General features: G+C 33.3%; 6 protein-coding genes and 1 long non-coding RNA gene across 8 annotated transcripts; 3 read left to right on the top strand and 4 right to left on the bottom strand.

Moving 5' to 3' along the window:
- Positions 1-17,320: 17,320 nt before the first annotated feature.
- LOC11422127 (uncharacterized) lies at positions 17,321-18,911 on the bottom strand. 2 transcript variants are annotated; one of them, XM_024776235.2, is made up of 2 exons: positions 18,432-18,911; positions 17,321-18,162 (listed from the first exon to the last, which is right to left on the bottom strand). In XM_024776235.2, exons 1-2 carry the CDS (start codon positions 18,648-18,650, stop codon positions 17,719-17,721), a joined length of 663 nt encoding a protein of 220 aa, XP_024632003.1. In that variant the 5' UTR covers positions 18,651-18,911; the 3' UTR covers positions 17,321-17,718. The 2 variants fall into 2 exon arrangements, with proteins under 2 accessions (XP_024632003.1, XP_003597075.1); XM_003597027.4 differs by having other exon boundaries at positions 18,399-18,910.
- Positions 18,912-20,218: 1,307 nt separating this feature from the next.
- Positions 20,219-23,019, bottom strand: LOC11422126 (G-type lectin S-receptor-like serine/threonine-protein kinase At2g19130). The gene has a single exon (XM_003597025.4). The coding sequence runs from the start codon at positions 22,925-22,927 to the stop codon at positions 20,438-20,440; it is 2,490 nt and encodes an 829-aa protein (XP_003597073.1). The 5' UTR covers positions 22,928-23,019; the 3' UTR covers positions 20,219-20,437.
- Positions 23,020-28,921: 5,902 nt separating this feature from the next.
- On the top strand, positions 28,922-33,380 carry LOC11416052 (universal stress protein PHOS34). The gene is made up of 3 exons (XM_003597024.4): positions 28,922-29,749; positions 32,706-32,752; positions 32,904-33,380. Exons 1-2 carry the CDS (start codon positions 29,077-29,079, stop codon positions 32,711-32,713), a joined length of 681 nt encoding a protein of 226 aa, XP_003597072.1. The 5' UTR covers positions 28,922-29,076; the 3' UTR covers positions 32,714-32,752; positions 32,904-33,380.
- An 872-nt stretch (positions 33,381-34,252) lies between these two features.
- Positions 34,253-42,151, bottom strand: LOC11422645 (dihydroxy-acid dehydratase, chloroplastic). Its single transcript, XM_003597023.3, has 14 exons — positions 41,556-42,151; positions 41,407-41,478; positions 40,244-40,291; positions 39,491-39,645; positions 39,219-39,413; positions 39,030-39,141; positions 38,789-38,858; positions 38,643-38,701; positions 38,391-38,514; positions 38,216-38,286; positions 36,383-36,484; positions 35,995-36,075; positions 34,919-35,077; positions 34,253-34,610 (listed from the first exon to the last, which is right to left on the bottom strand). The coding sequence occupies exons 1-14, from the start codon at positions 42,051-42,053 to the stop codon at positions 34,560-34,562; spliced, it is 1,797 nt and encodes a 598-aa protein (XP_003597071.1). The 5' UTR covers positions 42,054-42,151; the 3' UTR covers positions 34,253-34,559.
- Positions 42,152-52,091: 9,940 nt separating this feature from the next.
- LOC11417549 (zinc finger protein CONSTANS-LIKE 4) lies at positions 52,092-53,362 on the bottom strand. Its single transcript, XM_003597020.4, has 2 exons — positions 52,645-53,362; positions 52,092-52,536 (listed from the first exon to the last, which is right to left on the bottom strand). Exons 1-2 carry the CDS (start codon positions 53,197-53,199, stop codon positions 52,390-52,392), a joined length of 702 nt encoding a protein of 233 aa, XP_003597068.1. The 5' UTR covers positions 53,200-53,362; the 3' UTR covers positions 52,092-52,389.
- Positions 53,363-63,066: 9,704 nt separating this feature from the next.
- On the top strand, positions 63,067-64,499 carry LOC112419019 (uncharacterized). The gene is made up of 3 exons (XR_003009026.2): positions 63,067-63,437; positions 63,979-64,076; positions 64,172-64,499. It is a non-coding gene; the product is annotated as an uncharacterized lncRNA (long non-coding RNA).
- A 4,078-nt stretch (positions 64,500-68,577) lies between these two features.
- LOC11412771 (G-type lectin S-receptor-like serine/threonine-protein kinase At4g03230) lies at positions 68,578-74,099 on the top strand. The gene is made up of 8 exons (XM_024776270.2): positions 68,578-69,901; positions 71,145-71,609; positions 71,963-72,079; positions 72,223-72,425; positions 72,669-72,879; positions 72,993-73,230; positions 73,366-73,516; positions 73,613-74,099. The coding sequence occupies exons 1-8, from the start codon at positions 68,626-68,628 to the stop codon at positions 73,910-73,912; spliced, it is 2,961 nt and encodes a 986-aa protein (XP_024632038.1). The 5' UTR covers positions 68,578-68,625; the 3' UTR covers positions 73,913-74,099.
- Positions 74,100-102,143: the final 28,044 nt, after the last annotated feature.

Here is a 102,143-nt window from a genome sequence, read left to right as displayed (position 1 = left end):
ATTTTTTCAACCTCGTGCACAATGTTGTAATGCATTATTCAGCAAAGAGATGATGTCGGTTGATGGCTATGTTATAATGCATTATTCAGCAAATATATATATATATATATATATATATATATATATATATATATATATATTATTTGAAAACTCGTGAATGAGAAATTTTATTAAGAGAAATGATATTTGTTCAATCATTCCTTAAAATTTTTTGTGACGACAATCTTTTCTCTCATACTCTAAGTGTCTTCTTATTCTCTCTTTCTTTCTCTCTATTATTTTTGTTCAATGAGAAGAGGGGAAAAAAGTTCAGATAAGTTTCCTCTTTTATTAATGTCAATAGAACTAATATCCATGTTACAATTGTCTCATGTGAAATTCAAACTATGTCGCTTGAGGTTACAAAGTCAACCTTTAACCATTGAGATGGCATCTCTTTGATGAAAATTAAAATCAAATTTTGATAAAACATGTTCATAATTTACACTCGTTAGCGTAATAAAACAAACAGACATACAGACACTTTTGAAATGAAAATCAAAATTTATGACATATCTTTGAGGAAAATCAAAATCAAAATTTCATAAAACATGTTCATAATTAGAGAGGGATTTCATGTTTTCCTTCTCTAAATTAAATTTCATTAATCTTTGTTTTTTAGTATATATAAAAGAGAATTTTAGTATGTTCATGTATCAAAATTGAAAGTTTGAAAATTTTGAAATGAATAACATTGTCCTATGAACATGTATAGAAGAATTATGGTCACAAAATGTATTTGTGTCATTTATGAGATTTTTATTTTACAAAAAGTAACATAGAGTGCTCTTTTTTCGAAGAGGTCGAGTCTGCTCTTTTCACGAAGAATTCTTGTAAGGTTCCTGGTACATATGAGTTCCAACTTATTTTCTTCAAAACATTTTGGAATATTGTTTCCTCAGAAGTTCATAACTTGATTTCTACTTCTTTTCAATGAGGTACCATTGATCCAAAATTGACTAAGACTCTTATTGTTTCTATTTCTAAAATTGATGATCTTATGTCTTTGAAATATTTTATGCATATTAGCCTTTGCAATATTATGCTTAAAATTATTTTCAAGGTGTTGGTGGGGAGGATTAGACCTCATTTAAATAGTCTTAGTAGTTTTATTCCTAAACGAGGTATCACTAATAATGCTATTATCGCACATAAAATAGTTCATAGCATGAATAAGAAGAAAGGGGAAAAAGGTTATCTTATGTTCAAAATTGATTTTGTAAAAGCATATGACATAGTAGATTGGAATTTCCTTCGTATTACTTTACATGATTTTAATTTCCCTACTTCCATTATTACTCTTATTATGGACTGTATAACCTCTTCTACTTTATCTTTGAAGTGAAACAACGACAAACTAGATAGTTTTATTTCTAAAAAAAACATAAGGCAAGGATATCCTTATCTTTTTTTCCTTTGCATGGAAAAACTTTCTATGTTAATTTAGGAGAAGGTCTAATCCAACGAATGGCATCCGGTCAAAATCTTCAATAATGGTCCAGCTATTTGATTTTTTTTTTTTTTTGCAGATGATTGTCTTTTGTTTACTCAAGCTAAATCCTCTTAAGCTAGAATAGTGAAAGAGGTGTTAAAGAGATTTTTTCATGCTTCTGGATTGAAAGTTAATATTCAAAAATCTAGATTCATGTTTTATACTAATATCTCTAGAAACAAAGTGAAAAAATTTGTTTCTATTGTTCATTTTACTCATCATACTCAATTAGGCAAGTACCTTGGTCTCCCTATATTATACGGAAGGATAAAAAATGGTTACTTTGCTTAGATCATGGATCAGGACCAATAGCAGATTGGATGTTTGGAAGACCAAACTCCTTAGCCGAGCAAGGAGAGTGACATTGGCCCAATATGCGGTCTCTGCTCTTCCTACATACTGTAGGCAGAATTTATGATTCCTGAAGAGTTGTGTAACCAAATAGATGCTTCTATCAAAAAAATTATTTTGGGAAAGAAGCATAGTCATTGGATCAATTGGTCTCTGCTCCTAATAGTAATATCTTCATTATAACACATTGAGTCTTATGGAAGACATGAAATCGTAAGGTTTTTAATGAAAATAATTGGGTAAATTGAGTTTGTCTTAGCCATATTAATTCTCTTTATTCAAAGATGTGGTGGTTGTTAATCTTCTCCATTCATATTTAGGTTATTTTAATTTATTTTTAATATAATACGAAAATAAGAAATATAGAAATCCAATTTTTTTACCTTAACTATCAATTTCAATCCACATAAGAATTATTTGTCAGTGGCCCATCAACATTTTTAATACACAAAACGTTTTTACAAAAAATAGAAAGAAAAAAAAAAGGATAAACTATTTGCATGTTTTGATAGATAAAAACATAAACGAAAAAAAAAAAGAATTAAATAAAGACATAAGTGTTACCAATAAGTAGTAATTGGGTAAATTATACTAACCTCCCCTAAGGTTGACTTAAATAACATAAACACCCACTCTAATTTCAAACCAGACACTAACCTCCCTTATTTTAGTATCAAATTAACAAACTCCTCCCTTCCATCTTAACACCATTAAATCTCTGTTAACTCTCTCACTTTCCCTCACATTGTTATGAGCTCTTCTACTTCACTTCATTGTTGAACATTTCTTCTTCCACTTCTAAGCTTTCTCTTCTCTTCTATTTATTGTGATTGTGTAGGTTCATTCTATTTCATGAATCTGTATTCAGAATTTGTGTAAGTTCGTTCTATTTCTAAATCAATTGCACATGTAAATCCCATTCTCAAAAAAGGTTTAGCCAATGGTCATTCGCTATTTTCTAGAATATAAGGGTGGTTAGTGGTTGTTTTAATACTAAAGTAGGGGGTGTGTTTGTTATTTAGTCAAAAGTGGGTGCAATTTGCTCTAAGTAATGTGTCTAAGAGAAAAGTCATCAAATATTAGAAAAACAAACAGGAGTCGCAATCGAAGAAAAAGCTTCGCATGGGTGATGCGAAACTTCCTTGGAATAGTTGCTTTAGAAGTTCTTTATTTGCCACGTTTTCTTCCATCAAGTATAAGCCTATTTTTATTTTTTTTTTCAGATATTTTGCTATATATTGTTTGGCATAGCCTCTCCCTTTAACGATGAGAGGGGCCCAAAATAAGATAGGCCAAACACCCTGTATCAGTGTGTGTGGGGGTGTTGTTCTCTTATAGAGAATAATTGAATGAGACAGTGACATTGTACCAATTTCTTCTCTTATTTTAGATTATCAGCGTCGACTAGACCAAAAACAAAAACAAAAACAAAAAAAAAAAGATTATCCGCGTCAAATAGAACATGCATTTCACAACTAAAAAGTTACGTGTTGCACGGTATCCATGTGTTGTGATTAAGGAATCCTCAATGCCTATAACTATATGGATGATATTATATACCTTATAAATTCATTATGATATGGTAAATTATAAAGTTTATCTTCTGCACTTGTTTTATATAATGCATTCATTTATAATATAAAAAAACTGTAAAATGCTTTACCTTATTTAGGGAGATGGTATGAAATAAAACTGGAATATCATATATTGTATGAGTTATGTTCATAGGTTTTTTTATTGAGTAATTCGTATATGGTCACATGAGTTTAAACACAACACTTAAACGAACATACAAAAAGCCTATTCATCATTCAATGATTATAAAAATATATATCATTTCATTATTTTTTTTTGTTTGTGTCCAAATAAAGTAACTAAATTGTTGTGATCACACAAGAATTACTCCCTTCTATATTCAAAGTGAGTTGATAGTTGTTCAAGTTTGGATAGAATTGAAAAAGCATGTTTGCGGTCATGGGAACCCGATGGCTTACAAAATGACGTGTCATTTACATTCTCCTACACCTTTTTAAACGATCCCAAGAACCTTCTAAAAAAAAAATCCCAAGAACCAATTAAGATCTTCCATCTCAACCCTTTCTCAATTATAGTACATCTACACCATCAAAGATGGATCGTGAATGACATGCCTTTTAAAATTCGTGAAACCATCATCAAGGAGTAACACTTTGGTGACATAGTAATTAGTATTTAGTAATATTGGTAATATTGACCGACCATAATGTTTTAAGTGGCTTTCTTTTCTCTATTTCACAAAGTTTTTTTGTTTTTTTATACACTTGTAATATTATGGTTGATCAATGTTACCAAATGATATATCACCCGTGTTGCCCATCGTCAAGAGAGTATAAGAGGCTGACCTGCTTTTATTGTCGTATTGGTTTTCATATTAGTTTTTCAGCATAGTCATAACAGAATTACAATTTTGCATGTTTTAGTTGAAAAATTAAAATCAATTGAGGCATCTTCAAATTGGTATAAAATGTTGTAGATCATTTCAATATATTCTTATAGATGTATTTGCAAACAACCAGCTCAAATTTTGATTTTTAGGTTGAGATTTTCAATTTTTTTTAGTTTACGGCACTTTAAAAATTTATATTTAATCTGATTCCTATGAAAAAAATTCTAAATTTAAGTGGAGTATCATATTTTAGCGTCCTAAACATGCCTGCAAAATTATATAGAAAATCAAATTTTAACGTCTTAAACATGCCTGCAAAAAAATCATAAAAAGTTCAACCTCTATATCACTTTTCTGGACTTTATGTCTGCATGAAAAATATGTGGACAAAGAATATCAAATTACAGGGTAGAATCTGTGTTTTGTTTTACAAAGTTATTTTTAGGGCAAATTCTATGTTACATCCAAAAATTTGAGTGTGCCGGTACACCAAAACGTTAAATTAATAATTAAATGAGTTGATTTTTTGAAAAAAAAATATATTATTTTCTATCAGTGACAATTATAATAATTAAATCTTATTTACCAAAAGCATCAAAGAAATAAAATATAATTTTTTTTGAATTTTTATTACTCATAACAAAGAATATTGATTATTTTTAATAAGAAAATGTTAAAATTTTAATATGATTCTTATAAACAATGAAATGATGTTTTCTAAAACATAAATATTGACAAATAGCTCTTTATTTCATAAAATGATCGTTCATTTATAAATTTATGAAGGAAGAGTACATGTACACCTCAATTTGTGAGGTGTACCGTAGAAGTTCCCCTTTTTTTAGACTTCACGTATATCACGGAGTCAACTTGAACAATTAACACGTTATATTAACAATATCATACCGATAAAGTATGGCTATTATTAATATAATATTAATTATAATTTAATTTAATTATTTATGAAACAACAAATTATATTAACTTACCAATATGGTATGACTATTAGAAATATAATATTTATTAAAATTAATTTAATTATTTTATCAAACAAAATTTGTGTAATTGTACATACGATTGATGAAATTACAATCAGAGAAATTAGAATTGATTACACTTTTTCCAGAAGAAAACGCTCATAATTTCAGTTCCAAAAACACCAAAAGACAGAGTGAGTGGGAGAGAGTAAGGAAGAGAGATAGAGAGAATGATAGAGATTCTATTTTCTAATACGGATAGGTTAATTATTTCTAATATGTGAGTGCATTTTACCCATAGTATTAGGTATATAACCCGTGCGTTGCACGGGTTTGATTAGAATTCATACTTAAAATATTTTTACAAATGAGTAAATAATAATTATATGAGAATTCATATTTGTTAAAAAAAAATTAGGATAATTAATATAGTTCTTGGTGGTTCTTGTTCATAGTTCATAAGTTTGAAGAGTTGTATCATATTTAATATTTTATTATATTAGTGTAATCATATAAAAACTTTTTTTGTGCAATCGCAAGTGTTTTTGCTTTTTCTCTTGATATCACTTATTCTTTTCGATCAAAGTTAGAGGTATTCATGTTTCCTGTCAATATTGCTCACAAAAACAACTGAAATAAGCAGTCAAAATGGGATTCGTCTTTAGAAGTTTTGTTTCTTTTTCTCTCATATTTATTGAAAATCCAATTCATGAGTTGATACAATGATTTCTTTTATATTTTTCTCTTTAACTTTTATTTAGTATTGGTATTGTTTTTTTAGCATATTTTTTGGTTTACCATTTTCTTATTTATTTCATTCTTATTTTTTGGTATGTTAAAGTCAATAGGATAATAAACAATTAAAAACACTTGTAACTCATCAATTTATTAATTTAAACGATACCGTATTGAGTGAGAGAGTGGTAAATAATTATTGAATATGAAAAAAGAAAAAGGTAGTTGAAAGATTAGTGAAGCAACAAAATGATTGTCGCATATTTTTTTTTTAAAACAAAATCATTGAAATATTAAGTTGAAAAATTTGGGAAAGGAAGGAGCACACACAAAATGGACGTAGTTGTAAAATATGGAGAAGTGCATGGGATTTTGCAAACTTATATAGGATATTCGCTAAGAATTTATTATTTCTCAAAACGTTTTTTTCTTCCATATTGTATAATACTATATTAATGCCAATTTATGTGTTCGTTTTTTTCTTCCATATTGTACAATACTATATTAATGCCATTTTATGGGTTTAATAACAGGTATTGAATTATGGATGTTGAGCTTCAATCATCATTCAAGAATAAAGATCAGCTCCCTAAAAAAAATAAAGATATGGCAATAGCATTGTAGTTTATGAGAGAAATTGTGCATATCTTTTGAGTAAAAAAAAAAAGCTATATTATAACATTTTTGGATTGCAAATCTTGATTTATGTTCAACTTAAGTGGAGAATTAAGACAAATATATGAGGAAATAACAGTTACTTATTTGGAGTCAATGGGTAATTTACTTTTTTTCTTCCTCAAGTTTTTTTAGTTAAATATTAGTGAACGTTTTAGTTTTGTATTATTAACATCACACATTAAATTTATATAGTGGAGATAAATAATGAATTTTAGAAGTGGAGAATAAGAGAGAGTGAGAATAAGCTCTTTTAGAAGTGTCACATAGACATAATGCTTGCATATGGTTAACTCAAGTTTCCTTTTAAGAACACAAATATTTTACTCCTAAAAAGTCCAAAATTTTATTCTATTAGTTAGGTACATCATCAAAAATACACTATTACTTTTTGTACAAAAACAACACTATTATTTGTAAGAAGTGGTAGATTAATGGACAATATTCAATATGTTATTTATCATGTTAAAACACAATGTATAATTAATGAAATCTTAAGGCTACAAATTCCGTTAAACTTACAAAGATAATTAATATGTACATCTCTTCAATTTTGGAACGCCTATATACACGGAATCGTTAGAACGGAGACTTTAAATCAGCTCTATAGTAATAGTAGCACTATAATAATGCAATTATTAAAAACAAAAGGAGGTATTATACTATAATATAATGAAATAAGAAGGGGTGGCAAATTTTTGTAACTTAAGTTTAACTACATCATTATCATCATCATTCTCTGTTACTTTCTTTTTTTGAAGAAATATCAATATCATTCTCTATTATTAATTATTAGATTAGATAGAATTTGAGAGGGATAGTTTTTTATGAAGAAGATAGAAAGATATAGATAGATAAATAGATAGAAGATAGATAGATAGAAAGATATGGAAGATTCCAAAGCAATTCTTGTGAGGTAACAAATATTAGTAGACAAATAAAAACAATAAAACAAACATTTTTATAAGGTTATACATTAAAATGTATGTAAATTAAATAGCTGATAAAATACAAACCTTGTTGGAAAGGAACCCTCTCGTATCTAATTCAAAAAAAAAACATTGATTTCTACTGCACATAACCCCATTTTAGAATACACAATTCATAATTATAAGGCCACAAATCAAATCAAAGAAAGTGAGTGAAAAATTCAGAACCTAAGGACAATAGGAGTTTTACCATGCAATGTATAGAGTGAAATATACAGTTATAATATCATAGACCGTGGAAAGAAACAAAAGGAATGAGAAAATAACTAAAAAATTAGATATAATTTCATTGGAGTAATTCCAGATATTACAAAATATTAGGTGATAAATATAACCATCCACCATATTACAAAATCAGCAAAAATAGTTAACATAAAAGTTAGAAGATCACTGATACAACGTTAAACAAAAATAATAATGAAAAAACTTAAATTTTAATATAAAAATGATAACCACCTTTTCACATAAGAAGTGCCATTTAAAAAAAAAACTCTCCTTTCTCCAAAACTCTACAAAGAAAGGATATCCATTAGATAACAAAATATTAGAAGAAAATGAACATGAAGTTGGAAGAGAAAAATGAAAACTACCAAAAAATAAAATTGAAGGAATGGAAGAGACAAAATAAGTTACAAATATATATACATAGGAGCTTCGTAGAAAATTTGTCTAACGAACTATGAATGCAATTTTTTTTATAGGCAAAAAGTGGATAGAGTAGGAATAAATAATTTTGGAATGTAACCATAAGCATATATCTTGGCCGTATGATCTACCTTTCTATAAACTAAAAAGAAGAAATCCACTTTATTTCATTGTTAACATGTATATTAATATATTTGTCAATTATCAAACACCTTAAAAAAAATCTAGAACAAAGACCAAACATGTGATTTAATTTGTTCAAGGCACAATATATATAATGAAATCCAAACAGTGCAATATAAAGGCTAAAATATACCTTATGCATATGTATTTGTGAATGAAATATGGTTATTTCATCGGATAGAGAAAATCTACCATGTTCAATCTCCTCCAAATATTCTTCACCCTTTGAAAAAAAATGAGGAATCAAATTTTCGCATGTTCTTGCAATGATATTTATAGAAGATAAAAGCATGCACTAAATTTATTTAATTTGTAGGTTATCAATATAAAACAATGAGTAGTGGAAAAAGCTACACAAATTAATTGGAAGTTACATAATAAATTTTTTTCAATTTGTAGGTTATAAATTAAAACTATGAGTAGGTGGAAGGAGTCACATTTGTCTAAAAAAATGTACCATACGTATCATATAATCAAATAACCACACCTTTTCAACTATACTTTTAAATATTATTATTATCATCATATTTCCTTAATTAATGGATAGTGGAAGGAGTTACAAAGCTCACTCAATTATCAGTTACATATTTAAGAATTATAAGAATGAACATATGTAAATATATTTAGTAATAAATAGATAGATGGAAAGTAGGAAAAAGAAAAGAGAGAGCCACATGGTGAATGCTTATAGAAAATTAGTTAGAAAGGGGGAATTGGTGAGGTGACATGTAAGCAAAGTGTAGGTTAGAATACATGTATATATAGATAGATAGATAGATATAGATAGATATAGATAGATAGATAGATATAGATAGATAGATAATTTCTTACAATTTTTTGTTTGGATGAAAAACTTTTAAGTAGAAGTGTGTACCTAGGTACTTCTTATCATCTTAACTTCACAATCATGTCTAGGTTGTATGTTTTACGATTTTTCATTCATTCCCTAAATGTTGTTTTTGGATATTTTTAACTTGTGAATTGCAGCGAAGTGAATCATTTCACACAGTCAGAGAAAAAGTGTGAATCTATCCACTTCAAGCACCAAATCATTTCACTCTTTTTTGAAGAAAACATATTTGCTAAACTTAAGTGAATCGTTCCACATGTATGTATGAGTTGTTTTATACATACATAAAACTTTTGTGAATCGTTTCACTATTTTTTTTACAACAACTTTTATAACTTCATTTTCTTGCTCATTCAAAAAAAAAAACTATACAAATAAACATAACACAACTTTTCAAAAACATGAATTTTTTACAATCTCTTATTTCAAACACTCAAAAATCTTACATGTTTTGATTGTGAATTTGAGAATTTTGTGAGTTACTTAGATAATGATTCTTTATATGCTAGATTGTGATATTTTAGGGTTTTTCAATTGTGGGCAATTGAAACCTAAATGAAATATTGATGTCTTTCACCTCCTTTGGAGAATTAAGGTTTTTTTTTCATCCAACATTTCAATATCAATTAACGGTTTGTTAACAATCAAATAAGAATCAAATTTTGAGGTCTCTAGATTGAAGAAGACCCCAAGAGTTTATGTGGCTCATGCAAAAATTGAGGAGGCTCTCGGATTGATCGGATCATTGCATTGGTTGATCAAGTGTGGTTTTTATTGAGGGTTGGAGGTTGAGTCTTGTGAGGTCAAATTCAAGGGTTACATCAAGAATTGTTGAAAGATTGGGGTTTTTGGTTGAAATCTCAAGGAGCAAAATATTGGTCTAAAAATTTGTACAAACAATTGATACAATGATGTTCAATATTCAGAAAAACTCAATTGACTTAGGTCTTTGGGAGTGAACGTAACCCACTAGTGAGGATATGAGTGAACCATTATAAATCACCATGTTTTTCCTCTTTATTTTTTAACTCTTTAGGTTTTGTTTTAAACTGATTCAAATGTGGATTTAAAAATTGTTTTGTTAAACCCTAATTTTGATTGATTTGAAAGAAACTGAATTGAGTGTTGACTCTTAGCAAAGATTTAATAACTTCTAAATGAATTTTAGAACCCATCATCTCAATCGTCGAGTTTAATCAATTTTGGGTTGCTGTCATTTAATTGTTAATAATTCAATTTTGCTTGAAATAAATTTTAACAATTTGAGTGCTTATCCAAAAAAGTGATTATCAAATTTTAACTCATTATACAATAATAATTTATTGTATTGTAACTCTATCTTGACAATCAAGCAAACTTTAAAGGTCATACTAACTAGTGTACATAGACACTAATTAAGGAAATCAATATAAAATTTGAATGCTTGTCTAGATTATCAAAATTTTCCTAAATTTTAATATTTCAAATAAGATGTGATGACAAAAGCAATGAATGTCAAGCGTGAAAGTGAATTTATGTGGATCTCTTACAACCTCATTATTTGCTTTTTTTGATGCTGTCATAACTTACTTTTCCACCTCTAAAAAAAAAAAAACTTAGTTTTCCACAAATATAAGGATCAGTTGTTATATGGACAATATGGGTTGATGATGACAATTGATAATAATTAAAAAGTTAGCTTTTTCATTTTTTATTTTTTTTTGGCCTCTTTTGGAACTCCTTTTGTAATGAATTTGACTACCTTTGACCTTTCTTTTTCTATCACGTAAAGCTGTCGGGAAGGATTCCGCAATACTATTCTTATTTTAAATACTCCTTCTATCCTAAATTATAACAAACAAACAAAAACAAATGTTTTTTTGTACAAAAAAAAAGACAAATATTCACATGTGTCTTCAAGGGCACATGTTAAGAAATTTATTATAGAAAATAGCTATCAAAAACCGTGCATTCAACTTCTTAAAAGTCAAAAAAAAAATTATATTTTTAAATATAAAGTTATTTTAGATTCCTTAACATATACCTTTAGAGCACAAGTTAACATGACCCAACAAAAAAAATGATCAAAGAAAATTAACGATTATAATCCAAAATAGGAATCAAATTCACCAATTTAATTTAATTTAATTTTACTTATAATTTAAGACAGAAGAAGTATAACAGTCAAATATCCTTTTTTCCTACTTGACATTCGCTACATGCTATACGAAAAGGAAACACTAATAAGGGAATGCAATTTTTAAGTTCTTCAACAATTTTCGTGGCCTTTCAAAAAAAAAAAACAATTTTCGTGGCATTTCTTGCTTTTTGTTGTTAGATATTATTTTTTTTCTTTTGTTAATTATGTTTCTCTTGAAAATGTCAAACTATCCCTCAAAAATTTATAATATGTAAGACGTTGAGGGCAGTATATTTTAAAGTCTCAAATCAATTTTTATTATGGATGTTCAAATATCATTTCTCTAATAATTTAGATTTTTACCACATGCTCCCACAACATTTCTACGTATAAACCTCACTTTACAACGTCCCTTGAAGCCAGCTATGCACCATATCTATGCTTCTCGTCTTTGTTTTTGCCGTCCAGTAAAAATAGATGGCCTAGTCATGTTCACCCACCGAAAACATGGGATGTTATGTATTCTCTGCTTCCCATTTTTTTAGGCTTTGTTGGAGGTTTGGAAGATAGGGGAAGGAAAGTCTTTGAAGGTGAAAAATATAGAAGAAAATGGATAAATTTTTCATGTTTTTTTTTAAAATGTTTTTTTAGAAAATGATAAACTAATGATTCATATGTTTTATATCAAGATTATTATAACAACATAGAATAAATTTGAATTCATATAAATTTTCCAAAACTCTCCTTCAATATAACTTTTTAATTTCCTCAAATCTAAAAGGTTTTGTATTATGAAGAAAAATTAACCCTAGATAACCCTCTCCTTCCAATATACTTTATTTCTTCCATTTGTTTATTATTTTTTCCAAAACCATCTCCTCTCGTTCCCTCAAAACTCGCAAACAAAGTCTTAATAATGAAAAATTTGTGATCTTCAATTTGTTGAGAACCTTTTATGATCACAGGAATTGGTGTCATCGGTAACAATCCTCATGTGTTACTCTATTATTATGATATTATCCATCGCCATATGTTTATTGATGCCAATATCATCGACTAATGTATTATGTGGCAAAATAAATGGTTTGGATAGATATGAATTTGGATTGAAATTTCTTGATAAAAAAAAAGGGTCATTAATTCATCACAGTCCATTAAATTTCATTAAAATAATCCAATCAAATTCATTCAATCCATTAATTTTTTTTTGTTGAGGGATTCAATCCATTAATTATTAGATTGTTAGTAAATGGTTATCCGTATGATGCGTTTATTAAAATGTATTATTAGATTACTAATGGATGATTATCCATCCGATAAGATTATTAAAATGTATTATTGATATTTTTATTTTAGTTTTTTGAACATATTTTTTAATATTACTATTTTCTCAAAGAATTGGTACATAAAAATTTTGACTGATTTTTTTCTCGCTCTATCCATTTCTCGTGCACCTTATTTGTTTTACGAAAATGCCCATGCAATTTTTGGATTTTAGAAATCGAATTGAGTGTTTCCTTTGTTATGGGGTGAAAAAATGAGTTTTCACCAATTTGGATTCTATAATCTGAAAACCTCAAAAAATAGGGCGCGTTCCTTATTTTTTTTTCGGATTATAGAATCTGAACACCCCTTAAACACCCTTATTCAGAGGAAAAACAGTTCGAATTATATAATTATCAACATAAATTTTGAGTTTGTTTGTAACATGGATAGCCAGTTTAAGGACTATGTTAATCTTTCTAACTCTCATCCTTCTGTTTTAGTTCATTGTTAGTTGTTCTTAGTCAAAAGTCCAGTATTTTGGGCTACTTGATCAGATTGCTCTGAAATGTCTACGAAAAATTAGAAAAAAATCAAGGTTCAAAACTCCTGTAGAAGGAACTTCTTACAGGACTCCGCCCCTCAAAATTTCATCGTTTAGAGGCATTTTTTCATTTTTTTTTTAAATTTTCATATTCTCAGAAAAATACGAAATAATTTTCATTAGTTTTATTTTATTTTAGAATTTTTCGGTGGTACTTTTATGATTTTATTTGACAGTTTTTACTTTATTTTTTTGTTGTTTTTAAAAGCAAAATTCAAAACTGCTGAAATTTGAGAGATTCTAATTGCTGATTATGTACAAGCATATTTCAAATTATATAAACACATACAAATTGTGTTCAGATTATATAATCTGAAACGCATGGACATTTTTATAAAAATTATAGGGCGCGTGAGAATTAGATAGAGTGGGAAAAATAATACTAAATAAATTTAGTCCAATTTATTTTTTGGACCCAAAATAGATTTTTTTTTTTTACTAAGCCTAATTGAACAAATAAATTACATTTAGCCCAAATCAATTTTTTTTATAAGATTTCTTTTTAGGCCCCCCTCATATCTCTTTATACCCCTTAAAATCATGAAATTGCCCTTAATAACATGTCCTCTAGATAACTACGGGATATTTTGTACATATGGTAGATATTAGGGTATTTTCATTAGTTTTATTTTATTTTAGAATTTTTCGATGGTATTTTTATGATTTTATTTGACAATTTTTACTTTATTTTTTTGTTGTTTTTAAAAGTAAAATTTAAAACTATTGAAATTTGAGAGATTCTGATTGCTGATTATGCATAAGCATATTTCGGATTATATAACCTGAACACAAACAAAGTGTGTTCAGATTTTATAATCTGAAACGCCATGGACATTTTTATAAAAATTATAGGGCGCGTGAGAATTAGATGGGGTGGAAAAAATAATACTAAATAAATTTAGTCCAATTTTTTTTTTTGGACCCAAATTTTTTTTTTTATTAAGCCTAATTGGACAAATAAATTACATTTAGCCCAAATCAATTTTTTTATAAGATTCCTTTTTAGCCCCCCTCCCAACCCAATATCTCTTTATACCCCTTAAAATCACGAAATTGCCCTTAATAACATGTCCTCTAGATAACTATTGGATATTTTGTACATCTAGTAGATGACTACCATATGTTCATTTTTAAAAATGTCGTTTTGTACATCTAATAGATAACTATTGAATGTTCATTTAAAAAAATTTGATTTTGTATCTCCGGTAGATAACTACCGGAATACTCAATATATATACCAAATTGCAACTTTAAGCGGTTATTTCCTATTTTATACTCAACTTGAATATGCTTCTAAACCTTACGATTTTTGGGCAACTTTTTTGCGTTTTTATCACAGTCAATAGAACAAATAGCGTCAATCTTCCCCCAATTGCGATCAATTAGCACGTTTGGTGGGGGTTTGATTATGGTGGATAATTGGACAGTAAGGATTTGACGTTCGCGTGGGGTGAGTCGGTTGAGTTTGGTGGCTCGGTTAGATAATCAGAGTGAAATGGTGGACGAAGTGAATTGGTGGAAAAATGTGAGAAGATGAGAGAGAAAGTTTGGATGATATTTGTCTGTTAAGTAAACCAAAAGGTTAAATGAGAAATATTTCGATAGTTATCTACCGGAGGTAGAAAATAGAAATTTTTAAAATAATCATCAAGTAGTTATCTATCAGATGCACCAAATGGAATTTTTAAATGAACATGCGAAAGTTATCTATCCGATGTACATAATAAATTTTATTTTTAAATGAACATCCGGTAGTTATCTATAACTTTTTGTTTTTTATTTTCAGATTTCTTTCCCTTTTTTCAAATTTTTGTCCACTTTTTTTCCAGTTTTTATTTTTTTTAGAATTAGAATTTTCTCTATATTTTATCCATTGAATATATATTAACATTTGAATTGATTCATTGGATCTTTAAAATAAGTTAGATGGTGAATCCATCCATATTATTAAATTCAATCTATAAAAAATATTTATTTGGTGGATGGATTGAATGGATTTAATAGTAGATGAGTTGGATGAATATATATATTTAATGGAGGGAGGGAGGGAGAGAGTGAGAGGGAGGGAGGGAGAGAGAGATGGGTGGTGACGTGGTCGTGGTGAGGTGTGGGGCATATTTGAGTGGTCCGTTTCCGACGATTGAAGGTGGGTGGTTTGGTGGGAGTGTAGGTGGCGACAGGGTGGTCGGTGGTAGTGACGGACATGTAGTGAGGGGGGTGATGTGTGGTACCGATAAGCGTGATCCGTTTCTGTCGGCTGCAGGTGTGGTGGAATCTTTTTCAGTCATGATTAATCCTCTTTCAACGAACTCCCGGATCGTTTGTCGTTGTAAGAATCGTGGTGTGTGTGGTTGTTCGCGCTGATGGTTGTGGTGCTTAAGATTTTGCTTGTTAGGTGGCAGACCCCCCTCAGGTCACTGTGTGTTCGTTATTATTACTATTTCGATGTTGTTTTCTGTTTGTGTGGTGGTGGTGCTTCAGTTAGTTGGTGGTAGCTTTGCGTGGGGGATTGTGGGGCTCTCTTGGTGAGGTCGGTTTTGGTGTCAGAACAGTTTGTGGACTGAAGCTATTTTAGAGGGTGGTTGGTGTTGTTTAGGTGAGGAGGCGGGTGTTTGTTGAGGGTGATTTCTGTTGGAGGCTGCCTCTATAACTCGGGTCCTTGTTCGTCGTCACTAGCTTTTGTTTGCGTTTTTTTGGGGTTGTTAAGGTGTTTTAGGGTGTTTGGAGGAAATGGGTCATGTTGTGTTGAGCTTCTTCCTTTTGATTTATTCGTTGTTTGCACCACCGTATATCTTGTCGTTTGTCATGCTTTTTGTTTGCTGGTTATCGGTGGGCCGGTTACTTTTGCTTCGAGATCGGGAGTTGGTGTCTAGCAGCAATTCGATTTGGCGCGATTTAGTGTTTCTCTGGTGTACCGAGGGTGAGGGGTGCCCATCTGATTTGGTCCTAAGGTTTGGTGGGCCGATCACTTTTGATTCTGGATCAGGAGTCAATTCTTTAGATCAATTTTGGTTTTGGGCTTTTATGGTTTCTTTCGGTGAATCGGAGGTCGAGAGGTGTTGGAAGCTGAATGATCTTTCAGATATGAGCTTTTCTGAGGTGGCTCGGCTTTGGTGTTCAGGTCTGTGAGTTTAATTTTGAGGGGGTTTTTTCTTTGGGGGCGAGTAGTGACGACGGGTGGTGTTGGATTATAGTGGTGGTTTTCGTGAAGGAGTCTGTTTTAGGTGGTGACGTGGATTTTGGTGGGTGGTATCCTCATGGTGTTTTTAGGGTGTTTATTTTCGGGTGTTCCGCCTATATACGACGCTTGTTTGTATTCTCATATTCACCGATCTCTGTTTGTCTTGATCATGGATCTAGCTGTTCAATAAAATTTGTTGTTTAAACAAAAAAAAAAGTTTCTTGAAAGGAAAAAATATATATAAAAAAAATTAAAAATCTTCAAGGCATCATTCTATTCAATTCAAATTCAAATGATTATTTCACTACAACTTTTAAATACCTAAGTCTTAGAAAACGATTCTTATCGTCTTAGGAAAGTGAGAAAATAAAGAAATTGATAAAGTATTATAGGCATAATTTAATGTTTCCCAAACGTTGCTGTTAAGAGTCCCACATCGGTTAGGAGTTGGTTTGACAATTTGTTTATAAGTGGGGGCAATCTTCACCTCATAAGCCGGTTTTGTGGGGTTGTGTTAGACCCAACCACGATTTTTAATAGTTGCCACAATAACTATAAGCAACTCTCATAATGAACTAGAAAACAGATAGATCACGAACTTGTGAAGAAATAGATAGGTCTTATACGTTGCGTGTCATGCAAGTAATGTTCTGTTTGCTTAAAACATTTTTATGATGTAAAAGTTTATGACCACATACTTCAATTTTTTTTCTCCTGATTGATTTTTTTGCTACAAGTAATGGGAAATGGAACAGTCAAATCAATACTATTTAAATCTGATTACCAAATATGTTGATTTCAAAATATCATTATCTACTATTAGTATTTCAGGTGAAGATTTGTGACAAATTAAATTTGTGCAACAACCAACCACGTTCTGATTGAATTTCATAACAACTTTCTCTACCTTGCATTTTTAGATATAAGTAACAGTGCCAAACAGAGAAAAGAGCAGGAAAATTTGACATGAACAGATGTTTCAGGTTTCTTCCAATATCAGCTACCTCCCAATTGGGAAGAATAGATAACAACACACGAAACTTGTGCCCTTCCACTTGTGCTAAAGAAATTTTTATTCTTAGGAGCACCCCTTTTAACTATCTTTATGATTTGGTTGTGATCGCAATTGCAGCTACGCTGCGAATAAAAGGTTAGGTGAGTTGGGTCCCAGGGTTCACCATAGCCAAGCCTCATGGCTCAAAGCTGCGAGGGTGTGACCTCACACCAGCAGCGAGAGTTGAACTCACATCTTTGCGAGATTTACCAACCCTTTTTAGCTGGTGAGAACATGTGTTGCAAAGACAAAAACAACAGAAAAACATTGATGTCAAAACAATGACATTAACTTTACCCCAACAGACTGTAACTACTAAGCTTATGAGAAACACCATGTATATTCCTAGGCAATGGAACTTTTTTTGATTCTCAAATTGGCTTTCATTAGACTTGGATAAACTCTTCGAATTAAACACCGGTGAGTATGATGATGATGGACTTGATAAAGGAGATTCAATTGCCTTGATTTCTTCAATATTAGTCTTGAAAGATGATGAACTTCTTGTATGTAAAGAATAATTTCGCTTTGATCCAAAACAAGTTTGGCTATAAAGATTCTTCTTGTTAGCTCTTGTATTCTGTTAGGCAAAAGAAAAATATTTAAGAAGCGAGATAGTAATTAAATTGATCATCAAGCTTAAAAAAAATATATAAACTCAATTTGCATATAAGGGTTGAAGAGTTGAAGGACTAAATTCAAATTCTAGTGAAAAAAAAAAATACTAGCCTAACAACTAATTATACTAAAATTTGCGTATAATCTCAATTTATATAAAACAAAGATAGCAAAACAATATTCATTTAAAAGACTAACCAATATGATTTGAAACATCACAGCTTTAATCACCTTAGAAAGTGTTTGTTTTGGAGGATGACCAGCAACCTGATTTTGTATCGATTTCGGAGAATTTTGGTCCAGAGACATCGAATTGGTTGCTGAATTTTGTGTTGCGTGTTTACGACGACTAGTAGAGGGAGCAGGGACAGTTTCAGATTCAAGCATGTCATCTAAATCAATGACAGGACGAAAACATGTTAAGAACTTGTTTTTTGAAACACTCTTCATAATTTTCTAAGTTGTGTAAGTTTGAGAAAGGAGTTGATGATACTAATAAGTAGTGGTAAAGGGTTTTAGAGAGTTCGAGATTAGAAGAATGTGTATATATATTATTGAGTCAATATCAAGGAATAAAATTAAGGACGAAAATAAAGAGGAGCACTTTGCATTTGACGAGAGAATATTGAGGTTAAGGCCTGCAAAGATTTTGTTTTGGTGATTAGACAAACACGCACTTATGAGTAGTACCTTTGTTTTTGTCTTTCAATAATAAACAATATATAAATAACGTGTGTTTTGTTCTCTTTTGTTGACCAAGGTAATTTAATTTGGTTGTGAGAGTGAGTGAGGCTTCTAAAAGATGACTAAAGGCGGAATAGGCAAAGAGAACTTTGGGGGTACCCGTGAAGGACAGGCAAGTACTGGTGATATGGATGTCATTTTGCAATTAAATCTAATAACTAGGGATGATTCTTACCTATCATAAGCACAAATCCAAATCATTCGAACCCATGATCTTTATTAAGTTAGAGAAATGATATTTATACAACCACTTTTTGACAACTTTTGAAACAATCATCTCTCTCATAGACAATTGAATCCTCTCGCAACAACAAAAATAGATAATTGCAGTATCACATACTTTATTCATGTATTAATTAAGATTTTAGGTATAATAAATAGTTAATTTAATCATGTTCTCTAAAAAAGTTATTAATTTAACCATGTTATTCGACTTATTTCTCCCTCTAGCTGATGATGGGGATGACAATATTGTATGGTGGGGTAATAGAGCTCTTGAATTTTCTATGAGCAACAATCATCAATTTATTTCAACACCCCAGATTGATACTGATACCAATATGTATTAATGTCGAGTGATTTGGAGATGATCCACACTTTGCTTAACCTATGGGCCACGGCACATGAAAGACTCTTGACTTGAATAAGCTTTAATTCGTATTAGGCATGTTTCAGTGTCGGATATATGTCGGTGTCCTACACTAACACATATAATTACATTAAGTTGTATTTTTTTTTAATTATTATCAATGTCGACATATTAGTGTCAGTGTCATGTTCGTGTTTGTATCCGTGTTTTATAGGTCACAACAAACCTTAGTTGTGGAAAATGACTAAAAAGTTTTGATAGATATGGTTCTTCAAGACACCATGGAGGATCACAGTATGCCTACCTTAGTCCATGAATCAATTAACAAAGGGAAGATTGTTTATTCTTCAAGCTTATGATAGGTTGAATGGAGTTGTGTGATTAGTTAATTCAAATTGTGGACCTGAGGGTTTAGGTTTAAACACCAATGTTTCAAGTCATTATGTTAACAACATTTTTTAGGGGTCAAATCGTTGAATTAACCAATCTGAAATGCAATAAAAAATACATACTATACGAACGCACTTCAAAATGGAAGTTAGCAGTTTGTAGCTTGTGTGTACACTTGTCATGGGACTATTTGAGAGAGCTTACGGAAACGGCTTATGACATGTTCATATGTTGTTTTCGGCTTTATTTCTACTAGTATTCTATGATAGCTCAGGAAAACAACTTATAGTTTATACGAAAACATTTTGACTTTATTTTATTTTTTGTCATATGAATAGCTAATACATAAGCACTTATATGATAAGCCCTTGTAGCATAAGTGCTTGACTGAAGTGTGTATCCAAACTGAATCGCTTAATTCAAACCATACATTGCAAATTTACAATTACATTTGTTAAAATCAAAGGATGGCATTTTGTTTTTTGTATGAGCAACAAATAACAATAGAAACAACCTAATTTTCTGCTGAAGACTTGGAGCTAGATGAGATATTGCTTTGGACTTGAGAGGTTGCTGAGACGTTACTCTTTACCTGTGAACTTTGAGTCGAGCTAGAATCAGTGTAGAAAACCACGTTCTCATCGTTATCAACGAACATTTGAAGAGACCTTGGAATTGGTGGCAAATTCACTTCCAAAATTCCCTCAAGAATTTGAACTACCTGACCCATTGTTGGCCTTTGATTTTCATTGTCTTGGACACACCAAGAAGCGACTTTAATTATTCGCGCAACCTCTTCAATGTCCGCATTTCCCTGCAACCTAGGGTCCAAAAGGGTGATGACACTTCCACCTTCTATAACTACTTTTGCAGCTAAGGTAGGAAAGAAAGTAACTTGACCATCTTCTGATGGATCGGAGTTCCTCCTACCCGATACAACCTCGAAAAGCATCATTCCGTAGCTATAAACATCAGCTTTGGCTGTAATAGCCACGCCAGAAATCCACTCCGGAGCAAGGTAGCCTCTTGTTCCTCTCATGGTTGTTAGGACCCTGCTGAAATCTCGTCCGACCAGCTTAGCCAGGCCAAAGTCTGCAACTTTAGGACAAAAATCGGTGTCTAGGAGAATGTTTTCTGGCTTTACATCACAGTGTATGATACAGTCTCGGCACTTCTCGTGGAGGTATGTTAATCCCCTTGCAATTCCAATAGCAATTTGGTATCTCAGTTTCCAGTCCAACACCTTAGAAGAGTCTTTTTTCAAGAATAAATGGAAATCCAAGGAACCATTAGGCATGTAATCATAAACCAGCATCCTTTTAGTACCTTCTGAACAGAATCCTCGGAGACGAACAAGGTTAACATGTTGCACTGTCCCTATAGTACTCACTTCTGTTCTGAATTGTTTTTCTCCTTGGCTAACACTTTCCAACTTCTTCACTGCCACCACACTTGAATCAGCCAATGTTCCTTTGAAAACAGAACCGAAACCTCCTCCTCCCAATTTCTCAGAGAAATTCTTAGTCGCATTTTGCATATCTCTGTATCCAAATGCCACCAACGAACCCTCCACAGGCTTACCTGTTCCAACTGTTTGCTTTCTTCGCCTAAGCATGAAAAACAGAAGAAGTGCCAAGAGAATCCCTATGCCGACAACCACACCTACTACAACACCAACAATCACCCCATTATTGTTTTTAGCATCACTAAATTCTGATGCTGCAAGTTTTAGATACAATGTTTTTCCACTACTATCATCTGAAGGTAACTGTTGCAGATTTAGGAGGTCTTCAATCCAAATTGAACATTCATTACTATCATATGAATAAGCAGAACAAGAGCAATTGTTCAAGCATATTGATTCACATTCCTCTACATTTCCTGATACCACGGGTTTTGCATGTTTAGGCAATGCCATGTTGGGGATTGCACGGAACCTGTCCTTTACCCCATTAGAGTGACCAGAACTCTCGCATTGTAACCTTGTTTTTCTCAGACACCCGCCTGAGTGATCCTCCAAATCCCAGTCAGACTGTGACTTTGGCTCATAACCACTCAAACAATTACAATACGGCTTTGAGTTTTCAGTACAGCTCCCAAACGAACCGCATAAAGCATAAGCCTCACAATGTTGTCTTGGCTGCGCCCAAAACAAGTTCCACTCATTGATACCTTCCAACCATGTTAGTTGCTTAATCTGCCCTGAGATATCCATCACAAACCGCGATATAATCGAAGGGTTATACATGGAATAGGTGAAGTAGCTTTCATTATCATTCGACACAAACGAAAAATTGAAGATATAATTTGACCTCATCTCAGGAACCAAACTAAAAATATGTCCATTCCAAGATCCACTTGTCCAATACTGTTGAGACTTATTCCAAAGAATAAGATATGAAGATGTTCCTTCTGGGTCTAGTTCCAAAGAGAAAAGACCTGTTGCAGGATCTTTTCTATTCTTCCATGAAGTAAGATACTGAGGCTTCTTTGTTTTATTGTCTAACTTAATTTTACCACCAGGAAGCCATGTATCTGCTGGATGATCAAAACTCTGCCATAGAGAATCTAATACATCATCATTAGGCCTATTTTTCAAAACAAGATTTCCAGTATCTAGAAGCATGGCTACAACAGAATCTGACTTAGGAACATTCATGTTTGTTGACCAAACTTGTTTTGAAGACTCATTTAATATAACTAAATTACCATCTGAGATTTTTAAGGTGGCGGTGTTTTTGTCAGAGACAGGATTGTCTCTGTTGGCTACCCAAACAATTGTTTGTTGAATGACCTTTTTGTACCATATTCCTATGTAGTAGTTAGAGGAATTACCTGGTTTGAAGAAACCTAGTTCAAAGATTCCTCCTTCAGAAATAAGAGTTTGGTCACCAGATAGAGATTGTTTTGCTGAGATGGTAGTAGTTAGAGCTGCAAGGGAAGGATAGTAGTGTAAATAGAAGAAGAGGTTTAGAACAGAAAGCCAGAACCATGGTTTCATCATATTGAATATGACTTAGCCTTCACTGTGCAACTTCCATTGGAGAAACTATGAAAATATTGTGGAAGAATGGAAAATGTAGTAATGAAGGGCCTAGTGGACGCTCTTCCATACATTAAGTCAAGCATGTCTTTTCATATAATTGCATTAATTACTATGTCCTTGTGGGATGGTTTAAGTCGTTGTCATTAGTTGTAAGTTTCATGTGAGTGCAACAACATAGGTAAGTGGTAGTAGTAATATAAAGCTTGCTGCATTTATTAACTCCATGACAATTTTATTCTTGTTAGTTTTTCTCCGCTTCATACAATATTGTTAAATTCATTTTACTATACAGATATTAATTTATATCCATAAATGGGATATACATGTGAATAAAAATAATTGTATTAGGGTTTACAGACGGAGAATTTTCTCCAATAAGGATGGAGACGGGGAAGAAAACCCCACCTCACATGATGGTTTAGGGACGGAAATCATAACCCTTATATGACGATCCCTGTCAAATAAAAAAGTTTTGATTTAAAAAAGAATTATTTTGACAAGATTAATTTCAAAGATTTAATTAGTATATGTATTTACGGTGTAACTTTTTAGACATCATATCTCATTATTACATTCTTGTTATATTTGTTCTTGAAGTATGGTCACTTATATCATATCTACCTGCTGAGATTTGGTAGCCACTTCAAGGACATGAGTAGAGCCAAATAAAACATAGTAGTGCCACTTTCATCCTTTTTCTTGAAGTTTATTTTTTCAACATAAAAGAATGTTAATCAAATATAACTTCTAGAAAGTTTTATTATATGTACGTACAACTGTACAAGTTCAAGTTATTCAACCTTTTTTTGTGCTCACAGCTCAAAAACAACAAGAAATCTTTTGCAGTCTTCGTAACAGGCCCACCTAAAGATTTGGATTATTATCCCACAAATTGGACATTTGACTTTTGTACCACACAAGTCTCTTCTATTCTTGACGAAAATTAAGTGGAAATATTTTCCAATTCAATTCACACGTTATGAGAAGATGATCAATGAACCGATTTTCCATTCACAATGTACTTTTATTCTCGATGCAAAAATTATTGTCCACTAAGTTTCCACTTGCTATATCTTTGACTACATTTTGAAAAAATAATTTTACTCAATTGGTTTTTTGAAATAAATTAACTTTTCTGAGCATGAATATATAAAAATAATTCAAGTGTTAATGTTATAGAAATAACATGATAATACTAAAATATGTTTAAAAAAAAAAGCTTAAATATAACTTTGATCCTTTAACTTATTTTAAAACTTTAGTTTGGTCTTTTATGTTTTAAACCGATCAATTTGGTCCTTTAACTTATTTTACAAATTCAATTTCGTCATTGACTTTAAAACCGACCAATTTGGTTAATGCAACTTAGTCCTTTAACTTATGAAAATATATTATCATATTCATCTATTGAGAGACAAAGTTGCATTAACTTGTATAAAGTTTAAGGACTAAATTTTCTTAACTTACATAAATTAAGAGACCAAGTTGCGTTGACTTACATAAATTAAAAGATCAAATTGATCAATTTTAAAGTTATGGGACTAAACTTTTAAAATAAGTTAAAGAGATCAAATTGATCAATTTTAAAGTAAAAGGAACAATCTAAACTTTTAAAATAGGTTTGATTGCATATTTGATCTCTTATGTTTATTTTAGTTTTCAAATTAGTCTCTTATGTTTTAAAATTTTTAAATTGATCCCTTACATTTTAAAGGTTTCAAGTTGACCTAAAATATTATTCTCGAAATAAGTTAGCCCTTTTATTTTTGAACACCTACTTCAGTATCACCCTCTTGATCTCATAATGTCATCCACATTATGTATTGTGTTAAAACTATTTAGATGTGGCATGAAGAAAGTTAATATTTCTTTTACACCATGCCTTTACCAAAAGTGGCTCTACATTGTCGGGAGTTTAGTGATATTGGTGACATGGGTCAATCACAATATCACAATGCTTGTGTTTCTTTCTCTTTCACAAGCATTGCGACATTGTGATTGGTCAATGTCACTCAACTCTACGTCACCCAAATGTTATCCATACATTGTCACTATCAGCTAAATTTTGCTTATAGTCAGATAACAGATAATTCATATTATTATCTAAATTCTATATATTGTTATCCATACATTGTCCATATATTTTTTATATTTATTTTCTAACCATTCTTTCTTCTCGCACATCTTATTTGTATTATAAAATTTTAAAAACTAGATTGTGACCATACAACGTATTTTGAAGGTTTTGAAGCAGGCACGGATGCACCTTAAGTGCATTTGGGTCAATCGACCCCACTTTTATTATTTTATTTTAACTAATAATAGGATGATTTTATATTTTGACCTCACTTTAAATTATATGTTGACCCCGTATAACAAAACTAATACTTTTCGGTCATATTTACAAGCAAAAAACTAAATTTTAGGTATATTAATTGAATACCTAATGTATTTGGTATACATTCAATGAACCTAAAAAAAATATATTTTTTTTTTATAAATATGACCGCAGAGAATACATTAGAGGAAAAATAAAGTTATATTGTAAATTAATTTTATTGTATTTGTTAAAATGGCTTTTCCATCATGTTAAGATATTCAAAATAATAAGTTTGTTTTGGAACTTGTGCATTTTACATTTAAATATATGACTTTCTAAACTAAATAGTAGTATATGCATTAACCCTCCTTATTAAAAAATTTAGATCTGTCCCTATTTTAGAGGATTGGTCAGTATTGTTTGGTTTATAAAATTCAAAATGGGTAAGACACGTGAAAAACCAGTAGAGTGAGAGAAGAAACAACTTATTTTTGTGAATGAATATGTAGTCCTAATTGATATATAGTTTTTGTGGCATGTGCCTTTAAATTATTTTCAGCATCTTGTTGTCTCTTGGGTTTGGTTGAGCTATGTGGACAGGTGAATATTTGTTTTATTCACCTCACTATATAAGGAAAAGAAAGAGAAAGCACGTTTTGTCCCCTACCATATTTCTTTAAAACTGGATTTGCCTATTCAGACTGGAAAATAATTCTATTTTTCACTATGGTGAAAAACAATATTTTTTACCATGGTAAAAAAGCAATGTATCTAGAAAATCTAATTTTCCAAAAAGAATGGAGGAGAAGAATCTCTCAAAGAAAGAAACGAGAATGTGTGTACCATTTTTGTTTCTTGTAGTTGCAACGGAAAAATACCATTGTTAATATAAAAGAGAGTATCTATGATGAAAAAACAGCGTAAAGAAAGCTTGAATTCTTTGTTAATTGTTCATTTTGAACGTTGAAATGGTAAATAAGCAAGGGTATTTTTTATTTTAACCAAATAATCTTTGGTTTCTTTACTCTCTTTTTAATTTCTTTGGTGTATTTTTTTCTTTGTATAATCGAGAATTTTGTTTCTGCATAATCGCATTCTACCACGTCATGCGTTTTCTGGTGTGCTCGTTTTTACATTCTGATGTTTTTTTTGTGTTCTTCCGTATTCGTTGTCCTTTTTTTTTATAATTTTTTGCATCCAACGTGCACATATAGATTGTCCATTGTTGGTGCACAGTGTGTGTGTGTTTAAAATGGACAATGTGGTATTTGGTTAATTGTGATTGATTGTTGGGTAAGTTACCTACAATTCTTCAAAGGTAACCTATACATCATCAACTATACAAGTTTTCGAGTTTTAACCATCAACTTGTTGATTTGATAAATAAACATACTAACTTAATACATGTAATGATCAGTCCAAATTTCAAACATAAAACTGCATAGAGAAAAAAATTTGAGGTACATTATTTTTTTAATTTTTTTTTGAAAGAGGTGCATTATTTTGTTGTCGAGTGTTAGAGACAATTTATTTTGCCAATTCCATTTTTTATTTAAATTTTTGTAAGTTATTCAATTTTTTTTAATAGAGTAATATAGAAATGAAAATTCTGCAAACCCTTCTTTACTAAAGAAAAAAATCTACAAACCTAAAAACACTAAAAATATTTTATGAATTTGTTAAGCAGTCAGTTGGCATTGATGTGGAATGGATTTGAACACTCATCCAACAGTATATTAGGATTGTGACTTCCTACTATAAATATTGCAAAATCGTGCTCAATCTGTTGGCCGTGAATGTAAGTTTTTTGAGGATTCAATTACAATTTACAACATAAAACAACTGTGATTGAAAACATTTTGAAAATCCCCTATATTTTTATTTAATAAGAGCCATTCGTTATTTCTTGCAGCACTTGGCAACTTATTGATGTTGTTGTATAAATTGACCCAAGACCTTTTGGCATAATTGTCAATCTACTAATGTCAGAGAAGTTTTTGTCTCATCCTCTAACCTTATTCGAATTATAAAATCTGAAAAAATGGTGTGATTAGAAAAGTGTTTTAACGTATTTTAAAAGATGTTACACTTTTTAAATTAATAAAAACTGAAATCGGTAAAGCACGCGAGAAATCAATAGGTGAAAAAAGAAACGATCCTAATATTATGTGCTACTGCCCCCACCTCTTTATTAGGTCACTTATCACCTAGGCCTGTTTTGATAATTTTTTATTTCAAAGAGTATGCTTCCTAGCTACTTCATCTTGATCTTGTTCGTTGTTGAAAGTTCTTCGTACAATTTGGTAGGCGTTTGACTTCATGTGTCAAAAACGTACCCATAAGCATTATCGTATTTCTGTCTTTCATAATATCAACTGGTTATGATATTTAAGTATATCTCATACAACCAAATAAAAAGAAAATACGTCTCATAAGATAGATACATATTGGTTAAAGTATTGTCAAATTAAAGCAAATTAGAGGGCATTTTAGTATCAATTCAGAATACACAAATCCATGGTTTATTAGTTGATGAAATGGCTCTAGGCGAGTCAATTAGCTACCTGGTTTGTCTGTCTATACTAAGTATGAGAAACAGTAATCTCGCAATCTGGCTCAAAAATTAAGAGAGAATCCACTCTTAAATGAGAAACTCAAGTTTTAATATATTTCAATTGATGATGATATATGAAGGAAGTGATCTTATTTATAGCAATCTTAGAGGCCAGATTGTAGTTGAAATAGTAATAATAATTAATACATCAATCTAGTAAAAATAGATATTGTCACATGGTGGCTTGTTGGCATTAAAGTCAATAGTAGGGGTGGTGGAATGAGAAAGCTAGCATGATAGGTTGGTGGCTGCAAAGTCTATGCTATCAGAATGTCTTGATCTGTATCACAATCATTTATCATAAGACGGTTAACAAAGGAGAAAATAGGAAAACAATGGGTTAAGGGGCACCGCTTTATAACCCATGATACCACAATAGGCGAGTTAGATTCAAGAGAAAACGTTCGATATCATTTATCCCAAACAAGTTAAAGAGAAGAGTATATTCTTCAAAGTTCCAATATGAACACCGAACAAAACCCTAAATTCCGGCCAAAACTTTCAATATAGATAAAAAAAAGTTCTCATATTCAATGATCTCGATTTTAAATTTAATAATTTTGTTCCAAAATTACCTTTAAATTAATACGTTTTTTGTCCATCGTCTTGAAAGGGAAAAAATCTAATATTTAGTAGCTTTCACAAAATCATTTTAATAAGTATGTTTTTAAAAAATAATCTTTATTATTGTGGACAAACACATTTTTATAAATAATCTGATTTTTTTAATAAAAGGGAAAATTACTAATTATTGAATATCATTTTTGTCCGATAATCTAACGATCAGATCTTCACCCTTATAGAATGAATAAATGAAGAATCGACTTCGTTACCAAAGTTGAAACTCGACAACTTTATTTAAATGTGCAAAGTTCATAGTAGTTTCATTTTACCTAGTTGTGGAAAGAAAGAAAAAACGATCTAAGAGATTATATCATGTAAAAACGGTTTAATAATTACAGTAAACAAAAACTAACTGTTGTAACTTCTGAAGCTGGGAAGCTTATATAAAACAGTTAATGAACTGAAAGAACACCAAAATTCAATAACATCAATAGAGAAAGAAAGAAAAATTTCCTCACACTCCTCTTTGATCCGTTACTATATCAAACTCCAAATATTAATCTTCGCAACTTCGGAATTTTAATCCAAAAAACCGTAATTTTCTCCAACATGAATCCACAATCACCGGTTCGACCTGAACCGGATCAACCGGCTCGATTCTCTCTCCCATCAGGTTCAAACCGCAAAGTCGCGATCGCCGTTGATCTCAGCGACGAAAGCGCCTACGCCGTCCGATGGGCGGTTCAAAACTATCTCCGACCAGGCGACACCGTCATCCTCCTCCACGTCCGACCAACTTACGTCCTCTACGGCGCCGATTGGGGTTCCGTCACCTCCCCCACCGCCGACGGCGGTGACGCCTCCGAGGAATCACGTCAAAAAATGGAAGACGAATTCGACAATTTCACATCAACAAAAGCAACCGATCTTGCACAACCGTTGGTGGAATCAGAAACTCCCTTCAAAATTCACATTGTGAAGGATCATGATATGAAGGAGAGATTGTGTTTGGAAGTTGAACGGCTTGGATTGAGTGCTGTGATTATGGGAAGCCGTGGATTCGGTGCGACGAAGAGAAGTTCTAATGGGAAGCTTGGAAGTGTGAGTGATTATTGTGTTCGTCATTGTGTTTGTCCTGTTGTAGTTGTAAGGTATCCGGAGGAGAGTAATGGCGGTGGCGCCGGAGTTGAAGGGAATGATGGTGAAAAAGTTGAACTTCATCCTGTTATTGAGGAAGAACATGAAGATGAGTATCATGATGCTGATGATGATGAACACAAAGGTTTAATCTTTTAACTTTTTTAACTCTAACTTTTAAACTTGCAACGCAAGCATTATAATTTGATATTTTTTCATGAAATGATGAATATTTAGTGTAGTGAATATTTTCTATTGGATGGTTACAATAGTAGAGTATGTTGTAGTTATTTTTAAAAGATGGTTACAAAGTAAGCCTACATGAGAAGATGATGAATTTCTATTCGATGACGGTGTAAAATTATTTTACACTGTCAGTACATAGTGATAGTCATTTAACTCTTACTAGTTGAAATGAAAATGAAAACAGTAAAGTAAACAGGCACTTAACTTTTCCTTGTTATTAATTTGGCATGGAGTGGATTGTCATGTTTTGGATTTTTGGAATTATATGGGTTGGGTGAGGGTCATTTTGCTTTCTTTGTGTTTTGTTTTTGGATTGCGTTTTTCATTTTGCAATTTGAGTTGAGCTTGGCGTTTTGCTATGATGGTGATCATATGTTTAGGTTGAAGAGGAATGCCATCACTTTCAGGGTATTATGATTGGATTTTGCATATTGGCATCAGGGTATTATGATTGGATTTTGCATATTGGCACCTAAGATGTGAAATATACTAATAAACTGTAACTGTTTACTATCCTTGAACATGTGTTGAAAGGAATTATTTGTTGCTTTCGCATACTGTTGAAAGCAATTATTTGTTGCTTTCACATCCAATAGAGCTTTGGATGCTTGTAATAACAAAACTAACATGCACTCTAATTGTTGTGCCAAGATCCCTAATAAGACTCAAAGTGAGGTTAGGAATATAGTAAACATCAGTAAAGAAGACAAGATAGTTGTGGAGACAGACCCAATGCCTGCTAGTGGCATGGGAGTGCCAGCAGCAGTCATGATCCACTTGGATGATGCATCATTTAAGAACACAAATGACTTATGATCATATAACAAATGGTGTTATATATACACCAAAATAAAAAATCAATATGGAAGAAGTTATACGTCACAAGTTCTAGTAAGTAACAATAAAATGACCCAGTGTCATGGACGGCGAACCATGGTGGAAAGCCGAAAAATTCGCCATCTTTAGCCCACCATATCCGTCATCAAATGCCATGGTGCTGCCATCCTTTACAAATTGGCCACGGCGGTTGTCAAAAAACCTGCCATCACAGTCTGCCATAGCCGATCTTTGACAACATTGAAATGGTCCAAGTCAATTTATAGCTGGAAACGACCCACTTGGGTTGGCTTGGTGGTATTGGCTTGGGACCTGGGAATGTGCTCCTACTCGAGGTCTCAAGTTCGACTCCCTCTGATGCCAATTTGAGTGGGCTAATTTAGCTTCTTCAAAAAAAAAATTATAGCTGGAAACAAAGTGGATACATTTTACAAGAGCACGCTAAAAGTGGATACAAGATTTATAGGAAATACGAGATTTATTGTATGCTTCTTGTTTTCATGAGTTCTGGTGTGGCCAAACAAAGAAGCTTGACTCTTTATACTTTTGGGCAAATGCCTGTTTCGGGCAACCACCAGAAAAAATAAACATGCACCTAGAAACAGGCATGCATTGTCATAGTCATAGATAAGTATTGGATGAAAGATGTTATCGAATGTCAAAAGGGTTGGAAATAAGATTATTAGCTCTAAAGAATATGGTGGAACAAGAAACGTTTTAACGATATCAGAGTAGTTGCACCAAAGCAGAGAGAGAAGAGCAACACAAGGTTTAGTCCGGTAAACAAAATATTCCTGTGAGGTGATCTAAACTAGTGCAAACAATATTAATCCCCAATAACCCAGACAACACCCTAACTTTTTAACTACAACCAGTAATTGTGCCCTTTGTCATTCTTAAGACGATTGATTCAATCATTTCTTCCTCTTTTTGGTGCTGAATTCAAACTCACAGGTGTATATTGCACTGGAAGTGTTTGACAAAGCCAAATAGTTATCATTGGACTTTTGTAGACGAGTTTTGCATTACTTTACTCAAGTCCAAGTTTGATATTCTTTGTGGTGGAATTGTGGGAACCAACAATGATGATTGTTTACCGACTCTGTTTTACATTAGAAAGAAATTGGAATGATCATTCAATATCTGACTGAGTCTTCAAAGCAATAACTTTTGTTAGTTGAGAATTTAAGATTAGGTTCTCCATAAGAACATATGAACTTATAACAGTTACCTTTTTTTTTTTGTAAGTAAGAATTCAAATGAACTTATCCCTCTAAATATTTTCATCTTTACAATTGAAACATCGCTTCCAAGCGTCAACGTGTAATTGTACCGAAGCCCCAATCCAAATGTATACCACTTGTGTGTTGCATTTATGCATTTATATGTTTAAAATAGTAACCTCAACTACACCCCGCATTTTGATCTTTTTATTCTTCCCTATATGTCTGGTAGGCCATTCCTGGCTCAGCTCCAACAACAACTTCCTTATCAACACAATTATAAGATTTGGCAGGGCGCTTGGGAAGACTGTCCTGTCGGGTTTGAAAACCAACAACGGACTGGGATGTTGTTCCCTCCTTGTCTGAAAAGAGCATGAGTCTCCGCCATGTCCACCGAAGAAAAAGTCATTTTCTTTTAACTTAGTCAAGCACTCAATCGCTTTGAGTCTTGGGGAAAATAATTTCCCTACCTGAACCTGAAATCAGGCTTGAAGTAAGCAGCCAATGTTTCTAAGCTTTGTTGAGGTTGAATCCCGTTTGCTATTTACCAAAAGCAGAAAAATGTTACTAAACTGAAGTCTTTTCAAAACGGAGATACCAAACCAAAAGATTGATCCTCAAATATATTAATTTTCATTTTAAGAAAGCTTTGTTTGGTGAAAGAGACTATTAAGGTCTTCTCTTGGTTCTAGATTGACACGCTATCTTCTAAAATGTTGTTTTCTGCAGTTGTAAGAGAAACGATTATAAGTTTCTTCTTCTTGTTTAACCTATTTATTTTGTGTGTGAGAACAGATGCATAATGAGATTACTGAGCAATATCAACATCCTACTAACTTCAGGTAATATCCTAAACATATGCATGAATATCCCGTGTGATTCCATTACATGCTTTTCGTGCTCTTATCGTATTATTATTTTTTTCTGAGTTATTTTATGTATTGTGGCATATGCATTTATTTTAACAGGCGATTTAATGTATTTTTTTTCCAGAAAATGGTCACAGCATGCGTCAAATGGAGAAGAATATGTAAAACTTATCTGGAAGAATTATACATTGTAAAGTGACTGTGTGGGTTGGAATTTGTATGCGTTTGAACAGTTTGTTTCTATACCGCTTCATGAGTTTGAATATACTATCTTTCTACTACAACAATGATTGGATTTGGAGGCTCTTGATTGATCCACTTCATATTTGGAAACCAACTGTAGATGTAGTAACAATGAAAACTTTGTCTTTGTTATTGTCTTGTGTTTTAAGGTCATAAAATAATTGGCTTATGTTCGCCCTGTAAATATCCTTTACTGTGGTACAATTTATGAATTATCATTTGTCTCAGATGATGTCAACAAAACCCATTTGGAGTTTGTTGTGTTGGATTATAGTACAGGTTTCTGGTTACGGTGAAGTGTTTGCTCTGTACTTTCTAGCACTATTTCTAAAACTATTGTTGGGTGATATTTTTATCATTTTGAGAATGGTCCATTAAATCATATATAGAAAGTATTGGAAACCCATATAATTAAGTGGCATCTGCATAAATTTCACTGGTAGAGAAAGTATTGGAAAATGGGAAGTGTAAGTAATGTGTTTGTAGCATTTTTGTTGGTGGTTCATCTTGTTTCAACATGTTCCTATTTCTTCGTACTTCCCAAAGCAATGTTTGAATAAATGTGGTGATCGAGTGAGTGAATCATACAAACCACCTTAAATCTCGATCACCAACACCCATCATACCAAGTCAACAACCCTACCACGTCAGCAGCACAAAAAAAGTTCTTCAACAAACTATTATGAAGAAGAAGAAAAAAAAGAAATAGGAAGAAACAAGAAGATAAAGAAATTGACAATATTATGGAGTTCTTCAAACTCAGAATTTGGGATTTCTAAAAAACACCAAAATTATGTCTTAAATGGACGAATTCATGGTACGTTGTATGCACATCCCAAACGTTTTGTATTCATAATACAAAACTCCTCATTTGGGGAACTCAAAAATTATATTGAAACTATCTCATGGTATACATAAGTTGAAATGATCTTGCGACTAATTTGCAATTTTGGTGAAGAAAAAATCAAAATCATGGGCGGAATTTGAGCTAAATATTATCTGTTACCAATATAAATAAAAACATTTGTCTATTAAAAAAAATTATGGTTTTATTTTTTGTTTCGTCAAAACATTAATTGGAATATGGCGGGTAACGACAACTGCCTTAACTGTCTAACAGTAGCCACAACCCACCTCAAAGGATATGTGGACACAACTAACGCCTAGCGATACTGTTGCGTGCAATGGAAAATGAAAAGTTTTGCTTTCATAGCATGGCACCAAGCAAAATAGATTTATGATATTGTTCATCATATTATTAGATAGCTACCACATAAATTGATTTTCGATAAAATGTGTTTGCAACATTCCTTTTAGTCATTGTTGAATTTTTGCCAAGGAATCAATCTAACCTTTTCATTACTAACTGATACAACATTCTTTTGGTACAATGGAAATAAACAAGAACAAAAGAGAGGTGGTGGAAATCAAGTCTAGACTATTGCACCGGTTGAGCGAAAACAGTAATACCTCATCAAAATGCTACTTAGACAAATAATCGGATTTCGCTCGGCAAGCCACAAAAAATATGTCCTCTCTACTCGTCTGTTACACATCCGCTTGAAGCAGGCTTCACATTTTTAATATACTGGATCCAGAAAGACAACAAATTTTATTAGAACAATGGAAGAATTAACTGGAGGGAAAGTTAGCTCATTTACCATTATCCAAAAGGTGCTTGTATGCGCAGTTTTCTATGTGAATCTTCTGTTGCGGTCACATGGTGCAGCCTATTGCAGAGCCTTTGGATTAAAAGAAAGAAAATAAAGATGATTTTCTCTCAAGTTAATTCAACAGCTCTGCAGCAGAGTGCACCATGTAACCGCTGCAGAAGATCCATTCTCAATAAAAACGTTTAAACATAATCTTTTCTGGAAGGAGGTTTTGGTCTCATACCTTGTACAGAACTCCTTGATTAGCTTTGTATGGTGGAGCAGACCATTTCTTCTTACGTGCCTCCATCTCCTCATCTGAAACTATAACATCGATTCTCTTGTTCTTAACATCAACGTTGATAACGTCTCCATTTTGAACCAAACCAATTGGACCGCCTTCCTATACAATCAAAGAAACACGTAGAAATATTAATGGTTAGCCACATAAAACTACACTTAAGATTTCCCTAATCTCCATCTCGATAGAGTAAATACATGAACATGTCACAGGAGAAATAGAAAATAAAAGCACAACTGTCATAACCTCTTCAACATAGTGAAGTGTAAATCCAATTTTCCTGGAGAAAACTTTTCAGTTCTTGGTTAGTTCCTCCAGTATATTCCTTTTTCTATTTCTAATTAAAAACATCAAAAGGAGTAAACTTGTTCGTAATTCCATTAAAGCAACATTATCTTCAAAGTCACAAACCAATATAATAAACTCACCTGGTTACACACTCACACCCACTACAAAAGAATAGCTTGAACGTTGAAAAATGCATTCAAGTGCACTTGGATGAAGCAGTATGCATTTTTCTAAATAGACAGAGATGGTCACAAACTCACAATTACTTCACAGAATAGGATAAAGTAAAGCATGCACAACCCATTGTTCTAAGGAGTATTAATTCTCACTAAAGTTTCTTCAGTTAAATCTTAAATACAATTCCTTAATGATTATGTTCACACTCCAACATCATTGCTACGGAATTCAAGAACAAGCAGCTATTTAGGCCACGATAGATTGATTTTCAAGAACCAAAGAGGCTGGTTCTATGAAAACAGAAATTGACAGTACTTCATGAGCAGAAGAAATTTTCTAGGAACGTTGTAGTAAAAAAAACACAAACAAGCAAGTCATTGATAGCATTCCTTACGTAAAAAAAAAAAAAAATTAAACCCTTGCATAAATTATTAAATGCATACTCCAACACCATTTGACCAAATTTAAAGATTGCAGTTCACATATGATGCATTCTGAATATATTTAGCATATCATAGCAGTACTAAAATGATTACAAAGTATGGTCAATTCACCTGTGCTTCGGGGCAAATATGACCAACCACAAACCCATGTGAGCCTCCTGAAAATCTTCCGTCGGTCAATAAAGCAACATCCTGCGGCATCGAAAGACAATATCCTTAAGAAATGTCACGTCATCATGGTTCTCAAAGCTTGAAAAAAGGCATTCATGTTTCTACTAAAAAACTAATGACTGGAGAACATCTTTCTACAAACATGGATAAAAAATATAAAAAGAAAGGTTCATATTTATTGAGATTTTCATATATGGAAAAAAACAAAGTATAAAAATTGTAAAAGTCCTAAGGTCAATTCATAGTAAAAATGGACAAAACAATCTTACAAACAAAGTAAATAGATAAGCATAAACATGAAGATAAAATTATACACGCTAAGACAGACCTTTCCAAGCCCTGCTCCCATTATTGCACTTGTTGGTGTTAACATCTCAGGCATTCCCGGACCACCTTTAGGCCCCTCTCCCCTAATTATAACCACTTTTCCCTGAAAGGGTAAATTTGACAGAGAGGAAATCAAAAAGATTTTCATTTAGTTGCCATTTACTGCGGTTATATCTGTGTAAAAGAAATCAATACAGTGACAAGGATGTGAAATGGAAGCAATTTGAACTAAAAATTCATAATAAGTATAATTCAAAAGAGAAACTCCACAGTTTGATAAGGAAATATTAGTGTCTTAGATTTCCTACGCATAAGTCTAAAACCATAAATAACAAGTTAAGTATGGGTTTTGTTAAGCATGACAAATGGGTAAAGGGATAGAAAAACAGTACTATATATATTCAAAACAATAATCAATTTTATGAATTATGGGTATACAGGAACATGCACCCATGTGTACAAGTACTTTTGCCATCCCAGGTAATGAACCATATCTTATCGTAGAAATCCAAATCATGTTATGGAGATTCAAATCATGAATGGGAAGACTTATATTGACCCGTGAATTGAATATGACAAATAACAATATGGCACTTTTAAGTAAAGAAGAACAGAGGAGGAGAGAGGGAGCAAAACACCATGTAGACAGGATGGAAAAAAGACGCACAGTAGGAAGGAATGGTAAACCATAAATGCAGAACCCGCAGCAGAATGTTTGTTTTCAATGGTGATTTTGACATGGGTTCCTCTAGAGTGTTTATTTTCGAATGATTCTGTCACTTTTAAACAAGAATGCAAAAACAACCCTTTGGCATTTTAGAAACCAGGTCGACTTACCATGGCCGTCTCAAGACAGCACCCGCAGCAGAATGTGAATCATGTGATTCAGGGGAAGTTGTGGTTCATTAAAATGAATCAAGAGTTCGGCTGCGATCTATGCCAAAAAAATACTCACAATGATTTGTATCAATTAAGTTCAGTTTTGTTTTGGATCAAGATACGACTCATTCACATGTATCGTGGGAACCTAATAACTATGCTCCATATCTCTTGTAATGATTTGGTTTACATTTTCCTTAGTCTCCCATTACTTCTAGCATTGGAATATCTTTCATCTTGTCTATCCTCCTTATGATGTTCCTATGGTTATTCTCCATACATGTCCCAATACTTCTAGCTCTGGACTCTCTTTCATTTGTCTACCCTCCATGTGAAGTTCCTATCGTTATTATCCATATATGTCCTATTTGCTTAAGACAAGACACTGCTATCTTACAATTGGAACTAGTCTAAATTTTCTCCAATGATTTCATTCCCAATCCCATCTACTTTTGGTGCCCACTCATCTATCACAGCATTCTCATCTCTGCAATGCTAATCCTACATTGTTGTTGGTTTTTTACCACCTGGCATTTAATCGTATATAACATTTTGCAAGTCTTATAGTTCTGCGATACACTTTTCTTTAAGTTTGACGGGTACCTTTCAAGCACAATTTATAGCCGAAGCAATCCCCAATTTCATCCACCCTACTTGAATCCAATGGTTAACATCCCCCTTATCTCCCCTTCGTTTAACATCCACCCTACTATACCAAGTGATCTCTATGTCATTTTGCTGCAACAATACCCAACCCACTTTCTCATTCCATAATACTTCCATATATTAGTCACTAAAACTTTGATTAACTTAGCCCTAACAATTTGAATTTAGCATTCGTTGATTACTTTTCTAACACGGATTAACTAGTAAACTTGTCAAATATATCATTTTTTGACACCTCATCAAACATCAGTCTTAAATCTCTTGACAGTTATATTAAATAAAGAAATACCTTAAAACTCAAAGGATTCTCTGAAATGGCAGCAATCATTGCCTCCTCTCCTTCAAAAACAAGTGCGGGACCTGTAGAATAATCATGTTAACAATAAGTCGTTGTATTGACAGTTATGATGACGTTGAAGTAAACATTTTTTATAACTCCAAGAAAACAGCATAAGAAGGTTCACCAGAGAAGTACAAGCCCTCTTTCCCAGTAATTTTAGCAACAGAACCCTGTGGTGCAAGGTTCCCATATAATATTTGAATGTGAGCTGTCTTCTTGATGGGATTTTCAATTGGCCTTATTATTTCCTGAATCACATATCATAGAAAACTTGTAGTTTGTATCATGCGATCAATTTATTAACAATCACGCAGTTGTAATTGGGGAGTCTTACATAACCATATGATAACATAGAACAGAAACAACAAGCTCATACCTGCCCTTCGGACAAAGGAGGGAAAAGTTCTGCATTTTCAGCTAGGGTCTTTCCAGTGACTAGAGAGGAGGAATATGCATGTTAGTGATGTGTATGTTTTTTGGTAAAATAATACTGTTATCAACACACAAAGGCAAGTAGAATACCGGTCATACAGTCACCATCTAAAAAGCCTTGCTCAAGAAGGTAGCGGATAACTGCAGGTGTCCCTCCAATCTATCAAAACATGACAAGTAAAAGGGTCTTCAGGCATGACTAACAATGATAATTAAAATAGCATAAACACTGAAAGCATGACAAGGAAAAATAGTGATAATGATAAAATAAATTTAAAATAATAGTAAAAATAGAGGGAATGTATTATTAGCAAAGAAATTAAATGCATACCTTATGAACATCTTCCATAACATATTTCCCACTTGGTTTAAGATCAGCAATGAAAGGAACTTCATCACTAACCTTCTGAAAATCATCTAGAGTCAACTCAATGCCAACAGACCTGCAAAAATTATTACATGAGGTTTCTCTGAAGATTGTATATATCAATAGGCTCTCTGTTAATAAAGTATTACTCACTTGGCAATAGCAATTAAATGCAACACAGCATTGGTAGATCCCCCAAGTGCCATAACTATAACCATTGCATTACGTAGTGATTTGCGAGTGATAATATCTCGGGGCTTCAAGTCCATCTTCAATAATTCCAGAAGATATTTACCAGCTAACCGACACTCATCCAACTTTAGTGGATCCTCAGCAGGGGTAGATGAGCTACAGAAAACAACACATAAGGATAAGCAGAAGCACACTAAAAATGGACAACCCTTAAATTCTATGCATATACTTACCTGTACGGAAGAGACATTCCCATAGCTTCTATTGCAGAAGCCATGGTATTGGCTGTATACATTCCACCACAAGCCCCAGCACCAGGGCAAGAGTTGCGGATAACATTTTGTCTGTGCTCATCACTAATGGATCCACTCACATATTCTCCATAGATCTGCAGGAAAACCAAAAATGAATGAAACATTAATAATAAGAGTAGCATAACCCTGATAGGACAAATTCAATTATTGGCACACATGGAAAACAAATTTGTATTATGGACTAATATTTCACACATGAACAATAACCATTTTCATCATTCTGTTTAGGATCATCGTTGACAATAAATACGCTTGTTTGGTTCATATTTCCATTTTCACTTTCAATCACAAAAATACCACCTTTTTCCCTTTGTGACCCCTTTTCATAGTTTTGTACAAAACACAAACGAAAACTACAAAAAGTTGTTTCCAATGCAACATTTTTGTAATTAAAATTGAAAAACTTGAAAACTGAAAATGTTATCTAAAACCAAACAAGCGTTAAAAGTTCTCTTACAATATCTGAAAAATAAGAATAAAAGAGAAAGATTTCATTTAGTGTGAAGAGCTAGGAGAGCTCTTTTAAAGTCTATGATCTCTATCTATTCCTAGAAAATTTTAAATTGTGCACGGAGTCTATGAGCTCTGTTTGAATAAGTACGCAATAATATATAATATAAAAAAGAAAAAATATGCAACCACAGTAACAGATGCGACAATGGTTTCTCGTACCTGAAAGGCAGACACTATGTCGAATGTATCACCCTGAAAGTGACCAGGCTGGAAAAAATAACAGAATGACGATTAACTACCAGGATTGGAAATTGGAAACACATTTCAATAATAACAACAATAATTTCCATGAGTAAATAAAAGTGCATAAATGTCACATGAAAGGCACACACAGCATGAGTAAATAAAACATACAATGCAAGATTGAAGGTGATGGCTTTAACTCAACTTCTCTACTAACCAAATATACCCTGAAGTACATCAATTTTGTTCAAGGGACTCAAATCTAAATTAAATTGCATCATAATTCCCAGTAAGTTTTAACAAATACATATCATGTACACAAATGGTACGATTATCGTATGACCAACTTCAAACAAAATCATATCAGCTATCTTATTTTCCTACATTAAGTTTGACCCTATAATCCTTACTTCATAGCAATCATAAACAAAACGACTTACTAATGCAACAAAAACATTTCTCACAAACCACCCTGCCTACACACAAATCAATATATGCAAATTGATTCTTATCTTGAACAGTTTATTCCACTCCCAAAGAAAAGGGACACTACATTTTGACAAAAATTAGCGTTTAATTTTTATAGACTGACACCGTCAGCAGATCACAGCCAATCATACATTTGTGACTTTAGACTTAGTTATAACTAACTAAAGTTAAACATTCTTAGTTTATGTTTGATTCCACATTTGGAGAAGCCAAAACTGATTGTAGAGGTGTAGAATTAATTTTGACATTTTTTGTTGCCTTCTTTCATGTAGAATTGTTTTTGCCTCCACAACTGATCCTACTTTAAGTTAAAATTTCTAGCTTTTTATTCCAAAATTGATTTTTACTGTATAGTTCAACTTACTTTAGCATGAATGTATCCAAACACATATCACTTTTAGACAAAATCAATTTTACATAATCAATTCACTCAAAATCAATTATTATCACCGCAAAACCAAACATACACGTAATTCTCCAACAATTATAATTAATTCACAGTGTAAATCGATGATGTATATATGAATTAAATCATATAATTAACCACCTCATTAATTAATTGACAGTGTAAATCAATGTATATGAATTAAATTATATAATTCACCACCTCATTAGTTGAGTAATTTCATCAAACATTTGAACTACCATACCTTAATAGTCCCACCATAAACCATAATACTCGGCCGATTAAGCCGTCCCATTGCAATAATCGTACCTGGCATCTATAAAACCATAATAAGAACATACACAACAAAAAAAATCAATCCAAAAACATAGAGATACATGAAAAAATTCTTACATTTTTATCACAACCAGGGATAGAGATATTCCCATCATACCACTGAGCAGCCATAACAGTTTCAATACTATCAGCAATAAGATCTCTAGACTGCAAACTATAACACATCCCTCTAGTCCCCATAGAAATAGCATCACTAACACCAATAGTGTTAAACCTAAACGGAATCATACCGGCTTCGGCGACGCCTTCTTTAACAGCTTCGGAGAGATGAAGGAGATGCATATTGCAGGTGTTTCCTTCATACCAGACGGAGGAAACACCGACTTGTGGCTTTTTTAAGTCGGCATCGGAGAGACCGACACCGTAGAGGATTGCTTGTGATGCGCCTTGGGATTTTGGTTCGGTGATTCGGGAACTGTATTTGTTAAGTTTTGTGGGTTCAATGGAAGGGGGATTGGTGGAGATGGAGGATTTTACGGATATGCGCCGAGAGGGAGTGGGGGTGTGAGTAGGAAAGAGGGCGGTGTAGGTTGGGGAAAAGAGAGTTGACTGCATTGTTACGGCGGAGGAGTGTGGAATGGAGAGGGTTTTGGAGTGGGCGCGGAAAATGGGTTTAGGAAGGAGTAGTAAGTGAGTGTTGTAGGAAGGAGAGTGACTAATTTCTCATATCGCTTTTTTCTTTATCTTTTTTATTTTATTTTATTTACTTTTGGGATGTGTAATAATATTAAATTAAGGTTAAATTGCATTTTTGATTCCTTAACTATTTAGATAGTATCGCTTTGGTCCCTTAATTAAAATTCGATTTATTTTGGTCCCTTAACTTCTCTCTCTTATAGATTTTGGTCATTTCCGTTAGTTTTAATTCAAAAACGTTAGGTTTTCTTCATTTTCTTCTGAAATTTTTCTGTGATTATTGTTGTTGAAGATTAAAATGTGATAACGGAATTGACCAAAATGTGTAACGAAGAGAAGTTAAGGGATCAAAATAAATCAAATTTTAATTAAGGGACCAAAGTGATACTACCTAAATAGTTAAGGGACCAAAAATGTAATTTAGTCTTAAATTAAATAGTTGGAAATAAATTAATCGACACGTGAAGCCATAAGAAAATTAAAAAAAAAAATAAAAGATGCTCCTTACATTTTTTTTTTATACAAGATTTAAGGAAAAAAACACAGACAAGAAAACTACAATTTACATGACCGAGTTTATGTAGAGTTTGCTACCAGAAGGTTAGATGTGTTTGATGAAGGGGAGTTGTAAATCAAAAGATTTGAGGAGGAGGAGGAGGATTCAAGCTTTGAGCAATGACATTATACTTAGGAATGTGATTCTAAAATGAGCACTATACTGTAGAAAATGCTAAAAGGCACTTCTTAAGGATAAAAAATAGAAATGATTGATAATTTTTATGTAAACAAAATTACCTTTTGATGTTTTAATATATTGAATACATAAATTTTAAGATAAAATTTTTATTTTAAACTTCTTATCAAAAGTGATTTAAGGGTAATTGTTAGTATTTATCTTCTCTTATATACCTACCTTTATTATATATATCCTTGTCTTTCAATGCAGCTTTTATTTTCTGCCCCTTTCCTCTTCCTCTACGTGCATTTAACATTACATTTTTATAGTATATAGTATAATAATGAAGGTCTTGCTAACAAGTGTTCCAAGAGTATTGTTTAAAAAATTCATCAAAAGAAATTTTGTTTCGAAAATACAAGTTAAACATATATAAAAGTTATAACTGCACAATTTTTAATGTAAAAGTTATTACTTTTAAATGCTTAAGCAATATTTTAAATGCACTTGTTAGCATTTCTATAATAATAATACATCTTATTAAAAATATCCTCAATGTTTCAACAAAAAATTTAAAAAATACATCAAGTTAATTTTATTTTCCCTTTTTTTTTTTATGTATTTTACTTTATTCTGTTCTGGGTTTGAAGAATGCACAAAAAATATAGAACCATGTGATTCTCAATCTCAAAGTATTCTCCTTCTTTATCTCAATTTTAAATCTGTCATGACAAAAACACCCCATGCTTCTAGCATCAAACTCTAACAATCTCATTTTCAACAAGATGAGTTTTTCCTCTATTGGAGTTAATGAACAATTGAACGCGACCTTAAGCGGAGATGCAATCATTGAACACAAAGGTACATTTCGATTAAGACATGACACTGAAATAGTGATTGGTCATATTCAACCCCAATCCACTTCAAAAACAACAACTCAACCACTATCACCAAAGTTTTTTCCTTTACAACTTCTTTTGGTTTTGCAACAAGAAGAAAGAAATCCGTAAATTCAACCAACTTGATCCCTAGTAGACGTGGCATGTGATGTGGACAAACAACTCACCATGTTCTACCAATCAAGCTTAACTAAGAGACTTATTTGATGGACGTCAATTAAATTAAGGGACTATTTAGCTATTTTGAGAAATTTGATGATTAAATTGATTGGTGCATGCAAATTCAAGGACCGACAAACCTATTCACTCTACATTTAAAATAGCGTGCATATATTATTTTATTAAAAAAATTGACAAAGATTGCACATATTATTACTACTCATTCGTCTTAAATTATAAGTCATTTTGATCATTTCACACATATTAGAAAATGTAATTAATTTTGTATGAGAAAGATATACTATGAATTGTTTTACAAAATTGTCCTTAATAAATGGTATGAGAAAGATAAATTAAATAATTGATAGAAGAGAAAGTAATAAATAATTAATTGTATAATATAAACAATAACATTAATTCTTCATTAATATTGTAAAATGACTTTTAACATTGTGGAGAGTCTGAATAGCAAATGGCATATAGTAAGTTTATCTCTCTAGCAAACGAAAGTCTCGATGAATGGCATAGAGCTCAACCAGACAGATATCAATAAAACCTACAATGTATCCTGAAAAATGTGAAATCTATGTCCCATAAGGAAGGTGCGGTAAGCCTTCATAGCCTGCTTTAATCAGATTTTCAAGATAGCTACCATCAACATTGATGACCGTGGAGATGTTATTAGAATTTAACTATATTTATTTTTATCGCCTAAAAAAATTATTTATTTTAATATTCTACCAAAAAATATTATTTAATTTTACAATCAATAAAAGTGTGGATTACCAAAAAAATATTTATTTATTTTTATGTTAAATAATAGAGTTGATTAGAATTTTTATGTTTTTAAATTTTCCTTACAAATTAGATGTATAAATATGTAGTCATATTTTTAAGGGTTAATTAAGTTTTTGGCCTCTATAAATATCTGCAGTTTTGTTTTTAGTCCCTATAAAAATAAATCACACTTTGTAGTCCCTACAAAATTTTCCGTTAGTGTTTTGAGTCCCTGTTAAATTAAAATTTGTTTAATTATACTTCAAATTTTAAATTTTTTAATGATTTTTTACATACTTGTTTAAAACATTATAAAAGGTTCCGCCACAATAAATTAGCTCAAAATTTTATTTTTAGGTTCAAATTTTCGTTAGTTTTATCTTGACTTTTTGGCGTTTTAAAAAAATTATATTTAATTCATTACATGTTAAAAAATTATAATTTTTTATACAAGAGATTATTATAAAAGAGATTTTTTGCCATTTTTAATACACGTAAATTGCAAACTGTGAAGCAATCTAGAGGAGAGAACATGGACAAAAGATCAAAAGAATAGAAAAGTGGAAGAGGAAGAGTAACGTGAAAAGAGATTTTAGACTAAAGGGTTGATTTTGAAAATTTAATTTCATAATAGAGGCATTTGAAGCATTTGAGTCATTTTTTTCCATGCAAAAGAAATAAGACCAGCAAAACTACACTCGAGAACGAGCAACGCCTAAAGTATTAGGCAAAGAAAACAAGTTCCATAAACAAACAATTCGGTTACAATGGTAGAATCGGAATCAATTATAATGGTAATGAACTCTTGAGTCACATTGTTCCAACAAAGTGAGATATGCAATTCCAATCAAGCATGAGAATCCAAGTAGCTAGACTCCATTGTTGCTACGCATAATACCTATAAAACCCGCTCTATCAATATTGTTGAAGGAGATGGTGTTTATGTTGACTTTGGTGATGTTGATGACAGGAGGAACCTAAGCTGCATTTTGCAAGGGTTTATGCAACCACAAAGACGTGCAAAAAAAATAAAGAAAACAACGGATTTGTCTAATGGCTTGTTTGGATCCACGGCATGAGCAAAAAATGGCATGTTCGGGTGAAGCTTGAAATTCTAGCTTCTGCATTTCTTCACAAAAAGATACATTGGATTGGGAACGTGGTTTTTATGTAGCCATGGTTTGCAAACACATGCTAAGACATTTCCAATTGATCCACTTGTTTTTATTAAATACCAAATCATTCCTTGTCTCCAAATAAACCAACATGTTATCATCACTAATAACTTGTATAAATGAAAAGGCTCTCAATTTGCAATTGAATAGAGAAAGGAATGACATAAACTAAGGAATTAAACAAGGAGAAATTTTGATAATAGATATTCTGAAACAACATATGATACTCACTATGAATATAAGGAACCAACCAAATTACATAGTCGATCATCACATCTACCCAATTTTTATACATAAGACTAGGAGGACCGTAGCTGAGGCAGTGCGACCGTCCTAGGCTGCAAAAAATAAGTTTAAAGTTTGAGCCTCAAAATATATAAATAAAAAAATTAATGAAAATTTGAATGATGACAATCCCATCAATGACAATGAATAATTTTCTTGATGTAACACCCTGATTTTTAATATTAATCTGTCGGTATTATCAATAAATATTATAAGTATTATCGTTGGATAAAACTAGAATTATTGTTTTATTACTATTAGTATTGATTTCTTGATTTTTATTAAATTAAATTATTCGTGGTTATGGATGTTATGAATAATAAGGAAGTAGAGGAGTTAACCAGTCGGTAAAAGAAATGAAAGAGAATAATTTTAGGAAGAAAATAGTGTTTTAGTAAGAATAAGAAAATAGAGTGCAAATAGAGGTGCATTAGCAAAACTGAGTAGAAGAGGGGTGTAAGTAGTAAGATGTGCAGCGTTTAGTGGTTTAGACAAAGGGTGGTGTAAACAACAAAGTTGTATAGTTGCAGAAAGAATAGTAACCAGATTAGGGGTATAGATAACAAATTTGTCTAAGAATTATGTGAGAAAGACTAAGCCCAAGTAGTGGCTATATATAGAGAAGAACATCGGAGAATTAGGGTTACAGAAAACAGAAGAAAGAAATTGAGAGGAGCAAAGGAAAAACTAGGTTTTTGAGAGAGGAGGCAAAGGAGGCATAAAGAGGAGCTTGAAGAGAGACCTAGTTGTGAAACTCAACATTGCTGTAAAACTTTAAGAGTGTGTTTGGAATGAGTGTTTAGAAGGGGAATGGAGAGGTTTTCTTTTTTAAATTCCAGATTATATAACATGTTTTTTCTAAAATAAATTAAGTGTGATTGAAGTATTATATGATCGTTTATCATGTTAATATCTTAACTTTTTGAAAAACTTCATAGTGTTCGTAATTTTAAAATAAACTTCATCTTTTAGTCTTTAATTTTTAAAAAGGGGAGAAAAGAGTTCTCAACCTCATCTTGGTGTGTCCATTAATTCTGAAAATTAGAATTGTTATTAGCCTTATGATGTAGGTTATAATCATAGGAAAACAATAGAGAGAATTGGTGATGATTTTTGTTGAGAAGTGTTGTTGGTGAGAATAAATTGAAAGAGAAAGATTGATGTAAATAAGGTTTTTGATTAGTGAATTAAACATATAAAATATTGTTAGAATTAAGGAATTTAGTGGAGAATTAGTGCTTATATGTTAGGGTAACCCTAGGGTGATGTTTAGGGACGAATTGAGTGAGTTATGACTTATGGGTTCGAAAAAGGAGATTTTGGGACAATTTAGAAGTAATCTTGAAGCTAAAACTTTGTTTTCTAGGTCATTGATTCGATTTAAATATCTTTGATTCGTGTCAATCTTCATCTGAAATTTTTTAATCGAATCACACATCTTTGATTTGTATCACTGTTTAATTCTGCTCTTTTTTTTTTTAACCCTTGAATCGATTTAAACATCTTTGATTCGTATCAAACTTTGACATCATCAGATTTTTCCCCCTTTTTGCATGTCTGAATTGAATCAAATTGATACTGAATCAAATCACTACGTTGTTTTAGATGTACTTAGGCGAGGGAAGTATGTTTAGTTGTTCTATAAGTGATTCCTTTAAAATAATTATGAGTCTAAGATAGGAAATAACCAGAGGAGTAGAAGATGAAAACAAATTGAAACTATGGGATGGTGGTTTATTGATAATTGGTAACATTAAAGGTGACGATAGTAGTGAGGTAAACAAAAAAGTCAATATATTTATAAAGATAAAAAAACATATTTAACATTTAATTTTAATTGGACTAAAAAAGGTTGCAGACTTCTTTAAGCATGTAAATTAAGGAGGACAATTTTGATCTAGGGTCTATCCTTTTTTTAGTGTAAGCACATTTTATCAATATATTTTCTAGATTCAAAAGTTGAGTGTATTAAGTGACTCATAAATCAGGTATCGTCTCTGCCTGTTTATGCTCTTTTTTTTTTCAAGGCTCCGTCAGATACCGTCTCCTCTATTGAATCTCTTTTTAATTTTTTTTCTTTTTCTTTGGGGGGGGGGTGTGTGTGTGTGTGTGCTGACCACAGAAAAATATCTTAGGTGGATCGGTTTGGGGTAAGGAGTATTAGGGAGTTTAATATAGTTTTGTTAGAAAAGTGGTGTTGGCGGATGCTTGAAGAGAAGGAGTCTTTATGGTTTAGGGTGTTGTCGGCGCGCTATGGGGTGGATGGGGCAGTTGTTGGGTGGTGGTCGTGGGTCATCATTATGGAGGCGTGATGTTTATAAGTTGTGTAGTCATGAGTGGTTTAGCGATCATGTCAGTCCCTCGGTTGGGAAAGGGAATCATACTCTTTTCTGGACGGATGTTTGGCTTGGTGGGGTGCGTTTTGTGTCAGGTTTAGCAGGTTGTATGATTTGACGGTGTTTAAGGGGGAGTCTGTCTGTGATATGAGTCTACATTGTAACTTTTTTGGGTTTGTTTGACATTTAATTTATGGGTGGTTGGGCATCTCTGCAGTGCCACCTCAGGTTTTGCCGGATTATTTTATTCAATTCAGTTATATTGGTAGATCAGAAAAGGTTTGGAGGCCAATTTCACAGGATATTTGGTTTGCAACTGTCTGGGAAATCTGGAAAGAAAGAAATAACAGACTATTTATGGATAAAACATGCTCGACACTTCAGGTGGCTGATAAGATTAAGTCGCTCACTTTCATGTGGCCTGAAGGCGAAATTCACTACTCTTCCCTTTAACTTTCATGGCTGGTGGCTTAGTCCGTTCACCATTTTGGGCATAGGCTAATAGTTATTTTTGTTCTAGTTTTAAATTTTGAGAAATGATATTTGAACAACCATTTTCGACAACTTTCTCTCTCATACTCACATTACTTTTTTACTCTCTCTCTCTCTCTCTATTGCTTTGATTTTTGTGTCAATATCTCATTTCCTTTGTAAAGTTTTGGTTGTCACAAAAGTTGTCACATATATGGACGTTCAAATAACACAACTCTCAAATTTTTGTATAGTTTCCTTGTAAATATTGCTCGGATCTTGCAGTGTCTTTCTTAGTACATCTTGTGCTAGGAAAGTCACATTGTTTTGGTAATATATTCTATTTTAACTTCTTAAAAAGAAAAAAGAAAAAAAGAGACTCATAAATCAATGGGGTTAGTCACGTTTTATCGAAGATAATTGTATCTTTATCTCGCCTTTATATTTTTATTGATGAATGGGGTTAGTCTCGTTATTGATCAATGGGGTTAGTCATTGTTTGCACCGCAAACTCATCAATCATAAATTTAATTAGTATCTCATGGCTATAAAATTCTTGTAATCCTTTAACCATATTGATAAATCAATTAAACTCCCTTTATCACGATAACAACTATTCCTTAAGAAGAAGTCAAAAATGAAGAAGACTGAAGCACTATTTTTCAAAATGCTAAATAGAGCATTGAGACCCACCTTAGACACAAAACTTTGAACGTGTCCAAAAACAAACAAGAGAAGAATCAAAGAAGAAATCAGTCTTTAAACTCTACACTACAGAATAAGGAGAATTTAGTCAGTAAAAATTCCAAGGTCGTTTTCATCCCACAAGGTCATTGGTACGATGCCTCAAAAGACAAGAATGAAAAATCGTATTCAATGGACAGTGATAAATTGAAATAAAATCGAGAAGAAACAAATAAAAAGCATGGAACCAACACCACACACCATACTCTAACAATTATACACCACAAGATTATAGCCACACAAACTCCTTCACTTTATTATATTTTCTTCTATGTTGACAAGAGTAATATTTTTTAATATTTGATTAATACACCCCATTAAAATATAATTACTAGTTCAAAAATATCTGATTAGACTAGTTTGCGTCTTCATTACCATGCGTGATTCTAAATTGAAATGGTTGGTTGATAGTTGATATTATTGAACAAACTTCCTCAACCACAACTTCTTTATGTGGCTCTTAAAATATTTAGCCTAGTACGACTTTCTTTTAATTAACATTAACTTCATTTATTTAATTGATATAGTATACAAATAGTAGATATTTTTGTGTAAGATGTCAATAAAGTTGAATTCACATTCCCATGTTCACTTGATGTGATGGCCGGCCGCGCCAAGTCATGATTTGTTCCAACAATTCACTCAAAGGATAATCTCATGCAAGAAGAATCAAACTTTATATTAATTAATTGAAATTTTATAATGATAGTAGTACTAATCAAATAAACTAATTTAGGGTTAAGCAATAATCATATCTCCCAGATGTTTGGTTAGTGGCTACCATTAATATAAAAATAATGAAATATCTCTCATAAAATAATGTATATATATTTAAATTTATTAGAGCATATCAAAATATGGCTAGGCAGTGGAGTTGCGACATTGACATTGTTCGGCTATATCTGGTAGTAACAGCATATATTATGCATACCAAAAAATTTGGTGTGATTTCAAAAACGTTACACATGAAATAAACATGGCATGGTAATTAAGATTGGAAGGTTTATGTTACTTTCTTACTAATTCACATGGTTGTTGATAGGTAGTGAGGCACATGACTTAGTTTCTAGGAAGGAAAGTCTCTTCATCGAAGCAATTTCCTCATACCTTTGAATGAATGAAAGAAAAATAACAACAAGTTTCTATTATTTAGAACCACAAGTTCAATAATGTGTCTAACCACTAGTGATGGAATTTTTTGACACGTTTCTATCTTTTCTTGGTTAAAAACAAGTGCCATTGACCCCAGATGCACCGTGCTTCAAGCAACCAAACAACCAATTTCTTATCATACTTTTGTCACTCCAAATTGTATGCTGAAGTCTTCATGTACAATTTTATCGATAAATAGTAACCAATGCTAGGCTATGAAGAAAGTTATTTTGATTCCTTTCTGGTTTAAGTTAAGGACATATTATTGGAAAAGAATTACTAGTTAAATTTTACGGACTTTTGATCAAATTTTGTATTATCAAACCCTTTTTCTTTAAAAATCGGAAGGTTAGAAAGATAGCAGTTATATTACTAGTTTTTTGGTTAAAAACAATTGACACGAACTCCAAATGCACTCAACTTCAAGCAACTCTAACTAAATCGTTATCATAGTTTTCACACTCTAAATCTTAGACCGATGTCTTCATATTCAACTTTCTCAATAAATAGTATAGCTAAACGATCTAAGGTTTTAATTGAAATATTTAATTATACATAACTTTTAAATCAAAACTTCATTCAAAAACGATACTCTATATAGCGGTAGAAATAAGTTATGTCAAACTTAATTGATTTGTTCTTAAAAATCAAGGACTTAGCATAATTTGTTTGCATGTTGTTTTTTAATACGAGCTACTTTTTTGAAAATGAGACTAGTAAATCGAAGAGATTATGTTTTATTTCAACATTTAACAAGACATTTTACTAATCTCACTAAATTTATGACATTGTTTTCAAATTCTCAAGAAATGAACATGTTTATCAGGATAATTTAATAAATATATAAATATCTAATTAAAGTAACCATTCCATTTTAGATCTAGTAACGCCTAACCTATTTCCATTTGACTACATATAAACATGTTTTAAATGTTTTATTAACAAACAAACACTTTGGTTATGTTTGATGCACTCCACTCTTTAATTGCTCAACTAAAATTTCTTCCGGATTGAGAAAACACACATGTTCAATAATGTCAAGCCTAATTTTATGCTTTTAACTGCTGAACGCACAGTTCCAGCCTAATTTATTCGTCCCCGTCAAAATTCATCACCTCATCAATTGACTTCCAACTTCTTAAATCTTCAAATATGAATTTAAGCATGTGTTTGTGTTTGGAACCACGGTATGACGAAGCTAAAATGTTGCAGTAAAAGAAAGCTGAACCAAACAATCGCTAAACTAAGCTAAAATGAAGTGTATAAACAAACATAAACATAAGTTACAATTAATAATTATATGGTTTTTCTCTCATTTTCAAAACATACAATTCATCCTTTACCTAAGTTATATAAACAAGAAAAATATTTCTTTGCAATTAAAAATAAATTGAGCAAAGCTACTAAGCTAATCACCCACAAGGCCACAACCATAATCCTTAAAATATCAAAACAAAAAAATAAACTAATGCATACATTGCATAGTAGTAATTATAAAAAAATCTAAGTAGTTTAGTTTTTGTTAGAGAAAGTTAATCAAAGAGATTACAAATAAAATAATATCTCTAATATAGTACGGCCTCAATCGTGTGGCTGAGAATGCTCCGATCCATTTAAGTCGCTATACCGCCGCATCGCCGCCTTCGACGACGGTTCCCCGTCGCACCCTATCAAATCAACCTCATCCACCTCTCTTCGTTGATTTTTCCAATTTTTCGAATCCGAAACCTGAATAATCACAGAATCAACAAAAAATTAACAAAATATAATTAAAAATTTTTAAAACTCAGATGCAGAAGAAAATTAATAATTTAATTTACAACAAGAAATAATTACCTCAAAATCATGATCCAAACGACGTCGTTTCAAAGAAATCGTTGTAACTAACTTCGAAATAACCTCATCGTGGTTATCGTTGCACTTGCTAACCGAAACCGACTCATCGCTACCGGAGGAACTCGAAGCCGGTGGAGGCTGCGCCGCCGTTGACGACCAAGGTACAACCTGATTATCACCGTCCTCATCACCATCAACATCATCATCATCCTCATCGGAATCGTAATCCGTATCTTCTTCATTGTCATTGTCACCTTCGCTTTCATCTTGTTGTTCAGCGCTGGTACCGGCGTTGGCGTTGGCGTTGGCGTCGGCGTGGAGTTTTCTTCCGCCGGCGCATCTATCACACAACGAAAGCGCGTTACCGAGCCTAGCACCGGAGGCTTTCCACGGCGTGGGAGATTGACAAGCGTGACAGAGGAGAGTTCTCATGTGTCTCTCAACCAAAAAGTTAGCAGCGTGGACCTTAGAATCGCAGTCCCAGCATAAGCTAGCCTGGTCTGACTCACAGAAAGTTCTAGCTGGAAGCTTGCAGAGTTCGCAGTTTTTCTTCATGATCAGAGTCTTCTGATTTTCCTTTCTCTCAACGCGGTTTCGTTCTTCTTTGATTTGTGAATATTGTTTTTGCGGAATTTTCGTTGTTTTTGGTTTCTCTCTCTCTTTTCTTGTGATGGTTTGGTATGGATGAAGAATGGGTAAGAAGAGGAAAGTAGATGCCTCTTCCTGATATTTATAAGCAAAAAGTATATATATTTTAAGATGAGTATTTTTATTTTATTTGACAATATAATCAAATGAGAGGTTATCAACTCATTTTTCTCCTTAAAAAAAGAAAAACTCATTTTTTCAATTACTATAATCTTTTTAATTTCTATAGCTTAATTTTATTTGAGTTTTTTTTTTTTAGATTATTTCATTTTGAGTTTAGCATGTGTTTGGTTTTACAATGGACATAACTGATTTTGATAGGATTGATTTTGATAAAATTAACTTTTTGACAAAATTCATATATATTTAAATATAATAATGCAAGAAGTGATATTTTATCAACCTAAATACCATTTAATAGAGAATTAATAATACCTAACCACAAAAGTTAGAATTTATATCTTTAAAGAGAATTGCTTTTGGACGATCAATATTGATTTTGAAGGGATGAATCAAATATATGGATAGAACACGTTTTCACGATGGAGGCAAGAAGAGACATTTCTAGGGTAGTAAGAGTTGGATCAAATCGAACACTTAGTTTTCTTTTTGACTAAATTTTTTAATCAAATTTACATTAAATATGTTTATTAGTAAAATATATTAAAAGAAATCAATTCCAACATGCTGCAATTATGTTTATTTTATTTTACATGCATGAGGACACACACTTAGTAGATAGCCAATGTTAATATTATTGTTAGTATCACACTTTTTTAATGATGTTTGAATCATCAAACTCTTTATCACTTCGCTTCTTAACACTCTTCCTATGCAAAATAAATTCACATGTTACTTGAATTATATATAAACTTTTAAACATTTTAGGATTTCAAAGTTGAATGAGAAATGAAAAATAAAACAAAAATAATCATGTGGCTTGTATATTTAACCACACAAATAATTCGAGAGCAACACACGTCACTTATTTGGTGGCTAGCTTTTTTTATCATAGACTTGTATTTATCAATGTCATTACTTAGAAAAACTCACTGATAGGTATATTGAACATTTTTCATAACTTCATGAGATGTTCTCAATTCTATGTACGGACTGCTTCGAGTTTGATGAGCAGTTGCTATCACTATGATAGGAACCCAAATATAACTAACTATTGTTGAAAAAAAGTATATGAAGTTACAAGTATATAACACTCTAAATTAAATAAAGGTCAAATGCATTTAAAGGTCCTTTAATTTTTTCGATTTTTTTAAAGTGATCATTTAAATTTCAAAAGTCCTAAACAAGTCATTTTAGTTTTTGAATCGTTTCAAACAAGTCCTTTTAGAGGATGATGGTGATGATTTAGATGATAGCAACAAAGAGCATTATCCACCATTTGTCATACATAAAAAGATGACTAATTTTAAGTGGGTGTTAGGAGTCAGATTTGATACCAAAAATGAGTTCAAGAAAGCAATTACCAACTATGTTATTTACAATAAGACTTGTTTGAAACGATTCAAAAACTAAAAGGACTTGTTTGAGACTTTTGAAACTTAAAAGACGACTTTGGGAAAAATGAAAAACTTAAAGGACCTTTAGATGCATTTGACCTTAAATAAATTAAGAAAAGCATGCACTTAATACGTATTTATTATTTTATTTTAGATCTTCAAAAAAAAAAAAATTATTTTAGAGGATTTATTTATTACGGAGTATTCTTTTTGGCTCGCTGAGTATTTCTATAATATTATTTTTTACTAGGGTTTTTATATGATAATTTTTTTACTATATATATATATTATTTCAATTATCAACACTCTCATTATAAACCTTTTAGAAGAGCATCTTTCATGAAAATGCTCTTATTGAATCTTTAAAATCAGAATAATCTTTACTTGATTTTATTATTGTAGTCATTTTATAATTAACGGTTTCTTGTTATTGCATAAGTTAAACCAAAAATGTGATAAATTAAATAGCTGTAACATTTTTTTGAGGAGTAAATAGCTGTAACATGTCGAACCTATTTTAAATATTTACATAGTTACACTATTAAAGTATAAAATACGGAAAATTAGTTCAAGTTGAAGTGACATGTTAAGGTCCATAAAAATATACAAGTGAAGAAATACTAACTATTTTTATTCATATCCATATGTATTTTACTCTCGTTATATTTTTAACTTATATATAAATATAAATATTAATACATAAGATTTTATTCGATTTATCTCAATAATTTTTTTTTAAATATTAAATTTTTATTATTAATAATTAAAGATATTGATCGTTAAAACCGTATATTATCGTGTGTACCATACTTGACTATGATATGTATTTAAAAATGGAGATACATTATCTAAATTGTACTATCGAAGACGCCCCAACATGCTCTGAAAAGAAAGACGTCCCAACATTAGCACTCGTAGTAAAAAAAAAGAGAAATGATATTTGAACAACCACTTTTTGACAACTTTTGTGACAATTTTCTCTCTCATACACACATTGTTCTTCTACTTTCGCTCTCTATTGCTTTGATATTTGTGCCACTACCTAAATTTCTTTGTATAATGTGGTTGTGCAACAAGTTGTCACATAAAAAGGTTGTTCAAATAACATTGCTCAAAAAAAAATTAGTATATATCTCTTAACAAAAAAAAAACAATATTATAAAAAAGAAAAATTATGTTTGGCAAATGATTTGATAGAAAAACAAATGCCCATACAGGACGAATATAAAAATGTGAATATATATGTCAAACAAATATTGCAATCACAGGTGCAATGTATGTGCACTGCATGTACGGGAAGGTCTTATCATAACCACATATTTGGGCCACATCTGCTTAATTTCTTAAAATTTAAAATACAATTTCAAAGTGTTTTTCTTTTTTGAATTACAACTGCATATTTTTTCTTCCTATTAATCAAACTAACATTTCCAATATTAATCAAATTTTATATAACTTTTGTAATTTACCAAGTAAATTATAAGGTATGGAAGTTGTTGTCTTATTTTAATATTGCATTTATTTATATAATTTCTTAAAAATGACTGAGATATAATAAATGTGAGAGAAGGAAGTATGAAAGAAGAAGCAAAATGATGAGGACAGGAAGGGAGTGTGACCTTGTGGTGTGCCTTGATGCCAGGTGTCTGCTATCAAGGGAACAAAGAAGGTTTTGTTTTTGTGTGGTGTAGTGTTAAACTCACATATAAAAATATTCATTCATTTTCTAACCCCCACACACCACAACTTAGTATAAACAACGTAGAATATTAAATGCTGTTGGGATATTTTTCTTTATCTTGTTTTTTTCTCAAAGCAAAACATGAGCAACGGTGTGATCTGTTGTATGTCCACGTGTCATACAAGCATCATTGAGATTCCGATTTGCTTAGTTGGCTTGATTTCATTCACTAGGTTGAAACTAAGCCATGTGGATGTGGTCATCTTGAATTCATGGATTTTGATTTTGCATCTTTCTTTCTCTTTCCTATCAATATTCATCATTCAACAACAACTACTATAAACCCTTTGCATATCTTAATCGCTTCTTCCACAAGTTGTATTTCACGCGTTGGGATCACTTTGAATTGGGACCCCACCACACCCACGTGATGGCCACTTGCATTTAGCCAATACCCATTCCTAATTGGTTATTCTCTTTTCCTCTTTTTTAAGAGATTATCATTCCATTTTTATTTATCCATATTGTCTCAAATAATTAAAAATAGTGATGTAATAAAGTTGAAGCAAAAATTGTATGAGAGTTTGTAATTTTCTTGAAAATTTATAGGTTGGACAGTAAAATATTTTGTTGAAAAATTGGGGATTTATGAATGAAGTGTTGAACCACGATAAATTTGTGACTTTTATTTTTAGGTCACACAATGATCATAGAGGAGAATAGAAACACAATGTTATGGACTTGAGGTCAAATCAATACTTTTATTAAATTATTTTTATCAAAGTATTAGTGTACTGACTATTGCTATAAATGTAAATTTTGTCAAAAATTACTATCAATGTAAATAAAAAATTTTGTAAAGTTATTGGTACAAAATTTTCATGATCGTTTAATAGTGATTAATCTCTTTTGAAGAATATGTGAGTATATAAAGTGAGTTCTCCTCTTTAATTAAATTTTGTTTGGACACGGGTCATGAATCGAACTTCTTACTGCTTGTTAAAGGGGTTCAATTTTCTTACTATTTAGACTAATTTACTGTTGGTTAAGATAAACCGAAAGTCATCGACTTGAGAGTGATGTAAATAACATTAATTAAATGATGAGATTGAAAAATAATAATACTTATTAAAAATTGAAATGATAACTTATTTGGTCAAATTTTATTTTTACAAATAGATGATTTATTATTTTTTGTGGAGGAGAATATTGTATAAAGAAAACAAAAACAAGGTGCTGCCATTTTATCCTGTGTGCGCAGACCAAAGACACGGACAACGCAGTTTTCGTCTATGCATTCTCTCTGAATATGTAGTAAAGTTTATGGCCACAAAGACACCACAAAGTCAATGATGGATGGCGGTGATCCTCGTATTTAAGTGATTATTCCAATTAATCACACTTGTTTAAAATGAAGCTTCAATTTGTTTATGGATTTTATCCAGCCAGCTACAGCTCAATGTTTCTAATTTGAATTCCTATAATGTTGGATGCTATTTTTACTTTGATTAAGTGAAGATAAATTTTATTTGCTTTTAGATACAAAGAATGCAAGTCCCCCATAGGCCATAACATAGATAATTGCTCTTCTTCAATCTATTTAACGTTCAGCTATATTCATCTTTATTGCAAAAATCATTTACCCCCTTTAACCAAGACACCACAAAGTCAATGATGGGGTATGTACTAGTCTCATTTAACATAGAATACTATTTTTTTTTATTGCAAAAATCATTTACCCTCTTTTGGAATGTATTTATCCGAGAAAAGAGTAAGTAAAAAAAAATTTACCTCACGTTTTTTGACGACAAAACATCCTATGGTATGAATATTTAAACCGTGTCTTTCAAAATTCAATATATTTGATTCATATATCTTACCAAAAGTTTCAAAATTTGAAAGATTTGGTTTAAAATTTTTAATCAGATAGTTCAAAATGTCAAACTTTCGATTCTATTTTGTTTTTTTTATTACTAATACTTTTTTTTTCTCTCATATGCTATGTAATAGGGCAGTGACGGGATTGCGAAACACCTCTTAGCCAATTAAATTGTCCTAGCCGGGATTGTTGTTGCTATATTAATTGAATGGAGCGGTTAGTCAAAGAATTAAGTTAAATCAAATGGATAAAATCTTGCTAGTCAATATGACTACTCGAGGAGCACACATAGAGAAGTCATTCAAGAAAGAGAAAAGAGGCGTACGTGCTAGCCAAAGGGAGATGTTCCACCTATCCATCATAGACTTGAGTTTGATGATGATCGATATGTAAGTCAATACAAACATTAGATATACAAACAACTAAAATTCTAAAAGGGAAAAGCTACATGTGGTCACACTGAGTATGCCTCTGACATAACAAAAGTTGACTAGATATTTGATCATCTTCTCAAAGATAAATAGATTAAGCTATTAGATGGTCACAAGATCCTTCCATCCGATTCCGAGGAGATCATGAAAGCCAAAATGGTATTGTAAATGACACAATCCCAATAATCGTTCAATGTCTGATGCATTATCTATCTTCCCAAAGGCCATCCAAAAGATTAAGCATTATGTATATCCATATATATGACAAGTGTTGTATGAAGTAGGAAGTTAAGCATTGCATAATCGATTTTCTTTCTTTTGGGTTGGGGGTTCATGTGCATCATATGCCTTTGGTTTTCTAACCTTTATGTTAATTGGTAGTAATTAGCAAATTTAGTTAATGAAGAGTGTCTGGTTTAGTAGTAGTCAAATTTGCTAATTTGGTCATTTCTATGAATTTCAGCTAAAAAGTATAGCACTTGTTTCCTTGAACTGTGTTATCAGCTAACAATAGTTATATGTATTCGATTCATCAGAAACTATGGGCTTTCCTTTTTGTATTGACGTGGAATTCAAGTAATTGTGCATTTCCCACTCCAGCTACTTGGACAAGAGGTATTGATTGTCTGTTTGCTTTTTAGTGAAATTTTGATCGCAAATGAAACTATTTCAAACCTAGTCAACGAGAAAGTGGTTCTTCGATTTTAAACTTGTATAATGTATATGGTTGTTTTCTTATTCATTCAAAACAGTTAGTTTGTCGAATACGTTTCCTTCTGGACCTTGATGAAAATTTGACTGCCAAATTCTGTGGCTAATCTCCAGCATACGTTTTTTTTTTAAGGAATCTCCAGCATACGTTGGAATCATATACTTGAATGAGAAATATTTTGCAATATAAATGTAGTTTTTTTTTTTTTTTTTTTGACAAAACAATATAAATGTAGTTGTTAAGTATATCCAAGATTGGAATTTAACGTTTTCACTAGCATAACTTCTGCGGGTATTGAAACACATTAACTAAATAAACTAAATAAGTTAGACCTTCTAGCTGCTTTCATGATGTTCTTGTTGTTGCGTTGTTTTTGTCAGTGTTTTAGATTTATGGCGTTTTTTTGTATTGCAGATCCATGTCTGGTTTGTGGTTCTGTTACTTAGCATGCAAATTTATTCCTTTTTGTCTTCCATTCTTTTCTGGATTTTTTTTCCTGAAATTGGAATCCGATGTGTTTCATTTTTCCAGACGCTGCCCTTGATCAACTTTCTTTAGTCACTCAAGTGGCAAAGCACATTCTTGTTATAGCATTTGGGAGGAACAAATTCTGCGTCTAAAGTAGCTGAAATAGGATAGTTTTCTCCAGTTTCTGTTTGGTTCTTATTTATGGGTAGGTTGTGAACCGTTACAAATATCGGAAGACAGAAAGAAGAGTCGTGATATTGTAGTTTAATTGTATCTTAGCATGATCTGACTGTTTACTCTCATATGCATTATTTGTGATTTGTGAATAATCTTGGTGGCATGACTTCCATCAGGATTTAACCGAAGAGAACAGAAAAACAACACCCCGAGACTATCTGGAACTTGCTTTGCAGTCTGTTCAAGGGAACAGAAACAATGAATTTTGTTAGGTTAGTTTCTTATTTTTGAAAAATTATCCAAGACTGAAGCTCAAAAGAGTTAGAATGAGATAGGCACAGGCAAACATATGTAGCAGATCACCTAGGATAATTTTGTAAAGGATGCAAGTAATAATCCCTCAGATGAGTTTTTTACTCATAAGAAACGGTAAAATATTCCAAAACAAGTGTGCATTGAAAAGATGGTCAAGGAAGTGAAATTGTCGTCTTGGAATTGGCTTAGCTTTAAAGCAAATAGCCTTGGTTTGGTGTTCAAATCCAAGTGCTTAAGGAAGTAGTTGATCCATGGAGGGCTGGTCTGCAATATCTCGTTTTTCTGCATCTCTTTTCTAATGAAAATAAAAATATGATATGAACAATGGACAGTGGCTAGAATGTAATCTGGTTTGTATATTATGTCCACTGATATCTCTAAAGTATATATATATATATATATGGGTGAGGCCTACGTTACCCTCTCTTGTTTAGAGGATTTTACCTTCTCATGATATCAACAAATCAAAATGTAATATACATAACTAATATTAAATGTCAAATAAATGAGTAGATTTTTTCTAAAAATAAAAGAATTAATCTTAATTATTTTTTTTTGAAGGAGAGTTAATTTTAAGGGAACTTCTATGGTACACTCACAATTTTGAGTGTACCGGTACTCTTGTTTCACAAAATATATAAACTAAAGATCACTTTAATGAAATAAAAAGGTATTTGTCAATATTTATATTTTAGAAAACATCATTTCATAAGAAAAACCATCATTTCATTGTTTATAAGGATCATATTACAAAATTTACATTTTGTCATAAAAAATAATCAATATTCATTGTTATGAGTAATAAAAATTCTTAAAAATTAAATTTTATTTCGTCGAAGCTTTTGGTATATAAAATTTAATTATCTTAGTTGTCAATGATAGAAAATAATTATTTTTCTTCAAAAAAACAACTCATTTATTATTAATTTTACGACTTGGTGTACCGATACACCCAAATTTATTGGGTGTACCATAGAATTTGCCTAATTTTAATCATAAGGTAACTTTTAATACTTTTAATTTTTTTTTTTAAACAACAAATTATTTAATTTTTTTTTACATTAAGGTGTTCAATCTTAATTAATTTACACTACAAGACTTATAACAAATAAAATTTTACATTAAATTTCTTTCATCTGGATGTCCTTAAATTCATCATTTACATTCATAAAATTTCTTCCATTCCAGAACCCCGAACGTGAGAACAAAAACATCTTCTTTCAAATTTCTTCTTCTTTATCCTTCCATATTGATAAATTTTTGTTTCTTTTTCATTCTTCTTCCCATTTTGATTGTTCAATTTTGTCGTTTTAAATTGCCGTAATTTCCAATTATCATGAGAATTGTCGTTGTTTCTAGAACCACGTCAGGTATCGTGACTTATTTTTTTTATTTAAGCACCCAACCTAATAAAATCTGTTAACACGCATAGACCTGTCTCACTATCAGCAAAAACCTTTAAGTCCAAATAAAAGAACAAAAGCCTCATCACATAACCATTTCAGCAGCAACCAAAAAAATGCTAGCAAACTCCCACAACATCATAGCGGCAACACCTGCTAGCAACCCTTAAAGTACAACAGATGATTTACTCAACTGTTATAATTAACTACCTCACAGCCAAGAAAAATCAAATCAAAAAGAAAATTCAAGTCATCATACTTGACGTTGTACTGGAAATAACGACAATTCTCATGATATTTGAAATCATGACGATTCTCACGAATATTGAAAAATGCGGCAGTTGGGAACGACAAAATTCAACAATTAAAATGGGAGGAATAAATTTTATGAATATAACTGATAAATTTAAGGACATTCAGATGAAAGAAATTTGATGTGAAATTTTAATTGTTCTAAGGCAATCCTGTAGTGTAAATTAATTAAGATTGAACACCTAAATATAATTAAGGCAATATTACATTATGAGTCCTTTATCTTATTTATTTGTAACACTTTGGTCATTTGTCTTTATTTTTTCCCGTTTAGGTCCTTTATCTCTCTTAAAAGCACATATACATCTTTTTTCGCATTTTTTTTTTTAAAAAATACATAATTTTATTTTTAAAAATATATTTTTATGAAAACTGAAAAAAAATCCAAAAATATGATGAAGATGTTCATCATCTGCATCTTTTTCCTTTGAATCTTCATCATCTTCTTTAAATAAAAAATACTAAAATATATCTCCAAATATCGTGAATTAATGTTATATTCACCTCAAATCTTAATGTGAAAAAAGTAATTAATAGTACATTGAAAAGTGAAAATGACATTTATTTTGAAACAAATTATTTTTGCTAAAGCGACACTCATTTTAAAACGGAGGGAGTATAATAGATGTATCCACTTGTAATCCCCATCAAATTAAGCATGGTGAATACACTACTAAAAAATAAAAAATTAGTGAGAGAAATTTAGTGAGGGAAAACGTGAAATCCCTCGCTAATACCGTCACTAAATTTTGCGACCAAAGAATTTGTGAGGAATTTCATTTTTTCCGTCACTAATTTCCCTCGCTGATTTTTCTTTTTCTAGCAGTGATACAATTGTATCCATGGAGTTTGATTAGGTATATATCCTTCTTCCAATCAATCAATCTCATGTCATATTTTCATATTAATTTATTTTACATTACACAACAAATAATCAAGACCATTTGATGCTTCCTTATATAAACACTCCAAATCCATCAAATTCCAATGGTACAAAAGCTCCAAATCTCTTCTTTCTCTTAAACTCGCCTTAGCTTTTCTTACTTTTAATTTCACCTGTGTGTTGATGTTGCACAAAAACAATATTGTGAATTAACAGTCTTAAACGCACACTACATATTAAGATACATATATTTCCCATAAAACTCATAAACCAGTCTGTTTATATTGATGAACTCGATCTTGTGGAGATAAGCAATTTCTAAAGTCGGAAGAAAAGATTCAATGGTTCAAGGAGAGTTTGGATATAGGTAAATTATATCTAATTATTATTGATGCAACATTTCACTACTTCTGACAGAAAAAAAATAGGAACAATTCTTCCTGCATTTTTTTTAACGATATCCTACATCTTTTTATGAAATGGATTCTTCATGCATTTTTATGAAATGAAAATAAATCTTCTTACATTTTTCAAAGGTTTCTTCCTGCATATCTTTTTTTTCCCTCTTCCACTAGTTTGGATGTAAAAAATTATTGCAATTTCATCGACCCACCTGACTTGATATGATTTTCCACTAGGCATCGTGAAGTTGACCTGGCTTGTTGAATTTTCTGTAGAGAGCATCTGCACAATTTTGTTATATCATATCTATATATCTCTAGAAATTTAGTTTTCTGTTTGTTGGGAAAGTGCATGAGCGATAAAAAATGATATAATGTATTAATTTCCGGAAGTGTTTTATTTTGAAATATTTTCAAAAGTATTATTTACTTTTCTCTGAAGTTACTTTCTGAAATAATTTATTTATTTTTTGATAGAAAAAATAATTTATTTCTTTTGTTGAACAGAATCATCAAGAAACATTTAGCCTACCGCGTCATTATGCTAGAGATACTAAATGGTAATAAAAAGAACACAAGAAGGTTCTACCAGTGTTTTCAGTTATGTAGGTTTATTCTTGTTTACTCTTTATTGTTCTAATTAGTTAATGATGATTGTGATATGTTGATTTGTAATTAATTAATTTAGAGCTTGTATTAGGCATGAACATTGTAAGTTGATTGTTTAATGGACCCGACGCTAAGGGGAGCTTGCAACGAAGATTATTTCAATAGATGCGCACAAGACGATCCAAAAGAGTCAAACCGTTTTAGGATGCATCAATCGCCCGACACAAATTCTAGCCAGAAAGAAGTTTGCAAGTGAAGAATAGTATACTATATATAGTGTTAGTGAAACCATGTCTCTGTCTAGGTAGATAGCATGTTGTTTTTGCCTAGGTCTTTTGGAGTGGTTTTTCTCCAGCCTTGTACTTTTATGAGCCTTGTTCTTTCTTTTATCCTTTGTAATTGGTCACATACTCCTTGTACTCTTCTCTCTATTTTTTAAAGATATTATATTTTCCATTAAAAAGAAAAACAGTACTAAACTTTAGCTATTTAATAACATAATTATATGGTAGTGGTCATAATGGATTAAACTTCTTCATCCCCCAGCCTCGCTTGGAAACACAAATTAGAATATTCTCTTCTTGTTTCAACAAATATCTTTCAGAGTTTCGATTCTCATATGGTAGTTTCGTTGCATAAATGTACTTGACTCCAATTCCTTTATAATTTACAAATTAATGTGAAGTGGTTTGCTTGTTTTTTACCTCATTATCATTGGCATTATTTCACGAGTGTACCGTAGAAACTCTCTATTTTAAGACCTTGTACCTTAAACACTGGTGTGACCAGAAATCTGTTAGTTTAATATTATACTTAGAGAACCCTCAAGTACATAGCTTCTGATCCTATTAGCCATGCTAAATTCAAGTACATTGACATTGACAAAAAATTTATAAGAGAAAATGTTTAGATAGGCTTCTTAAAACTCATTCATGTGAAATCACAAAATCAATTGTAAAACCCACTTACAGAGGCTCTTCCCAAGCTTCAAATTCAGAATAGCACACCCTAGTTTTCACTTCCATTTCTGTTAAGGCAAATGCTGAATGTAACGAATGGTATTGTAACGAACTGCACTATTAATTATTATACCTAACCTGCATTGTTTCGCGAGTTACCCATTTGCATTCAATTGGCATAAACTTATTGTATATATATACATACGCTTTGGAATTTATTTGTGCAACCATCCTAATGTTCTTCATCTTCTTCTTGTTCAAGTATTTGCAGCAGTCTCCAATAAAAGATCTCACAACAAATGTTTACGTTGAATTTTTTCTGCTGAATTATGTATAGTGAGAAATTCTAATATGGTCACGAGACTAAAGAAAAAGTGTTTGGTCACACACACATAAAGAATTATTTTTTTAATAATAAGGAGGAAATTGATAAAAAAAAATGATTGAATATTTTGAAGAGAATCTTTTTATGCGCGTGTCCAAATATTATTGATTTGGTCTTGTGACCATGGAAGAATACCTCATGTATTGTAGCAGCATTAGCTTTTGCATTGTATTTCTAAATTCTAGTGCTAAAGTTGCTTTTTGGTGTGCATGCTGCCTTAATTTATTTTCCGTTTTCCACAATACTAGCGTCAAGCTAAATGATGTTACTAATTTGTTTAAATGATTTTGTTACTAAGTACTACTAGTAGTACAAAAGTTGGTTGGTAACCAATACATGATGCAATTGTCCTATGGTTTTTAGATAAGCAGTATTCGATTTACTGGACGAAGCAGGTAGGACGCAGACAACAGAAATTAAATCACCTTAAGTCTAGCACCCGATGCTGAAATCGTACAACCACGCGAGTGAGGACGGAGACTATTGAATTTTGAGTGAACATCGAATGCCTTGAGGATTGTTTGCACACTATCACTCGCCCGAACCTCTACTCGACATATTGTCTTCTTATGGCCCTCGAATTGGACTCGACTTTCTGTTATATGCTACTAACATTGTTTTCATAGTTGAAGAAAGAGCTAGGTGGCAAGAGAGAAAGATATTTTTCAAGGGTTGTGTCCAGAGTTGTGGAGATGTAAAATAGACCAAAATTGATTGAATAAAGGATGGGACATCGAATGGAATTCAAATGTGAAATTCACATGTAGACGTCACATTCCTCACAAGCTCGTCCTAGTCACAATGAATTTGTTAGAAAAAAAAAAAAAAAATTCTCTATAAAATTGAAGTCATCATCACATAAAATTCTATAGAGTATTATTACCAAATTGTTCTCTCTAATTTTAAAGTGGCTCAAATTTTATAGTGATCCCACCTTGGTCTATAAGGCTTAAATTGTATTCTCAATAGTTTTAGAACTACTACATTTCTAAAGCTGAATTCAAAATCTGAAAATGATTTTTTACCAATTCATGAAAGTGTTCTTGAGCAATAAATTGCACAAGATTCCTACTTATTTCAATTATTTATTCATGCTTGTTTTTTTTTATCAATTAATGTGTGCCATGTGTGTAATTCTATTTTTAAAAAAAATAAAAAAATGGTATTTTGAGAGAAGGAGGCACGTAACACACAAAACTCAAAGCTACCAAAAAATCTGAAAAATACCATTTTTTTTATTTTAAAAAAAATGGAATTACACACGTGGCACACATTAATCAGAAAGGGGAAAACTATAGGGGCAAAATCGCTCGTTTAAAACTATGGGGTGCAAAATCGCACAATTGGCAAACTATAGGGGGGAAAAGTGCAATTAAGCCTTATTTAATTATGAGGTGGGGTCACAATTTTTGTTTTATATAACCCAACAAAAAGTTAGCAGGTAATGAATCTGAGCCATCCAAATTATAAAATATTAAATCTATGGTCTTGGTTTAACTTTCCCATGATGGAAAAAAAGTTTGCTTTCCCAAATTAAACGGCACCCTCAAAGGATCATAAACCAAAACTCTTCTCTTTACAACACCGTTCAATTCAAGTTAAAGTTAAAATATACATTGAACAAAGAGTCCACTATGTCCCACCATTTTAAGTGGATTCCATTTCTAAAGTGTATGTCCTACATTGATTTCATCCAATAAAAGAGTGAGTGCTAGAAAGAGTGCTCAAAAGAGAATGTTGCTAGCATTCCTCTTATGACACATTATTTTTTTGAGAGCAAGAGAATATTAAGACAACATATTAGGAGATTATGATTTTTTTTTTTTTAAATATAGGAAATTGTGACTTGTAGAGCTAGAAATCTATGGAATTCAAATGCGAAATTCCCATGCACACACCTCGCTTTTGTTCGTCCAGGCTCATCCTAGTTATAAATGAAAGTGTTATTCAAAGAAAAAAGTATTCTTCATAAAATTGAAGCTATCATCACATTGATTTTATTATAAAATTATGTTACTAAATTGTTCTCTGAAATTTATATTGACCAGTAATGATATAATGTTTTTCCTTAGTGCCATTTTATCTTGAATCAACTGTTTACCAATAATTTGGTAAAAGCGTAATTTAAACCAATCAATCTCAAATTAATGACTGAGATCGAGTAACACATGCAAGTGTGGGCTTCTTTTACAGCAGGGGTTCTAAATTGGTCGTTTTGGATGTTAAATTTCTGTTTTGTGTTTGTTTTTCAAGGCTTCGTTTCCGCATTGAATTTTCATATCCATATGTTTCCGATTCTAAAACAACAACAATATACCAAAGACCGAAACCGATGGATCAGCTTATGCCACACGAAGAAAAGGACAAGTTGAAGAAGAAAAGTAAGGTGGCTTGACTAACTGCACATATCAACAACGAATGGCTAAGATTTCTACACTGACTTGTATATGACGACCCATTGACCATTACAAGATCACATTAAATTCAAGTATGAATATTGAATACTCCCTCTAATTAACAAAAAAAAATTAAGTTTTATGCCCCTTTCATCCTACAATGATCACTTTGTAAATTTATTTGTCCCATTTTATATGTTGTTATGAGTTTTTTTTTTTTTTTTTTAATTTTTTTTTATCTTTTTTCTACAAGTTTTTATACATTGTTTAAACTTTTGACAAACTATATTTCTTTTACGTTATTTTATAATCAACCATAATATTTGAACATCCCACTTTTTCCTACACTTATTTAACTCATCATTTTATTTATATCTTTCTTTTATTTCGTCCCATTATAAATTTATCACATCGTCTCTTTTACTTTTTCCTTTTAAAATGTTAAATCAATAAACTTTTAATTAATTTTCAATCAATTATTTATTATATATTTAAATATTGTTACTATTGTAGGTTAAATTATATACCGATCCAATATCCACCTATTTTTTTCCTTCAAAAACTCTTCCATTTGTCGTTTTAGATGTGGAAAATTTAGAACACTGACAAAATCAACTGTCTTCCATTCGTTGTACCATACTAATATACTATTATGCAAGCCCTATCGTTGACTAGGCGAGAAAATCAAAAGTGGCATGTAATTAACATGTGGTTCAAATTGTCTTTGTATTAAATATAACCCTTTTAATTTTAATTGATTATAATAAGCATATCATCATTCATCAAGTAAACTTGCATACTAAATATGAGAAACGTTGTTCTTTTTTCCCTCCCTTTTTTGCTAATATGCTTTCAACTATGTTTAGCTACAAATACTTTACACTTTGGCAATAATATATCTCAGGACAACTCAAATAACCTTGTTTCACTTGAAAGGAAATTTCGACTGGGTTTTTTCTCCTTACCAATTGAAAGTGGTAGCAACACCGAGAATCTTAAAAAATACTTGGGAATATGGTATCACGATCTGGAACCACAAACAGTGGTTTGGGTAGCCAACAGAAACAACCCTATTGTAGATTCTAAAGGAGTTTTTCAAATCGCAAAGGATGGAAATATGGTAGTAGCAGATGCATCACAAAGTTACTGGTCCACAAACTTAGAAGCGTCCTCGTCAAGAAAAAGGGTAGTGAAGCTCTTGGATTCTGGAAACCTAGTGCTTATGGATGATGATCATGGTTACTTGTGGCAAAGCTTCCAACATCCAACAGATACATTTCTTCCAGGTATGAAAATGGACATAAATTTAGCTTTGAGTTCTTGGAAAAATGAGAACGATCCAGGAATTGGAAGCTTCGCCTTTCAGAAGGCACAAACAGGCGACCCTCGAAGCTATAGAGTAAACAATCAGTCACAACTTTATTGGGCATTTGATGGACACAATTCAGATAAGATGTTCAACATCATTCTTGACTTGTTGGAGAACTCGACCTCTAATTCATTGCACAAGTATAGAGACATAACCATCAAACAACGATCTTTTAATTACGATAAATCAAGGTTATTAATGAATTCTACTGGGGATATACAATTTTGGAGGTGGTATGACATTCAATGGATGAACGAGTGGTCGCGGCCATCAGACGTATGTGACAGACATAATTATTGTGGTAGCTTTAGCAGCTGCAACAAAAATAATTGGATACCGTGTAAGTGTTTGCCAGGATTTCGTCGCAGGTTGTCGGATAATGATCATGGTTACCTTGGAGAACGCTACCAAGGATGTGTTAGAAAATCATCCAAACAGTGTGTCACAGCAGCTACCGACAATAACATGATATTCATCAAACTAACCAACATAAAAGTGGGAAACCCAGACCAAGGATTCTCATCTGAAACAAAAGCAGATTGTCAATCTTTATGCCTTAACAAGTGTTCGTGCAATGCTTATTCATATAAAGCTACATATAATGATCGTAGTTACTTTTCTTGTTGGATATGGACACGACAATTACCTACACTTCAAGAGGAGCAAGATGATGGTCGTGATTTTTCGATCCTAGTCAATAGTTCAGATATAGGTAATTTATATCTTCTTAATTTATACTTCAAAGAGGAGTATTATTTATTACTTTCTCCTTTCAATTTCTTCGATCTCTTTATCATATATCATTAATAACGGTTACTTTTGTAAAATTACTAGTGATTTATCTTTTCAATACAAAATTAACAACATTTTATAATAAAAATGTCAAAACGATTTATAATAAAGCATAGAGGTAGGATATATAATAATGAACAATTTATCAACTTAGACTCTATAAGGAGGATATAAAAACACTATTATGAGATCTTGATATGCTAAATGATTTTACAATTGAAAAATGAGTAAAATACCAATTCGCACCACTTAAATTTGCAAATAGACAAAAGAGACGCCAAATTTTAATTATGTTGCTTTTTTTTAATTATGTTGTTTTAGCTTTGTAACCGAAAAAAATTTAATTATGTTGCAAAACTTCGTCTTTTTGCTATCTTGTATCTGATTTACTATCTATTTAGTCCTTAAATTATACTTCATTTGATCCTTATTATAAAACAAAATTCAATTTATGGATTTACCGAATAAGTAGTACATCTGACCTGACCAAATACATCTATTATTCAATTAACCTAAAAAGTGAATTTCTTCTTATATCAAGGATCGGAGGGAGTATCATTTACTAGCAAATTTGCCCTTGATTTATATCACTTACTAGCAAATTAGTTTCAGAATTATATCATTTATTGTTAAACTAGTCCTTACATGTTAACAGAAGGACCAAAGTGCCTGACGTCATTTAAAATCGCAGTATATATTTTTCCCTCCATTTCTAGTCAATGTGGGTCACATCTCTTATAAATACAATTGCATATTCACAAAATTTAGAAAAATCTTTACCCATTAGAGACATCTATAACAATTGATAAAAGGAATACAAAATTTTATCGTGCTAGACTTTTCATTATTCCAGTTATACCCTTAAATAAATTTGGTTTTATGAATGCTATATTATTGGTTTTATTGAAAAAAATACAAAATTTAAATATATTTGTTATATTGGTAAAAGATAAACATAGTTTTTTTAAAATGAAAAGATAAATGTAGTTTGTTACTATTTAAAAGTCACATACATCTATCTATACATATAATTTTAATAAAAGTCAAATTTTTATAAAAAATATTGCTTATAATTTACATGCGTTAACGAATTAAAAACAATGAACAGGCAGATATATAAAGTGCCTATCTAAACGCTAATTGACATATAATTAATTTTGCAGAATCAACTGCCAAATCGTGTGGACCTTGTGGCACATATATAATTCCATATCCTCTAAGCACCGGGCCAACATGTGGAGACCCTATGTACAACAAATTCAATTGTAACTTATTGACAGGTCAGGTTAGTTTCATGATGCCAGATGGAAAATCCTATCGAGTTACCTTGATTGATGAAGCTGGTAGAAAGTTTTATATCCAAACGAATGATACAAATCACTGTGATGATTCAAGTAGTTATCAAAATGATAAACCTAGTTCACCATTTAATGTGACTAATTGGTGTTTTAAAGATGATCAAATAGAGGTCAATTGGGCAGCAGCACCACAACCACAATGTGATGAGTATTTTAGCTGCAAAAGTTGGCCCCATTCCACATGCATTGCAAACAGTAGTGGTGGAGAAAATAGGTGCCATTGTGATTCAAAATATATCTGGAACCCCTCAAGTTTAAGCTGTATCAAAGGTTGATTTTTAATTAGTCGTATCTCTAGAAATTTATTTTTTTAATTTTCTGTTGGAATAAATGAAGAAAAAAGTCGGACTTTTCTTTGAAAAAGATTGAATTGAATGACTTCAGTAACAATCACTACTAAAAAGTAAAAACAGTTGAAATATCGACAAAAATTAGAGACGAAAAATTTAACATTGGTTAGTACATTTTTCGTCTCTAATACTTGCCACATAATTAGAGATGGATATTGCATTTTTTCATTTCTAAATTTTCATAGCGATTTAAACTTTTTCAAATTGTGATCAAATGGTATATATATATGCCCTCTTATATATTTTCTGTATTTCATTTTTTTTCTTGGACAGGATCCAAACACTATCCAAAGCCATTAACTCTTGCAGTAATTTGTATAGTCATTATTATCTTAACATGTACGGTGGTGTTTGCTTATATACGGAGAAAGAAAATTGGCCACAAGCTTGGTAATAATTTATGGTTTGACATTTTAAATTTAAAGTGTTTCATTGCATCAAAATACATTTAATGTAAGCAAAGTTATTATAATTATTATTATTTTTTTGGTCAGAAAGTTATTATAACTTATACTTCTCTTTACTGAGTTCAGATAAGGTGAGCATTCAAATTCAGGAGAGCTTGCACGACAGTGAAAAGCATGTGAGAGATTTGATTGGCTTAGGAAATATAGGAGAAAATGACAGTGAAAGCATTGAAGTACCCTATTATACTTTTAGAAGCATTCAAGCAGCTACAAATAATTTTTCAGATTCAAACAAGCTTGGACAAGGAGGTTATGGCCCTGTCTATAAGGTAAATATGGTTAAGCAGCTACAAAAGGGAAATGATAGATACAAAATTTTAAGGCAGTGTATTTGCTAACACCTTTCCTTAATTACACACCATTATCTCCTTTGATTTCCATCAAATAACAAATTTAATTGGTTGATACCTTTTCTTGATAAATCATTGATAAAAACTCTCTAGATAAATAGCAATGCTCGCTACAAAATATTCATTTTATGCAAGAATTTATTCATGATTATTTTTATTCAGGGAAGGTTTCCTGGAGGTCAAGAGATTGCTATCAAGAGGCTTTCGAGTGTTTCAACTCAAGGCTTGCAAGAATTTAAAAATGAGATTGTTTTGATTGCCAAACTTCAACATCGAAATCTTGTTAGGCTTAGGGGCTATTGCATTAAAGGAGACGAAAAAATCCTACTGTATGAATACATGTCAAACAAGAGCTTGGACACATTTATATTTGGTTGGTTTCACATATTCCATATGTATACGTATAATATAACTTCCTTAAACCGTACTTTCATTTTTACAATCATAAATTTACTAACCTTTCTTTCAAATGTGAAATGTTGGAAGACCGAACACGAACTGTACTTTTGGGTTGGAAATTGCGGTTTGACATTATTGTTGGCATTGCCCGAGGGATGCTTTATCTCCACCAGGACTCGAGATTGAGAGTGATTCATAGAGACCTTAAAACAAGCAACATTCTTTTAGATGATGAGATGATTCCAAAGATATCAGACTTTGGTCTTGCCAAAATATTTGGGGGGAAAGAGACTGGAGCAAGCACCCAAAGAGTAATGGGAACCTAGTAAGTTCTTTATACAAATGTTATTTTAAAAGTTTAATTCACAATTCCCAAGTTTTGTTTATTTATTCAAATATTCACTAGGCCAAGATGTTTTTACATGCTTGCTAAAATGCTACATGTAACAATTTTTTGTAGTGGATATATGTCTCCAGAGTATGCTTTGGATGGATTCTTTTCAATCAAATCAGATGTTTTTAGCTTTGGCGTAGTCCTACTAGAGATTCTCAGTGGTAAAAAGAACACGGGTTTCTTTCGATCACAACAAATTTCTAGCCTCTTGGGATATGTATGTTTCTTTGAATCACTCTTGTAATTACTTTTCTCTTTTGATGAAGAATGGTGATATATTGACTTTAAATAATTTTCATGTGCATTGTATTAGGCATGGAGATTATGGACAGAGAATAAGTTGCTGGATTTAATGGACTCAGCTCTTAGTGAAACTTGCAATGAGAATGAATTTGTTAAGTGCGCACAAATTGGACTCTTATGCGTACAAGATGAACCAGGCAATCGACCCACTATGTCAAATATTTTGACAATGCTTGACGGTGAGACTGCAACCATCCCAATTCCATCACAACCAACCTTTTTTACAACCAAACACCAATCATGCAGTTCTTCTTCTAGCAAACTAGAAATAAGTATGCAAATTGATAGTAGCTATCAAGAAGGTCGATAGTGCACGATAGAGGTTAAACTCTTAATTAGAAGTATTTTCTAATGTTTATATAGTTGGTAAACATATCTCCATGTGGTTTCAATTTTTGACACCATATCCTCATCTAATTTTTAAAAATTGAACCAGGGAAATCTTTAGATTACGGTGCAATTGGTTGAATCGGATAATGAAATAAGGGTTTTGCTAACAAGTATTTTTATGACACTCTTTAAACATTCTTATTTAAGTAATAATTTTTTAATAATGTCAAACATTTCAATTCCTCCTCATACACTGAATATACAAACTTTTCTTAAAAAGTATACCGCGGGAGCACCCATTAGCATTTCTCAGCGGCTAAATCTCAAATAAAACATAAGACTAAATCCAGTTAATAGTTTTACTAGCTAATAGTCTAGTAGAGATAGAGTACTAATAATTTGATATTTTTTCAGCAAAATTTTAACATAAAATACTACAATAGCAGACGAATAAATAATAAAAAAACGAGCATTGACTAGTAGTTAGCCCATATCGTTTTCCAGTTTGCTTAGCTCATAGCAAAACTTCATGACTGTGAGTGTATCAAGAAAATAGAAAACCTCATGAAATGTATGTATCCACTACTACTCCAATTTTATTCACCACCCATTAGTCGTTACACTACCCATTCTTTATCACATGTGAGTGTAGGTTCAATTATCTTTTTAGTAGATTTGAGCTTTAACCAAGATAATAATAATCCTTTTCCATCTTTTTATACGGTGCCAAAGTTGGTTGGCATCTACTACATGGGTGCAATTGTGCTAAGGTCTTTAGATTAGAAATACACATTAATTTCGTAATATTTGACTTCCTAAACATATTTGCATTTTTCAACCAATCGGAAACCAACTTATGTTAGTCTTTTCAAAATTTATTAAACTTTAATTTTCATGCACAATCATTGTAAAACAATTTATATTATCAGTACATCACACAACTAATGTGTGAAATTTTGGAAATTGCTATAGTAAAAAATAAAAATCAAAACATTTTCAATAATATGACCGATTAAGAGTTTAAAAACTCTTTACACCAACTGAATAGTGAATTAAATCTAATAATTATGCAAATTTGAGTTTCTACACAAACATCACCAACTTAAGTTTCTACACAAACATTTACCAAAGTTTCAAAAACCCTTTGATGTTTACTTAATTATATATAATGCCCTCCTTATGTCCATAACCTACAATCATCATTTATTTTCTTTATCTACCACTCACAATTCATTCCTTGTTAAATATCTCTTTTTCTTCAAGCGTTAGTCATATTACAACTCTTAAATCAATTCAACACCCTCACCCTAGAGTCTCTACTATCTCCCTCTCTCAGAAGCTTTTTGTTTCAGTGTGTATGATCTGCTTTTATTGGACTAGTTTTTGGTAATTTGGTTCTTTATTCTTTCAAAGTAAGATATTTTTATTTTTTTGCATTTGTATTGGTTTGATTTATTTTGTATATGTTGGTTTTCTATCTTCTTAATTTCTGTATATTATTACACTAGTTCCATTTTTTTTTCTACTTCTTTCAATTGACACCATATATAAACAATCTCAGATCAGACACCATATGACTTCTACAAGTTTACTATATGTCATCAAATATAACTTATTTTCTTTTCTTTTTTGACTAAAACTTCTTTAAAGATTTCTTTTCTTATTACAATAATAAAATAAATTTACTAACCTTGTTCTCAAATGTGAAATTGTGAAAAGCCAGACACAAATGGTACTTTTTGACTAGTAATTGCGGTTTGACATTATTTTAGGCATTTTTTTTGCTCTATCTCCAATCCACCTAGGGTCAGGAATGAAAACAATTATATATGGGTTGTCTAATCATCTGGACCGTCATGTAGACACAATAGTGCAATGTTTGCATATTGCAATGTTGTGTGTACATGACAACTCATATGATTGTCCCACCCTTTATAGGAGGCATCAATATGGAATTGCTTGATGTTGAAACACAAACCTTGACCACTCAAGGTGATTGAAGAAAGTGGAGCACAATTGGGGTTTAAAGACACAGAGTTACAAAATCCAATGTACTAGAATTAGTTGTTGAATTAACTTGTACATGATGTAAACATTATCAATTTCATATTGAACTTTACACTTAAATAATATCTTTAAAACATCTGTATCTATCAACCAAATTCAACTTAATGAAAAAGCATTATTGTGCATTGTGAAAATTTTATTACTTCTTACAAGCTGTAATCCTTTGGTTTTGAATTGGTTAATGCATCATTATTGTTTAAAATGTAAAATGCATGCAGTAAATACACAAGTTCGTGATCTCTAACTTGCGACATTTGTTCAATGAAACAATATCTATGGAACTAAAAATAACACAAATAACAACAAAACCGTATCACTCTACAAGTTGCTACATTATTTTTACTGACATTATTTGAGTGGCTCCAAAAAAATACCTACAAAATTGCAAAGAGAATTTGTGCACTCTCTCAACAACAATTCTCTCGTAATTACCAGATGAGATGATCCGACCAAAAACCTGATTGTTCAAGACTGGGACGAGGCCCATAACCTCAACGGATCGGGTCACCTCTCAACTTCAACGCATACGCAGCCCATAGCATGGACTCCCCCTAAATCCACTTAATCAAAGTGTGTAAGTTAAGTTGGACCATCCAAACCGGATCCAAGGCAAGCTTACCACGATTTTCTCATAGGAGTCCTCTGAGGACACTTGTTCGGGTAAGGGTTTGAGGGCTTGAAACCCCAATTCATCATGATAAAGTCTAACTCATAGCCTCCACACACGTAAACACACTTTATACCCTGAATACCTCACATATTCAGTGCATTCTAACTTGATCGTCGAAGTGTTTGCAGTTATACCACCCATTGCGGAGAAGAAGCAATACCACTTTCTTAATTATTGCTCTATCTTCTCATTGCTTGCCTACATGGTTTTCCCCCTGTTGCAAGATATGGAGAAATTTCTAGTAAATTTAATATTTCCTTTTAATTTGTTTATAAAAAAATGTTATCCTGTATATATAAAATTCAAACAAATAACAATTACAAAGGAAGGTGCAACTACAATAATTTATCATATTGCTGAAATTGCAAATAAGCAGACTAATAATGGTTTAAATAAGAACAAGGTTGCTTACTAATTTATTCAATAAACAATTTTATAGATATATTACTCTAGGAATTGGGTGAGGGTTTCTCCTCTATCTCCATCATGACTCTAGATTAAGGGTAATTTATTGAGACCTTAAAATGGGAAAGATGAAATATGGACTCTATCCCTTGCCAAAACATTTGAGGGAAAAGATCAGAATTAAATATCACATAGTGCATGTGATTTTAAATGTGTCATTCACAAATATTCCAAGTTTTGTGTGAATTGGCTTCAGTGATCCATTGAGTGATTGAGAGAAAATTCTTAAACTCATGGTTTAACTAGGACTTTTGCTTCAAAAACATGCATGGTTTCGGTATGCCCTAAGTCAAATAATCCTCTTTCTAATCTTTATGGTTTCAGTTAACCTATGCTGATAGATATTTTTAATCCAAAAAATCATATGGCATTACTAGTTACTTGTACCGTAAAAGATGTAACTCAGAATATATGGTGTCATTGTTTTAATTGGTGTTAGCAGACTTCAATTTGCGACACATTTGTATCCGTTAATGGGACATCAAAGTATATAAAGACTCTGGTCGGTAAAAAAATAGCGGATAGCTGATAATGTAGTTGGTAACTTATAACTCATAGTTTATAGCTGATAACTGATAGCTTATAAACTAACTGAAGTATTTGGTAAAACTAGCGGTTCAACTAACTGATAAATGTAAAACGACATAAAAGTCATTCTTAATTTATAATACAATCATATCAAATAATATTAAGTGTTTGTAATTTCGTAATCTAAATTTTCTTTAAAAAATACTTTAAAATAATGAAAGGTATAATTTCATTAAAATGTAACACAATTGATGGTATATTTTTTAAAGAACAATTAAAGAATAAAGAACATGTCCGTGAGCTTAAAAAAATAATAAAGAATATTTTTTTTTTGAAGGAAAAATAATAAAGAACATAACACTAAGGCATATTTTCATAAAATAAAATAAAAACTGAAGGCATATTGTTGCATTGCGTCAATTTTTTTAAGGCATATTGTATAAAAAAATAACGAAAGTCATAAAGTAAAAAAATAACACTAATAGTATTTTGTTCCTTAAAAAAACTATTAGTATATTGTTCTGGAAAAAAAATGATATATTGTATACAGAAAATTACAAAGAAAGTTGGTTGGTGAATTTATTAACAAGAGCTAGTAATATTTTCTAATAAAAAAAGACAGTAGTATGGAGCTGTTATACCCTGTTTTTGGACCTAAAAATACAAGGTCCAATTTCATTTTAAACCTTGTCAATTATCAAATTTCAACTGCATAGTTCAAATTGTCTCTGCCTCGCAGTATTTTCAATCACAATTTTACCTATGTTTTTCTTGCATAAAACCTTTCGAAATGTCTTTACTTGTCTTGTAAGTCATTCAAAAGTGTCTCTGAATCATTACATTGCTTTTTCTACAGTTTATTTCAAAATTTGCAAAAAGTCGTACAGAAGGGTATTTTGGTCATTTCCTGCAGTGGGACCCATTTTCATCCTTGTGACTGTCTCTGAGTCTTTTCAAATTCATTTTTAACATTTCATCAGTAAACCTTGCTAATTTCATTTCAAACTTGCGTCTGAGTCAGTGTCAAGTCTGTTTGAGTCAGTTTAGGTCGTTTTTAGCCCTAAGGGCATTTTGGTCATTTCACATGAAATTTTGGCATGGGGAGGTTACTTTGAAGTACCTCATTTAAGCCATTGGTTCGTTTTAGTCCTTTTGTCAATTTTACTTTGGGTTTCACTTTACGTTTTGTCAGTTTACGTTTTTTATCCAATTTTATTTTGTTTTTACCTTTTTGCATTTTGGTCCCCAAAAGGGTCCAAAATTGCATTTCAGTCCAGTTTCTTTTTCAATTCATATTTCAGTCCAGAATTTTTTTTTATTTTTTTATTTTACTTTTCAGTCCTTTCTTTGTAAATTTCATTTCAGTCCCTTAACTCTTTAATTTTGCAGAAAAGGCCCAATGTCAAATTTGCGTTTTTTTTAGTCAGAATCCAGGTGGCGCAATTCAATTGGGTCAGAGGCAATACATGTCAGCTATAAATAGAGCCAAGTGTAAGATTCAATGCCATTAACTACACGCCAACTCAACAAACACAATCAAGTTTCTCTCTCCTTTCTGTTAAAGATCAAAAATCAGAAATTCTCAAGAACAGGAAGAACACAAAACCCTAACCGTTTCCAGAAAGTCACAAATTCATCAAGTTTCAGTGTTTTTCGTATCAATTCTCAGAGATTCGTATGAATCTTCATCACTGAATTGATCGATTCTCTGCAATTCCAAGTGCGAGCTCACATTGAAGCAAGCTCAAGCACTGATCACAGGAATTCTCACGTGGATCTAAGAAGCAAAAAGCAAGCTCAAGCACGTAATCACAGAGAGAGAGAAAGAGAAAGAATCGGAGAAGATGAAGAAACCAAGCCAGTAAACCGATTTATTTTCGGTCCAGAGAAAATCAAAGAACGTTCAAGTTTTCCGAAGATTTTCTCCTTCAAGAATCTCAACCAAAATTCAGGTAAAACTCATCTTTCTCTCTTTAAAAAGTATAATCACTGTTAAACCTGCAAACAAGATCCAAAAAATTTTCCAGAATCATAAAGAAAAATCATAACCGTAAACACCAAAACACAAATCCATAAGGATCCAAGTTTCGTAAGCGAGAACAAGCATCAGAGAAGTAACAAATACGAAACGATGTAGATCCTTAAGAGTGTTGAACGCACGCATTCAAAACCCTAAAAATCATTTCAAAACCGTTTGGAAATTCTCCGATCTACGTCGTTTCAAGCTTTATTTGTGAAAATCAAGGTCAGATTCGTGTTTAGGGTTTAAAACGAACAAGAAAAATGTAAAAAATTGAAATTCTGGGTGATTTGCTCGTCGGAACCCTAACTTCTCACCGGAGAAGATGAAGTTTCCGGTGGAACCTTCATCTTCTCCGGCCAACAACCACCGGAGAAGAGAGGAGAGAGGTGAGATGAGAGAGTTTAGAGAGAGAAGCTCTGAGTTTAGAGAGAGAGAGGGGGTTAGAAAATGAAATAAACCGGTGCCATGCCTTATAAATAAGCTAGTGAACCAGACCGGTCCAAGACCGGTCCAATCCTGTTGATTCCAGGCCGTTTGATCTAGGGTTTCAGGATCCTGGATCAATCCTGTGGCTCCTGTGAATCCGGTTCTTTAGGGTTTTGGTTTGGGCCTTTGGTTTCTTTGGATCTTTACGTTTTGCTATTCCTGTGCTATTCACACCCCTATTTTTTGCTACCTGCACCTATGTCTTGATTAAAATTGTGGTAAAATTCCTAGAAAAATTCATACATGTTTCTTGATATTTTCTTAGTGTTTTTATGACATTTTTGCACATTAAGGATCTATGAAATTTTGGTATAATTAATTCATAGCATTTTAATTCTCTTTGAATTATTTGTTATGGATTCTTCTTCACACATTTGTCCTTGATGTGAGAATATGTGATAAAAACTACTTGCTGTGTTAATATGAGAGATTTGTGCCTTTAATTTCATGTTGATTTGCTGTTTTGATTTGGTTCATAAGTTCTTGATTTTATGAACAATACATGCATATTTTGAAAGATATAAAATGCCAAGTTTATTCTAGAAAATATGGCATGAAACCATGCTTGCATGTTTCCAATAATTCCATGCTACAACTTGAGATAAAGAAAACTCTTTCAAAATTTGTTAAAGCATGAGAATTAGAGGCCAAGAATGCTTTAGGTTTCATACCTAAGTTTTTGGGGTTTAATGTCATTTTGTTAACTTTTTGTGCCATCTTGCATGCTTTTATTTCTTAGTACTTGTTATGTTTTTTTTCTTTTCACTAACAAGTTTATTTCCATGTTTCATGCATCTCATTTAGTATTCCCTCTGCCTTCTTTAGCCTAGCATTTATTTTTGCAAGTTTTAATTCATTTAGAGATGTAATTTACCATTGGTTTGTAGCTTGGCAAAGAGGCCATAGAATGTATTTAGGAAATGTTGTAATATGGACTATGGACACTATGGCGCACCGACACGCACACACTCACCTTAGATGTATGCATAGGATTGTATGGTTAAATAAGCGTTTAGGTTTTAAACACTTAGAGAAAATCCATCATTTTTCCAAAAAAAAACAATTGAACTTCACTTCAAAAATTTTCATAATAAATATGAAGTCAACACTTCATTTTTTCCTTTCTTTTTTCTTAAGAAAAATTCAATTCATCTTAACCATTTAGACTTTCTTTCTAATCACTAATCAAACCTCACTTTTTTGCTAAATCTAACGCTCATGAAGCCTCCCAATCTCCTTCTTCAAAACCTTTTTTCAAAACTTAAAATCAAACAATTAAAACAAAAAACAAGTTTTTTTAGCAAGAACTACGCCGGTTTTGATCCCGTAAAACGGTACGTAGGCAAGGGACTTTAACCCCTCCAAGCCGAAATAAAATCAAATTCTACTTCTTCTCACCCCCATTCTTAACTAATCACACCTTCTTTTTACAAATAAGCAATAAAACTAAAGCGTAGAAATCAACTTAGGAAAACGGCTCCTATAGAGGACTATAGTTACTCCGGGTGCCTAACACCTTCCCGTAGTAAAACCGACCCCCGAATCTAGAACTTTTTAAGGGTTTTTTCTCCTTTTACCCTTCCCAAGAAAAAAGAGAGATATCAACGGTCGAAAGGTTCAAGTCCAATTAATGGCTTGGCACCCCAAAACCATGATAACAGAAATGGCGACTTCACTGGGGATTCTTTTTAGCGGGTCGCGCCTAGTTTTCCTTAGTTTATATTTACGCTTTATTTTATTGCTTACATATGTGAATATTTGTTTACTTTCATTCAACGTGTGGGGTGAGAATATCAAAAGTCCTAACCCGGGCTGAGTGAACTTATGTTTAGGTAGAGATATAATCGACAATTCGATCCGGGGGTTGCCTCGTGTATTGGATTATGCGATCAATCTCACATAGCTGAGGCATTTTGGAGGTGATATTGTCGGCGTGTGTTGTCATGCTTAGGCACTTCACTTTCAATTGTTCGACGAAGCTATGAACCGTAGTTACCAAACCCATCCTAGCCTTTTTAGGACGTAGTGCGGTGGCTAAATTGAGTGTTGTCTCAAACTTTAGTCGTCACGCGATACTACACTCAAACTAGACCTTCTCACAAGTAATCATGGAACGGGTGTCGTCCTGTACTACCATGATATATGTGAGAGAGGTTGCAGTTTGGGAACTGTGTTAGAACCTTGGTTACCACTATCTAAAGCCTTAGTTCACCGGACGCCGTGTCCATCCGTGGCCCCGTTACTTTGAACCTCAACCCACATTGTAACTAAACAACGCAATCATGCATACATGCATTCATGCATAAACATTTTTCATGCATTCATCGAAGGGTTTAAACAAATGAGAATTTTTGTAAATAATCACAGGTATGAAGAAGACTAAGTGCTACAAGTTCAAGGAAGTGGATCTGGTTGGTTTGAGAGAGTTGGCACTCAAGGTCAAGAGTCAAACAGGGTTCCGACTCCGATATGGGGGATTGCTTACTTTGCTCCGAACCGATGTGGACGAGAAGCTAGTGCACACTCTAGTGCAATTTTATGATCCGAGCTTTCGTTGCTTCACTTTCCCGGACTTCCAGTTGGTTCCTACTCTCGAGGCTTACTCCAATCTAGTGGGTTTACCTATAGCCGAAAAGACGCCTTTCACCGGTCCCGGGACTTCTCTTACTCCTCTGGTTATTGCTAAGGATCTCTACCTCAAGACTTCCGACGTCTCCAACCATCTTATTACCAAGTCTCACATCCGGGGTTCACTTCAAAGTATCTTCTTGATCAGGCTAATCTCGGTACTACTCGTCAGGATACACTCGAGGCTATTCTTGCTTTGCTTATCTACGGGCTCATCCTCTTTCCGAACCTCGACAACTTCGTGGACATGAATGCTATCGAGATTTTTCATTCCAAGAACCCGGTTCCTACTTTGCTAGCGGATACCTACCACGCCATTCATGACAGGACTCTCAAGGGCCGCGGGTATATTCTTTGCTGCATATCTCTTTTGTATAGGTGGTTTATTTCGCACCTTCCGAGTTCCTTCCATGACAACTCGGAGAACTGGTCCTACTCGCAGCGGATTATGGCCCTTACTCCTAATGAGGTCGTCTGGCTCACTCCTGCCGCTCAAGTGAAGGAAATCATTATGGGTTGCGGAGACTTTCTCAATGTACCTCTTCTTGGTACCCGTGGAGGAATCAACTACAACCCCGAGCTTGCTATGAGACAGTTCGGTTTCCCTATGAAATCGAAGCCCATCAATCTTGCCACATCTCCAGAGTTCTTCTTCTACATGAATGCTCCCACCGGACAAAGGAAAGCTTTCATAGACGCTTGGTCCAAGGTTCGAAGGAAGAGTGTGAAGCATCTAGGTGTGAGATCCGGTGTCGCTCATGAGGCCTATACTCAGTGGGTGATAGATCGAGCTGAGGAGATTGGTATGCCTTATCCAGCTATGAGATATGTGTCTTCATCTACCCATCTATGCCTCTACCTTTGCTCCCCGCGACTCAGGATATGTATCAGGAGCATCTAGCTATGGAGAGTCGTGAGAAGCAAGTGTGGAAAGCTCGGTACAATCAAGCTGAGAATCTAATCATGACTTTGGATGGTAGAGATGAGCAGAAGACTCATGAGAATCTGATGTTGAAGAAAGAACTAGCTAAAGCCCGGAGGGAATTGGAAGAGAAAGACGAGCTGCTTATGAGGGATTCCAAGAGAGCTCGAGGACGACGAGATTTCTTTGACAGATACTGTGATTCAGATTCCGAGTCCGATGATCTTCCGACTACTTCCTATGCTTGAGAGCTCTATTTGTTTACCTTGTTGAAAATGTTGTGTAATTTTGTTTATTTGCAAGATTTCTAATTTGTTTTAAAATCCTTCGATGAAAAAAATAAGTCTTTTGCATTCGCATTTGCATATCATGCATCATATGCATCATGCATTGGTCACAAAGGCTTCCAAGTGCTCACTGTCTCCTGGTTCCTCTGCCACAGTTTGAAAAGTGGCTCGTGCTCAGAAGGTCTACGAACCTGATAGAATCGATCGAACCAGAGAATACAGAAGAAAGAAAAGGGCTATGGAAGAAGAGAACGCTCAGCTTCGCACCGAGTTAGCCTCTCTAAAGGAGGAATTGGCTAAAGCTAATGACGTCATGACTGCTCTACTAGCTGCTCAAGAGCAATCAGCTACAGCTATCCCTACAACCACAGCCGCACCAGTAACTACAAGCGTGCTCCCTACCACTTCTGCAGACAACCGCTTTACTATGCCAGTGGGGTTTCCGTATGGGCTTCCACCGTTCTTCACTCCCGTTGCTACAGCAAGCACCTCGGGCACTGCTAACAATGTTCTGACCCCTACAACAAATGCCGCCTCCATCATTGCTACTTTGCCACAAACAACAGTAGCTGTCACTGAGCCTCTGGTACACACTCTGCCTCAAGGTATTAACATCAACACACAGCACAGAAGCATCCCCGTAACCAAGACTATGGAAGAGATGATGGAGGAACTTGCTAAAGAACTCCGTCACGAGATCCAGGCCAATCGAGGGAATGCAGACTCTGTCAAAACTCAAGACCTTTGCTTAGTGTCAAAAGTGGATGTTCCTAAAAAGTTCAAGATTCCGGACTTCGACCGGTACAACGGGCTAACTTGTCCTCAAAATCACATCATCAAATACGTCCGGAAGATGGGCAATTACAAAGACAATGATTCCCTTATGATCCACTGTTTTCAGGATAGTCTGATGGAGGATGCCGCAGAGTGGTATACTAGTTTGAGTAAGAATGACATCCATACCTTTGATGAGTTAGCCACCGCTTTCAAGAGCCATTATGGGTTTAACACTCGACTGAGGCCAAATAGGGAGTTTCTCAGGTCCCTATCTCAGAAGAAGGAGGAAAGTTTCCGTGAATATGCGCAAAGGTGGAGAGGGGCGGCTGCCCGTATCACTCCTGCTTTAGATGAGGAAGAAATGACCCAGACGTTCTTAAAGACGTTGAAAAAAGATTATGTTGAGAGGATGATCATCGCTGCCCCGAACAACTTTTCGGAGATGGTCACTATGGGAACCCGTCTTGAGGAAGCAGTCAGGGATGGAATCATTGTGTTTGAGAAAGCTGAATCTTCTACGAGTGCATCGAAAAGGTACGGTAATGGACACCACAAGAAGAAAGAAACGGAAGTGGGGATGGTGTCAGCTGGAGCCGGTCAATCAATGGCTACTGTTGCTCCTATCAATGCAGCTCAAATGCCTCCGTCATACCCATATATGCCGTATTCTCAGCATCCGTTCTTCCCACCGTTTTATCATCAGTACCCTTTGCCGCCGGGCCAGCCTCAAGTGCCCGTCAATGCGATTGCCCAACAGATGAAACAACAGATGCCGGTTCAACAACAACAACAAAATCAGCAAGCTAGGCCTACTTTCCCTCCGATACCGATGTTATATGCTGAGTTGCTTCCAACTTTACTCCAGAGAGGGCATTGTACAACTAGACAGGGTAAGCCCCCACCTGATCCGTTGCCTCCAAGGTTCAGGTCTGATCTCAAATGCGACTTTCATCAAGGTGCCCTAGGTCATGATGTCGAGGGGTGTTATGCTTTGAAGTATATCGTGAAGAAGCTCATCGATCAAGGGAAGCTGACTTTTGAGAATAATGTCCCACACGTCCTCGACAATCCTTTTCCAAATCATGCCGCTGTGAATATGATCGAAGTGTGTGAAGAAGCTCCGAGACTTGATGTCCGCAACGTCGCAACTCCTCTGGTACCTCTACACATCAAGCTGTGCAAAGCTTCTCTGTTCAATCATGATCATGCCAAGTGTCTGGGATGTCTCCGTGATCCTTTGGGTTGTTATACTGTTCAAGAAGACATCCAAAGCTTGATGAATGATAATCTTCTGACTGTCAGTGATGTTTGCGTGATTGTGCCGGTTTTTCACGATCCGCCTGTCAAGAGTACACCTTTGAAGAAGAATGCTGAGCCTTTGGTGATAAGGTTGCCAGGACCAATTCCTTATGTTTCGGATAAGGCTGTTCCATACAAATACAATGCTACTATGATAGAAAATGGAGTAGAGGTGCCTCTAGCCTCCTTTGCCACAGTAAGCAATATTGCCGAAGGGACTTCTGCAGCGCTAAGAAGCGGGAAAGTTCGTCCGCCGTTATTTCAGAAGAAGGTAGCTACACCGACCATTCCACCAGTTGAAGAAGCAACTCCAACCGTTGTCTCACCCATTGCTACAGATGTGAACCAGCCTGGCAAATCTATAGAGGATTCGAATTTAGATGAGATTCTGAGGATAATAAAGAGGAGCGACTACAAGATCGTTGATCAGTTGCTGCAGACTCCTTCGAAGATATCTGTCTTGTCATTACTCTTAAGCTCTGAGGCTCACAGGAATACTTTGTTGAAAGTGCTGGAGCAGGCTTATGTTGACCACGAAGTTACGGTAGATCGTTTCGGTGGCATAGTGGGAAATATTACTGCTTGTAACAATCTCTGGTTTAGTGAAGAAGAATTGCCGGAAGCGGGAAAGAGTCACAATCTGGCTTTACACATCTCGGTGAATTGTAAATCAGACATGATATCAAATGTGTTGGTGGATACCGGTTCCTCTCTCAATGTAATGCCCAAGACAACTCTAGATCAGTTGAGCTACCGTGGGACCCTGTTGAGGAGAAGTACTTTCTTGGTTAAAGCTTTTGACGGATCTCGAAAGAATGTGCTGGGGGAGATAGACTTGCCGATAACCATTGGCCCTGAGAATTTCTTGGTTACCTTCCAAGTGATGGACATTAATGCATCCTACAGTTGCCTGTTGGGAAGACCGTGGATACACGATGCAGGTGCGGTTACTTCCACCTTACATCAGAAGTTGAAATTTGTGAAGAATGGAAAACTCGTTACAATCCATGGTGAAGAAGCGTACTTAGTCAGCCAGTTGTCTTCTTTTTCTTGTATTGAAGCAGGGTCTGCTGAAGGGACTGCTTTCCAGGGTTTGACCATTGAAGGTGCAGAGTCTAAGGAAGCTGGGGCTGCTATGGCTTCATTGAAGGATGCTCGGAGAGCCATCCAAGAAGGTCAGACTGCCGGCTGGGGCAAGGTGATACAGCTCTGTGAGAACAAGCGTAAAGAAGGTCTCGGGTTCTCCCCGTCATCAAGGGTTTCCTCGGGAGTCTTCCACAGTGCAGGGTTTGTTAATGCTATCTCTGAAGAAGCCGCTGGATCTGGTCTCAGGCCTGTATTTGTTACACCAGGAGGCATTGCGAGTGATTGGGACGCCATTGACATTCCTTCAATCATGCATGTTTCTGAGTAATGTGTCTTGTTGCTTTAATGCTTTGTTTTCAAAATAACAATCCTCTCGCTCTGCCCAAAGCGAGAGTGATATTTTCTGTAAGGGCATGTTTGTTTCGGCATTGCCGTTGATTAATAAAATTTTGTCGTTTCTTCCACGACTACCTTTTTTTAGTGCTTTTTCCCTTGGAAACAATGGTAATGCCAGAAAAAACCAAAACGTCTGTATTTTCTTATTAATTTCAAAAATCTGCATGAAAAAAAAAAAAAAAAAAAAAAACTCTTTCTAAAATCATCCAATCATTATATGCAGGTTGAACCATAATAAACCCGTTGAACACAGTAATCCTACGGTTCCTCCAAGTTTTGATTTCCCTGTGTATGAAGCCGAAGATGAGGAAGGTGATGACATACCATATGAGATTACTCGGTTACTTGAGCAAGAAAAGAAAGCCATTCAGCCTCACCAGGAAGAGATTGAGCTTATCAACATAGGTACCGAGGAAAACAAGCGAGAAATCAAGATTGGTGCTACTCTAGAGGAAGGGGTTAAACAGAAGATCATCCAGCTCCTCCGGGAATATCCGGATATTTTTGCATGGTCCTATGAAGATATGCCAGGTCTAGACCCTATGATCGTGGAGCATCGGATCCCTACCAAGCCTGAATGTCCTCCCGTCAGGCAGAAATTGAGAAGGACTCATCCTGATATGGCTCTCAAAATCAAGAATGAAGTTCAAAAGCAGATTGATGCGGGTTTCCTCATGACAGTTGAGTATCCCGAATGGGTTGCCAATATTGTGCCTGTGCCAAAGAAGGATGGTAAAGTTCGGATGTGTGTTGACTTCAGAGACCTGAACAAAGCCAGCCCAAAAGACAACTTTCCATTACCTCATATTGATGTGCTTGTTGATAATACTGCTCAATCTAAGGTGTTCTCCTTCATGGACGGTTTTTCCGGTTATAATCAGATCAAGATGTCTCCTGAAGATAGAGAAAAGACATCTTTTATCACTCCATGGGGTACTTTCTGCTACAAAGTGATGCCATTCGGTCTAATTAATGCTGGTGCTACCTACCAAAGGGGAATGACTACTTTGTTTCATGACATGATTCACAAAGAAGTTGAGGTATATGTGGATGACATGATTGTGAAGTCAACAGATGAGGAACAGCATGTTGAATATTTAACAAAGATGTTTGAAAGGTTAAGAAAATACAAGCTGCGATTGAATCCCAACAAATGTACATTCGGTGTCAGGTCCGGAAAGTTATTAGGCTTCATTGTCAGCCAAAAGGGCATTGAAGTCGATCCTGATAAAGTCCGGGCCATCCGAGAAATGCCAGCTCCACAGACAGAGAAGCAAGTCAGAGGTTTCTTGGGACGTTTGAATTACATCTCCCGATTCATATCTCATATGACTGCAACCTGCGGGCCGATCTTCAAGCTACTTAGAAAGAACCAGCCTGTTGTATGGAATGATGAATGCCAAGAAGCTTTTGATAGCATCAAGAATTACCTGCTGGAACCACCTATCCTTGTCCCACCCGTGGAAGGAAGGCCTTTGATTATGTATTTGGCAGTGTTTGATGAATCCATGGGATGCGTGCTTGGTCAACAAGATGAAACTGGAAAGAAAGAGCATGCTATCTACTATCTAAGCAAGAAGTTCACCGATTGTGAAACTCGGTATACAATGCTTGAGAAGACTTGTTGTGCTTTAGCTTGGGCTGCCAAACGCCTGCGTCATTATTTGGTGAATCATACAACTTGGTTGATATCCAGAATGGATCCGATAAAGTATATCTTTGAGAAAGCTGCTGTTACTGGAAAGATTGCACGCTGGCAGATGCTTTTGTCAGAATATGATATTGTGTTCAAAACTCAAAAGGCAATCAAAGGTAGCATTCTTGCCGATCACCTTGCTTACCAACCTCTTGATGATTACCAACCAATTGAATTCGATTTCCCCGATGAAGAGATCATGTATTTGAAATCCAAAGACTGCGAAGAACCGTTGATTAATGAAGGTCCAGATCCCAATAGCAAGTGGGGTTTAGTCTTTGATGGTGCTGTCAATGCTTATGGTAAGGGAATTGGGGCAGTCATTGTATCCCCGCAGGGGCATCACATTCCTTTTACCGCCAGAATCTTGTTCGAATGTACCAACAATATGGCTGAGTATGAAGCATGTATCTTTGGGATCGAGGAAGCAATTGACATGAGAATCAAACACCTCGACATCTATGGAGATTCTGCGCTCGTCATCAATCAGATAAAGGGTGAATGGGAGACCCACCATGCTAATTTGATTCCTTATCGTGATTATGCGAGACGTTTGCTGACATATTTTACAAAGGTTGAGCTGCACCATATTCCTCGTGATGAGAACCAAATGGCTGATGCTCTTGCTACTCTATCCTCCATGTTTCGAGTAAACCATTGGAATGATGTGCCAATAATCAAAATGCAACGCCTTGAAAGACCTTCACATGTGTTTGCTATTGGGGATGTGATCGATCAGGCTGGTGAAAATGTGGTTGACTATAAACCCTGGTACTACGACATCAAACAGTTCTTGCTGAGTCGTGAGTATCCGCCGGGTGCTTCCAAACAAGATAAGAAGACCCTGAGAAGATTGGCCAGTAGATTCCTGTTAGATGGAGATATTCTGTACAAGAGAAACTATGACATGGTATTGTTAAGATGTGTTGATGAACATGAAGCAGAGCAGTTAATGCATGATGTACATGACGGTACCTTCGGGACCCATGCTACAGGGCATACTATGTCAAGAAAGTTGTTACGAGCAGGTTATTACTGGATGGCCATGGAGCATGATTGCTACCAATACGCCAGAAAGTGCCACAAATGTCAAATCTATGCTGATAAGATCCATGTGCCTCCGCATGCTCTCAATGTTATGTCATCCCCATGGCCGTTCTCAATGTGGGGCATTGACATGATTGGAAGAATTGAACCGAAGGCTTCAAATGGTCATCGTTTCATCTTAGTGGCAATTGACTACTTCACCAAGTGGGTTGAAGCAGCATCTTATACCAATGTGACCAAGCAAGTGGTAGCTAAGTTCATCAAGAACAACATCATCTGTCGATATGGTGTTCCCAGCAAGATTATTACTGACAATGGTACCAACCTGAACAACAATGTGGTGCAAGCTCTTTGTGAAGAATTCAAAATTGAGCACCATAACTCTTCTCCTTATAGACCTCAGATGAATGGTGCAGTTGAGGCCGCCAACAAGAATATCAAGAGAATTGTCCAGAAGATGGTAACTACTTACAAGGACTGGCATGAGATGTTACCCTATGCTCTGCATGGCTACCGTACTACAGTGCGCAGTTCAACCGGGGCAACCCCTTTCTCTCTGGTATATGGTATGGAAGCAGTTCTTCCTTTGGAAGTGGAGATCCCGTCTCTCCGTGTGATCATGGAAGCAAAGTTATCTGAGGCTGAATGGTGCCAAAGCCGGTATGATCAGTTGAATTTGATTGAGGAAAAACGTATGGATGCCATGGCTCGTGGACAGTCATATCAAGCAAGAATGAAGACTGCCTTTGACAAGAAAGTCCATCCTCGAGAATTCAAGGTAGGGGAACTTGTATTGAAAAGGAGGGTAAGCCAGCAACCCGACCCAAGGGGCAAGTGGACGCCTAACTATGAAGGTCCTTATGTTGTCAAGAAGGCCTTCTCCGGTGGTGCTTTAATCCTTACACACATGGATGGTGTGGAACTTCCAAATCCAGTGAATGCCGATATAGTCAAGAAATACTTTGCCTAGAAATATGAAAAGAACAGCGTGGTAGGTCGAAAACCCGAAAGGGCGGCCTAGGCAAAAATGCGCTTCCCGGTGGATCGAAAACCCGAAAGGGCGGTCCAGGCAAAAATAAGGGACAAAAAAAAAAACAAATATGAAAAGCTCGCTGAGATTGAACACAACTCAGGCAAGAATGAGCGTCTCGATGAGCCGAAAACCCGGAAGGGCGGTTCATGCAAAAATGAGATTGAAACAAAAGGCAAGTAACTATATCTGGCCAACCACCGTCCCCCTTGGGGCATCTGCAGCTGTTAATGACCATCTTCATCTGAAGCTTCTGTACTTGTGAATTCAAAGTTTTCGGGAAATGTAATGATTGCTGTGTTCAATGTACCACCAACCAATAAAAATTACCATTTTCCAAGCTTTGTGAATCCGTGGAGTCACGCCTTTGGCTGACCACCACTCTTATACATCAAATTGAGCCTGTGCTTTTGTTTAAAACTCTATTTTCTTCTACTTTCAAAGCTATATACAAAAACATTTTCTTTCTATTTTGATAATGACAATGCTTGAAACAAACATTTTTTAAAATTGAAATTTTTTGTCTATTTTGAAAAGCAAACCTGAGCAACAGGGTACATTCAAATGAAACATGCATGAGCGAGAGTATGTTGATGTCTATTTCAATGTATGTTACAAGCAGGTTCTCCTCCAGGATAGTCTGTGGTCAATGGCAAGAATGAAAAAACAGAATGAAAATGCATGAAATTGAATAGGCTCGCTAAGTTGGAAACCCGAAAGGGCGGCTTAGGCAAAAATGAGCACCCCGCTGGATTGACGACCCGAAAGGGCAGTTCAGGCAAAAATGGGGCATTGAAAAGAATTTATCTCCCCGGTGGATCGAAAACCCGAGAGGGCGATCCAGGCAAAAATGGGATGCAAAAAAATAAAAATGAGAATATAACATGCAAAAAGCATTGACCACAGATGCAATGTCTACAACATACCCAGCACTGAAATGCCCAGCACAACGGCATTTTCCCCAGTCAGGTCTTCCAAGATTCTATCTCCAGCAAGTTGCATATCTACCTGCCCTCAGCTATGGTTCCGATACGTCTCCCAACGACGTCATCTCCATAGAGGATCTCCGAGAATGTGTAATATAGCACGAGCCACTACGTGCCCAATACTCTAATGTCTTGTCTTCCCCGTGAAGTCGTGCCTACAAACTGCCAACAGTCATGCATTACAAGCATTCATACATGCATAATCATGCATATTACGTGCCCATGCATTTAATGAAACTGTTATATCATCCATACATATTGCATTTCCAATGTCAACATCAGTCTCAATTCAATACTCATGTCAGGTTCTCTGTCAAAACCTTGTGAGCCAATAATATCGGTCAATTTCTACCTTTCAAATCAAATCGACGTCAAGTCAATCTCAATCTATATTTTGTCAACAAACCAATCCCCAGTGAATATGTTTCTGTTCGGTCAAGTGGCTAGTTCAAGTCCAAGAATAGCTTGTACCTATCAAATTGCTTATGTTATCGGTCGAGTGCCCAGCTCAATCCAAGAGCAGCTCGTACCTGTCAGTATGTTTCCGTTTGGTCAAGTGGCTAGCTCAATCCAAGAGCAGCTTGTACCTGTCTATCTCTTTCTGTCCGGTGGAGTAACCAGTTCGCATCCAAGAACAAGCTCGCACCTGTCTATTTGCCTTGCTTTCAGTCGAGTAACCAGTTCGAATCCGTAAGAACAACTCGTACTTGCCAATTTTCTTTTTTTCCCAGTCGGGTCACCAGTTCGAATCCATAAGAACAACTCGCACTTTCCAATATCCCCAAGTGAGTTACCAGTTCGAATCCATAAGAACAACTCATGTTTGTCCAGTAACCTCTATCCCCTGTGAAGTGACCAGTTCGAATCCATAAGAACAACTCGCAGTTGTCTGTTTGTTTCATCCCCGGTCAAGTGGCTAGTTTGAATCCAAGAACAGCTTGTACCTGTCCAACTTGTTTCTAGTTTCCCGTTACTCTGCTATTCACTATCTTTGTCAATGTCTACCAATCCCGCAATGGATACGACATATTTTGTTAATTCCAATCCCCATGAGGTCTTGCATTCATAATCCAAATGATGCATGGCATGCATATTATTTGGAAATGGGTAGGCGTATTTTTACGTCCAAACACAGTACAAATGCTAATATTTAAGTATCTTCGTCCTGTCAAGCCAAAGACTCCGTCTCTTGACTCTCCAGACAAAGAAACTTAAATAGGGGCAGCTGTTATACCCTGTTTTTGGACCTAAAAATACAAGGTCCAATTTCATTTCAAACCTTGTCAATTATCAAATTTCAACTGCATAGTTCAAATTGTCTCTGCCTCGCAGTATTTTCAATCACAATTTTACCTATGTTTTTCTTGCATAAAACCTTTCGAAATGTCTTTACTTGTCTTGTAAGTCATTCAAAAGTGTCTCTGAATCATTACATTGCTTTTTCTACAGTTTATTTCAAAATTTGCAAAAAGTCGTACAGAAGGGTATTTTGGTCATTTCCTGCAGTGGGACCCATTTTCATCCTTGTGACTGTCTCTGAGTCTTTTCAAATTCATTTTTAACATTTCATCAGTAAACCTTGCTAATTTCATTTCAAACTTGCGTCTGAGTCAGTGTCAAGTCTGTTTGAGTCAGTTTAGGTCGTTTTTAGCCCTAAGGGCATTTTGGTCATTTCACATGAAATTTTGGCATGGGGAGGTTACTTTGAAGTACCTCATTTAAGCCATTGGTTCGTTTTAGTCCTTTTGTCAATTTTACTTTGGGTTTCACTTTACGTTTTGTCAGTTTACGTTTTTTATCCAATTTTATTTTGTTTTTACCTTTTTGCATTTTGGTCCCCAAAAGGGTCCAAAATTGCATTTCAGTCCAGTTTCTTTTTCAATTCATATTTCAGTCCAGAATTTTTTTTTTATTTTTTTATTTTACTTTTCAGTCCTTTCTTTGTAAATTTCATTTCAGTCCCTTAACTCTTTAATTTTGCAGAAAAGGCCCAATGTCAAATTTGCGTTTTTTTTAGTCAGAATCCAGGTGGCGCAATTCAATTGGGTCAGAGGCAATACATGTCAGCTATAAATAGAGCCAAGTGTAAGATTCAATGCCATTAACTACACGCCAACTCAACAAACACAATCAAGTTTCTCTCTCCTTTCTGTTAAAGATCAAAAATCAGAAATTCTCAAGAACAGGAAGAACACAAAACCCTAACCGTTTCCAGAAAGTCACAAATTCATCAAGTTTCAGTGTTTTTCGTATCAATTCTCAGAGATTCGTATGAATCTTCATCACTGAATTGATCGATTCTCTGCAATTCCAAGTGCGAGCTCACATTGAAGCAAGCTCAAGCACTGATCACAGGAATTCTCACGTGGATCTAAGAAGCAAAAAGCAAGCTCAAGCACGTAATCACAGAGAGAGAGAAAGAGAAAGAATCGGAGAAGATGAAGAAACCAAGCCAGTAAACCGATTTATTTTCGGTCCAGAGAAAATCAAAGAACGTTCAAGTTTTCCGAAGATTTTCTCCTTCAAGAATCTCAACCAAAATTCAGGTAAAACTCATCTTTCTCTCTTTAAAAAGTATAATCACTGTTAAACCTGCAAACAAGATCCAAAATTTTTTCCAGAATCATAAAGAAAAATCATAACCGTAAACACCAAAACACAAATCCATAAGGATCCAAGTTTCGTAAGCGAGAACAAGCATCAGAGAAGTAACAAATACGAAACGATGTAGATCCTTAAGAGTGTTGAACGCACGCATTCAAAACCCTAAAAATCATTTCAAAACCGTTTGGAAATTCTCCGATCTACGTCGTTTCAAGCTTTATTTGTGAAAATCAAGGTCAGATTCGTGTTTAGGGTTTAAAAACGAACAAGAAAAATGTAAAAAATTGAAATTCTGGGTGATTTGCTCGTCGGAACCCTAACTTCTCACCGGAGAAGATGAAGTTTCCGGTGGAACCTTCATCTTCTCCGGCCAACAACCACCGGAGAAGAGAGGAGAGAGGTGAGATGAGAGAGTTTAGAGAGAGAAGCTCTGAGTTTAGAGAGAGAGAGGGGGTTAGAAAATGAAATAAACCGGTGCCATGCCTTATAAATAAGCTAGTGAACCAGACCGGTCCAAGACCGGTCCAATCCTATTGATTCCAGGCCGTTTGATCTAGGGTTTCAGGATCCTGGATCAATCCTGTGGCTCCTGTGAATCCGGTTCTTTAGGGTTTTGGTTTGGGCCTTTGGTTTCTTTGGATCTTTACGTTTTGCTATTCCTGTGCTATTCACACCCCTATTTTTTGCTACCTGCACCTATGTCTTGATTAAAATTGTGGTAAAATTCCTAGAAAAATTCATACATGTTTCTTGATATTTTCTTAGTGTTTTTATGACATTTTTGCACATTAAGGATCTATGAAATTTTGGTATAATTAATTCATAGCATTTTAATTCTCTTTGAATTATTTGTTATGGATTCTTCTTCACACATTTGTCCTTGATGTGAGAATATGTGATAAAAACTACTTGCTGTGTTAATATGAGAGATTTGTGCCTTTAATTTCATGTTGATTTGCTGTTTTGATTTGGTTCATAAGTTCTTGATTTTATGAACAATACATGCATATTTTGAAAGATATAAAATGCCAAGTTTATTCTAGAAAATATGGCATGAAACCATGCTTGCATGTTTCCAATAATTTCATGCTACAACTTGAGATAAAGAAAACTCTTTCAAAATTTGTTAAAGCATGAGAATTAGAGGCCAAGAATGCTTTAGGTTTCATACCTAAGTTTTTGGGGTTTAATGTCATTTTGTTAACTTTTTGTGCCATCTTGCATGCTTTTATTTCTTAGTACTTGTTATGTTTTTTTTCTTTTCACTAACAAGTTTATTTCCATGTTTCATGCATCTCATTTAGTATTCCCTCTGCCTTCTTTAGCCTAGCATTTATTTTTGCAAGTTTTAATTCATTTAGAGATGTAATTTACCATTGGTTTGTAGCTTGGCAAAGAGGCCATAGAATGTATTTAGGAAATGTTGTAATATGGACTATGGACACTATGGCGCACCGACACGCACACACTCACCTTAGATGTATGCATAGGATTGTATGGTTAAATAAGCGTTTAGGTTTTAAACACTTAGAGAAAATCCATCCTTTTTCCAAAAAAAAACAATTGAACTTCACTTCAAAAATTTTCATAATAAATATGAAGTCAACACTTCATTTTTTCCTTTCTTTTTTCTTAAGAAAAATTCAATTCATCTTAACCATTTAGACTTTCTTTCTAATCACTAATCAAACCTCACTTTTTTGCTAAATCTAACGCTCATGAAGCCTCCCAATCTCCTTCTTCAAAACCTTTTTTCAAAACTTAAAATCAAACAATTAAAACAAAAAACAAGTTTTTTTAGCAAGAACTACGCCGGTTTTGATCCCGTAAAACGGTACGTAGGCAAGGGACTTTAACCCCTCCAAGCCGAAATAAAATCAAATTCTACTTCTTCTCACCCCCATTCTTAACTAATCACACCTTCTTTTTACAAATAAGCAATAAAACTAAAGCGTAGAAATCAACTTAGGAAAACGGCTCCTATAGAGGACTATAGTTACTCCGGGTGCCTAACACCTTCCCGTAGTAAAACCGACCCCCGAATCTAGAACTTTTTAAGGGTTTTTTCTCCTTTTACCCTTCCCAAGAAAAAAGAGAGATATCAACGGTCGAAAGGTTCAAGTCCAATTAATGGCTTGGCACCCCAAAACCATGATAACAGGAGCTATATTATAATAAATTGTAGTAGGTAAAAATGGAATTTATAAGAAATAATAAGGATAAAAGTGGAAGAAAAAGTGAGAAGCTATAAACTCAAACGCTACTTGGAATAGCGTCTAAAATATAGTTTACAAGCTCGTGAAATAAATTATAAACTCGTGGCGGAAAAACATTACAAAATGAGCTTTTTTGCTATTTGCTATAAGCTATAAGCTAATTTTATGGTCTTACCAAACATAGTCAAAATCAATTAAATCGATGTCGCCTAAGTACCTTATAATAAAGGTTCTGAAGTTGTTGTACCACATAATAAAGTATTGGATTTAATTAACTTCGGATTCTTCTTTCTGTTATGGACTTGCCTCAAATAGAAAATATCAAGATTTATTTTACACTTATACCTTATAGGAGTATGCAATAACTTTACATTATCAAGAAAAAATAGTAACTTTACATTAAAATTAATAATTTTAAACTTTTTAAAAGTTGAATTATCACTTTCCACCACTTTCTAACGCAATTTTTTTTATTCTCTTAATCAAATTTTCTAAGACTATTTTCTAGCATTTCCTTAAAATAATAAATTGTACCCACGTAACAATTGGGACCATTTCCTTAAAAGAAAAAGGTACTCCCTCCGTTTCAAAATACATGTTCATTTTGGAGAAATTGCACTAACCAAGAAATCAAATAAATTTTGTTATTTTTGATGAAAATATGTGTGTGTTTTCTATAATACCCTTAATCATTTATTATTATTTTTTTTTTCTCTCTACAATAAATATGCAAGGGTATTATTGACAAGACAATAATTAATGTTGCATTGAAACTTGGAAGTGACAAGTATTTTGAAACAAAGTTATTCTCTAAAATGGACAAGTATTATGAAACGGAAGGAGTAATTGGGACCATTACTGCAACTTTTAATGCAAGGTGTGAAAGCATAATGAAAAACGTAAATTAACATTAAAAGAATTAATTGTCTTTTAACAAGTTTATTAAGAACAATTGGGACCATTTCCTCAACCTCTCTCTAACATCTTGTACTCACTTTCACATCTATGAGAAATGAGACTATTTTCTATTTCTTGCTTTCCGTAACAGTGATGACCCTATCTATCTATAAGGTAATTGGTTCATCTCATTTAACCAAATATATTAGTCTATGCAATAATATCTCATTACAGATAATAAGTGGTAAAAGGAACACAAGATTCAACCAGGATGAACAAAGTTCACCAGTCATTTGGAATATGTTGATTCCTAATTAATTTATGTTGATAATTATTTTAGTGTTGTAATTCTCTCCAATCAAATTCAAAGAGAGATATACATTTGTTGTGCTATTATTGTAAGGTTCTAATTCTCCATACATCTTCAATTGGATTTTACCTAGTTTTATTTAACCTCAATGGAAATTTTGTTTATGTACTGTGAAGTGTGAACCTATTGGAAATTTTATTGGACTAAATCTTGTTTACCGAATAGGCTCAAAATTACCGCAAATTCAACTTACTTATCTCACAAAATTCCTTGTCAAGTAATAATAATTCATTAACAAATTCAAAACCAAAGAAGGGCAGCTTGCAATGAGTAATAGAAAAATCAGAATGCACCATGTTTTCATTAAGTCAATTTTCATTAATAGAAACACATACTTTAAAGATATTATTAAACTGTAAAACACAAAATGAAACTAGAAATGTACTACTATTATACATTTTTTGAACAGGTAAACCCAAAAATTAATTTTAGTACATAGTATTTTGTCACTTTGTGTTTTTATTACCCAATTGTCTTTCACTTTCTTCAATCACCTTTGTTCTGTTCTTCAACATCTAGCAATAACATATCTCCTGCAAAAGATGATCTAATTTATAAGCATGTTGCTTGTTTTGATTTTCCAAAATCACATAGGGTAATATAATTTGATATTAGATACTTCTAAGCATTGTTGCAACATGAACTATGATCCTCATTTACATACCACTTGAGCTTCGAGAGTGAGCATATTTACAAAATTTGATGCACGAAAATATTTTTTTAAAGACAAAAATATGAGGCCCAAACAAATCGGGGGCCTAAAGCCCTTGCTTTAGTGGCATCCCCTTAGACCGACCCAGTTTATAGAGACCTTAAAATATAAAATATGGACTTTGACCTTGCCAAAACATTTGTAGAAAAAGATAAGACTTAAGCAAGCAGTGCTTTAGTGGCATCCTCTTAGGCCGACCCTTTTTATTGAGACCTTAAATTGGGGAAGATAAAATATGGACTTTAGACCTTGCCAAAACATTCGTGGAAAAGGATCAGACTTACGCAATCAGAGTGCATGTGATTTTAAATGTGTCCTTGACAATTAATTTGGTTTTTTTTGTTTGTTTGAGGGAACAATTAATTTGGTTATCCTTTTGGATTGTAGAGAATGGTTGGTTTTCCTTTTGGATTGTTATCCAAACAGGTTTTGAGCATGTGTTCTATGTTTTGTGGGTTGCATGTGATGGTCTTGGTGATCTTCTTGATGATGGAATATTTAACGTTGATGGTGTTTCATGGAACTTCCAACGTAAAATGGCAAGCCTAGAACTCACAAGTGTAACGGTACGTTCCTACGCTTTAGAAATTATTAATGAAGAAATTCACACGAGACTTATTCCTTTCATGTTTTCATTTGCACGTGATGAAAAGATTTTTGATTTACGAGACATCATGCGAAGTTCAAGTAAGTATATGAGCAAGAATGAGAGGTTAAGGATGAAATAATGCCTACTTTGAGAGATGTTAGATGCTTGTATAGACTCAAGAAAGAGTCATTGGGTTATGATAGGGCAGCTGTTATGGACTACGCCCATCAATACTTAGCCATTAAGGACTGTTATGCGGTATTATGAGACAGGGAAGATCCGAGGTGAAAAGAAGATTTTGCACACTTGGACTTGTGTAGTAGTGGACTTCAATTGATTACGGACCGAGCTTTTAGCCGATCTAGAACGGAATTCATCGTAAGAAATAGTATTGCTCTTAAATTATGGAGGAAAAATTTCCCTTGTGTAAAGCAGGGTCTAAGCCGAAAATTTTCATTTTGCTTTACTTTGACTCTACTTTGAAATTTTGATTTGTATTATTACTATATGCTCTCAAGTATAGAGGTACTCCTAAAATGGTAAAGTATCCAATTCGGATGTCCGGTACACACCTATATCATATACGTGTACAATAAATATCGTGCATACTGATTTGTATCCATTTTTATTATTTTTCAATTATCTCTCTCACTTTTGACAAAAGTACTGTAGAAAAAAGTAAATCTCTGAAACATGATGATAAAAGTGGAGTTAAACACATAGTTAAAATACAAATAGTATTGTATTTTTATTTTTTTTTATCATAATTGACCTTTTTTCCCCAACTAATGTTTTTACAACATTAAGGGTATTAATAGCTTCCCAAAGTTGAATGGGGATGTATGCAAAGAGGAAAAGTATGGTCCATAAGTGATCATACGGAACAATCTTGGATCAAACCGCCATCAGATATGATCTAGTGTAATGTTGATGCGGCCTCTTTCAACGGTAATTCCATTATGAGATACAATGTGTTTTCGAGACTCTTACATGCCTATTCTTGCTATGAAAATCATATCACTTTGCATCTTCTACAACATTCTTGAAGCTGAATCATTAGGCTTACTGGAAGCTATTAAGGTGGACATCACAAATGGCATGTGAGATGTTATGTTCGAAACTGATTCCAAAGTTTTATTTGATGCGCTCCACACCACCTCTACTCTTGCTAACGAGTAAGGTGACATTGCTTCTCATTGTAGAAGTCTCGTACTTTCTAGAAACGACTTTGTTGTGTCGTATGTTAGAAGGCAAACAAATAAAGTTGTTCATAGTATTGCTAGAGCATCTTTATCCCACCCTAGCCCCCATATTTTTTATGATGTACCGACTACTTTGTACCCTTTAATTATGGATGAAATGAATTAAAGGGTACTCCCTTATAAATAGGACCAGAGGGAGTACCCTTGATGTTTATTTTAGAAAAAGCAAAGTTAATTCATTTCATCCATAATTAAAAGGTCCTCCCTCCGTCCCTGTGAACTTAGCTCAGTTGGTAAGAACAATGTATAATATATGCAAAGCCTGGGGTTCAAACCCTGAGCACCACAAAAAAAAAAAAGGTATTTATAAGAAAGAAACATTTGATTTTTTTAATTCATTGCATAAATAATCTATTTGGTATATATTCTAGATAAGATGCATCAATTATTCAATATATCTAAAAAGTCAATTGTTTTTTTATTTTATAATCAGCGAGTAATGCTTGAAGAGTATTTTTTCTTTTTAGGTTAAATTTTAGCATAATATATAGTAACAAAAAAGATTTTTTGACTGGACTTGGACCTACCACAACCATGTTTTCGAACCAAAGTCCTAGATGGATTAAGCCTTATAATAATCCAATAAATGCAAAAACATGTGGTTTTTGGAATGGATTGCACAACACAGACTTTTTGGAATGTAATCCATCTTTCAGTTTCAATACAACAATATAACCTAACATGATTTTTCTGCAACAATACAACAAATTCTTAAATACATATAGTCTAGCAGGAGAAATGACCTGATAATCCAGAGTTCTGTCGATGGATATGTAAAACCTGAAAAAATATTTGTTTTATTCGAGAATCAAACTAAAATTTCTCTTAAACAATTCGTCTTTAATAAAATTTATTAATCACTTAAAACCATTTACTAGATTCAATGATACATAGTCTATATGATGCATGTAGTCTGATAAACAATCACATATAGTCTATCAATAATACAACAAATTCTAAAGTACGTTAATACAAAATATTTAAAAATATTTTTGAGTGAATTAAGTAACTTAGAACAATTTTCATTCAAATTTATTTTTCTTAATTTAAATATACTTATTCTTCTTGAAGTTTTCTTCATTGTTCTACTCATATTCTTCTTGAAAATTGAAATTCTACTTTTCTTAAAGGATTAGTATTTTTTTAACGCATACTGTTATTGACTACA

This window comes from Medicago truncatula, chromosome 2, assembly GCF_003473485.1.
Source record: "Medicago truncatula cultivar Jemalong A17 chromosome 2, MtrunA17r5.0-ANR, whole genome shotgun sequence".
In the NCBI taxonomy this organism is placed as follows: domain Eukaryota; kingdom Viridiplantae; phylum Streptophyta; class Magnoliopsida; order Fabales; family Fabaceae; genus Medicago; species Medicago truncatula.
Note: the sequence above shows the minus strand (reverse complement) of the source record. Positions and strands in the feature narration are given on the sequence as shown.

Excerpts from the sequence above, each read along its gene's own strand:
- LOC11422127 (XM_003597027.4), bottom strand. The coding sequence starts at position 18,650 with ATGAAGAGTGTTTCAAAAAACAAGTTCTTAACATGTTTTCGTCCTGTC. Across the intron at positions 18,163-18,398 it reads TGATGTTTCAAATCATATTG|AATACAAGAGCTAACAAGAA; the intron begins GTTAGTCTTTTA and ends TTTGCCTAACAG.
- LOC11417549 (XM_003597020.4), bottom strand. The coding sequence starts at position 53,199 with ATGAAGAAAAACTGCGAACTCTGCAAGCTTCCAGCTAGAACTTTCTGT. Across the intron at positions 52,537-52,644 it reads GTTTGGATCATGATTTTGAG|GTTTCGGATTCGAAAAATTG; the intron begins GTAATTATTTCT and ends GTGATTATTCAG.
- LOC11422126 (XM_003597025.4), bottom strand. The coding sequence starts at position 22,927 with ATGATGAAACCATGGTTCTGGCTTTCTGTTCTAAACCTCTTCTTCTAT.
- LOC11422645 (XM_003597023.3), bottom strand. The coding sequence starts at position 42,053 with ATGCAGTCAACTCTCTTTTCCCCAACCTACACCGCCCTCTTTCCTACT. Across the intron at positions 39,414-39,490 it reads GGAATGTCTCTTCCGTACAG|CTCATCTACCCCTGCTGAGG; the intron begins GTAAGTATATGC and ends TGTTTTCTGTAG. Across the intron at positions 39,142-39,218 it reads CATTTAATTGCTATTGCCAA|GTCTGTTGGCATTGAGTTGA; the intron begins GTGAGTAATACT and ends TAATTTTTGCAG.
- LOC11412771 (XM_024776270.2), top strand. The coding sequence starts at position 68,626 with ATGAGAAACGTTGTTCTTTTTTCCCTCCCTTTTTTGCTAATATGCTTT. Across the intron at positions 72,426-72,668 it reads GTTATGGCCCTGTCTATAAG|GGAAGGTTTCCTGGAGGTCA; the intron begins GTAAATATGGTT and ends ATTTTTATTCAG. Across the intron at positions 73,517-73,612 it reads TTTCTAGCCTCTTGGGATAT|GCATGGAGATTATGGACAGA; the intron begins GTATGTTTCTTT and ends GCATTGTATTAG.
- LOC11416052 (XM_003597024.4), top strand. The coding sequence starts at position 29,077 with ATGAATCCACAATCACCGGTTCGACCTGAACCGGATCAACCGGCTCGA.